This window comes from Globicephala melas, chromosome 16 (genome assembly GCF_963455315.2).
Source record: "Globicephala melas chromosome 16, mGloMel1.2, whole genome shotgun sequence".
NCBI classification, from domain to species: Eukaryota; Metazoa; Chordata; class Mammalia; order Artiodactyla; family Delphinidae; genus Globicephala; species Globicephala melas.
Window position 1 is genome coordinate 27,235,784 of NC_083329.1, and position 142,437 is coordinate 27,378,220.

The 142,437-nt window shown below is 51.1% G+C and overlaps 1 protein-coding gene across 4 annotated transcripts; it reads right to left on the reverse strand.

Annotated features, from left to right (window-relative positions):
* Positions 1–38,469: 38,469 nt before the first annotated feature.
* On the reverse strand, positions 38,470–117,708 carry PAX2 (paired box 2). 4 transcript variants are annotated; one of them, XM_030865575.2, is made up of 10 exons: positions 116,785–117,708; positions 113,093–113,261; positions 112,080–112,277; positions 85,025–85,110; positions 83,386–83,505; positions 58,631–58,806; positions 56,303–56,429; positions 42,010–42,111; positions 39,650–39,736; positions 38,470–39,151 (listed from the first exon to the last, which is right to left on the reverse strand). In XM_030865575.2, exons 1-10 carry the CDS (start codon positions 116,825–116,827, stop codon positions 39,030–39,032), a joined length of 1,230 nt encoding a protein of 409 aa, XP_030721435.1. In that variant the 5' UTR covers positions 116,828–117,708; the 3' UTR covers positions 38,470–39,029. The 4 variants fall into 4 exon arrangements, with proteins under 4 accessions (XP_030721435.1, XP_060142035.1, XP_060142036.1 ...); XM_060286052.1 differs by having other exon boundaries at positions 38,470–39,170; XM_060286053.1 differs by lacking the exon at positions 42,010–42,111.
* Positions 117,709–142,437: the final 24,729 nt, after the last annotated feature.

A 142,437-nucleotide genomic window follows, 5' to 3' on the forward strand; every position in this document is an offset into this window, starting at 1 on the left:
TTCCGGGCTGTCCCACTCTCTCCCGGTGGGTCTTCAAGGCTCTTTCTTCTCTTTGTCTTTCTCTTTCTGTTCTTTGACCGGAGTCCCTGACTCTCTCTGTCCTCTTCTTCTTCTCTCTCCGTCTCTGTCTCAGCCTCAGTCTTCTCTTCAATCTTTCTGGCTGTTTCTTTCTCTGGGGCTTGGGTTTTTGTTGCTCACCTCAACTCTTCTCTGTGGGGCTCCATCTCCTCTTGCAATAGGGTCAGGGACCTGGAGCGCAGCCAGGAGGCTGCAGGGATGCTGTGTGGAGCAGTGGATGGTGACCCCAGGCTGGGGGTACCCCTTGTACACACACCCCCTGGAAGAGGCGGGGCCTTGGAATGCCTGGCTTGGGGCTCAGTGGCTGCAGAATTACTGTTTTGCTAGCAACCCTGTCCCTGGTTGTGAGGGCCTGTGTGAGAGTGACCTTGAGATGTTTATATAGGAAGTGTCATCGTGACCCTGTTTGCATGTGTGTGGTCACATGTGTCTGTGAGCAGGTGTGGATGTGACCTGCCTCCATGTGTAGGTGAGTGTGGGTTTAGGGTAGTGTTTCAATAATCCCTGGGAGAGGTTCCCCACCCTCTGTCCCATGAAGCCTTCAGTGGGGCCTCCTTTCACCCCTCCACGTCAACCTTATAGGGGACATGAGGCTGCCCTCGCCTTCCTCACACTTCATGACCCTCAGGCTACTCTCCTTCCAACTCCCTGAATTGCCACGAGGCTTTCAATGCCCCATGATCACCCAACTGTCCACCATGGGAGTTCCTGGGGTCTAATGTTTTGTCCTGCTCTCTGTCCAGCTCCTCACCCCTCTGGCCTGCACCCCTCTCTGGAGCCACAACCCCTCTGGCTGGACATCACTGAGGCTCAAACCTGCACCTCCAAGGGAGTCAGAGGCTAAAACAGAGCCAGAGGCAGACAGAAGAGACTAAGAGGGACAAAAACTAACACAGAAGTAAGAGAGACACACAGAGCACTGAGGCAGAGGTGAGCAGAGGTGGTGGATACGGGAGGGCCATAGACAGACCCAGGTTGGGGGCCAGGCAGCAGGGAGGCAGAAGGGGGTAGGAGGGCTGAGTGTTTGTGGCTGGGAGCTCATGCTTAAGCTCACAGAGGCCACAGGCCTGGTACTAAGGGGCCCTTCCAGACTCTGAAGCTGTTTGGGGCTGGAGGGGTATGAGGAGGGAGGGTCCCCAGCCTCTGGACTTGAATGGGGCACCTGCCGGTAGCCTTATGCTGAGGAGGAGACATGACTAACTCCAGCCTAAGCCTCTGGACCCCTGGTCTGGGCCTCTGGTCCCAAGAAGAGCCAGCCCTCCCCGCAAGGCTCTGAGAGACTCAGGCCCCAGGGCAGACAGGAGGCAGAGGGAGAGGAAGCTCCCACAGCCGCTGATGTGCACAGCTGCTGCTCTCGTGCCCGCCCCTGCACACACACTCACTCACACGTGCCACGTGCCAGGCTGGAGGCTTGCCAGTGAGGCTCCCCTGGCCCTGGTCCATGGCTCCTGTACTCGGGCCTCAGCCACACTCTTTATGCCCAGGACTCCTGACTCCCTCACCTCTTGCATCCCAAGGGCCTTGCCCCTTCCCAGGCCAGTGGGTGGTCCGAACCCTTCCTCTGCCATCCCCAAGAGCCCTGGAGTCCCTAGCTCTCCACTTCCGGGCACACGCCTTCTTGTCCCTGACCCTTGGCTCAGGTTGGTACAGGGGGGAGTGGAATCCTGACGGGTTGGGGGTGGGTAGGAGGGAAGGTGTGAGTCTGTATGTCTGTGTGGAACGGGGGCTGTTTAGATAAACAGATGGCAACAAATGGCATAAAATTATATACCCATAATGTCAGTTCATAACATTTTGTTCGACATACTTGATTTAATCGCTTAGCTGACGATTTGGCTTTTGGGCCCATATGGTGGGGAATGAAGCTGCGTGGCACCCGCTCCAATCTGGCTCTTTTATCACCGAGGCTGGGGGGGCGGGGATAGGGGGGTGAGAAGGGGGGAGGAGAAGGGATGCAGATGGAAGGAGAATGAGCTGACAGGAGGGGTGACTGTAGGGCTGGACCCTGGCCGGGTGGAGGAGTCTGTCTGGAGACAGTGTGGGCCGGCCCTTGAGTCAGCTGGGACGGAGGGGACTGGCCCGAAGTGACCTGGACCCCATGGCTGACCTCACTGGACTCCCTAAGGCTGTGGCCACACATCTGCCTCCGTGAGCCCAGGAGCCTGTGACTGTCTTTTCTTCTCTTCAAAACCAAGACCCAGAAACCCAGCTCCCAGTCTCGGGATATTCCCATCGTTTTTGCCAAACTGAGTCATGTGTGTGTGCATGTATGTGTGCTCACGTGTGCCTGCCTGCTTATGGTACGTGTGAGGGGTCTGGGAGACAGTGAGACACCTTGTGTGATGAATTATGTCTGTGCGGATTGCCTGACTTTCACTCTGAGCCACTGGGAGAGGTGTGAATGGGTGTTGGTGGCTGTCTGTGATAGGGTAAGAGTATGACAGTAAATGGGGTGTATTACATTTTCGGTGGGCCTGGGACTTGTGACTTGTGGACCTATGAGTGACTGAGGGTGCGTGGGAGGGATGGTGGGTGACTGTAGGGGGATAAGTGTGTGTGTGGGGGATTGCTCCATGAGGCTGTGGGGCTGAGAGTTGTGTGGGGTGTGCCTCAGTGTGTGAATGGTTCAGACAGGCTGTGGCACACACTAGGCGCTCAAACAGTGTTGTTGAGTTTGTCCATCCAGCCACCTCACAGTGGTTGGCTGTGAGTGTGAATGCTGTGCTGGGGAATGGTATGAGCGTGTATGTGTGTGTGTGTGTGTGTGTGTGCATGCGCACACGCGTGCGCGTGTACACAGAGGGCTACCAACAGACACCTCTACTCCCCGCTCCATTGTGACCACCCCTTCAGGGACCCACCTTGTACTCTGCACGCAGAAGTTGGGCCTCTGCACAGAGGCTCCTCTGTGCAGGAGTCCTTGGTCATCTGGACTCCAGCTGGGGCTCACAGAAGAGAGCCAAGCACTTCTCCAGACTGATGGCCAGTCAGGCCCATGTTGGCCCAGTCCACCCCACTCCCAGTCTCGGAGCTGCGCCAGGCCCCCCAAGCGCCACGAATCTGGGCCCAAATCAGCGCCCATCACTCACGACGCCTCAGCCTCATCTGCCTCCTGCTGGGTGCCGCCCGCCCGCTGGCTCAGGAATGGGGGCGGGGAGACGGCTTAAGATGGGGGCGGCACCTGCAGGGGGCATTGGGAGCCCGCTCTCTTCTCCCTCTTCCCTGGGAGCCTGTCCCCCAACTCCACCCTTGGCTTTGTGTGCCCAGGGCTCCTGGACTGTGCTTGGGGTCTGGCTGCCCATCTGCCCTTCCTGTGGCTCTGCTGCTGTCTGTCTTTGTTCCTTTCCTCCTGTGTCTTCATAAGGACCACCCTCCCTCTGCCACTTGGCCTGTCTCTGCCTTTCTTCCACATTCCTGCCCCTCTCTGCCTACCACCTTTCTCTCCTTGCGCCTCTGGCCACTGCCTCTGGGGGTCTCTGAATGTGGAGATCAGGCTGGGCTGGGGCTGGGGCCGAGGGCCCCAGGATGGTCCTCTCCATTTGGGAATTTCTGTGACCACACGTCCCCTTCATGGCAAGGAGTCAGGGGTCCTGGCTGGTAGCAGTGTTTGGTGCTTAGGTCTCTGACAGGTCCCCAAGGCCAGTGGGGGCAGGCTGGCTGCTCTCCATGTCTCTGAGATCAAGTGCCTCCAACACCCTTACTCCCCACAGAATGCTGTGGTTGGACCAAACCCTCAACTCCTTCTCAGGTCGTTCGGTCGTTCATTCATTCAACAATCACAGGGCACATTAGATCTGCCAAGCACTGTGCCAGCCAACATGAGCAAGGTGCTCGTGGACCCTTGAGGGAGGCAGGTGTGCAAACAGGTCAGGGTGCTGGTGTTCCAGCGGGTAGGAGAGAGGGCCCAGTGAGGCCCAAAGAATGCTCAAAATTCTATGGGGTGGGTGTGGAAGCCTGCGGAGAACCATTACAGAGAAGGGGGCTCTTGGTTGCATTCAAAACGTTTTCTCCTTACGAAAATACCACTTGCTTAGTGCAGAATGCTGAGAAAGCACAGGAAAGCTCAAAGGGAAACAAAAACAAAATAGAGCCTCTAGAGAAAATTGTGGAGTGTCTTGAGCAATGAGTGGAGTTTTACCAAGTGAATGATTGGTGGTGATGGGGAAACTGGGGGTGGTATTGCAGAAGGGCATTCCAGGCGGGGGCAGGGGGGCATGAGTCGCGGCACCCTGGCATACATCCGTGAAGTTTGGTAGTTGTGAGAGGTAGGGTCCTGTAGGCTGGCTGGGGGGCTGGCCCTTGTTTGATACACAACGAGGAGCCGCCCTGGAGAGTAGAGAGCAGGTGACTGGTGTGATCCTATTTTCCACGTTAGGACAATTACTCTGGAGGATGGATTGAAGGTGGCTGAGGCTTGAAGCAGGGAGACCCGTTAGGAAATCAGTGCAGTAGTCCAAGAGAGACAATGAGAAGTCATGACTGGGGTATTACAGTGGGGGAGGAAGGAGGGGAGACCATAGGGATGGCAGAATGAATAGGATTGGAGACTGGTTCAGTGAGGGTAGGCGTGGGAGACCAGGGAGGAGCCAAGAATGAAGCCCAGGCCTTTGGTGTGGTCACTAGTGTGGCTGCCGGTACCATTCATCAAGATGGGAAACTCAGAAGAAGAGCAGGATTGCGGTGGGGGAGGGGGAGGAGCTGAGTGCGTGGGTTGGAAATATCCCCGTGGAAATGTTCAGTTGGCAGTGAAATACAAAGGTCTAGAGCCTGGGGGTGTAAATTTGGAAGTCACTGTTCATTTCTATGTATTAATCAACAAATATTTATTGACTGTGATAGATTGGGCTGGGGATGTAGTGGTGAATGAGACAGGTTGTGTCCTTCCCTTGTGGGGCCCTTAGCCATCAATGGAGAGGTGGTATCTGAAGCCATGAGAGTGGATGAACTTCCCAGAGGAAGAAGGGAGGAAGGTGCCAGCATTGCAGGGCTAGAAGTGTGGCAGCCATGGAACCGGAGTCTCTTGTCTCCCTCAAATCCTGGAAGGCCATCCAGTACACTTGCTCCATTTTCTTCTTAGATAAGCTTTGACTGGATGTCTCCTGTGGTCCCAGTTCTCCAGGCCTGCTCCCTGACAGTGTGCCCATGGACACACGTGTGTGTGAGGCAGCCAGGCTCGCTGCACCTGCCCTGCTTCCACATGTGGGGTAGTGGAAGACAAGTCCAACAGACTCCAGTTCTAGCTGGCATGTAAATCCTCCCTCAGCTCCTGACATTGAAAGACAATGAGACTCCAAAGCCCTTTGTGACCTGGCCTCTGCCCAGTTACCCAGCCTCATCTCCAGCCCAACCTCCCAGATGCTCCAGTGGCTATCTTCCCAAACTAACTCCCAAGCCCTGGTCAGCCCATGCTGTCCCCCACCTACAAGCCTTGAACATGCTCTTTCTCCTGACACCACCTCCCTCTTTCATCCAGCCAGCCCCGCTAGCTCGGTGACCCAGCTCAAGTGTCTCCCAACTGGGAGCTCTCTCTCTCTGCCAGAGCCCCCTTAGAGCCCCTGTCATGGGCTTCTATTTAGGAAGATCCCATTAGCTCATATGGTCACTGTCTATTTGCTTGTCTGTCTCTACCTCTAGATAAGGAGATACTTTAAGGTAGGGCTTGCTTTTTTTGTTCATGTTTATAGCGCCAGTGCCTAGTGTAGGTGCTCAGAATTATAGGCTGTGCATGTTGGAAGTGGGCTGGTGTTAAGCTAGGGCTGGAGTTGGAGGTAGGGCTGGGTGTTGAGTAGGGCTGGTATTAGAGACAGGACTGCTGAAGGGAGGGCTGATGTGCAGATAGAGCTAGGTGTTGAGGTAGGGCTGGGTGTTGGAATAGGGCTGATGGGGAGGTGGGGCTGGGTGTAGGGGTCGGGCTGTTTTGGGGGTAGAACGGAGTATTGGAGGAGGGGCTGAGTGTTAGAGGTGGAATGGGTGCGTGCTAGAGATGGGGTGGTTGTTGATGTAGAGCTGGTGTTGAGATGGGGTGGGTGCTGGAGGGTGGGATGGTGTTGGTGTAGTGCTGAGTGGGCTCCGGATGGATGATAGTAATGCAATGCTGAGAGGTGTCAGAGAAAGGGGGCTGGGTGTTGAGGGAGATGGATTTGGGAACACAGGAAAGAGCCCCCTGAGACCTCTCCAGAGTTCTGACTTTTAATGCTGCTGATCCAGCTCTTCCTCAGTAACCAGCTTCTCCCCAGAAGGAGAGAAGAAGAAGGGAGGAGACCCGGGGAGAAGAGCCTAAAAGGGTGAAGAAGGATTTTCATTATGAAGTTAATTAGCTTCAGAGCCGCTGCACCTTTCAGGACGAGGAATTAGAGGGATTTAATTGCTTTATCAGCCTTCCCTTTGATTTTCAGCAATCAGGCCGATTCCATTTAATTTAACTGCCACAGACGAGGAGAAAATTGATGCGCTCACCTGCCTCCGAGCAGAAAGAGAGAGAGTGGGGAAGAGGGAGAGGGGGAGCCAGAGAGACTGGCAAATACAGAGTCTGTAGATTAATGAAAATCAACAGCATTTGCTCACAATTGGAGATGAAGTGTGCCCTCGAGGTGTTTGGAATTGTGTGTGTGGCTGTGTATGTGTGGCTCTCTGTGATTTTGTGTGTACGACCATGTGGGAGTGTTTGCGACTGTGAGTGACTTGGTCGACGTGGAGGTGGGAATGTGGGTGAATGTTGGTATTTGGCTGTAGGTAAGTGACAGCAGAGATGGGTGACGGACTGTTGAAGACTCCTTGTACATGAAAACAACAGTGTGAACGGAGATGATTGCGTCTGCTGCGTAACAATGAATAGTGACTACATGTGTGTCACTCTGCAGGTAAGAATTGAGCTGTGTGTAAGCTGCACATCTATTAGTTCATTTCATCGGCAAGCACTGAATGAACTCCTACTTAGAGCCAGACGCAGTGCTGTGGGGCAAAGATAACTAAGGTAGGGTCCCTGCCTTCAAGGATTCATAGTCCAATAGAGGAGACAGACGCATAAATAAATGTCATAGGACACTGCTGCACGGATTGCTCTGGGAGCACTGTTCTGGAAGGCCTCCCAGAAGAGGTGGCTTAAAGATAAGAAAGTTTCCAAGTAGAGAAGGAATTGATGGGATTGTGATGTAGGAAGGGCATTCAACCAGAGGGAATAGTATGTGGTGTGTACGGGAAGGTGCGCCTCCCAGGAGGGCAGACCCCAGAGCAAGAAGGATTTTGGGCCCTGCTAAGAAATGTGGACTTTACCCATATGGTACTGAGTGAGAAGTAACCCTGCCAGGTTTGTGTGTTAGAAAGGCTTCTTTGACTGCTGTGTGGAGGATGGATTGGAGAAGACAAGGGCCAGAGGCAAGGAAACCAGTTACAACCATTGCAAAATCCAGGGGAGAGATTGTGAGGGTCTGAGGGAAGACGGAAGAGAGAACAGATTAGGTGGAATGGGCAGAATCTGGGGAGGGGGGTAGGGCAGAAAGTACTGAAGGTTTATGAGCATCTTGGTAGTAGGTGATTCCATAAAGGGAGATATTGGAGGAAGAGCAAGTTGGGAGAAAGGGTCTTGAACTTGTAGAGTTTAAGATGAAATTGGTTATCCAGGTTGGGGTATCCAGCTGGCAGCTGGATATGAGTCCGAAAGCTCAGCAGAGAGGTCTGGCCTGGAGACAAAAAGAAAAGAACCATCAGCATGTGTGGGTAGCAAACAACACCATAGGAATGCATGAGACCAGCCAGGGAAAGTGTGGAGATCAAGAAAAGAAGAGGGTCAAGGACAAAATCCTGGACATCACTCACGTATATGGGACTGGAGGAAGAAAAAGAATCAGGGAAATATGATGAAGAATCAGACAAAACAGAGGAAAACGAGACAAAGTTAGGAAAGAGAGGAGAATGTTGATGAGAAGTTGAGTTCAGTTTTGGAAACGTTGAGTTTGAGCTTTGCTATGAGACATCCACGTGGAGGTGTCCGGGGCCAGGATTTAGCACTCAGAGCTCTCAGCATGAGTGAAACCTTGGGGATGTGAAAGTTTGTGATGGAATCTGGTATGGCAGGCATATAGGATGAGTGGATGGATATAGAAGACGATGAGACTGGAGAAGTGAGTGGGAGTATATAGGGTTTTGAATACCAATTTATGGGTTAGTAGTTTAATCTGAGGGCAGGAGTTTTTGCCTGTCTTTAATAAGGCAGATGACTTGATCAGATTTTTATTTTAGAGATATCACTCCATATCTAGAGATTCCCCCTAAGTCAGAGCTTGAGACAAAGACTTGGGTGAAGGTAGTTTACTTGGGAGAAGAAAGCTAGTGGCCACTGTGGGCAACTGGTGCTCAGTCCTGGGCCCTCTCAGTAATCATGTAGAATGTACTTCAGAATTGTCCCTCTAAAGGATGGAAAGCTGGGCATTTATCTACTGACTGACTGGTTGAAGGTTGCCCCCAGGCCATTACACTCCCTGATTGTTTGACCCGTTGGTTGAAGGTTGCCCCCTGGGCCATTGCATTCCCTTTCTTAGGCAAGCTGCACTGAAATCAGAAGTGGGCTGAGGGGAGGAGATGCTCAGAGCAATAAAAGCATCTGCTTTATTCTGACAGATACTTGGGAGACGGATTGAAGAGGGAGAGGTTAGAGGTAGATATACCGGTGAGATGATTGCAATGTCCAGACAATCAGAGATGAAGAATGTAGGTAGGAACTGATAGAAGGATCATCTTAGAGGCATCAAATTAATAGGATTTGAAGATAGGGCATTTGGGGTTTGTGGTAGGCAGAATAATGGCCCCTCGATATCCATATCCTAATCCCAGGAACCGGTGAATATGTTGTGTTACATGGCAAGGGGGGATTAAGATTGCAGATGGAATTAAGGTTGATAATCATGTCCAGGAGATTATCTGGGTGGCCCAGTGTACTCACAAGGGCCTTTATAAGTGAAAGGGGAGGCAGGAAGGTCAGAGTCAGAGAGTAGCTATGCTACTGGTTTTGAAGATGGAGAAAGGGGCTATGAGCCAAGGAATGTAGGCAGCCTCCAGAAGACGGAAAAGGCAAGGACACAGGTTCTCCCCTACAACCTCCAAGAAAGAATGTAGCTTTGCCAGCACCTTGGTTTGAATGCAGTGAGACTCCTTTTAGACTTCTGACCTCCATAACTGAAAGATAATAAATCTGTGTTGTTTTAAGGTGAGTTTGTGGTAATTTGTTACAGCAGCAATACAAAACTAATAAAGGGTCCAAGCAAGAGGACTCTCAAATGATTTCCAAGATTTCTAGCTTGGGCCGGATAGGGAGGAATTCATTGAGAAAGAGAAGAGAAGTAAATTTGGGAGAGAAGCTTCTGAGCTATTTTAACCATGATCTTTGTGTGGCTGGAGGGGCTTCCATGTGGAGCAACCCATATGAAATATGAAGCCAGGGTAGGGAAGATTGGAGGTTGGGGGTCTTCATCAATGTAGTGATATTCGAAGCTGTGGAAGTGGATGAGGTTACCTAGCAGAGGATGAGGACAGAACATTGGGAACATGCCAATGAGTTGGAGTTGATGAAACTGTTGCTGGTGGTGGAGGTTGGTTGATCTGTTTCCTCTTAACGAGCTCTTTGAGTTCCAGTGTGGCTCTGTGACCTCTACTCTTCCTCCTCCACTCTCCCCCACCTTTCCTAGTCCCTTGGATTCTCAGGAGGTAGCCTGTAGGGCCACTCTGTACTGTTGTGCAGGTCGTACATTGCGCAACTCTAAGGGCATCATTTGCCTAGACTTCAACATGAATATGCTGCCCTCTTAGAGTTGTCAGTGTATAACCTTGCCAAAGGTCCATGAAAGCGTGGTTGACCTGTTTAAAGAGACAAGGAAAGAGACTCTTCTTAGCCTCTAATTATATACCCAGAGCCTCAGCCCTGGCTTGAATCCAGGATGGAAAAGAGGTCTCAGGAGCAAGGCCCAGACATAGAATGGGAGCAGCATCAGGAAGGGATGGGGCCCTCGAGGCAGGCTGTCAGGTGTCCAGGCCTGGGCCTCTTGTCAACCCCCATTCCTTGGGAGGACAGCTCTTCCCTCTTCCCCTGTCACCCCACCCCTGTTGACTGCCTTTTGATTAGAATGTGGGCTCTAACTTGGAATTAACCTGATTAATGTAATGAAGGCAGGGCCGGCTCAGCACCGCCTGGTGATGAGGGGAGATGGATTGGGAGCGAAGGCGCTCGGATGGAGGCGCGGCCGTAATTGCTGCGTTTACTGCTACCTGCCTCGCTGACCCTGCTGTTTAGCCCATTAATGATGATGCACAAGCCTCACTTTCCAGAGATAATGACAGAGGATCTCGGGGGAGGGGATAGGAGGAGGGAAAGGGAACTGGGGGTCTGGGGTCTGAGGGAGACATGGGTCTGAGGATGGGTCCCTGGTGAGGGTGAGACGATGAGGGGCCCGAGGCACAGAAGCGTACGGGGAGACAGAGGGTGCAAAGGTACAAGATGGGGGCTTCTCTAGGCTCCTGCCCCCTTAGGATAATTTAGGATAACTGCCTTGAACAGAGGCTGCTATAGCTGGCAGGGCTCTCTGACTGGGCGGGAGGCCGGCCCCACTGCCTCCTCAATTCAGGAGGGCTTCCTGAAGGAGGGGCCTTCGGAAGAGGAAAGAAAACCCAGGGAGCTAGACAAGGGCAAGCAGTGCCTTTCCCCTTGCCTCTAGCGCTGGCCTAGAGCAGGGAGGAAGGCATAGTGGGAGGTCACGGCAGAGTCTTAGGGCATGGTGTGGGCATATACACGTGCATTCATGGATTCAGCACAAAGAAATCTGTGTATCAGTCAGTGGGAAGACTTATCACTTTGATGAACTCCTCTTTGATGCCTCAAAGAAAATGAAATGGATGTTCCTGATCTCATCTGCTGCCCCTCCATGTACTTTATCCTCATCCATGTACGTCATTCATTCATTCATTCATTCTTTCAAGATAGTCAAGGGTTGTCCTGGTTCTGATGCAAACTTGCTGACCCCACTGAGCCCCTTCCCGCTCTGGTCCTCAGTTAGCTACTCTGTAAATGAGGGAATGGAGCAAGTGGTCAGCCCTGACATGTGATAATGCAGGGATGCAGCCTGTCTTTATTGACACCTGTAGTCTGTCCCAGAGTCCCGGTGGGTGGAGGGCCCTCTCAGAGCAGCCCTGAGGACGGTGGGAGTGTCTTTCCTGCCTCTGCTGTACTCCGTCAGGGCTGCGCACACCTATGTCCTAGCTTTTTAGTAGTTGCTTTGAATTTAGTAGTGGCTTTGAAAACCCACATTAAACTCAGGGCAACAGCAACTCCCTGCTTTTTCTCACATGAGCCGCTGACAAACCCTGACTGTCTCGATGCACTGGGGCAATCAATTTGTAACACAAATCCAGGACTTCACATTTATCCCTTAAATTACATTATGTTAATTTTGATTCATTATTCCAAGCTGTCTGTGAGGCCCTAAGTTTTTCCTCTACCATCTAACGAGCTTTATATCTTCTGATAATCTGATGAGCTTGGAGGTCATTAACAAAAACAGAGAGTAGGAGGGCCAACGGTGGAGTCATGGGAGCAAGCTCTAGAAATTTCTTTTCAACCTTACACCCATCTACTTTTTCCTTTCCTTTCTCCACTTTGACTACTGGTTCTCGGTGAGCCTACCCTGCTTATTACTGTGCACCAATGTTCTCTGTTTAGTACCCATGCACTGTCAGTGATGCATTTCCCAGCCAGAGTACAAACCCCATGAAGGCAAGAACCACATTTGCCCTGTTTATCACAGAATCTCCAGTGTCTAGCTCTCTGAGACATAGAGGGTGCTCAGTATAGAGTCACTGAGAGAATAAATGACTCTTCTGACAGAAATGAGGGTGATGCGACTGTGCGAAGTGTTAGGAGCTTTAGTGTGTGTTACTGCCCCCAGGCACCCACCTTCTGGCCTCTGCCACCAGGCCTTTGATGTGAGGGGGTGGAGAGGAGAGGGAGATTTGGTGGAGAATTTTAACCAAGAACTCCGGGGTACTTCTAAAGAGAGAGAATGTGTGTGTGGAGGTGGGGAAAGAGAGCAAGCAAGCAAGCATGCTTCGGGCAGATTTGGGTTTGAAGTTTGCTTTAGTTATTTGTTAGCTGCGTAATTGAAGGCTATTGCTTATCATTTCAGAGCCTCCGTTTTTCATCTGTAAAATGGGCATAATAATATCTACCCCCTTCAGTTATTGTGAGGAGTAAACATGACAGAGACAAGCGCCCCCTACCCCCACCCCCCGCTGAGTCTCAGCCCTGTGCCTGTGAACAGGGGCCCCTCCCCTCCCCTCCCTCTTCCTTATAATGGAGACTGAAACTCTCAGGGAAAAAGAGAGAAGAAAGAGTGTGAGGAATGTTATTTGTGCTCCAAAATATCTCTGTACGATTACCAGAGTCTGGGAAGTCAACCTTGACTTTTTCTTTTTTTAAAGCTGTTTTCCCTCATTATACGGGTTATGGATGTTAACCGAAGGAAAACTGGAAAATTCAGATGTGCAAAATAAAACATCACATTTATCCTACCACCCACAAATGTGTGTGTGTGTGTGTGTGTTTATGGGGGAAGAGATTGCACTATTTAGTTTTAAACACATCGAGTTGGGGTTGCAGGGGAGGTGTCCAATAGGCAGATGGACATGTGGGCCTAAACTGGGGGACAGTGAGCCAAGCTGAAGATAACAGGTTAGGAGCTGTCAGTGTGTCTCTGTGACCTTTGCAGCTGTGGGAAGGGCCACGGTGCCTGAGGAGGGGTCTGGGCTGAAGGCTAAGGGTGGGACAGCGGAAAGCACCTTCATGTGAGGGTCAGGTGGAGTTAGAGGAGCCAGTGATTAAGGCTGAGAATCACCATCAGAAAGGCTGGAAGAAACCAGGAGAGTGCCGGAAGCTGAGGGAGAAGAGCAGTTCAAGCGGGTGGGGGTGGGCAGCAGTGTGACCTGCTGCAGGGATTTCAGGCAGGAAGGGGCCTCAAAGAGAGCCTCACGGTTTGCAACGGGAGGACATAAAGACCTTGGCTGGCAGTGAGCCACAACTACTGAAGCCTGCACCCCTAGAGCCCATGCTCCGCAACAGGAGAAGCCACCGCAATGAGAAGCCCACGCACCGCAATGAAGAGTAGCCCCCTCTCGCCGCAACTAGAGAAAGCCTGAACGCAGCAGTGAAGACCCAACACAGCCAAAAAAAAAACTGGAAAAAATAAAAATCAATATGAGATTAAAAAAAAAAAGACTTGGCTGGAACAGTTAGCCTGGGGTAGTGGGGACGGAGGCCAGGTGACAGGGTGGAGAGGGCTGGAGGTGGACGAGGAAAGTAGCAAGTGAGGGGACTCTTCCAGAATGAGTGGTGATGATGGGAAAGGAGACCGTGGGGTCCTGGCCTGGGGGGAGGCAGGGTCAAGAGAAGGTAAACTTATGTGGAGGCTTGGATGGGTGGAGTGAGGGAAGGAGATGGCAGAGAGAGAGAGAGAAGAGAATAGTTGATGCAAAGTCATTATAAAGCATGGCTTATGGTTTGTAAAACATCTCTGCATCTTCCACAAAGTCTGTTGAGGACATTGTCCATTCTGTAGTCCTGTGTCCCTTTCACAGGGAACCATGGGAGAGGCAGTATGGCGTAAAGGTTTGGAGCACAGTCTCTGGGGTTTGCAGACCTAGTTTTGAGCCAAGGTTCAGCCACTTACTGGTTATGGGCACTTGGGCAACCTCTCTGGTCCTCGATTTCTTCACATACAAATTGGGAAAATAATATCTAATTTGCATGATTGCTATGTAAATTAGATGAGGTACCAGATGGTTAGCCTTTCGCCTGGCATCAGGCCTATAGACCTAAGAAGGGGAAGTTATTACTATTACTTATGTATCATAAGGAGTTCAGTTGCAGGAAAGGGATTTAATACTGGGAATGTGGGACCTCTAGGCTGATTCTCAGGAATGACTGACTCCCAGGACCATGAAGCTGAAGTGGCCACCAGACCAGGGAAGTGGGAGAGACAAGAGCTTGTGTTTCCCTGACTGAGGCTGTCAAGAGCTCTGGGGGCTGGAAATGTAAACTGGTGTCTCTACTAAAGGAGAAGGCAAAAAGGTTAAAAGGTCATCTCGCTGCACTCCTTCCTAGGAACAAGGAAGGAAGGAAAAACTTGGTAATGAAAAGATTCTGAAAGGGAGGCAAAGCCAGGGTGAAAGAGCCAACGAGGAGGAGACAGCCCGCACCACCATCACTGAACAGGTGCTAAGAGAGGAAGTGTGCCAGGTTGTCTCACGTAGGGAAGCTCAGAAACAAAGTAGGAAGAATCTTGGAAATTTCCCTCAGAGTAGGTGGTGAGTGACGTACTGAAAGTTCCCTGACAGCGATCCGGAGGACCTTCTGGGGTTTGCATCTGACGTCTGGCAGAACCCTGCCCAGACACGTTCAGACTCTCAGATGGTTTCCGTAGAACTTAGTGGTCCTAGGTAAAGACCCTAAGGAAAGCTGGGTACCCTGGGCTGTGTGGGGAATGAGTTTTCATTTCTTCTGGCATTTGGAGCTCTGCTTCTGGAAGGAAGAATGAAGAAGAGATGTGAGCAGTGAGCTTACAGATGGCGTTAAAGAGTGGGATTTGCTCTGGGAGTGCTGTGCAGGGGTGTTTGGAAAGTTTGGGGAAGAGACCTGCTCCTTGATTAAAAGAGCCATAAACCATAAGTTGATAATAAGCTGTCAGGAAAAGCAAAGTGGAGATAAATCTGTAGAAATGGATGCCACTGGAACTCATGAAAGGAGGAAGGCTCTGTGGTCAGGAAGACCTGGCTTTGAATTTTGCCTTAGTCATTTATTAGCTGCATGGTTGAAGGTGATTATCATTTCAGAGCCTCAGGTTCTCATTTGTAAAATGGGGTGAGTAATATCTACCCCCCTCAGCTGTTGTGAGGATTAAATACAATGACAGAGACAAAGCCCCCGGCTGAAGCTCAGCCCTGTGCCTGTGAGTGGGAGCCTCCAACCCTTTCCCCTCCCCACTTCTTTCCCCTCCCCTTCCCCCCACCCCACCCCCAGCCCCTGTCTTCCTTAGACTGGAGACTGGGACTCTCAGGGAGAAAGAGAGGAGAGTGTGAGGATTGTTATTTCTGCTCCAGGATAGCTCTGTACAGTTACCAGAGTCTGGGACGTCAATCCTGACTCTTTTTAAAAAAGCTTTTTCCCCTCATTACGTAAGTTATGAATGTTAATTGAAGAAAACCTAGACAACTCAGATATGCAAAATAAAACATCATCTGTCATCCTATCACCCAGATTACTACTGTTAACATTTTGGTGTATAGCCTTCCGGACTTTATTTTTACGCATATAATCATTTTTTTAAACAAAATGGTATTATATAATGTTGTTTTGGAAACTTTTTTTCACTTAACAATACATATTCAGGGACTTCCCTGGTGGCGCAGTGGTTAAGAATCCGCCTGCTAATGCAGAGCACATGGGTTCGATCCCTGGTCCGGGAAGATCCCACACGCCCCGGAGCAACTAAACCCATGTGCCACAACTACTGAAGCCCATGCGCCTAGAGCCCGTGCTCCACAACAAGAGAAGCCACCACAATGAGAAGCCTGCACACTGCAAGGAAGAGTAGAGTTGCTGCAACTAGAGAAAAGCCCATGCACGGTGAAGAAAACCCAACACAACCAAAAACAAATAAATTAAATAAATAAATTTTTAAAAACCCCAAAACATATTCATGACAATAACTATAGTTCTATAATCTATACCAATGTCGTTAATGGTTGCATAGTAGTCTACTATAAAGGATAATAAAGGACAGCTTTATTGAATAATCTGTTATTGATGGACACTTGCATGCTTTCTGTTTTTATAAACAATAAGGTAAGGAACATCCCTGAACATGTATCCAAGAGAAGTATGGGAGAATACAAATGTGACTGCCTGGGAAGATATCTAATGAGGTCAGATTGATAAGGCCTTGCATACAGCCTGGAAGGAAGGAAGAGTGACCAGGGAGAGGGACACCAGATTGGCAACACACTGTGAGAAGCACCTGAAAGGTTAGAGCTTGAAAAGAGCGAAGGTTGATAATAACCCCTTTGTACATCTATCCTATAGACAACCACAGAGGGAGGCATTGCCAGGTACTGACACGGGGGCTCATCAGGTATATTTTTGAATGAGAACAGCAAGTTACAGAACAAAATATTTGTCATTTGTGTATATAAAGGCATCATACCTCTTTGTTTTTCAAGGAAAATAAAAAGTTTAAGAAGGTAAAAACAAGATTCTCCCTGAATTTCTCCGTATGTCGCAGGACTCAATATAAATAAGAATCTTGGTGCTGAAAAGTTTTAAAAATATATACCTTTCCTTTTTTATTGTGGTAAAAATATGTATAATTCACTATTTAACCATTTTAAAGTGTACAATTCAGTGGCATTAATTATATTCACAATGTTATGCAGCCGTCACCACTAACTATTTTTAAGATTTTCTCATCATCCCAAACAGAAACTCTGTACCTGTTAAACAATAACTCCACATTCCCCTCTCTCGTAAGCTCCTGGTAACCTCTAGTCTACTTTATTCTGTCTCTATAAATTTGCCTATATTTCATATAAAAGAAATCATACAATATTTGTCTTTTTGTATTTGGCTTCTTTCACTGAGCATGATGTTTTCGAGATGCATCCACATTGTAGCATATATCAGAACTTCATTCCTTTCTATGACCGAGTGATATTCCATTGTATGGATATACCACATTTTGTTTATCCCTTTGCCTGTTGATGGACAGGCATTTTCCCTCTTAAATCAGAAATCCATTTATTCAAATCAAACATTCTTTGTGAAAATACTAACTAGGAGCCTGTTTTCCATTATTTAAAATGGGAAAAATTGTAACAGATTATGGGTCAACTTGAATCTCTTAACAGATTTCCTAAAATGTAACTAAGTCCCAGTAAATGCCTATATAGAATTAACATAGTATGACGTTAGGATGTAAAATGCTCAGAATATTGCTTCCTGGTTACCAAACAACAAACAAGTCTGTAATGAACGGTTGCTTTGTTAGCAATAATACGGCCTCTCAGCGTCAGCCACACTCCAGGCTCACATTCTCTTTGTTGACCCCTTTCAAAATGTCACGTGATTCTGACACCTTACCAATTCTATCTGAAATGTAATTTGGGATTTTTCCCATCCATTATTATGTTTAGAATGCCATATTGAGCTTTGGGGATGCAAATACTGTATATATTTTCCCTATATAAGCAACAACTGAGAAACATTATTGTGAGATACACGTGTACTATAAAGTTTGGGTACTAAAAGCCTAGAGATGTTCTGCCAGGAAAATGTTAATGGGGAATATGTTCTACAGGATATGCCAACACAGTTAAACAAGAAAACCAAAGTATACGTTCTTTATGTACATATATGTGTGTAAATGCTTAGAGGAATATACACCAAGCTAATAACAATAAAGAATGGGCAGAGACCTAAAGAGACATTTCTCCAAAGAAGACATACAGATGGCCAAGAGGCACATGAAAAGATGTTTAACATTGCTAATTATTAGAGAAATGCAAATCAAAACTACAATGAGAGGGCTTCCCTGGTGGTGCAGTGGTTGAGAGTCCGCCTGCCATGCAGGGGGCATGGGTTCGTGCCCCGGTCCGGGAAGATCCCACATGCTGCGGAGCGGCTGGGCCCGTGAGTCATGGCCACTGGGCCTGCACACCCAGAGCCTGTGCTCTACAACGGGAGAGGCCACAACAGTGAGAGGCCCACGTACGGCAAAAAAAAAACAACTACAATGAGATATCACCTCACAGCAGTCAGAATGGCCATCATCAAAAAATCAGCAAACAGTAAATGCTAGAGAGGGTGTGGAGAAAAGGGAACTCTCCTACACTGTTGGTGGGAATGTAAACTGGTACAGCCACTATGGAGAACAGTATGGAGGTTCCTTAAAAAACTAAAACTAGGGGCTTCCCTGGTGGCGCAGTGGTCGAGAGTCTGCCTGCTAATGCAGGGGACACGGGTTTGAGCCCTGGTCTGGGAGGATCCCACATGCCACGGAGCAGCTGGGCCCATGAGCCACAACTACTGAGCCTGCACGTCTGGAGCCTGTGCTCCGCAACAAGAGAGGCCGCGATAGTGAGAGGCCCGCACACCGCGATGAAGAGTGGCCCCCGCTTGCCACAACTGGAGAAAGCCCTCGCACAGAAACGAAGACCCAACACAGCAAAAATAAATTAATTAATTAATAAACTCCTACCCCCAACATCTTCTTTAAAAAAAAACAAAAAACTAAAACTAGAGCTACCATATGATCTGGCAATTCCGCTTTTGGGCATATATCTGGAGAAAAACATGGTTTGAAAGGATACATGCACCCCAATGTTCATTGCAGCAATGTTTACAATAGCCAAGACATGGAAGAAACCTAAATGTCCATCAACAGATGAATGGATAAAGAAGGTGTGGTACATATATACAATGGAATATTACTCAGCTGTTGAAAAGAATGAAAATAATGCCATTTGCAGGAGCATGGATGGACCTGGAGATTATCATACTAAGTAAGTCAGTCAGAGTAAGACAAATATCATACGATATTGCTTATATTCAGAATCTAAAAGGAAAGATACAAATGAACTTATTTACAGAACAGAAACAGACTCACAGACTTAGAGATTGAACTTATGATTCCCAGGAGGGAAGGGTGGTGGGAGGGATAGATTGGGAGTTTGGGACTGACATGTACATACTGCTATATTTAAAATAAAATGTCTTTCCCAAAATAAAAATAAAAATAAAATAAAATAAAAATAAGAAATATACAAAATGATTATAAAAAACAGAATGGACTAGAATTAGAACTGATCAATGATAGCTTTATCTTTATCTGTAATATTTGCATGTTAATAAGTATATATTACTTGTGTGATTAAAAATAAATGAATGGATGGATGGATGGATGAATTAATGAATGAATAAATAAGTAAATAAATTTTAAAAAATGTGTTTAATACCCAGAACAACCTTTGGGGTAGAAGATCATGTATGATGTTAACCAAATACAGAGAAAAGAGCTGCTACCTATCCTTTTTCCTTCTTTCTAGAGTGTTGAGAAGAATGACTTCAAGTCAGAAATAGTAGGAAAATTTTTTGATAAAAAGATCCAGGTCCAGAAAGGTGTCAAAATCACATGTGATCAGGAATCTGCTTTCAGTGATCTTTGGGGAATCATGGAGGATCAGAGAGGTGCTATGGGATGGAAATGGACAAGTACTACCAATATACTCAGCGAGAAGTACACAGTGGATTTGGAAATTAAAGATTGTCAAGATTGATACTGATTCTTGGCAAAATTCTAGAAATGATTATTATATACGGGGTGTGGCAATGCCTAACAAGGAAAACAGGTCTACCTTTTGGCAAGCCAGCATGAGCTCTTTAAGAACACATGCCAAAGAGCAGAATATCATGCTTCTTTTGTTGATAAGGACACTGAATGAGGAGTTTAGGGGAATGCTGAAGATACTGTTTTTTGCTTTCAACAGTTTGTCATATTATCCTTGTGGATTCAATGAAGAAATGTGAGCTGATGATGACCCTGCTTGGAGGATTCATAACTGGTGACTCACTGTACCCAAAGAGGTGTGATGAGGGTAGGGTTTATATCTTCCCAGTAGGAGGTCTTTGAATCTGTGACTCAGCCCTGGTCATGTGATGTTTCTATCAGTGGCTCAAATGAAGATGTAGGAGCCCAGCTCATCACACTTCCAGATCACACAAAGAGGAGCAGGATCGCTAATAGACTGGATGACAGAACTGTGATTAGAAATGATCTTGACAAGTTGGAACAAGGATCCTACATGAACAAATAATATTTGGAGGAGGGTGGATGTGGAGTCCTACAGGCAGATTAAAAAGATCAGAGGCACAAATATAGGGCTGGGAGCCCTGGTTTAGAAATGAATCACTTGAAAAAGACAGAGTTTATGTGACAGCTATGAGTAGACTGACCATAAAATATTACCTAAACTGGGATACATTTGAGAGTAAAAGAAATTGTCATTGGGGCTTCCCTGGTGGCACAGTGGTTAAGACTTCACGTTCCCAATGCAGGGGGCCCGGGTTCGATCCCTGGTCAGGGAACTAGATCCCACATGCATGCCACAACTAAGAGTTCACACGCCACAACTGAGTTCACATGCCGCAACTAAGAGTTCACATGCCACAACTAAGGAGTCCGAGTGCCACAACTAAGACTGGGTGCAACCAAATAAATGAATATTTTTTAAAAAAGAAAGTGTTATTAACAACTGCAATGTATAATAATTTTACTTTTGAGGCATCATTGGAAGAACTGGGACTTTTTGTACTAGAAAAGAAAAAAAAAGAATACTAATATCCAAATCGCTGTCGTATGAGAAGGGGACTAGATTTCTATGGCCTATTATTTTCTAAAATTATTATTTAAAAACTAATATCTTCTCATTGAAAAAAATTCAAATGATAGCCAACTCTTTTCTGTCAAATGGGGACAATACTAGTATCCACCTCAGACTATTATGAGGATTAAATGAACAGTGCATGGCGTAAGAATTTATAAGATAAAATTAAAAATATAACTGTTTAAAATAAAAAAAAGTTCTCCCTTTTCCCATTACCTTCCATCCCCTATGTCAATCATGTGCTTCAGAGGTAGCCATATTATTAATTTGTTATGTGTATTCTAAACATTTGTTAATTTAAAAAATTTAAACTAATATGCTTACATGAAGCAAATGTAGCAAAATCTTGGTATTGGCTAGCTCTGAATGATTAGAATATGGGAATTCATTGTACTCTTCTATTTTCATGTATCTTTGAAATTTCCATGAAAGATAGTTATTTATGTAACTCAGAAATTAAACTAATGCAACGTTATAGCTTTCTCCTATTAGCTCCCCATAGGCTACCATTTTAAAATTGTTTAGCTACATCTTCTGATATTTGCTTCCCTATTTCTATTAAAATATCATGTTTATCTTGCTTTTTTGACTTTTCATTTTTTAGATACTTTTATTGACAGTCTATTATGGAAGATGAGAATTGGGCTCTCTTATACCACCATCTATATTCATTTTATCTTTGTTCATTCTCTCAATATACTTAATCACAATTTGGAGTAAAATCAATATCTTGTGTTTATGCATATAAATGTGTAAATATTTCTTTTCTTTCTTCTTTTTAAACAGCTGAGTCATGTTGTGACTTTCATTACATTTTATTTCTTGCATAACTTTTTGTTTTTTCTGGAGTTAATAATAGCTTCAGGGGCTTCCCTGGTGGCACGGTGGTTGAGAGTCTGCCTGCCAATGCAGGGGACACAGGTTCAAGCCCTGGTCTGGGAAGATCCCATGTGCCGCGGAGCAACTGGGCCCGTGAGCCACAACTACTGAGCCTGCGCGTCTGGAGCTTGTGCTCCGCAACAAGAGAGGCCGTGACAGTGAGACGCCCGCGCACCGTGAGGAAGAGTGGCCCCCACTCGCTGCAACTAGAGAAAGCCCTCCCACAGAAACGAAGACCCAACACAGCCAAAAATAAATAAATAAATAAATAGATTTAAAAAAAATAGCTTCAGGTCCTCCCCCGCCCCGCCCCCACCAGTTGTTTGCTAAGTTTCCTAGTTACTTATTCCTAATTCATGTCCAAATTCCCAGCAGAAATATAAAACATTTAATTTTTGTCAAGCATATTTTGTAATCTATTGATACCATATTTTTATTGGTGGCATCCTTTTTGGACCTACAGTTTTTCCATTCAGAGCCATCACTAACACAAATGTCCCTTTCAAGTAAATTTTTTTAAAAGGCACCCCTTCTAGACAGATGGATTGTAAAAAGGAGCTTCCTGGGATGACAAATTACAGAATAGTGCTATCTTTGTGAAGATCAATTAGTAAGAGTGTGTTCTTCCTCTAGGTTTGATGCAGCCCTTCATCACGAATGTGGCTTGGCAAGCAAAGTGCAAGATGGACTTTGGTTCTCATTTATGGCCCCCAAATGAGACATCTTGTGTCAGTGAACAATTTCCACAACTGTATGTAGTATACCTGTTCTAGTTCCTATCTGTACTGGTTACTCCATGGATATGTTGTATACCTATCATTACAGATTTTTTCCTTCTCCATCATTTTGGGAATTCCCCTCGCTCTTCTCCTGTGTTACAGCTTTTGCTTACTAAGTCCCGAGTATTCTTCTTTCTTGGTTTAATCATTCATTTTTGACGAAGGACATTATCCAGTAATTTTTAAAGGAAGAATGCATGGGAAATTTTGGGATATTTGAAAGTTTGAAAAATACTTTATTTTAATCTCACAGTTGATTGATATTTTGGCTGAGTATAGAATTTTAAACTTGAAATCATTTTTTTCCTAAGAATTTTGAAGGTATTGCTCCTTTAATAGTTGCATTGTTGCTGTTGAGAAGTTTGCTGCCAATGTTATTTCCAAATTGTTGTATTTCCCCTCTTTCTCTCTTTCTGGAAGCTTCTCTTTATCCTTTGGTGTTCTAAAATTTTATGATTATGTGTTTTGATGTGGGAATTTGTAAATCCTTCGTGCTGGGTATTTGATAGTCCATTGCAATCTAGAAATTCATGCCCTTCAATTTGGGAAAATTTATGGAATTATTTTTAAAATAATTTTCTCATCTTCCTTTTCTTTTTTTTCTGGTCACGTCACCTGGCTTGTGGAATCTTAGTTCCCTGACCAGGGATTGAACCTGAGCCCTTGGCAGTGGAAGTCCAGAGTCCTAACTGCTGGACCACCTTCATTTTCTTTGTCCTCTTTTTCGGAGACTTCCATTAGTCAGATGTTTATACTTTATACTGTATCTGTATACTGTATCTATCCTCTTATTTTTCTTATTTTTTCTTTTCTAATTTTATCTCTGAGGCTATTATTCATTCTACTTTGTGGATATTTTCTCAACTTTACCTTGAAAACCTTCTATTAAATATTTTTACTTTTGATATCATATTTATATCAATACATATACACATATTCATATATGCACATATACGTATGTATTAGTTTCTAGGAGTTTAAAAATTATTCTTCTTCTCTGAATGTACCTTAAAAATACACTATTTATGCTTCATAGATATGAGTTTCTTTTCCTATCTGAGGCTATTAATCGTAGGTTTTTTGGGGCGGGATTGTTTTTAGTTTTCTTCTCTTCCCTGAATTGGCTTTGGTTCTTTCAAGCTTTTTTTCTTGTGGTAGTTAATTCTGTCCTTTATTTTTCATGTTAGAAGCTTATTTTAAACCATTAGTATCCTTTCCAGTCCATCAACACACAAAAGTAAAGCAGTAAAAGACTGGAAACTCTGCGTGCACGTTTGGGATCTGTTGATTAGTAGATATCACTGAAAAGTGGTAAGGTGGGGACCCAGACTTTCGTGGAAGACCCAACTGCCAGAATCTGGAGGTATTTTCTTTTGGACTGGTCACTGTCTCCATCCTGGACAGCTAAGCAATTGAATTTCTGAAAGTCAAGGTGGGGTTGATGGCAATCCCCAAATTTATTTAACTAGTTCATTTTAATATAACAATGGTTTAAAATTTTTATTGTTGAAAATTTCAAACATATATAAAAATATGCTACTATAAACCCAACTCTAACAATTATCAATTACTAGCCAGTGTTATTTTATATAGTTCCCAACCACTCCAACCCCCAGATTATTTTATAGCAAATCCCAGACATCATATCATATAATCTATAAATATTTGTTTACATTTCTAAAATAAAATCACTTTTAAAAATGATCATAATATCACTAGCACAGCTAAAAATTTCATAATGTGCAATTAGCGTGGTATTTACATTTCCTTGGTTACCTCATAACTTCTCCTCTTCCTGCTCCTCCTCTTCTGTTTAACTACTTTCAGGATTCAATTATATTGCAGTTAGTTGATATGTTTCTTAAGTCTCTTTTCCCCTTTGCTATTTCTTCATTGAAGAAGCTGATTATTTGCACTAAAGTTTCTCACAATCTGTGGAAACTATACAAGCAAGAGCTTGGATCAGATTGCATCCTTGTGGTTTCTTTGTTTTTTGTGTTTTTTTTTTGCCGTACGCGGGCCTCTCACTGCTGTGGCCTCTCCCGTTGCAGAGCACAGGCTCCGGACGCGCAGGCTCAGCGGCCATGGCTCACGGGCCCAGCCGCTCCGCGGCCTGTGGGATCTTCCCGGACCGGGGCACGAACCTGTGTCCCCTGCATCGGCAGGCGGACTCTCAACCACTGCGCCACCAGGGAAGCCCCGGTTTCTTTGTTTATAGTATTTTCTGTAAAATGGTAGTTACATCTAAAGGCTTGATCAAATTCAGGTTTGATTTTTTTTGGAAATACTACTTTTAAGGATTTTTCGTTTTGTTTTTTGTTTCTTTGTATTTTCATCAAGAGACACATAGTTGTCTGTCGTTACTCTTTTCGTGAAATTAACAGCCATTGATGATCATTGCCCAGATCTATTATTCCATTAGGTGTTGCAAAATGGTGATATTCTAATTCTATCCATTCCTTATTCATTTATTAGTTGGAAGACTTCTATAAAGAGAAATGTCCCTTCACCCACTATTTGATTTTCCTGAGGTACAGTTCTTATAAGAAAGGCAGTAGAAATGCTTGATTCTTTCATTTATCAGTTTTCCAAATAATGAGTTAGTTCCCTCCCTCCTCTAAAGAAGATCAAAAAGGTTTTTCTTTTAAGTATAATTATGTACTAATGATTTAGATATATTTGATGAGTTTCAATCAGTTGCAGCTATTATTCTCATTGATGCTCAATTATCTCATCATTGGTCAGTGGGAGCCTCTAACTGGCACCTAGGTCCTTTTGACATGACCCTTGTAGTCTTTAATAGATTCCTTGCTTTCTGTTATGACAAGATTTCCAGGATCATCTTGTACATTTCCTGTTTCAGACTTGACATCTTCCATTTCCCCAAAGAGTCCTGGTTCCTTTTAGTGCAAAGTGGTATTTAAAGACCACAATCTGGGAACTAGAGGTGCTTACTGCTACCGAGTTAGTCAGTTTCTTGTCCTTTTCAGTGCACAGAGCCAGGAAATGACTTTTTTAAAAGTTAGAATGCATCAAGAGCTACTAGTAATACATCCAATTAAATCCAGGACTATAGGGATTTTACTTCTCTTCCTTGATCTTCCATCTGGTATTGTTTGTTTCTCCCACATCAAAAAAACTCCAAGAATATAAATATCATTACTTATTTGCTTTATCGGTGTATGCCCCACTAGGCAATGTATATATAGTCAACTACTAGGTTTTAAATTACTTGGAATAATTTCTATGTGGTTATGATACCAGCTCAATAGAGAGTTAGGTTCATTTGTTTTTATTTTGCTTTTGCTTCTTTGGGGATTGCTTATTTATTTACTTAATTTTGTTGTGACATTATGTAAAATATTTACATGGTTCTAAAGTCAAATCTGCAATATGAGATATCAGTGATATCAACCTTCTACCCTGTCCTTTCCATTTTGTTTCCTCCCTTCTTCAATAGATGAACTTAAAAAAAAACCTTCTTTGTTAATTTTTCCATTTTGTAAAATGTAAGTTAAAAAGTATATGCATTCATATTCCTCCTTTCTTAGATAAATGTTTGCCTATTATACACATTTTTATCCACCTTAATATTAGTCTTTTAATAAAACTTATGTCCAGGAATATGTTCCATGTTTATGTTGTGACTCAGCCTGCTCCCTGTTTTGCTTCTTACCTAAGGGCATGCACTTCTTAAAGCAGATACCCAACGTCAAGGTATGGATGTACTTTAAAAGGGAAATGGACCTGGGTTTGAATTCCACCTCTACTTGTTACTTGCTGTGTGACTTCGGGCAAATATGTTAATATGTCTTGGTCTCATTATCTTTATCTGTAAAATAGAAATAATAAAACCTTCTTAATAGGGTTATTGTGGATAATGCAGGAAGAACACTGAGCTCAGTGCCTAGCCCATACTAAAGGTTGGATAAATGTGAGTTGTTTTCAATCATGCTATTATTAGCTCTGAGCTTTCTTTCCTATTTTTGTCAACTTGATGATTCCAAGAATCTTACAATTACTGAATGTGATTTACCATCCCTTTAGTTTCAGAAGAAGCAGATACCACTTGGGCCACGTGAGTACTCAGAGCACTGAATGCTGTCAGGGCTGCTCAGATACTACTCTGCAGTTAGGGGCTGTGTCCTTCGGACCCCAGCCTGGGCCCCTACGTTCTGGCCAGCCTCAGAGAGCTGTGTCCTGGCCTGCAAAACCCGACAGGGGCCACTATTTCTTGCTTCCCCAACTTCCCTTCTTGACTCAGCTCTTTCTTGTCCCAGGCTGCATCATCCCTGCAGAAGCTGCTTCCAGACCTCTGCTGTTTCCTGAGGAAGCTTCTTTTCAAACTTAGAAAGAGCTCTCTCCCTCCATTCTCAGGGCCTTGGGCTCAGGATAAGTGTTCCTCTTCCCTTCCACTGTCCTTGAGGCTTTATTATTGTGTGACATCATCACCATTCTGACGTCACTATATTAGTACAGTGTTACTGAGTTAACATGATTACACTGTAAGTTGGTCGTTTCATTGATTGGTTGCATGGTTTTTACAGTCATTTCAGCCCTAAGGTGTCCCTGATTACAGGGTTACCGCATTACCACAATATAGCCCCATTTGTTAACCAGTAAATCATTTCCTGGTTGATATTAGTAAATTATTGTATGGTTATCCTGTTTCTGGATTACACCATTACAGCCCTACCCTATCACTTATACCTGGTGGCACATCTTTACTGCATTATATTATTGTAGAACCACTTTGTTTCAGTATTATACTACTACTTTGTTACAAAATTACATTGGCTCATCCAAACTAAAATACAAATTTGGAGGATAGGAGAGTGAGAGCAGGAAAGTATATCTCCCAATTCTACATCCCAAAGCCGATTCGCTCCCTATAATTCTGTCTATTGGACACCATGCCCACGTATGTTGCTCAGACGCGTACACTCAGCATACAAAGTCATGCTCATTGTTTCTAGTCCCAAGGTGGCCTCTCTTCTTACCTCTGCTGATAGCCCAATCAGCCACCCAGCTTCTTGGAAGCAGTTATCTTTGCCCTATCTCTCTTCCTCACCTTCAGGTCCAATTGGTAGCCAGGTCCAGATATGCCATCCCAGTGAGGCTGTCACTAGACCTTCTTGGGCAGCTTGATGGAGCCCACTCGGTTCACCTCATCCCCCTCTGTCCCTCGTGGGAGACTTCTCCATCACAAACCTTCCTTCCACAAGTCAATCTCTCTTCCTCATTTCTCATAACTGCACCAGCCTCCTAAAGTTCTCCTTGCCTTAACCTTTCCCTTCAACCACTCTGTCTGGCAGCCAGAATTACCTTTGCAAACAAAACTTTGCATCTGGCCATCTTAAGAAGCAACCAGTGACCCCCTTCCTCATCAAGGGCAGGAGAAAGGCCAAACTTAGCCTGGCACTCATTGCCCTTAACAAACTGGTCTCCCTTTCCTTCATCCTTTTCATCCAATCAGTATCCTCGTCCTGTCAGTTCAAACTTAGGTAAATATATCAAAATCAGTTTTGGAAAGTTCGCTCTCCAACTGTTTCTCCCTCTCCTCCACTGGTCAGCCCCATGTTTCACATGCACCCAACTCGCTGCACAGAGCATGCTTCTTCCAGATCCTGGGCTTTGCTCTTCTAGCAAGTCCTTCCAGTCATTCTCTCTACCATTCTAACCTCCAACTGTCTGCAGCCTCATCTGAACCCACCCAGCACAGCTGGCTTAAGTCAGTCTGATGGGCTCACAGGTTGACTGAGTGTTCTCTGAGGGAACCCCAACATGTCTTGGGCTGCCAGGAGAGATCTGACTCTGGGGATCTTGACCCCAGAGTCAGGCCAGGGATAGAGCCAAGACAAGATTAGGCCTTTATTCATTCAGTTATTTATTCACCAAGTATTTTCTGGTATCCACTAAGTTCCAGACTCGAAGGATAAAGACACGGACTCCATTCCTGTGAAACTTAACATTTGGTGGACAGAGAGACAATGCACAAGTACAGTGACATGTTGATGAATGGGAAGTTTGGGAGCTGTAAAAGCACCTCATGGGTTCAGGGAAGGCTTCCTGGAGGGAGTGACATGTAATCTGAAATCTCAAGGATGAATAGGAGTTAGTCAAGTGAGTAGTGGGTGTGTAGGGTAGAATTTTTCAGGCTTCGAGAAGAACAGCGTGTGCAAAGGCAGGAGGGGAAGGTCAGTGGGGCTGGAGCAGAGAGAGCAGGGGAAGCGTGCTGGAGGCAAGGCTGGGCTAGTGGCAGAGGTCGGGGCTTTGTGGCTTGTGAGTCAGGAGTTTGGACTTGACCCCCTGCAGGCCCATGGGGGTCCATCAAAGAGTGTTAAACCGGAAGTTAGTGTGTATGTGTATGAGTGTGGTGGGGTACATCAGGATATTATTTGCATTGTAAAAGATAACATTAGCTACAAGAAAGAGCCTAAATCAGGAGAGCAGGCAGAGTCGCTGATGGTGGTGAGGGGGAGCTAGAAGATGGTGGTGAGGGGGAGCTAGAAGCAGGTGGCCCAGATTTGCTATGTTTCCGGGAGGTTGAACTGACAGGACTTGGATTCTGATTGGCTGAGTGGGATGAGGGAGAGGGAGGGGTCAAAGACGACTTGTGGGATTCTGACTTAAGTAGTTGAGTGGGAAATGGTGCCGTTCCCTCAGATTAGGATCAACGGTTGGGACAATCACGCCTTGGACTCTGCACAAAGAGTCACCCAAGATGGTTGAGGGTAATGATGGGGGGCACAGGAAGTTATGGGTCCTAACACAGTCAAGGGGCCAAAGAAGCCTTCCTGATTAAGACAGCTGATGGCAAGGCCTTGACTAAATGCGGCTGAGGGTCTAAGACATGAGGTTGGGCCTAGGGCTGGGATCTGGGGGCACATGGAAGCTGAGGGAGCAGGACGCCTGGAGACTTGGAAGTGGACGTAGAGTGGCCAAGTCCTAGGTGACTCTAGCCTTGGTTGGTGACAGACGGCTGGGCTGGGCTGGGCTGCCCTCTCCTCCTCCGATAATTAATCCCGCACGGGGGCCGCGGGCGATGACAGGGCTGTCTAGCGTGCACTTAAGCATTAAATGACCAATTTCTGTCAGACTAACTTCCCCAGCCTCCCCGTCCCCTCCTCTGCCACCCACCCCCCGCCTGCACCCCCTCCCTCTGCTCCCTGCACTGAGTTTTTCAGCAACTGATGGCTCCTGGTTCATTTCTGTGGAATTAATTGGTCCCTGAATGAATTCTGTTGACAGGGCAATTTATCATGTGTTTGGGCTGACAGTGCGGGTGTCGGGGGGCAGGGGGGTGGAGAGATGAATCGGGGGGGCTGAGATGAAGGGGAGGAGGGTGTCTGGGTTGGGGTGAGTATTGACCATAGATAGGGACCTGAGAATTGTCAGCCCAAGGGTTTGGGGTGCCATAGAGCACCCCCAATCATGGCTGCATGCTTTGATACACATCCTTGATCCCACAAGTTTGAGAGAAAACACTGAATTGGAGAGGACCCTCCAAACTTTGTCTGACTCCTTCCCGATCCTTCAATCATCTCAGAGAGGGTATCTTCATTGGGGGAATTCAGCACCACCCTACCTTAACCCTCTGAAGGCTGGAATGGGGCCTGGGGCTCTGGGAGAGAATAAGGGAGTGTGTGTCTGTATGTGTGTGTGTGTGTGTATGCATGTGTGTGTGCATGTTCGTGCACTCAAGGAGCAAAGGGACTGATTAGTCTGGGGGGTAAGGGGGCTGGTCCCCAGGGAGTTGGGCGCTCAGCCGGCCTGGCTAACAGGGGCCTAAGGGACTGGCTAATTAGGGTACTGGAATGGTTTGGGCAGGCGGGGGTGTTGGGAGGAGGCAGGAAATGTAGTTGGCCCCAAATAGCTGCTTCCTTTGTCTCCCTCCCATAATCCCCTACCCTACACCCTCAATGGTCCCCACCATTCTCCTAGAGATCCCTGGGCAGATTCTGGGAAGAGAGACAGCAAAAGGAAGTACTGACTCCCAGGTGGGAGAAATGGCAACAAATTAATAAATCCATGCCTCCTTTTCTAGCTTAAAAAGTCCCCCGTCCCCTTCTCCATCTGAATGTATCCACCCCACTTCCACAGAGCTTTCTTGAACCTCTCTGGGCCACAGAGACTGCCAGGCCACCTACCATATACAACTGCAGAAGCTTAGAATGTCAAAGTGGGAAGGAGTCCTAGAGGCTGGTTTTACACACCATCTGGTTTTACACACGAGGAAACTGAGGCATGGATAGAGGGAGGGGCTTGTTGAAGGTCACACAGTGATCTTGTGAGCCAACTTCTGGGTCCCTTCTGCTTTCGGCTTGGAGAGGCCTCCATACACACATGCCTTTTGCTCTGCTTCTAGGTTGCATCTGGGGGCTGAGAATTCCTTAGGGAGGGGGAGGCTCTTCTACAGGCCTCTTCTACCAGGAAATTGAGGCTGAGCCTGGGCACTTGGGGATGGACAGTCACAAAGGTCAGACCATGGGAATGGGCCCAAGGTGCTGCTGGGGTTCAATCAGGTAGGGAGGCCAAATGGAGGAGTGGGATGGGAGAGGGGAGAGCAGTGTAATCTCGGGCCCTGAACCCTGAGTCCTGAGAGATGGAGCCAGCCAGGGTAAGGGGAGCCCTGGATCAAGGCAAGGGTCTACCACCCATGTGTGCTCTCCCTGCTGCAGCCTGGCAAAGTGCTCCTTCTGCCCTCACAGACTACCTTCTAAATCTCCCAGAAAGATTCTTCCAAAACTCTTTACCCTCCACAAGGCAGGGCCCAGCCCTTCTCCCCCCACTCTCAGCAGATAGCAACTGTGTCTCCTGCACTCTCTCTGAGCAGCGATAGGAGCTCCTAACCCCTCATGATCTGCCTCTCCCCGCAGAATTCTCGGCTTCTCCCCATCCCTCACCCCTATGCCTCCACCCCATTCTTTCAGGCTTCTTTCCATAAGCCCCTCAGTCCATCTCTGAACAACCCCGCTTCCCCCGCCCAGTCTCCTTCCTCTGCGCAGCCACAGGCCCGCGCACGTAGCCTTAGCCTGAAAGGACCCTCCCTTGATCTCATTGACTGCAGCATCTCCTGACCCTTCTTGTGTTCCCTTCCCTTCCAAACTTTTCTAAAGAATTGTTTACACTCTGCCTCCATCTACTTCCCCAGTTCTCAGCCACCCCTCCCCCTGCAGCTCTCCCTCCACCTTCAGAAAGCACTAGCTTTCTGGTCACCAGGTGGCCCCTATTCACCAAATCCAATGGTCTTTCCCTCAGTCATGCAATAAAAAAAGCAAAATCTAGCTTATTCATCAAACAATTATGCTTATCTGTGTCAAGGAGCTGGTTGTCTCTTTAATTTTTTTTTAATTTAAAATTTTTAAGCTCAAAACTACATTAAGAAAGTGTACTCACAGAAATCTCACCCTTACCTAGTCCCCATCCACACTGTTCCCTGTTCAGAGATAACCATTTTTTATTAGATTATTAATCTTTTCAATGTTTATGTATAATCTTTTCAATGTTATGTATATATAAGCAAATGTGGTAAAATCCTTATTTTCCCTCTTTCTCACACAGTGTGTCCACTGTTCTGTACTTTTCTTCTTTTACTTAAAATTCTAACCTTGTTGTGTCTCCAAGTCAGTGTCCTCCCTGAGCTAATCCCTAGCATGGACCCCATCATATCTTGCCTGGACCATTGTAGTGGGCTCGTACAGGTCTCCCCATACCCACTGTCTCTCCTTGCATCCCACTCCTCACGTTGAAGACAGAGAGCTCCTCCAGAAATGAGGGTCTATTACTCCGCTCTCTCTTGCTCAAAAACTTTCCATGACTCTCCTTGCCTATAGAAAAAAATTAAAATTCTTAAGAGGGCATCCATGCCCCCCAGAACTGTTTAAGTCAGAACTTTGGGGTTACAATTGGTAAACACTCAACACATTTGCTTAAGTGAAAAAAAAAAGGAGAAGGTACTGGCTTACGACCCTGGAAGTCCCAAAGTGGCCTTGCTTTAGGCCGAGCTGGCTCCAGAGGCTTGAATGATATCGCCAGAGCTCTCCTTCTGTCTCCCTCTCAGCTCTGCGTGTCCCTGCTTGACTCTGAATGTGACTGCACTGAGCTCTCAGGCAGGGACTCTCCACATGGTGGGAAGCTATCCCTAGGGGTCCAAAGCCCTATCGTTGCAGCTCACAGACCAAAGGAAGAAGAGGCCCTCTCTCTTCCAGTCCCCAGTAAAAAACCTTCTAAGAGGACTCTTCATAACTTGAAATCTACGTGCTTTGAACCGGGATATGGGGTCCCCATTGGCCAGACATAGGTCTCAGGCCCACATCTATGGTCAGGAGCTGATGGGGCATTCTGATTGACAGTCCCATAAGAACTACACAGGATGGGGGAGGGACAGTTTCAAATGGAGGGGGGGTGCAGATATCTTAAGGAAGTGGGGGAGCCAGTCATGGGGCTGCTAGGGGGAAAAGGCACATCAAGAGCAAATGTCTTGGGCATCCCTGGTGGTGTAGTTGTTAAGAATCCGCCTGCCAATGCAGGGGACACGTGTTCGAGCCCTGGTCCAGGAAGATCCCACATGCCGCAGAGCAACCAAGCCCGTGCACCACAGCTACTGAGCCCGCACACCACAGCTACTGAAGCCCATGCGCCTAGAGCCCATGCTGTGCAACAAGAGAAGCCACTGCAATGATAAGCCCGCGCACCATGATGAAGAGTAGTCCCTGCTCGCCACAAGTAGAGAAAGCCCGCGCACAGCAATGAAGACCCAATGCAGCCAAAAATAAATAAATAAAATAATTTATTAAAAAAATAAAAATATTGGATGCTCTTTCTTAAAAAAAAAAAAGAGCAAATGTCTTGGGACTTCCCTGGTGGTGCAGTGGTTAAGACTCCACGCTCCCAATACAGGGGGTCCGGGTTCAGTCCCTGGTGAGGGAACTAGATCCCATATGCATGCTGCAACTAAGAGTTCGCATGCCACAACTAAGGAGCTGGAGCAACCAAATAAATTTAAAAAAACCAAAAACCTCAAAAAAAAAAAAAAGAGCAAATGTATTGAGAATTCCCTGGCGGTCCAGTGGTTGGAACTCCGCGCTTCCTCTGCAGGGGGCACGGGTTTGTTCCCTGGTCAGGGAACTAAGATCCCACATGCCACGTGGCGTGGCCAAAAAAAAAAAAGCAAATGTCTTGAGAAGGCTCATGCTTGGTGTAGGCGAAGCGCGGCACAGAGGGCAACAGGCTCAGAGCACAGTGAGCTGGGGGGGGTTGTAGGGGTGGAGGTGGGGCGACAGGGGACACTCAGAACACGCAGGACCTTATAGATCAGTTTTAGCATTCTGACTATGATGGAGAAAGGGAGCCTCTGGGGGGCTCTGAGCAGAGGAGGAGCATGCTCTACTTTACATTTTGGAGAATCACTCTGCTGATGGGAAGAGAGTCGACTGGGGTAGGTGGGGCAAAGATGGAAACAGGAAGGCCAATTAGAACTTTTTTTGCAAATCGAGGTGAAGGATTTTACTGGCTTGAGCTGGGATGGTAGAGTGCAGATCACCAGAAGTGGTCAAATTCTGGATCTTTTAAAGGTAGAACTGTCTGGTTTTGCTGGTGGATCAGATATGTGATGGGAGAGACAGGAGGAGTCAGGGAAGATTTGGGGTTTTGGCTGGAGTGACTGGTAGAATGGAGTTGTCCTTGACTGAGAAGAAGAAGACTGGGGAATCCCCTCAGGGCCTCCGTTGGGCTTTGACTTTCATGGTAAATGGCCTCTTTCTCTCTGTACTTCCTAGTTCTGTGTCCTGAGAGAGGGGGACTAATTGGCTTAGCTTGGATTTGTGCATGAGTCCAATTCTAGTAACAGAGTTATTGGTGGATACACGGGCAGGAAGGGATGTGAGTGGGGCAGCTTCCTTAAAGTAGCTGTCAAGTGATGGATACCATTTGGACATTTCTAGTGTCCTGGCTCTCAACTACCTTTAAGCTTCATCTCCTGTCACCTCTCCCAACCCCCTCTGTCTTTCACCAGGCAGCTTATACTTCAGCCACATTTTTTTTTTTCTTTTGCGGTATACGGGCCTCTTACTGTTGTGCCCTCTCCCGTTGCGGAGCACAGGCTCTGGACGCGCAGGCTCAGCGGCCATGGCTCACGGGCCCAGCCGCTCCGCGGCATGTGGGATCTTCCCGGACCGGGGCACGAACCCATGTCCCCTGCATCGGCAGGCAGACTCTCAACCACTGTGCCACCAGGGAAGCCCTCCAGCCACATTTTGTCTGGTATATTTCCATGCCTCCATGTCTTTGCTCCTGCCGTTCCCTCAACCCAGGACAGTTTCTAACTGTCATACTTGGTGAACCTCAGCTGGGAACTCTGTGGGAGTAGGGTGGGGGGACAGGGCTAGCAGAGTCAGAAGTAGGTGAGTTCTGAGGAACAACGAGGCTGGAGAATAGGCCCTGTTTGTGTTTGGGGTGGGTAAATGGGACTGCAGTTAGAACAGGCAACTGGTCAAAGATTGTAGAACATGTTTTGGGGGCCCTCAGGCTGATTCCAAGCAGAAATCAGCACCCCAGGAGCGACACAGCCTGAAAGCTGGGCAGTGGTGGTTACTGTTGACAGCGGATCCTCGCTGTCCAATTTGGTATGAAGGAGACCAGAAATAGAATAGAAGGTAAGAAGTTCTGGTGGGACCCAGGTAAGAGGCCCTGGCTCCCAATCTGATGAATTGATCAGGCCAGGGCTCCCATTCTGGGGGCACCTGGAGGCAAAGCCGGGCAGTTGGGGCCAGATAGCCTACTCTACGGGATGAACGCAGCATTGACTGGGCCAACCCAGTGCCCTGACGACCTCCAGGAATTCACTCGCTGTGCACCAGGCAATAATCAGGAGTTCTGCCATGCTGGATTTCCATGGGTTCTGAGCAGGCTCTCTGAAGTGGGGTGCACATCTTCCAGGGGGAGCAAGATTATTTATGCATGAGAAGAGAACACTGGAATTTCTATGTATTCCAATCTCATCCTTTTTCTATTTTATGTCTTGTAAGATTCATAATATGTTAGTCTAGTAGTACATTTATGGAATTTGTAAACAAGTAACTATACTTATATTGCAAGTACATATTTACTTCTTTTTACTGATAGGGTGTATGATCAAAGAAGTTTGAAGACCACTCTTCTAAGAGACTGGTGATTAAAAGGAGCAGCACTGGGCAGGATGGAAGGTGGGACTGTCATTTGCTAAGATGGGAATAGGGAGGAGACACAAGTGGGGAGGGAGAAGGAAGGGGATGGACTTGATTAAGGGCTTGCTGATTTGTTGGGGGGTCCCACAGTGTCATGATATGAGTAGGCTGGGCAAATAGGCTTGGGGAAAGACAGGCCTGTTGGAATCATGATGGAAAGGAGGTGCCTGGGAGACACTGACCGCAGCCAATGGGAAAGGTCATTCCTAGGTCTGCCTCTAGGCTCTGCTTGCAGCTGCCCAGCCACCCCTGGCAGCGCAGAGCTTCAAGAGGCTTTCAAGTGGGAGGAGACAGAGATGGAAGCTGAGCTGGGAAGGTTTCCCAGGGGCAGAGAAGGAAAGTATCCAAGGGCGGAGAACAGGTGGAGGCCGTGGCCTTTGTGGGAGGGCTGGAACTGGGAGGCTGCTGAAGGGATGGAGAGCAAACCCCTTCCAAGTATCTTAGAAGCAGCCTGGACAATCACTCCATTTCTCCCCCAAACAGGAACAGAGAGACCCAGGGACAGACACTCATCCTTCACTGGACACCCGGGCACAAGAACAGTAAGGGTGTCTGAGAAAACCAACAGTTCTCCCACTTCCCCACCCTCAGACTCACACAGGGACACGTAGACCCACGCAGACCAACAGAAATGGGAGCCAGCGACCAACCAACCGACCCACAATATAGGCGCCTGTATGCCCTCAAGATACACCCGGACTGCACCAATCCTAGCAGCTGCTCGCCCAGGCCAGGACTCCACCAGAATCAGGGGGTGCGCGAGGTCGCTTGAGCCCTCTGGTTCTTCCCCGGTCTCTGCAGGGCTGGATGCTGTCCCGGCCTGGAAATAAATGAGCAGCGAGGAAACTGGTGGCAAGCGTCTGTGTTATCTGTGCGGCCTGGGGGATAAAAATTGAGGCACGGAGGAGGGAGACAGGACAGCAGACAACCCCCCACCCATGCGGAGAGGACCTCCGATGTCGCATTCTGAGAACCTGCACCCTAAGTTTGGGTGTGGTTGGAGAGGTAGGGAGACCAAATCACTCACTCGAAGGTAGTCTCAAGTTTTGCAAAGCAAAAACTCCTCGCCCCGAAGGGGGGTGGGGGGCAGGCAGACTCATCTGGGCCACCGCGGGCTTTCGGCTGCCGATGAGAGGGTCCGAAAAGGGGTGGGAGGAGGGTCTCAGCAAAGGGGTGGCAGGGTGGTCGCAATGGAAGTGCCCTTGGGAGGATTATTGAGGGTTTATTTGAGATCGACCAGTGTGAGGGAAGGCCTGTCCCAGAGACAGGTAGAGACAAACCTGGAGCCATGGGGAGTGACATACAAAATTTTATTTTTATTATTATTTATTATTATTATTTATTTGTCATGTGCAAAAAAAAAAAAAAAAAGGAAAAGAATCAAAACGAACCGACGCGCTGAAAGTGGCCAAGGAGACCAGAGCCATCGGGGGATCTTCCGAGGGTTCGGCTGGGTCCTGGGTCTGGGTCCCCTGTTGCGCCAGCCCCACAGGGACTGGAATGGGACGGGCCTCAGAGTTTGAACTTCGACTCCCTCGCTGCCCGGCTCGGGCCACTGGAGCCTGGCTGGGCACCGGCAGTTCCCTTAACTATTCTCTTCTCTCTCGTTTTCCTTTTCAAAAAAAAAGGCTCCAAGGGAAGAGAGATCTGGGCGAGGACTCCAAGCCTTTTCGGATTTGTTCAAGGATTTTTATTTATTTATTTATTTATTTCACTTTTATTGACTTTGTTTCTGTTATTTCGAGTCGTCACGATCCACGGGTGAGGAGACATGCATGGCGCATCGCCGCTACCGAGAGAGCAACTACGGGGCAGGGCGGCCTGGCCGCCGGCGCCCCAGGGCGCGCGGGGCACGGCCTCGAGGGGCAAGCCTGGGGGCTGGAGCTGCCACCTCTGATCTAGTCTCAGGGGGCAAGGCAGCCAGGGCAGGGCTGGGGAGAGAGGCCGAGGGAGGGAGAGAGACAAGAGAGACGAAGACTGAGAGAGACAGAGTCAGGGGGAGAGAAGCAGAGAAGAGAGATGGAGAGGGGAGAGATGCAGAGGAGAGAGATGAGGAGGGAATGAAAACAGGGAATTACATTGAAATAGCCAACAAAACAGAGGCGAGAGGAGTCCACAGGACCATGTTCATCATTTTGCATAGAGATTTCTTTTCTTTCGTAATTTTTTGTAACAGAAAAAAAAAAGCCCCCCTCCCCCAGGACGTGCTGTGCTTTAGTGGGCGTGTAGCTGTGTCCCCCCCTCCCCCCCAGCGAGCGGCGACTCTCACAGCACAGACAGCAGGGCGTATCTACAGGCAGGACGGGCGGGCAACTGGGACTCTACCCGGCGGGGCGGGGCGGGGTGGACGGGGTGGGGTTATATACACAGGGGTTCGCCTTCACACGACACACCATCTTTCTACGAAGCAGCAGCCTGTTGGGTTTTTGTTTTTGTTTTCCTCTTTTGCAAAGACCATCATATTAAATAAATGTAGACTTTTTGCGGCCCTGTTCATTTCCTGCCAGAGGAGGAGGCTGGACGTGGGTGGGAGGGGGTGGAGTGGGCAGCCCCCCACCTCCCACCCGGCGCAGCTCATACGCCAGCTCAGACCCTGCTCCCACCACCTGCAGATTGAGAGTCTGTGTCGGGGGAGTGGGGGGGCATCAAGCAACCGCTCGGGGAAGACCAGTGCCGCGGCCTGCGGAAACTAGTCCTGAGGCAGGCACGGAAGAGCCTCCGGCGGGGCAGCGAGTTAGGGAGGAGAGATGCAGAGCGTCGTGGGCTGGGAAAAAGACGGGCAGGAGGGGGAAGTGCGAGGTCGGCAGATGGAAGAGACGCTGAGGTAGGGGCAAGGCGGGGCTGAGAGTCCGGTCACTAGTAGGAGATGCCTGGGCCCTGGGGAACTGGTTAATTCAGGTGGAGTAGGGAAGAGCCAAGAGTCGGGCTCCGTGGGTGCGGGCTGCTGAGGCCTGCGTGCCTTGGGTCACAACCTTGGAAACACCGGACAACCCAGCCCCCCCCCCGCCCCCGTCCCCGTCCCTAGAGCCCGGCCCTCACGCCCCCATTCCATTCCACCTTCTGGGCAGGGCACAGGTGGGAGCAGTCCGGTTGGCGCCGGGGTGCGGACTTTTTCCCGGGGACTTGGTGGGAGGCTGTTCCCCCTTCTGCAGAACATCGTTTTGTTCTTAATTTCCTTTGCCCAGCGAAGCCTCCCGGCGCCGGAGCGTCCGAGGCGGGCTGCTCCGGGGCTGGGCCGCGCTGCAGTCCGCGCTGATTGTGTGTCACAGAAACGTGTCCCCCGCGCAGCGGCGGGCCCGGCCAGAGTCCGGCGGTGTGGCTGGTCGACTCCCGGGTCGGCTCGGGCGAGGCGGGGATGAGCTGTGTCGGACCCTCCTCGCGACGCCGCGTTGTCCAGGCAGGCGGGGAGGGGCGGCGGGCGGGATTGGGGGCGGCGGGCCCGGGCCTGAGGGTCCCGCCCGCGGCTCCACCCGTCCTGTCCGGCCTTCGACGGGGTGAAGTGAAGGGCTGTAGGGGTCCTGGGATGGGGTGGGTCTGGGGCGGTGGCCGGGAGGCTTCTTGTCGCGTCGATCCTCCCTCCCTCCGGGGTGGGCGGTCAGACGGGGACGATGTGGAGGCCAAAGCTGTCGGCCTGAAGCTTGATGTGGTCCCCGCGGTAACTAGTGGCGGTCATAGGCAGCGGCAGCAGCGGCAGGGGCGGAGCCCCGGGGGGCGGCACTATAATAATAAGGGGAACCTGGAAGTTAACACAGGAGAAGAATGGGCTGGGTGAGAGGACAAACAGGAGAACAAAAAAGGAAAGAAAAGCAAAGCAAAGACCTCCCCGGGCTGGGGTCTAGCAGGGTCCGGGCAGGGAGGCATTGGCTGGGCTGCGGGGCTGGTTGCCCCCAGGAGACCTGCATTCACCGGGTGGGAGAGGGACCCGATCGGTGTCGGCCGCCGCCCGACTGCGGACCTTCAGGGGGCCCGAGGGTGGGGGCGGTGCAGAGCCTTCCAGCGACGGGGAGGGGAGCGGAGGGGAGAGTTAGGAAGGAGCGGGAGGCGCGGGCGTCCTCTAGGGATCCCGGGGCCTCAGTGCTGCACTAACAAGCCTGCCGGGCTGGGCACCCAAAGGGCGGGTCGCGGGGAATCGGACCCGCGTCCGGAAGCACTGCCGAGCTGGCCGGGGGGCGGACGGAAGCGCTGAGCCGCCGGCCAGCCAGGTGGCGTACTCACTTAGTAAGGCGGGGTTGCTGAATCTCCAAGCCTCGTTGTAGGCCGTGTACTGGGGATGGCTGTACGGGTTGCCGGAGAACTCGCTCCCTGCGGGAGGGCGAGGGAGTGGGGATCAGACACGGCGCAACGCCAGAGCGGACCCGACGTGCCCGGCCAGCGGCCTCCCCCGTCTCTCCGAGGTTCAGGTGCAGCGGGCAGGGTAATGCCCACTGCGGGCGGACGGCAGGGTGGAGGCGGAACAATCCACCTGGTCCAAATGGGGGGAGCCCATGGGGTGTGTGTATGCGTGTGCGCGCAAAAGCACCGACCCGCCTCGCACACCGGCGTGGAGGTAACTGCGGGGCGGTGCCCGCCTGGGGCTCCCCCCGCGGAGGCGCTCCGGGCCACCCAGGAAGGGTTTGTTCCGGGTCCAGGAGCGCCTACGCCGCTGCGTTGGGGGCCAGCGTCTCTTTAGTGGAAACTCTGGTTCTAGGAGCCACAGCCCCATAGGGTGGAAGCGGGGGAGGGTGGCGAAGACAGGCCCTCGGGACACTTTGTCCCAGAAAGTCCTGAGAATGGCATCTCAGCATGGTGCCAGTACAAGGGGTGGGGGCTCTGCTGGGAAACACCCCCCTCCCTCCTTTCCCTCTAGAGATTTGATAGGTGGGCCACGCAGCAGGGGAAGGAGGCGGCGGGAGGCAGGTGGACTGCCCGCCGGTTCTCAAGCGGTGAGCGGAGGGCCCCGTGGGCTGGGAGCCGTCGGAAGCTGCTTCCCTCCCTTCGCGGGAGAAAGGCCAGGCCTCCGGGTTTCCCCCTCGCCCTTTCTCCTGTGTGATGACCCCAGACTGTTTACAGTGATCCCTAACCGCGGGTTAAGTAGAGGAGAAGGGGCCCCTCTCGGAGAGGGAGCTGGGGTGGGGGTGGGGGATGCAGCCACTGGAAAGCCTGTTTATTGACGAGGAGGGAAAGCATGCGTGCAGCAGGATAATGAGCTTCTGAGCTCAACTGTGACCAAGAGGAACTGAGCTATCTCCTTCCCCATCGCTAATGAAACAAGTGTAATTTCCTCATCAGCACTAGATTCTGTTTAACGACTCCCCCCTTGCCACCATGAGCTCTCTGAGGCTCCCCTCATCCCCATCCCCTTGCAGACTCCCCCCTCCCTCACCCCCGCCTCTCTAAGACCTCCTCCAGCCTCCACCTGCTCACTGCTGGAACCTTCCCTGAAGAACCTCCTGGCACCCAACACTTCCATTCGCCCTACCCCAAATCTGGGCAGGGATACCCTCACCCACACCAGCAGCTCTCCTTACCCAGTTCCTCCAACTCCCTTCAGCCCCTATTCTACAACACCCAGCAGCAGTCTCCCTCTTGGCCAGCCCCCTACATCCACCTCTGCTTACCCAGGGCTGTCCCTGAATGAACGGTCCAGGAATGGGGCCAGTCACCCTACTCTATCTTCCCCCGCATGAGAGCTGAGCTTCAGGGAAGGGGCACACAGAGGGCAGCCAGCAGGACAGGAAGCAGGCCCAGTGAGTCTCATCCTCTTTAAGACAAGAGTTTTTTGGTGCTTCTGTGAATAGGAACTTCAACTCTCTTTGGCTTCAAGCCCAGCTCCCAATCTGGGGTGAGGGGTTGGGGAGAGCACAACCTCCAGCTGCAGTCACCAGACCCCAAATATGGCCTCTGTCTCTCTGATCCACACAGCCCAAACCCAGCTCCTCTCAGATGGGGACGGGTCAGAGCCCCCAGGAGCAATGAGGGCCCAGGGCTCCTCTCAGGAGATGTGGAGGTGCTCCAGCTTGTCTCTCTCTGAAGCCAGTCTCTCTGGTTCCTGCCACAGTCTGTCTTCTGTTCCTCTTTCCTTAGGGAATAACTCCCTTCTCTCCCTGGGGTGGGGTCGGCTCTCCACACTGGTCTTCCCTGTGGGTTGGTGTGGACCAGGGTGGCTTTGTCTGAGTGACAGACATGCCCCTGGAAATGGTTCTTGGCTCCAAGTTTCCATGGAAACCAGGGCAGACTCTTCCAAGCAGTGTCAGCTGGCTGGGGGTGGGCTGGGGCACTGAGTGTGGAGCTGAGGCTGCGTGCTCCTGGACACAGACTGGGGTGGGTGGGCACTGCGGAGGGGCCAGGACGTACAGAAGGGTGCACACACTACTGCAAGCACTTCCGCAAGTTCCCTCCCTGGATTACTCATGAAGGAGGATGAGGGACCCCGGCTGCAGCCTCTAGGGAGAGAGAGGGATAGAACAGCAGTGGTTTGCAGGGGAGGAGATGTTGGGTCTCCCCCAGCCCCAGCCTCAGACTACAGACCACTCAGCGGCTCACCCACAGTTTAGCTACTCCCACCTAAAATAGGCAGCTGCAGCATTGTCACCTACCAGGCACCATTCCTGCCAGGGTGGAGGTGGGGTAGCTTCCCTGGCCAGTGGGGGGCACGTGAGGGGGGTAACCAGGCAGAGTGGTGCTCGCCATGTCACGACCTGGAAAAACACAAAGGGGAAGGGGTGAGGCCTGGAAGAGAGGGGCCTGCCTCTGCTCACACAAGGGTAGTCCATGGAAAAGAAAGCGCTGAGTGCAGACATGTAGGGCCACACCTGAATGAGAAGGTCCAGGTGTGCCCTTATATGTATCTAAGCTTACCTAAATGTCCTATGAGCAGCTGCGTGTGTGCACCTCTGCTCTGTGTAGCTCTTTGTGTGTCTCTCTGTGCATGTGTGTATGTGTGTTTGCCTTTGCTTGTGTCTCTTTGTAGCCCAAACCCAGATGGAGAAGGGAGGGAGATGACCTGGTTTTACTCCTCCTTCCCAGTGAGATATTCAGCTGTGGTCTATCCAGTAGCCAAATGGACCTCTATCATCTTGCTCACCTCTCCCCTCTTTAACACCCCATCTTTCCTTCAGGCTTGGAGGACACCCCACCAGCACTTGTACAGGAGCTGATGGGTATTCCTTGTCCTCTCCAAGTGAAGCTGCAGGTGCTGGGCCTGGCAGGTGTGAAGAGTGGGGGGCCAGCCAGTGGGCTATTTTGCTGTCAGTGTTCATGGCATTTAAATGATAGAAAACCATCCCTGAAGCAAATCAGGAGCTTTGAGCTAACAGTGCAAATGGATCAGATCAAGTTCCAATGAGCAAAGCCTGCTCTCCCCACTAGCTGCTAGACTTCTGTCCCTGGAGATGTCTATTAGCTAGAGTGTGGAGAGTGGGAGGAAGGGCTTTCCTAGTATCCTGGAGTGAAGGCAAAGTGAGCCAATCTTAGGGAGATACTCATGGTCCACAGATATCTCTGGAACACAGCTGTATCTGAATGGCCCCCCTTCCTTGCCTGCCCCCTCCATCGCCATGAAGCGGTCACCGCCTTCTTTGCAATTTAGCATGCTCCAATCTCTAATGACAATAAATTTGTCCTCTCCCATACTTCCATGTCCTAGAGACTACTTCATCCTTTTCTGGGTCCTGGGTCCCCTTTCTCCTCTCCATATTTCCCTTACACTCCTCGTCAGCCAGTGCCACTCTCCCACTTCAGTGCCTCTGTCCAACCCTGGGAAGAGGTGTGGCTGGAGGAAGGCAAGAACTAGGCATTTCTGGCCCACTTTCTTTTCATCAGTTGCCCTAGACCTCATCCTCCCGATGGCTATTCCAAAGCATTTCTCTCTCTCCTTGCCACTCTCTCCTTAAAGTCGACCTCACCTCCAACTTTCCTGAAATGTGTGAGTTTCCTCACTGCTACCTTAACACATCTGAATGATTCATCCTTCCCTAAGTAGACAGGATGCAGCTCAGGCTTTTGCATTCCCAGCTGCCTGTGAACCTTTTCATTAGCTGTCCCACTGTCACCTCAACCCTGACAGGAATAAAAGAGATCACCTTCCCCCCAGTCAGTTCTACTGACCTACTTGAAGACCATCAGACCAAAACCTCTGGAGTCGTTCTTGACATAGCACGCCCAGCTTTGAAGTCAGTCGCTGGGTGTTGTCAATTCTCCTTAGCAATATCTGTTACATCTGTCCCACCTTCATTTCCTCCACCACCTCCACAGCTCAGCGCCTAAGCACCTGCCCTGGGTCTGCCACAACAGTTTTTTTGCTTGTATTCCCTGCCTCCACATTCTTCTCCTTCAGTCTATGCCTCACGTGGCTGCTTGGCTAGCCCTCATGAAACGCTGCTTTCATCACATCACTTCCCTTGTAAGAGCCATCATGGATTCTCTGTAGTCTACAGTTTGGGTGTCTCTCAGGCAGTCTACACTCTGCCAGGCGTTCAAAGCCTCCCAGGTACTCTTCCCCACCCAGTTTTCTCAGCTCTGATTCTCACCCCTTCTGGTTTAGTGTGACTGTTTTCACTGGCTTGGATGCTGTGAAATCTCTGCTTTTGCTACCTCTTTTCTTCTTCTTGCTATAGTTTCCCTTTCCTTCCCTTATAAGCTCAAGGCTTAAAACCCCTACTATTCTACCCATCGGAGAAGTTTCTCTCTTCTAAACTTCTACAGTGTCTGTGCTCCATGGTTTACCACGTCACTACAGTTCATGAAACATCAGCCCTGTTGTTTTCCTCCTCAAACAGATCATAATCAAACGGAGGGCAGGCCCTGTCTTCTGCTCTGTAATACAGTTGAGAATACGGTAGATGCTCAATAAAAACTTATTGACTAATTTTCTATCACTCTATTGGACTTAATAGCCAATTCTTGGTGGATTATATTGTTTTCTGTTTCATATACGTTGGTGTCCTTTGAAGAGGTAAAAGCTGGGCAAAATGTAAATGTTTGAATCTGCTTTTTTCCTACAAATAATTTGAACAATGGATTGTGAATTTTTATAAGATGATGAAAGATTTATACAGGATGATGAAAGAGGGACTCATACGATGTGACTCAGCTTTATCATGCAACAGAATGATTTTCTCTCTACTTATTAATATAGCTAATATCTTACATTTTAAAACTCAAGGACAAACAACAGAGTAGAACTGTCAAACAAGAGATCATTTTGAACTCCCAGAGAGATAGCAGAGAGAATCTGTGTTTGGTCTGTGTGGGTTTTCTTTCATTGACTTCTACTGTCAACTAAATGTACAATCTTCCTGACCATCTCTCAGTGGAGAGGACTTCAAGTGGACAAGTAAACAACATCTATCAATTCCTAGAGAGATTAATAATATGGCATTTCATTGTCAAAAAAGGCCTAAGAGAGGAGAGTTAGTGAGGATGTAGAGGTTTTGAATAGAAAAATACAGAAATCCAATTCTTGGTCTTGTGATCCTAATGTCCACAAAGCAGTCAGGAAGAGAAGGCTGCTTCTTTCTCAATAAACAGGAATTTAAATGCATCTGAATTCTGATTTGCAGCTGCATAGCTCCCTCAGCTTTTCACACACAAATTCCTTGTACTCTAAGGTTGTGTCACACACTCCCTTACTTAGCTTCAGGAGAGAAGAGGAAATGTGGGATGACTAGAAAGGTGTTTCCAGCTACCTGGAGGCACCCCTATTGCAGTGTTTACTTCCACTGGATCTTTCTCTTGCAAATGGTCCAACTGCCAGCATATAGAAACTTTGGCCTGCTGAAAGTCAGCCACAGAACTGTTGATTGAGAGACACGTTTCCAAATTCTATTTTAAAAACTGAATCTGGGAAGTGCTATTCAAGCATTTTTTTAAGTGTGAGAGACGAGACCCATGATGAGGAAAAAGCATGCAAGCACACGGCTGTGATTCTGCTGTTGTGGATTCTGTAACATCATTACAGTATCACTGGATTCTGTAACATCAGTACAGCATCACTACCAAGAGGTGCCCGTTCAGGACCCCTGAGCCAACAAAGGTATAAGCCACTGCATACAAAGCACCCTCAATGGCTTCATTAGCACACAGGTGACACCCGAAGAACAGGAACAAATTGACCAAACTCTTGCCAGAGCCATATATTCTTCTGGAACACCATTGTCAATAATAGAAAGCACACACTGCAGGAAGTTTTCAAATTACTAAGACTGTCATACCATTTGCCCAGCAGCATTCTGCGAGCAAACTTCTTTTAGTGACTGAATATGAATGGGTAATGGAATCTGTGCAAGGAAGAATCGACAGAGTGCTGGGCGTTGCATTACTACCGATGGGTGGACAAAGGGGAGCGGAGACAGACTCTAAAACTGTATGACATCACAGCCACCTCCTTCAAGCAAACAGGCAAAAGTGCAGAAAGAGGAGAAAAATAGCTTCAGAGCAGAATACATCAGTTATAAAATATGTCATCCGACAGACGATAGGAAGCAGTAAAGCATTTGCTTTGCTCACTGACAATGCCAGGAACATGAAAGCAGCACGAAGAATTACACATGGATAAAAACCCACATACTACAAGAGGATGGGCATTTCCTGTTGGATAATTGCTTCCTAAGATTACGAAGTTTTAAAGATGGAAGAGCCTTCGAGATGATCAGTCTCACTTTCTTGTTTTCAAGTTGAGAAAATGGGGGCACAGAGAGGCATCGTGACTTTCCTATGGCTACAGAGCTAGTAACTGACGGAGCCAACGTGTGAAGCTAGGTCTGTACCACACTGCCTTTTACTGATAACATGAAGTTAGATACTCCCCAAAAGAGCCAAAGAAAAGGAAAAAGAAGTCATCTGACAAGCAAAATCTCATATTGTCACTGCTGTCATTAGGATGAGGCAAGAAAAACAGGACACAAAGCATAAAATATTGACACTGAAAGTCTGTAGTAAAACCCCATGGGGTGGAGTATCAATCTCTTTGGAGAGTTTTCTGAAAAACAAAGAGGCTCTTCAAGAAACAGGAGTAGCTGAGAATCTAAAGCACCCAGAAGTGTTAGAAGCACTGTATTTGATGAGGATGTCTTCTCAGTTCAACTGCAGAAGTCCCTGAAGATTCTAAAGCCAATTTCTACAGCAATCACTACATCTGAATCAGACAGTGCACTTTTGTCAGACATTCCTTACCAAATGGGCCAGATCAAATCAACTGTTTCGGAGAATCTAAGTGCAGTTCCTCTTACAAGTACAGAGAAAAGCAAAGTGAAAGACTTTATTAAGAAAATTTCAGTCACTGGATAATTTATGCTGTTTTTTCAGGTCTTAGGATCCAAGGGCAGAGTTGTGTTTCTACTTGCACCTAGACTAGCTAGCATTCACTGAGCACCTACCATCATGCTAGGCACTGTCCTAAATATTTTCTATATATTATCTCACTTAATCCCCATATCAACCTATGATGTTGATCTGTTTTAAATCCCCATTTTATGGATGAGAAACTGAAACTCGGAGGGGTTAAGTACTATATCCAAGATTTCACAGCCAGTAGATGACAGGACCTGGACTACAGAACAAGCCGTATACTTGGGGATGGATTCTAGAATGACATTCTCAAATAATGTAGACCCAGAAAATAGGTATTTGGTCCAGGGAAGTAACCTGGGATTATGCTAAGCGAATCCTTCCTATAACAGAACATCTTGTCACTTCTTGTTTCTTGCATGTTTCAGGTTCTTCCATTTTCTACAGCAAGACTTTTAAACTGGGGTTCACCGATCTTGTAGGATGTCATGGACGTGCTTCAGGGAGTCCATATAAAACTATACATGTGATGTTACAGATACATATATGTAATATCTAGATGGCTTTTATCATGTTCTCAAAAGTATTCATGACTCAAAGATTAATAAGCAGGGCTTCCCTGGTGGCGCAGCAGTTGAGAATCTGCCTGCTAATGCAGGGGACATGGGTTCAAGCCCTGGTCTGGGAGGATCCCACATGCCGCGGAGCAACTGGGCCCGTGAGCCACAGCTGCTGGGCCTGCGCGTCTGGAGCCTGTGCTCCGCAACAGGAGAGGCCGCCATAGTGAGAGGCCCGCACACCGCGATGAAGAGTGGCCCCCACTTGCCACACCCAGAGGAAGACCTCGCACAGAAACGAAGACCCAACACAGCGAAAATAAATAAATAAATTAATAAACTCCTACCCCCAACATCTTAAAAAAAAAAAAAGATTAATAAGCAGTGTTTATAAAAGACCAAAGAACCTTTGTTTTTTGGTATAAGAAAGACACTGATTTGTTTGAAACTATTTGAATTGGACCAATAAACCAGATCATACAAAGAACAGTCAAATAACATGTGAAGGGTAGGGAAGCTTATCTCAAGTAAGGCAAATGTCAGCATCCAGGAGACCAAGGAAATAATAAAAAGGAAGCTGCCAAAGCAGCAGAGATGCTTTAGTTCAGTGATGGCAGGACAACAGACTTATTAGACACAGATTTATACAGTAAAAGTTATATTCAATCAGTTTAGAGATGCTTTCCCTCAGTATCTTTCTCTGAAAATGAGCACTTTTGCTATCCATTTGACACTATGGAGGACCCTAAGGCCGAAAAACATAACTCTTGTTTTACTATCCTAACCTCAAGTTGTGTCTGCTTCTCATAAGGTCGTGAAAATGAAGACATTAGATTGCTTCAAGGTTGGCAGTCTGTGCCTGAATTTGACACAAGCGTTTATAATACTTCCAAGAATACAGTTATTAAATTTGTAATTACTGCCTAAATATACCGTACATTTACCTGTACTACACCAATTATGATCCCTTTATGACCAATCCAAGTTATACAGAATACACCAAAGTAACAAACTTTAAATCTGTAAAAGATGCTTTAAAAGGAGAGGGGAAGAGCTTTCTACATATTTCATTTTATTCCTTATTTCCCGGGTTTCCAAATTCTCCGGAAGTTTTCTCCTGGGGGGCAGAGGCGCCTGTATGAGGGTCCCCAGCCCCAGGCTCTGTCTTGGCCCCATAGCTCTGCATCCCGAGGCTGGCCTGCCCTGGGCTCCGGCAGACGGGGCTGTGCTTGCAGCTCAGGGCGGCTGCACTCCCAGCCGATCTCAATTCCCACCCACAGCTGGACCTTTAGTCCCCGGTGTGTCCTAGGCAGGGATGCTGCCCAGATCTATGTGGGCTCAGTAAGGTCTACACCTCGACAGCCAGCCAACTGGACACAACCAGTCATGCTGTGCCTACCCCTTCTCCCAGCACGCAGCCCTTCATGGGCCACGGTAGCCTGCTGGCCTAGGGCCCCAGAAGAGGCGCTCCTTCTAACTCAGCTGGACCATGGGTGGAGCTGCAGCCTCAGGATAGTGGGATAAGGATAGGGAGTGTTGGGGAGAATCACATTCTCAGGGCCGAAAGGGAATTTGACTATCCTCTAGTCTACTCCCTCTCATTTTACAGAAGAGGAAACAGGCTCGGAGAGAGAGGAAGACATCCCAGCCCTCTCCGTGGTTCACTTCCCCAGGCTACCCTCTCTGGCTCCACTAGAAAGTGGCAGAGGAAGACTGGAGTTGGGCAGGTGCTGGCACTCTGGAGGCTGGGCCCAGGCTCACTGATGGGCTCAGAGCCCCTCGTGCTGGGTGGGCAGAGGTTAAGCCTGTTTGCACAGTCTCCCGATACTCCAGGTCTCCCAGTTCCTCTCCGGCTTTATTTTGTTCTCTGAGAGCACTGAATTCTCAGCTCTAATCCTTCCGAAAGCGCAGCGTTTTTCAGGCGCTCTGTGTAAGTGAAACCCTAATCCCAAGGAAAACGGCCACTTAAGCTGCCGGAGCATCAGGCGACTCTCCGAGCCTGCCACAGGATTTCCTCCGCCCTGCCCGCCAGCGCAGCGGCCCCCGAGAAGGAGAGGGGAGCATTCCAGGCTGAAGGCATGCAAAGCCCTCTCTGAAGTAACAATAGTGGCAGGGCTTTTGCCTCCCAAAGCTCAGGGTTGAAAAAGTGCTGGCTTGTTTGTCCTGAGCAGGGGAAGGAAGGACTCTGATCACCCGGAGGAGGGTGGGAGGTCTTCCTGTCACCTTGCGGATGGCTGGCTCTCCGGGGGAAACAGGCTTTTAGGTCTTACCTAGGTGACTCTGAGGCCACCAGGACATTTCTGAGCCCTTGGTCCCAATACATACCTGTAACATTCACTGGGACACCCCTCTTTAGGGTTTCTGGTCATCCAGAAAAGGTTGGGTTGGCTGACTTCACTTTTACTTAGCCAACCTTTTCTTCTTAGAAAGTGCCAAGTAATGGAGTAAACAGGCTTAGTACTGGGGGATCCCCCCCTTTGGAGAACTCTCCTTTGGGACACCCCAAGCATCTCTAAATATCTACAGCAGCAGAAAGTTTCCCTATAACCCAGCTATCCATGAAAACAGTGCCCAGTGCTTTCTACTAGGCAACACTTTTTTGTAGTTGGCTACTACATGCATTTGAAATAAAGCTCGTTGATTTCTCAAAAATATTTTGATTCAAATTCAAACTGTCCTCTCTCCTTGATCTCTAAATGAATTAGTGATTCATTAGGGGGGCCAAGCACAGTCCATTTGGCGTGCTCAGCCTTTGGGTCTCATGGACAGAGGGAGGAAATGAAGGAAGGAGTCAAGAGGTAAGGCCCAAGGTAATGGGCCAAAGCTGAGCTCAGCTTAGAAGACCACAGAACTACGTCTTTGCTAAGATGCCCGGGTACCCTTCATACCTTCCTCCTGCTCCTCATGCCTCTCCTTCCCTCTGTAGCTCCATTAGCAGCCTCACGTGCTTCTGCCCAAGGCACCCTGCTGGGGAGGGAAGCCCGTCACTGCTGGGATGGCTGGTGGGCACAGACATGGGTGTGGAACTGGGGCTGGAGATTGTGGTGGCCCAGCTTTTGTTCTATTCAAATTTGACCTGACTCTCCCAGTCCTAGAGTAAATTAATGTCTTTTCTTTGCAATATCTTTTCCCTCTAGGGGTGGACTGGATAAAGAAGGAAGGGAAAGAGCCCTGATCCAGTGACTCCCTAGGCTGCAGACCCAGGGCACCCACATTATCTGTCAATGTCTCATTGCTATGGAAATGCCCCTGTAATTAAATCAGAGCTGAGGTCTGGGGGCTGGAGGCCCTGGGGGATGTGGCTGGAGGCCTCAGGGATGTTTGGAGGAGGGTAGCCTCTTCCCAGTGGGCCTTCTCGGCAGAGGAGAAGCCCTCTGGCTTGGTGTGTCTGAAGTTGCCCTAGCCCTCTCCTTTCAAGGTTGGCGAGGAACTCTGATGTCTGTGCCCTAAATTCCTCAGCTAATCAGGGGCTTTGAGCTGACAGACAAGGCTAGGAGACTCCCAGCCTCCTTCAGAAACATTTCTCAGCCTTTATTGCCCTCTCCTCCCCCAAGAGGCTGGCCAAGGGCTAAGCTGTTTGTTTTATGGAGGGAAATGCAGTGCATTGGAAGGGGGTTGTTAACTACAGGAAAGAGGCACTTCCTAGAGGTCCTCAGGACTCCTAGAGCAGGAGGAGGAGGGTTTCCCAGGGTCCACACCTCTGTCTGCTAAAAGGCCACTTCACTAACCATCCTAGATGTGGGTAAGGAGTCTGAACTTCTAAGAGTCTGCAGCCCTTTCTCAGAAGCCGAGCCCATACTACTCTCTCTAGGCCCCGGGGGCCAGCCCCTGCTTTTCTTTGAACTTTGTCTTACTGGCCTCCTCCACCTCTGCTCAAATTTGCCAACTTCCAGGAGACCCCCATCTTCTGCTCTCTCTCCCCACCGTGGACACTCCCCTCTTAGGACGCATCCACATCTCCTCCCGGATCTTAGCTACAGATTCCAGCAGAGCTGCAGTCTCCGGGCATCAAGAGAAGTTTCTCCCAAGCTCTTGAATAAAACCACCTTCTCCCCACCAGGATGGGGAAGCTGACAAGGCTTTTTTTTTTTCCCCCCGTGAGGGAGGAATGGACCGTCCCTGTTACAGTGCTCCAATGTTCAGACATTTTTCCAAAGAAAAGGGAAGACTCTCTGCTGAGACTTAGCAGTCTGGGAACTTGGATAAGCAGGGGAGAGGCTCTACTTTCAGGGCTGCCTGGGGCTCCTCTCTTTCCACGCCTCCGAGTCACAAAACAATGCGCTATAGGTGCCTTCTTTGCCCTTTAAGATCTCCATTATCTGACAATTTGCTGAGCAGTGGTGGGGAGGGGGATGTGGGATCAAGATCTGTGATTAACACAAAACATACTTCTTTTTTATCTTTTTTAGAATGTTAAACATGCTTACACTATAGTTGTTTTTGGATTGTTCTATTATCTCTAGTTCTTAGGGGTATTATCTGTCCTGTATATTGCTTCTGCTAACTCCCCCTCATGATAGTTTGTATTCATATGAGGTGTGTAATTTTTTATAGTGAGCTCATCTTTAGTGATGGGTTTTTTTTTTTTTTCTTCTGTGGGAGTCCCATGTGCCCTGGATTGTAGAATGTCTCTGCAAGGAAGGTTTGCCCTTGTTCCTGCTGGGGTTTCTGAGTGGGTTACTATCCTAGACACATTTTTATGTAAGTTCTTAGCTGGGGGTTCCTGCCACATCCTCATGGTATAAATTTGGACTCAGGGTCAGGCTTGGGGGGGTCTCCATTTCTCATGGAGACGTTATTTTCCCTCCCTTGCTTTCCTGAGCACCTGGGATGAGTTTGTGTGTTTCCCATGCATAGATAGCGTTGTCCTGCTCCATCCCTGGCTTTACTCAGGGGAATGCTGACTTCTAGTTTCCTGCTTCTTTGGGGCCCAAGGTCATCTTTTCTGTCTGGTGTGTTACAACCCCAGCCTCCCCCGATTAGGGTCTGCCTCCAGTGTGATGCCAGCAGCCTCGCAATCTGCTCTGGCTTTGGGTCTCCCTCTATTTCTTGCACAAGATGGTGAGGTTTGGTTGTGTGGTAGAATTCTCATTGTTACATTTATCCAGCTGTGTTTTGGTGAGTTTAGCCTGCCTTGTTTCTAGATATCAATCTCATTCCTCTATAACCCCTCCGGGACTAAAATGAGGATGGCGAGGACTACACTTGCACAAAGCTCTCCCAGTGCTCGGTAGTGAGCCTCACCAGACGCCAGTGAAGCCTGCTCACTTGGTGCAGCAGCTCTGGGGCCTGGTGCATCCCTCGGCTTCTAGAGTGAGCATGGAGAACCACTGTACCATCCCCGACTTCCTCCAGCACTGTCTCGTTCCATTTGGGCTCCAGGGCAGGGAACCCGCTCTCATTATCAGGGTGGATTTTCGCCAGGTGAAGGGACTCTCAGAATTCTCAGAAGCATCTCCAAGTGACTTTGGGACTCCTGAAACTAGTATTCATCTTATTCTCCCAGATCAACATCACTGCCAAGGTCCCCTCTATGGCTGCAGAGCTGGCCAGGCACAGGAAGGGAGGAGTCAAGGTGAGGAGGCTATGAGGAAGGGGGGGCTCTTTTCTACCAGTGACAGGCGACTTGAAGGCACCAGCACACAGTTGGAGTCAGAGTCCTCACTGAAGAGGCCCTGACCCAGAGGCCTGCGGGACCGCTGAGGGGTTAATGGCAGCCCACTGTGGGGTCCTTTGGAAGGGTAAGAAGGAGGTAGAAGGTACCAGCCACAGCCAGACAACCTGAGGAAGCCTGGGGCCAGAGTGCCCCCACCCACTCTCTCATCTAGTTGGTCCCTTTTTCCTTATCACTTAGGAGAGACTCGGCTCCGTTCCAGACCAGCAGCCTAGAGCAGTGGGCTGGAGAGAAGAGACGCTGCTGAGCTAGAGCAGCCCAGCGGCGGAAGGGAAAGTGGGTGATAAATTTAAATAACCAGCTTGACTTGGCAGCTTGCTGAGTTGTGATGCAGTGAAATTAAAATCTCGGCAGAACTTGCAAACAGTACTCAGAAAAATGAGTCTCTCTCCTTGGTTCCATGAGAGAAGGTGGGGAGGGGAGGCTTTTGGGCCGAGCCCCGGCCTCTGGCAGCCACCCTTGCCTGCAAAGTGATTAGCTGTGTCCTGGCCCACTGGGCCCCACTCTCCCCTCTACACAATAGTCCAGGCTCCTCTCTCCTCTCAGTCCTGACCTTGTGGAACAGCTGTATCAAGTGGCTGGTGAAGTTTGAAATCAGCCTCCAGTGCCAGGAGGTGGCAGGAATATCAATAAGGTCAGGTTGAGCTAGGGCTTCCTGGGCTGGTTTCCTCAGGACTCATTCCCAAAGGTTTGCAGCCTCAGCTGCCTGTCCCTGGGGAAGAAGATGAGCTGGGGGTTTAGGATGTAGGGGATGAAGAGGGCTCCTTGAACATCTTGGCACACTCAAGCCAGGCTGTGGCCACAGGATGCCCTCCTGCTCTCTCACCCGTAGCACATACCTGGCCAGAATCACCTGCCAGAAAGTGCCTCCCCTTTTCCTCCTCCACCAAAGCCCTTCATACTCTCCAACCAAATAAGCTCTTAAAGAATCTTGGAGGGCAATTTTTACAAATACATCAAAAGCCCCTCCCATATCCCAGCTATTCTTGGAGCCCAGTTCTAGGTGCCAACATCTTTCTAGAAAATCTCACCTGAAATCCACCTCTCTGGTCTGCTCTCTACATCACTGCTCACCACTACCCGCAAACTCCTGGCCCGAAGGCTAATGTGCTGGACCCATTCCTGAGATGATCCATGAAGCCTCTGGGCACTGCCCTGTTTCTCACCCTGACAGTACCTCCAGCAAATTCTGTTCATCCCCATAATAAACACATCATGAATCATTCATCTTTAATAGATTATGCAAATTAGGAGGACGTAAAATCAACAAAGATCAATAACTGCAGCCATTTAATTGCCAGCAAAAACATTTTAAGAATGAGCATAATCTGTAGCCCTTTCTCGGGTAATGGCACCATTAATCCAAACATTGGATCTTGGCCTAAGCGTAGAAAAATCATTCCCTCCCCCCCCCCTCCCCCACCCCTCCCCCACTTCTCCACACACTTCTCTCTTTTTGGTAATTTCCAGTTTCTGAGCAAGTTTCCCTGTCATTACCACTGGTGAACAGCTCCGAATGTTAATGGCTCTGCTTTTGTTACTCCTGGCTTGATTGAAATGTCGCATACAGATTGAGATGTTAGTGCTAACTTGCCACCTGGGAATGTCAAGCTGGGTCTGAAATGAACTTTTCTCACACTTGGATCCAGATGGATCAGCCGGAGATGTTCCCAGGCTGAGCTGGGACCGTTCCAGGGCCATGGGGGGGAGGCGGGCGGGGGATGCTCAAGGTGGAGGCACTTTTCTGCACCAGCCTGAGTTCTCCTGCTGCAGGAACCCTACCACAAAGATCCTTCTCTCCACCCCAGGAAGCCTCTGCCTTCTAGACTGTGGCCCTGGGCCCAGGGAAGCACAGTTGGGGTTAGAGAAAAGTCTCCTGGGCTCTGTTTTGCTGCTGCCTGGGGTGGGCCACTTTTGGGAGGTGACCAGTGTGACTCTCAGCAGATCAGGAGAAACATGGCCTGGCCTGGACCATCACTCTTTCTTGGGTCAGAACACCCACAGCTCAGAGAGCTTCCGAACCGGGCTATGGAGGGTTCTTGCCGAGGGCCAGTTGATCATAGGCTGTATCCTGACCCAGCTTATGCTGTCACTCCCAAAAGCCCATCTAGGTCTCCGACACTTCCAGAACTCAACCTCTGATTGCCTAGCCAAAGAGCTCGACTCTGTCCAGGCCGGAAACAGCTGTACCAGGACACCCCTTAGGGAGAATCTGGGAAAGCTAACAACAGGGCTCTCCCAAGCCCCCCAGGTGGAGGCCAGGTGGCCACTCGCAGCCCAGCTCAGACCTGAGCCGTGCTCAGAACAGCTCCAAGTCAGAACCAGTGCGCTGTCCTCCAGTGGGGCCATGCCCGCTCCCTGTCTTTGGTGACGCTGGCTGCTGCCAGGTCCCCAGGCCGCCTCCGCTCGCCTTGTCGGCAGGTAACGCCTCAGTGTCTCCCAATCACCACCAAGACCCTTCTCAATCATTCTTTCTCCCAAGGAACAAACGGCACATTGGCTTTAGTGTCTCCAGAATAATTAGGTGAATTTTAATAACACCTCAATGTGTGTCTCTCCCACTTGGGCACTTTCCTGGCCCGGAAACCCTTCTGCAGTGCCAGCCGCCTTCCACAGCCCTCAGCTCTGGGGCCTGGAGCCTCATCAGCTGGGCTCTACACTGCACTGCACCTCAGCCTTCTTCCCCTCTAGCTGCCTCCGCTGCTCCTCCCTCATCCATGCCAGCACCTGGATTGGGTGCCCCCTCCCCCTGCCTTTTGACTGAGGGACAGGCTGGACCCTGCCTGGCCTTGAAATCAAGCCTTGGTCTTAGTGATTTCTCTGGGAAGCTGGAGAAAGGCTGAAATAATTGAGCTTACCTATAACCACATGGCCAGATGCCACGCTCTGAAGCCCAAAGCCACAGCTTTGGCACACCAGGCTGCCCAGAGGAGAGGAAAGCAGGTCCCCCAGGGGCCTCGGGGACACAGGAGTGTGGAGACTCGACACTGGGCACTCATGCTCCACTCTTGCCAGCCCGGCCTATTTGCCCTCATTCTCCTGCACACATCCTAACAAGAGGCTCATAATTCCGGCCACCTTGGTGGAGGCAAGAAAAAAGGCAAAGGAAGAGGCAACAGGATGGGCAGAAAGAACCAACCCTAGCCCTTCCTGGCTTTGACATTTCCAGGCTGGAGCGTACAGAGACCCTGACCACGGTTTTTTCTCCCACATCTGCACACATCTGTTCAGGAAGCACCCTGGTTTCTGGAGACTCACTCTCTCTACAGAGATCATGGCAGGGAGCCCGCTTGTCACGCTGGGCCCCAGATGGCATGGGCTGAGGTGCCCCCCACTGAAAGCAGTTTCCCACCCTCCTGGAAGCCCCCTTACCGGTCACAACGGGGTATGTCTGCGTGCCCGACACGTTGCTGCCCAGCTCGGGGTTGGTGGATGCAGATAGACTCGACTTGACTTCATCAAGCCCAGGGGTCAGTGCTGGGAGGGAGTACTCGTTCCCCTGGGAGGAGAGAGAAAAGAGACAGCTCACTATTGACGTACACATGCGGAGAGAGGGCTTGGTGTGCAGATGGGGAGGAGGAACGGGGAGCCCTCCCAGATGGGGTGGAAGGAGATGGCCAGGCAGAGGGCGGGGAGTGTGGGAGGGGCGGGCTCGATGGATGATGGAGAGTTGTGCGTGGGTGGGGGCAGACCTGACTCTGGGAAGCTGAGGTACAGCCTGTACATTCTCGGTGGGCACCCCAGCACCCTTTACATCTCTGTAGCATCTCTTGTCTAAGAAGCCCCAAAGGCGGGGTTTAGCAGTGGGAATCCCCCTGCTGAGAGGCAAGCGGTGTTTTAAGGTCCCCCAGGGGTAGGGAGTCTTGGGGAGGAGGGGCGAACCCTGACATGATGGCAGAGGCAGTAGCTGGGGGAAGGGCCTAGTGGGGCCTCGAGGCTGGCACTGCTGGGCTGGCTGACCGGGTGCTGGAGCCCCTTTTTAAAAAACAAACAAAGACTGCCTCACGGGCCCCTCGCTCTCTGCCTGTGCACTGGGGTATGAAATTGGGGAGGGGGAGAGTCCACATGGCTAACAGAAGGGTGGGAGGGGGCCAGTCATTGACTCTGAAAGGGTGTCCTGCCTGAAACACTCGGGTAATTGCCTTTTTATTGCAGCCACCGCCAAGCCAGACCCCAGAGCTGGGCTGACCAGGAGCCCACACGAAGCAGGAAAAGTTGCTCTGATTAATATTACGTTAAATTAAAACTGATTTTCTGCTCTTTCGGGTCCGTTTTTTTTCCCTTCCGCTTCCTGGCCCCCCCAGAGGGCCCCCTCCCCTCCCTGGCTGGACAGGATTGCCTCGTCATTTCCAATTCCTTCTCGTATTGATCTTCCTGTAGAAATCAGTTTTGTAATTAGCTGCAAATTAGGCCTTCTACTGGGGGTGAAGCTGCCCCCTGATTTATCACCAGAGTAATTCGCTGTGATCGGAGAGAAATTAAAATGAACTCAATTAGGCTTCGGATTTGCTTTATGGGCCCTGCTCCGAGTTTCAGGGGGAAAAATGACTGTGCTGGTGTTTAATAGTCTAATGAAAGTAAATAAAGGTTATTCATTGTAATACAGCCGGGGACTTGGGGAGGGTGCACCAAGCCGCCCGCCTCCGCCGGCTCCTCCTTTGTTGGTTTATGGCTCAGGGCACCTTAAAAAGACTTTTGATTTTTGGTTTATGAAGACAAACAGCTTACGGGATAAAAGGACAGGCGGGGAGAAAGGCGAATGGCTGGGAGCTGTTGGAGTCCGAGAGTGGAACTGCGCTGTGCAGTCTGTGCAGTTGCGCTGGTGCGTGTGGGTGTGTGCCCGAATGGGCACACGTGGCAGGCTGTGCTGTGCTGAGGCCGTGGGCCTGGCCTGGGCTTTAGTGTGGGGGGATGGGTGTGTGCTCACGCGTCGGCGTGTGTACACAGGGGGCTGTCCTGGTGTGTGCGTGGAGGCAGGTGTGGAAGTGCGCTGAGCTGGTGGTCTGTGGGGCGTGCACACCTACTGGCTGAAGGGCTGTGCTGTGAGTCCTGTGGGCTGGGCGGCGGGTGGGCAGCAAGCAGGTGGGTGGCGGTGGTCTGTGAACACGTGCACACAGGTGAATGGGAGCAGTTAGGACATGTGTTTCTATGCTGTGTGATGTGCTGGTGTGTTGTGGGCTGCATCCCATGCTGTGTGTTCTGGGTTGCTCTTCATCTGTGGGAAGTATTGGGTCTGAGGTGTAGGCTGTCAGGAGGCAGGCACAGCGGGCTCACCTCCTGACGCCCCAGGCTTACTCAGACTTTCTGTAGGACCCTAGGGGCATTTAGGCAAGGGACGTTCCTGAGTACTCTGTGCCAGAAGCACAGAATGGCAGGGCTGGAAACGACCTGTCAGTTCATCTGTCCAAGCCCTTCATTCTACAGACGGGGAAACAGGATAGAACTGAAACTGAAATGGGATTAAGATTTACCTACAGCCATACTCGCGCCCAAAACTCACCCTTTCTAACTACCATATACTATGACGATTTTCTTAGCTCTGCTATGATGTCCCTGCGTGAGCGTGTTCACACAGCGCACCCAAAGGCAGCACACACGACGCTGGGTGTGCGTGAGGCTGACCCACGTGTGCACGTCCTCCAGAGGCCTTGCTCTGCCCAGTCCCTTTCCACTTCTGCAAGCAGAAAGCTTCTTCCTCACCTGCTCTGATTTGATGTGCTCTGATGCCTGGAAGACGTCAGGGTAGGAAGGACGCTCAAAGACCCGATCCAAAGCTTCTAGCTGCTGCTGGGTGAAGGTGTCAGCTCGCAAGTGCTTCCGCAAACTGTCCACGCCACTCTGGGAATCTCCATTGGGGACTGAGCCCTCAGACACATCTGGAGGACACAGGGACACTCGGGGCATGAGTGCAGGTCAGCAGAGGCACACAGTGGGCAAAGGTGACGGGCACCTGGCTCGGCCCCCAGGGCTTTGCACCCCTGCTGGGACCCCTTTTCCCCAGTTTTCAGGCTGGGAGGGGCTGGCCATGCCTCAGAGACCTGGCTGAGAGAGCCAGAGCCCCTGAATGTCCTGGGAAGAGAAAGGGAAGCTGTCACAACTCGGGGGCGTGGGAAGGACTAGGCAGAGGCGGTGGAGCCAGAGGGATTCCCAGGGGCCATCTCCCCAGGGCACATCTCCCCTGAGCCCCTTCTGTCCCCCCCCCCTTGGCCTGGATTGGCCTGGGGAAGGAGCTGGGTGTCTTGGGCCAGCATTACCCAGCCTGTGGAGAACTGAACTCGGCTCTGAGATGAATTTCAGTTCCACTGACTCCAAGGGTGGAAAATCATCAAATCTCCGAGGCTGAGTGTAACATGGAGACTGGGTGAAGTAATTAACTTCACCACTGAGGGACGAGGGACTCAGGGCCCAGCTGAGGCCCAGCTTGCGTCGTGCCAGGCCTGAGACTGGAGCAGACAGCAAGTGGCACGTGAGTCATGAAATGCAACTTGGGCAGAGACTGAAGACTGGGTCCCTGTAGACGCTGCTGTGCCCAGGCCACCCTCCTCAGCTTGTCCCTGACCTGGACTCTGGCGAGGCTCCGCCAGAGGCCAGCTCCTTGGCCGCCTGGCTCCTCCTGCAGTCTCTACAGGAAGCTGAGACTCGCCCCATGTATGAAAAACCACGGTGCAGCCACGAAGTTCCCGCTCCCTGGGGCTGTAGGCCAGTCCTGTCTGTGTACTGCTCTCCCCAGGCCTCCCACCACTCTGCTACCCTTCCCTCCCTGGACCTGCCCTCTATCCTGGTCCACTGGGGTTTTCAGAGTTCACAGCGGGCCAAGTACCTGCTGTGCCTACACTCCCTGACCCCACACCCTGCAACTTCCCGGGCTCAAAGCTGGGTCCTCCCAGCCACAGCTTGGCCACTCCTTGGCTTCCCTAGCCCAAGACCAGCTGGGGAGCCTTGGGCCTGGGGCCAGCCCATGCTGTAGGCCCCAGGGTGTTCCTCTGGGACTGTTATATATATCAGTTTATAGGTGATTATACGATATGATATAATCAATATTGCATTATATACAGTAACACCGTACAGTATCATTCAGGAGAGCATAGAAAATATTACGTATTGATTAACCTCAACCTGCAGCCATCCTCTCTTGCTGGCCTCCCAGATGGAGCAAGGGGGTCTGCTTTCCTAATGGGACTTCCTGTCTTCACTCGATCCTGGAGGGGGTGGGAGAGCAAAGAAAGGGTATTTGTGTGTGTGTGTGTGTGTGTGTGTGTGTGTGTGTGTGTGAGACAGACAGAGACAGAGAGAGAGAGAGAGAGAGAGAGAGAGAGAATGGAGACCAGGATCGTGTCTGAGGTGGACAGACAGACACAGGGACAGCCTTGATGATATTTCTATGTTCCCTATGTTCCTAAGGCCACAAAACTTGGTTGTTGTGTTTTTTTCTGTGTAAGCTTCTGGAATGATTTTCTGTCTTAGAGGCAATGTATGCATCTCTCTATATGAGTTAGGGTGGGACATATTTATTTTTCCCTTTTGTGTATTTTCTGTATATATGCATTTCTACACGAATAAGCATCCAGATAGATAAGCGTCTGGGAATGTGTAAGTGACAGTCCAGGAACCTTTCTGAAAAGGTGCGTGTGTACGTGTGTGACTGCATGGGGAGTGTGAGCCCACGTGCCCCCGTGTTTCTTCTGTGCCTGCTTCTCTCTCAAGGATCTGCCATTATCTTAATGCTACCCCTTGGGGCTACTTGCATGTTTTATTGTGTCTAATTCTCTCTTGCTGGAGTCCTCCTACCTTTTTGGGAAGCACTTCTGTCAGAGCAGAGGGAGACAGCGAGTGTCTTTGTGTGTGGTTACTGCAGTGTCACCAGTGAGTCCTGGCAAGTAAAGTGCATTTGTCTGCGAACATGGGCTCACATGTTATGTGCATGGGTGTGTGCATATGTGTGGCGAGACTCATACTATGCTTCTGTGTAAATTTGTGTATATGCCTGTGTGTGGCTTGGCCCAGCCCGCGCGCGCGTGCGCGTGTGTGTGTGTGTGTGTGTGTGTAGGGGCTGAACTGAAGCTTTGTCCTCAGGTCACTGGCTGGAGGAGTCTCTTTTCCTTCATTTATTCAGGGGCTCTTCAGCTCTTGACAAATCTGTCACTCTAAATTTGCGAGAGATTATGGTGCTCTCTCCGCAGCCCGCAGAGAGGTGATATATGATATCTGCTGCCCCTATTGATTGCCTGATCTGGTGGCAGAGGCCGGCGAAATGAACTTGAAATGAACATCATGCCTCAACTCATTGTGCGTATAATACACTACTTAATCCCACATTTTTCAGCCGCTATGGAATTCAATTGATCAATCATGTTCCACTGATAGTACTGTTTTAGGGGTTATTGCTGCTCCCTCCACTCACTGACCTTTTTATTTATTTATTTATTTTTTGTATACTCAGGCCCTGGTGATAAAACAGGTTACAGAGGCAGCGATGGAAAGGGGGAGGGAGGAAGGAAAGGCAAAAGGATGGCTGCTACTGGAAGAGGTGGCCGAGGGTCCGGGGAAAGGGAGGAAGAGGAGAGGGAAGGGGGGTGGGGCAAGGAAGAGACAGAAGGTGCTAGAGGAGCAGAAAAGCAAACTAGTCTGATGCAAGCAGGAGAGAATCGCCAAGGGAGGCTGCAGGAGGCTTGAGGAAACTCCTCAAAGGAGAAGGAAGGTGATAGGGAGGTGGGAAAGGCAGCAGTCATGATGAATGGCGAAGGAGCACAAAGAAAGTTCTGGGGAACAGGGAGGACAGCCACAGGGGCAGGGAGACGGCAGTGGCATTACTGGTGGGGGACAGGGAGGCAGTGTCCCCCAAATCAGCCAGAGGGCCCACAGGCTCTCCCAGGCTCTCCCCAGAGGCCAGGGTGGTGCCCTTCCCTCAGCTAGAGAAGGAAGGGAGGAGTGAAGGCAAGGAGGAAGGGCGGGAAGGGAGTGAGGGAAGGAGGCCGGGAGAAGCCTGGGCTCAGAGGTCAAAGGAGGAGAAGCTCAGGGAAGAAGGAAGCCCAGAGGCAGAGGCAGGGCAGAAAGGGAGAGAGGAAGAAAGGGAAGAAGCTTCCTACACCAGACGCCTCAGGAAGCACAGGCTGGGCTGAGGGCCCTTGTTACAGGAATAACCCAGCTGGTTCTGCTTTCCCGGAAGCCTGTGTATCCAGTGAGGACGGTAGCCTGGGGCCTGGACGGGGGTGGGGTTGGAGGGTAGAGGTTGGAGGAGGAAAGAAGAAGAGAGTAGAGGAAGAGCAAAAAAGAAAAAAGAACATGGAAGAAGAGAATTGAAAAGGAAGAGAAAACGAAGCTGTTGTCAGTACCACCCACTTGCAGAGACCTACTCAGGAGATGGAGAGAGAGGGCTGCGTGGGCGGGTGCTTCCCAAGGTAGAGTCTCAGCGGTGGCAGCAAGGGAGAGGGATGGAGCTGGGCTATGAGACACTGCCAGGCCCAGGCACCGAAGGGCTCTCTGGCAGAGCTGGGCTAACATGGAGGAAGAGGCAGAAACAACTCCTGATCTGGGCTGCAGAGTGAGTAGCAAGGAAAGTAATTAGATAGCACCCACCCCCTTGTGCCAAGAAGCCAGGCTGGGAATTCCCTGTGGGCAGGAACCATGACTGGTGCATCTCTGTAGATCCAGTGCCAGGCATGGAGCTGGGTACAGACTTGATACTCAATGGATGAATGAGTGAATGAATGAATGAATGAACGAGGCTCTCCTGGGTGGCATTCAAAGCCAGACTACTGGCAGAAGGCCTCTGGACCAGCCACCTGGCTGGCTTAGCATCCCAGGACACCCAGTTACCTGTCAGGCAAGTCCCACACATCCTTAGCTGTCAGAGGATATGGGAAGACCCACGACAGGCCCCTGGGTAGACTCATGCCCCTTCTTCACCTGCCCCACTGCTTGTTAGCTTCCAACAGCATTGACTCTGGTCCACAGAGGCCCTTCCCACTCTCACCAACACCTTCCTGCCCACCTATGGTACTTCTACCCAAGGACAGAGCACACCGTGTTGCCAGTTAAGAGTGAAACTTAACCTTGGAGCTGCAGAACTGCCATCCAAGGCAGCTGGCAGAGGCTGCTTGAGAAGTGGGCCCAGAGATGGCCCCTATGTTGGACTCACCACACCACGGCCCTTCGCAAAGAGTAGGATAAAGTGGGTCTATCTGCTCATTCTTGGTTCCAGGGAAGGCCTTTCCTAAATGACAGAGCAGGCCCTCAGCCTTCACCTTGATGGGAAAACCAGCCCCTACCTTGTCAGGGCTCCAAGAGGAGGGCTGGAGTATGATGCCGCATGGCCTGGACTTTCTGGAGCAGTTCTGATTTCCAGTATTCTTTCCCACTCTCAGGCCACATTTTCAGATTGAGGTTGGAAAATGTGGCTGCGAAGGTTTAGTAAGACTTCCCAGAGCAAGGAAGATACCCTGTGCTCGTTGGTCCCATATGTGGAGGTTTCGGTCCTGTTCTGTTGTCCCCTGCCCAGCCACCATCCATTAGCAGCTCACAGTACTGTGAGCTTGTTACATGCCATTTAATCCTCCCAACAACCCTGTGAGGTAGGTGCTGTGATACCTATTTTAAAGATAAGGAAGCTGAGGCAAAGAGAGGTTAAGTAGCTTATCCAAGGCCATGCAGCTGGTAAATGACAGTTGGGATTTGAATTCAGGTCTGTTTGACTCCAGAGCCTGCTCGCCACATCATTTCACTCTGCTGCCCCGGATGCCAATCCCAGGGGACCCAGTTGAGGGCCACTTGGCCCCACCCAGGACACTGCATCCCTCCCAGCATCCCCCCTTTTCTACTTTGTACCCTCCCTACACTGAGGCTACCGCCTATGGCCCCTGAGCTGGCCGAGCCCAGACTGCCGAGAATGATGAGGGGACACCTGGTCCAAACTCCTCATTTTAAGGTAATGAAAACTAGCAGGGTGGGTGGTGAGGTGGAGGAGGGGAGGTGACCAGTCCAAGGTCACACAACTGAGTAGTAGGACCCTCAGAACTGGAGCCCATTCCAGGTGCTTTGTCCACTATGGCATGAGCCGTAGCATCTCTGAAGGAGAGTGAGCTACCATAAGTCCTTTTCGGAATGAAGCAAGATATAAATACATTAATTAAATTAAACAAACTGCTGAGTTAAAACTTTGACGTAGATTACTCTTTCAAAGGGAACAAAGGTTCATATTGTCTTCTCCTCTGACCACTTCATATTTGCTTGCAGTTAACAAAAGCTTTCACAGACCTTATGTTATTTGGGCTTCTTAACTACTCTCCAAGGTAGCTAGGGATTATAATCCCCTTTTTACTGGTGAGGAAACTGAGGCTCAGAGTAAATGAAGTGCAGCATAAATGAGGGTAAGTGGCTAGGTCAAGGGCATATCTACCAGGGAGCCTGGCACAGGGAAGATGCCTGTGGACAGTTGCGGCCTGAGCCCCAATGAGGAGCAGCAGCTGCCTGCCCAGCCCATGTGCAGAGCCTGGGATCCAGCAGTGGGGCCCTGATCTCCGTGCAAAAGAAGAGAATTGTAAAACCAAAGATCACCTTGACTGGAAGGAGAGCCACCCACAGGGTAACAGTGATTACTCCCTGATCGTGAGCAAATTCTTTTCTTCTCATCTAAGTTTTTCTATATGATCCAGGCCTTGTACAGGAAGCACATACCACTTCTAGAATCATTAATAAAAATGGCTTTTACTCCTCAACAAAAAGATGTGATTTCCTCATTCACTTAACCTTGTCACTCCCCATCCATTCCTGGGCCACCCTGGAGCAGAGCCCTACCTCCCACGCCTCTGACCCCAGGCCAGAGCCCTCTTGCTGGCCAATCATGAATAGGGCTGGCCGGTGAGGTCTCAGCAGCTTGGGGAGGGGGACAGGCACTGAATACCATGTATTAGGGATGAGGGCTAGAGACAAGGGACAAAACAGAAGTGTTCTGTCTTCCTTGTGTGTTGACACTGTACCTGAATCTCCAAAGCAGTCCCTACAAGGGACAAGAGAAATTCTCGTGTGCTGACCAAAAGGTAGGTGGGGTTGATGGTAATAGAGAGAATGAAATAATGCCATTTCCTTGGTCAGAAAGCACCAAGGCTCATCAAAATCAAAGTGGAATGAATAGGGGCTGCCCACCAAACCCCAAGAAGTAGGAATTAGGCATTTGAGAGAAATTCCTTTAAAGTATAGCAAAGAACTATATTAACTGCAGTTTTCCAAGCCCAAATACACACATCTACCCATCTATGGGGAAACTGACAATATTAGGGCTTCCACCTACACTCATTAAATCCATTCACTTTTACGAGGTATTTACTATCATTCTTATCTTTCAGATGAGAGGCAAAGTTATTTGTTCAATATCATCCAACTAGAAAGTAGGCAAAGGCTGGATTTGAACTCAGGAATATCTGACTCCAAAGCCCTCTCCACTCTATCAAATTTGCCTTCCCTGTCAAAGATCATCATCACTGTCATGTCCTGAGCACTAACTATGTACTAGGCAGGCTCCAGGTTCTTTATTACACATTATCTCTAATTCCCACATAACACTTGCAGAAGAGCTACCATTAATCCAATGTTACAAAAGAAGAAACAAGCCGAGGGAGAGTGAAAAACATGTGAGTGCTTCACACAGCTAACAAGGAGCAATCCCAGGGAAAGTCAGTCTCACTTCACCTGTAGACCAAAAATGACCTGAAAAAGTGATATAGGAAGAAAAGAGAAATGTGTGGAGGAAGTGGGGACAGTAGGTGATGGACCTCAGCCTCTAGGGGGCTTCGGGGAGGAGGAGGGGTCAGGGCACTGATCCGGGTGGGAGCTCTTTGCTGCATCCCAGTCTGACCAGTGGCCTCTGCCCCCTCTCCCTGTCTTAGCTCCTCTAACGCCACCTTCCTCCTCTGAGGGGTTCACTCCCAGGCCGCCCCCAGTCTCCCCAGCTGCCAGTTGTTGCAGTTTCAAACTCAATTGTTCTCCTCAGTGCTGAGGCAAATGGAGTCATTAATTACCTTCTATCGGCTGGGCTGAGTTCAGAATGCGATCAATATCCCCGCTTGTCATTCAGGGCAGCCTGCCTGTGCCGCTCCGGCCCCACCCCCACGGTGGCGCAGGACCGCGAGGTCTGGGCTGCCACCCTGGCCTCCTATCTGATTGAGAACGGGGAGAGAGGTCGGGTATGCTGAGGAATGGGGCTGCTTTCCGGACTGGGAGAAGAGCGAGGATTAACAAAACGGGGAGGGGAGGGGGCAGAGGGGAGCGGGAAGGAGAAAGGAAAAGGAAGGAGCATGAGGGGTGAGGAGAGAAGGGCAGGAGACAGAAGGAGGAGGGAGGAGGAAATGGGGGAGCCATGAGCTGGGAAGAAGCTGATGCAAACACTGTCTGTCCAGGGAGGTGGGATGACATTCCCCATGGTCTCCTGTCCTTATACCAGACGATCCGTGGGACTGCCCTGGCCAGTCACCCCAAGCCACGCTCAAGAGGAGGGCATGAAGAAGTCCTTGGAAACCTGGCCCGAAGCTTTGGCTCTGAGCAAGACCAGCTTCTGCCCAGCCTTCCAGCCCCGGAGAACCTGCTAACCCTGACCAAGCCCTGCTTCTAAACACTCCATGAGTTCACGATAGGGTGGAAGGCAGGGGCATGGCTACCTGCCTGCCTGACCTCAGTCTTACTGGGCCCATCTACACCCATGTGCCTCTGGGGACACTAACTACACTAGTGGCCCTAATGTGACACTGAACTAGGAGTATCATCTCCTGGGTTGAAATCCTAGTTTTGTCCCTCACGTGCTATGTGACCTTGGCCAAGTCCCTCGAGCTTTTCTGGACTGAGTTTCCTCAGATGAACACCAGAGGGTTGCTAGCTCCTACCTCAGCAGTGTTCACTTCTCTTTTCTCTGTGTTCCAGTAGACATCTATCCAAACCGCGTTGTAGAAATAATAATAATAACTAAAATCGATCCAGCTCCTATAATGGTACCAGACACTATGCCTAACGTAATCCACTGATTCAATCCTTACAGTAACAGCAGCTCACGTTAAGTGCTTACTATACATAGGGCACTCATCTAAGAATTTTACACATATTGACTTGTTTAATTTTCACCAGAACTTAAGCAGGAAGCTCCTATTATTATCCCCATTTATTTTGTAGGCGAAGAAATGGAAGTGAAGAGGTTCAGGAACTTTCCCGAGGTTACAGAGCTAACACGTGATGGAGCAGTCAGAAGCAAATCCAGACAATATGCCTCGGGCAGTTCAGCTCATAATCTGGAGACACCAAGGGCTACACAGGCTTTGCAACTCACCCCGAAGTACTTATTCCAGCCAGTAAGTGGCAAAGCCAAGTTTAGAATCAATATGTATCGTAGTTATCACTATCATTATTTTTTTGGCCACATGGCGCGGCTTGTGAGAACACAGGGTCCTAACCACTGGACCGCCAGGGAATTCCTACGTCGTTATTTTTTAATGTTTGTTTTCTTCACTAAACTGTGACTATTTTAAAGGCAGGGACCCATCTTTTTCATGTATGTAAACTTAGCCCAGGGCCTGACACATAGTAGGTGGCAAAAAATGTTGGCTGATTTGTTGCATAGAATTCCCAAAGCAAAGATTGATCCATTCTTTACTTGCCTTGCAGTTTACCTTTTAGAAGGAAAAAGAAGCAGTGTAGGACACTGCCACTCTGGATTCAGTGTTATCACATTTTATAGCCAGAAAGTGTCATGGAGATAATTTAATCCGTTCCCTCTTAGAGATTTAAAAAGAAAAAAGAGGCTCAGAAAGGTTGAGTAATTTCCCCATGTCACACAGCTAGTCATCGTTAGGATACAGAGGTTTCTCAGACTCGTGCCCTTTTCCGCTACCCCAGGCTGCTTAATTCTGACCAAGAAAGAAAAAACTGATAAAAGGGAACTGTTGGGGATCTGGGGAGAAAGCACCCATGTCTAGAGGTGACAGTAGCAAAAGAAGGGGGCATTGCACAGGATCTGACTTGAGAAAAGCAAACTGCTATGTGTTGAGGGAAAGAATGGTTGTGTGATCCCGTGGCAAGAGATTCTAGAAGGGAATATAATTCCATGAGGACAGGATGCTCTAAAAATGAAATTCTGCTGCTACAAGCTCAAATAATCAACCTGACAAAGTAAAGGGAGTAGGAGTGGGAGTGGGGGAAGGGTGGAAAGAGAGGGTCTTGAAGGGAAATCATTGTTGTTGCACATGAATAAGCTTTAAAATATGATGAGCCTAGATTTTAAAAGAACATGTACATGGAACAGTGGAAGATTATGCAGCCATTAAAAAATCATGTTTTCAAAGAATATTTAATGATATGTGAAAATGGTCCTATATAATGTTAAGTGAAAAAAGCGAGACACAAGCTGTATATACAGTATAATTCCAATTCTGATAAAAATTATATATATATTTAATTATGTATACACAGGGGAAAAAAAGACTGTAAAGAATATGCCAAAATTCTAAATCTCATCACCAAAATTCTCTTGGTGATGAGATTATGGGTGATTTTTTTTTTAATTTACTGTATCCTCCAAATATTTTTACAATGAGTATACATTACACTTATTATCAGACAAAAGTTATTTTTTTCCCTCTTATAAAGGACACACACAACAGATGGAAGGAAGGGACCATAACCAGGGATGGATATGAGAGTAGCAGGAGCCTGTCAGGAAGACAAAAGCTCAGAACAAGCTGAAACAACAAAAAAGGGCCTTGGTAGCTACGTCTGGAGAAAGAACAAAAAGGAAGGCTAGCTTAAGCTCAGTGCTCAGGAAAGGATGCAATGCTGAGAGAGAAGGCGGAACTTCTCAACCCCTGGCTTGACGTGGTCTTCTCCATCAAAGAAAAGGATCTTCAAAATGGGACCAGGAGGAGTTGCCCAGGTCAGGAGGAGGCCAGGCAGGTACCTCTTAACCATTTCAATTGAGTTACCTCTCCCAGGCCCAGATAATTCATATATCAGAACTCAGGTGAGGCAGGGTGGTGGCTGGGGGGAGGTAGATAGCATCCTAAAGTTTTTGTTGATAATCCTTGAGTGGTCACAATAAAAGGGCAACACAGTGACAAAACCAATGCCATCGTGAAAAGGGGAGAAAGGTAAGCTTATGCAAACAACAGTCTAGTACATTTAATATTAGGGTCTGGAAATCTTTTAGAAGAAATTATCATGCCGTTAATGTGTGGGCATTAGAAAAGAAAATGGTAATACTGTGGAGTCTGCATGCACTCCCCAAGAATACGTGGTAGCACATTAACTAGTTATCAGTGCTTAGATCAAATGCCATCCCTACAAAGACTTCCTCAATTGCCCTGATGGGAAGCAACTGCCCCCCGCTTCTTTACATTTATCATAGCACTTTATACCTTGATCATAGATCTATCACATTCTGCTTGTGTAATGGTGTGCACATCTATCTCCCTACTAGATTAGAAGCTTCTTGAGGTCAGGGACTGTGTCCTTCCTATTTACCTTTGTAGATCAGTCCTGCTATGCTTTATCCATAGCAGACATTCAATTTTCTCATCAACTTATATTGGATTTTTAAAATTGATTGATTAAGGAAACACTGTGGGTATAGTGAATGGTAACAGAGAATTTCACAGAGAGTCTTCCTAACTTTATGGACAAGATGAAGGACAGTGAAATGGCTGATGGCTGTTGGGCTCAATGGTCCCTAAAGCACCCAGGAGGGACGTCTCCACTGGTGGGCCATGTGGCTTTCCTTTATTTTAAAGGAAAATCACTCTTTAAAAAAACTACTTGGGGGACTTCCCTGGTGGTCTGGTGGTAAAGAATCCACCTTCCAATGCAGGGGACATGGGTTCGATCCCTAGTCGGGGAACTAAGATCCCTCATGCCGCAGGGCAACTAGGCCCGCGGGTCCCAACTACTGAGCCCGTGTGCCTCAACTACAGAGCCCACGTGCTCTGGAGTCTGTGTGCCACAACTAGAGAGAAGCCCACACACCGCAACGGAGATCCCGCGCTTGGAAATGAAAGATCCCCCGTGCAACTAAGAAGATCCTGCGTGCTGCAACTAAGACCCGATGCAGCCAAATATTAAAAATAAAAAATAAAGTAAAATAAATAAAAATAAATTTAAAAAATGAGTAGGAGATGTCGGACAAACAAGAAAAAAAACCTACTTGGATGATGACATAGAAGACATCCTTATGATCTTAATTGGGTGGAATTAAGAGCCCAAACCAACAAGATGAAATTCAACAGGGATAAATGGAATGCCCTATGTTTAGGTTTAAAAAAAATCAATTACACAAGTGTAGAATGGGGTAGACCTGGCTTGATAGCAATTGATGTGAAAAAGATCTCAAGGTTTTAGTTGACCACGAACTCAATATGAGTTTGAGTCTGACACGGCTGCTAAAAAATCGAATGTAATCTTAAACTACATTATGGATGCAGAATCTCCAGGTGGAGAATGGCAAGCGTTCTACTGTACTCGGCTTTGGCTAGACTGTCTCTAGAGTTTAGTGTTCATTTAAGAAGGACTTTAACTGTCAAGAATGAATTCAGAGATGGGTAACCAGGATGGTGAAGGGCCTTCCACAAGCATAGGGACCACACCATGTGAGAAACTGAAATCCACTCAGGGCTCAGCCCGGTGTTAGGTGCTCAGTAAATCAGGTGGAATGAATGGAAGGGAGGGAGGGAGGGAGAAAAGAGGGGCTGTTGCGTGGAGATCTTTACCACCCCTCTATGTGGCAAATGTTGTTATCTTATTTTAAAGATGAGGAAACAGATTCGGAGAGATTATGTAATCAGCCAAAGGTCCCAAGGCAAGCAAGGAGAGGAGATGGAGCCCAATCCAGACATCGGGATTCCAAGTCCCATCCTCTTCCCTCAACACCACGCTGACTCAGTATAAAGGCAGTGCTGCTAACAATGACAACTGTCCATCTATGTCCTATGTCCAGGCAGGGGCTGTGACCTGTCAAACAGAACTGCTAGAGGGGAGAGTTCCATGTGAGTGGCAGATAAAACCAGATGACCTTTAAGAATCTGACTCTCTTGTCACCAGCCTTAGCCCAGCCACTGGCCTCCCTCCATAGGCGAGATAGCCCTGGAGACAGCCTCTCCAAATCTCAGCCAATTCCAGCTTCAAGTCCCATCTCCTGCCTGCTCTTCTAGCCACTTCCCTGGATTCCTACTGAACACTCAGCCACATGGTTCAGCGTTCAGTTAACAGCTTATTGTCTGGTTTGGGATAGCCTTACCTCTTCATAGACTGTAAGTTCCATGAGATCCACAACCTGGTTATTTGCTCCTCTTACACATCCTAACACAGTGGGAACTTGGGCCCACAAAGATCCCCAGAGAGATCAGTGTAAGTTTTCTCAATATCCCACCTGTTTACACACTGAAGCAAAACCACAGACCCTCAGCTCTCTGAAATGGTTTATGGGAAATCAGCCCAAGGACAGAGAGATGGCCTGAATGATCATTTAGGGCCCTCATATTTTCTAACCAACCAGGGGAGAAGAGGCATATATGGGGGAGACCTAGAACCCCAGAGAATTACATCCACACTGTCACTATACCCGTTTTGAATAAGTTAGCCCCCAGTTACCTGTAGAAAAGTGGGTCATGGGCGCCTACTGCCAACATGCTGCCAGCGTGGTGGCTGTGACCCCTACGTGAGGAAGTAGAAGGACGGCGAGCAGGGACAGATGGCGGAAGGGGAACAAACAGGTAGTGGGGAGAGAGGACCGCTGCACAGAGGAAGGGGAGGAGTGAGCATTGGGTGGGTTTGGGTGAATTCCCCAGGATGATCAACCTTCCTGGCTGAGAGCATACGCTGAGCCTTCCTGCTGGCCTGCAGGCAGAGGCTGGGGCTCTGGGCGCACTGGCCACTGGCGGGGAAGGAGGGCTGGCTGAGGGTCTGTCTGAGGGGGACCTGAGTCCTCCTTCACTCCTGTCTGGGCTCTCAGGAGGGGCTGCGGCCTTCTGCCTGGTGCCGGGCTCCAGCTGGGGCCAGAACGAGTTAGAAACCTCTCTGGAGCCAGAAGGGAAGGGGCCTTTGTTAGCTCAAAGGACACAAGCAAGGCGAAAAATTACATACCAGGCCGCTCTAAGTATGCTTGTTTAGAGAAACTGCTTGCATTTATGAAGTCTTTGGTGCGGAAAGCAGGGTTGCAAATGACTGCATCAGAGCGACAGTAAAGGCCATTAATTTCCTGTTATGTTTTCCTGTGTTGGGGGCTTTATTAATTTAATTTTACACTGTCGAACAACAGCGAGAGCTGACACTGCCACACCGCCACGGCTGGGGTTTTCTTTTTGTGTGTGTAGCAAAGCTTTGCCTGACATGCAAATCAACGCTATTACTGGAACCAATAAAGATGTGTGGAGGGAAGAGGGGAGGGATGAGGAGGGGGAGTGAGGGAAGGAAGGAGGGAGGAAGAGAGAAAAGAGGAGAGAAAGGGCAAAAGCCATCCCTGGGCAGTTTCTGCCTCCCTCCATGGCTTGTGTCTCCTGGCTTCCCAGAGCATCCTCCACAATCAATTTCCAGCCATCCTTCCCCTTCCCTTGTACCCTCTCCTGCTTGACTCTCTGCCTTCAGATGACTCTACCTCTGTTTTCCTGCTCTGTCCCAGCTCCTGGAAGAACCTGAATAGGGACACGGAGTTCTCAGGAAAAGGTGGGAGGTAGGCTTCTCCCCACTGCCCGTCCCCAGCTCAGGCGTTTCATGGGGCAGGAGATGGATGTTGCCACCTTGCCCTGGGCAGAGAGAAGGCTTTGCTATATATTTCCCTTTCCAGTCATCTTTCTTCACACTCTCCTTTTTTCTGAAGTCAAGGATTCTGGCCCACTTACATATTATTAGTGAACACACACATGAACCCAAGTGCTGGTGCACATGCGGAAGAGTCTAGAAAGGCAGTTACTCCGCCTTGCTTATAAGTCCGTCTGAGAGCTCCCATATCCTAACCTGGTCAACTATTTAGTTCCTCTGAATTCCCAGAAAAAATACTGTCTCTGATTGTTTTTCCTTAAGAGACTCCTTAAATTTCTCCTGAAGGACTGTCTTCAGTAGCTGTGGGGTATCTGATTGGTCTAGAGCAAGGTGCCAGACAAAAATGGATCCCCAGCATCAGAAAAAAGGCAGGTTCTTGGGAGACCACATTCTGGTCCCTTTTCCTTCCTAGACCTCAAGACCACCTGCACTGCCCTTTTCCCAGAGCAGCTTCCACAAGCTGGTTGCCTCAGTGGTCCACACTGCAAAGGAGATGGAGATGCGGATGGGGAGGTAAGAGGGAAGGGAAGCTCCCAGGGTCCCTTCTACCAAACACTCTTCTGCATCCCTCCATCCCAGGCTTTGCAGTCTGTTGGGGCCTAGGGAGATCTGTGTGAGCCAGTGACAGAGAGAGAGAGACAGAGAGACAGAGAGATTCTGTGTGTGTGTGTGTGTGCGTGTGTGTGTGTGTGTGTGTGTCTGTGCATCTCTCCCTCTGCCACCGGCTTGCTTGCACTCCTGCCTGCACTTTCTGTTTCGGGAGCTGTCTGACAGGCTCCAAGAGGCTGTTGGATGGACTCCAGCTCTCCCCAGGAGGAGAGCATAAACTTCATAAACTGCATTTACTTTAATGCAGGTTCCTGGGGCTGCCTTCCTCCTGCTTTTCTTCCCTCCCCTTGTCTGCTCTGTCTCGATCACATTTTATCCCTGCCCTTGTGTGCACCCGGACACCACACAGACACACACACACACACACACACAAAAACACACACACACACTATAGCTCTTGAAAAAGATGAAGCCTGGGCAGGAGGACGGGTGGGCAAGGTGTAAAAGCTTTGTCTGAAGGAGGAAGCCTCAGCCCAGCCCTGGAAAGACCCCCGTGAGATGTCCACACGCTTGCCTCCAGAGGAGATGAGCACAAAGGGTGCTTTGAGGCAGGCCGGCGGGCACCTCAGGGAGGGAGGGATGCTGACATTTCGCTCGGATGGCCAAATGAGGAGCCACCTGGAGGCTGGGATACGGGCTCCAAGGAAGGGAGGGAGAGAAGGCGAGGCCTCCATGCAGGTTGAGGTCTGTGAGGCCTCCCTTGTCTGGTGCTGTCAAGGTCAGCAGGTTTGAGTTCACCGAAGGGTCAGGATGGTTTGAATTACTGGCTGTGCTGCAACTACTCGGCTCTGAGGCTCGTGATCCGTCTCCCAGCCCTCCCCCAACCCTCCTGGCCCTTCCACCCCCACGGGGGAGAATGGGGAGGGTCCCCCCTGCCGGCCACCGGGGCCCTGAGGAAGGCAAGCAAGGGAGGGGCCCTCCCTGGGCTCTGGGGCCCCTCTTGTGCAGCCAGCAATGGTCGGGAGGCTGCTGGGACCCATTCCTCTGGCAGGCGGCACTCCTGGGTCTCCCCAGCTTACCTTCTCCCCGACCCTTTTTCTGAGGGGTCCTCCAGGCCCCTGCCCGGATTTCTCTCTTGTAGCCCTTGCCTGTGGGGGAAGGAGGACGACACCTACCTGCAGGGCTGGAAGGTAGTTGCCAAGTGGAAGACAAGGGGTTGAAGATGTGTTCTGACACGGTGGGTGTGCATACACGTGCACAGGAGCGCACAGATGCGGGAGTGGGGAGGACCCGAGGCCTCTGCTGAGAAAGTTATTGCTATTCCCACCCCAATTTCCAGTGGTGGAGGGTCACACACAGCCCCTCCACTGCAAGTCTGTACCTCCTCTCCTGGGGAGCGGGGTCAACCCATCCATTCTGACTTTTTGGCACTTTACGAAAAAAATACACTCTTTTGTGCTAAATCTCAACATCCTTCCTCAGACAACCAAATATAACTCTTTACCCACAACAGCATGAACTGGCTGGGAAACTAAGGGGGTTAATGGCGTGGCTACAGTCTCTGATATAAACGCAGGGATTTAGGTACAAATTCATACACCTATGTCAGCTACACACAGCCATGGCTAAACCCTGCTATCTCTCTACAGAAAAAAGTAAGTCCGAGTGTGCACAGGGCGCAAGGCAAAGGTCTCAATAAAACCTTTAAACCTAACTCTGTATAATGACATGGTTGGTGTTCAACAGGCTCGTAGCCAACATTACCCTGAGAGTTAGGCTAAAATATGTGATCCAACTAAGATAGAAAAATTCCCCCCTCAGGTATGAACGGTCTAATTTCCCACGTTACTAGGAAGATATACTCATAACAATGAATGCGTGTTCAGCAGTGGGTTTTGGGGGTTTGTGTGTCTTAGCAAATACTGACCTTTAAAACTTAGTTTGCTCTTGGGCTGGAGTGGACAGTAGCCAGGGTTTGAATATTTGTTGGAAAATGAACATAGGTTGAGCTTTGTTAATACAGTTAAAGTTGGGTGCTTGTCTAGACAGATGACTACCTCCATGCAGATTTTGTTTCTGAACTTTCATAGAACCTGCCTCCTTAGGTTCAGAGTCTGTGACCTGTGCTTGGTAGTATGTAATGTTTGTGAAATAATATAATTCTAGCAATAACCCGCAGAGGTACTTTCCTTACAGAAACTCAAACTCCACTTGGCTTCCCTCTGCCAATATACTGTCCTCATGCAGTGCCTGGCCGGGGCCTGGAGGAGAGTAAAAGCAAAAATGGCTCTGCGACATCCTGCCCACGATGCAAGCGCACTCCAGAGGTCTGAGAGCACAGCACCCCGGGTCCACGCTCCTGGATGGGTCTTCTCTAAGAAAGGAGTTGGATGGCTGGGAGTGTGTGTGTAGGGACTGAGTGGCAAACAGACACAACTGCTCCCAAGTGCTGGGTTTAGGTTAAGGAATCAGTGCAACCTCCTTTTGTTTACCCAACATAGTGCAACCTCACCTTGCCTCTGGGCCCTCCTCTGCACCCCTCCCAGCTCCTTCAGGCTGCATCCTGTCCCACTAAGATGATGTGGACTCAGCGAAACTTCCCTAAGCATTTCCCATGCAGGGAGCGCTCAGATCCCTCTCTGCTTCTGCCAGCCCCCAGCCCCCGGACCAAAAGGCCACAGAGAACAGGCGCTGTGGGCCCCAGAGAGTCAGGCTCTGGCTCCTGCCTCTGCCTCTAAACGTCCACCCATGCAAACCTGCGAAGGAGCGCTCACCTGCAGATCCCCCCAGCAGCCTCCTCCAGGACCGAAGGTCCGGGCCTTGAGCACCAGAGTCCCAGCGCCTGGCAGCTGGCCAGCGGCGGCCTCTCCTCTTTCCCAGGGTCCTCCTTGCCTGCCTTTTCTGACACCAGCACTCCTCCTGCTGCCCCTCCAGAAAGAGAGCAGGGAAGAGAGCCCGGTGACCAGGGCATGCCTGGTTTACACTAATGAGATACACCGAGTGTAATCCAGCCATGGAGGCAGCCTACAAAGGGAGGTGATCTCGGGCGGCCAGGAGCAGAGCTGCTCAGGTAATTGGTTTATCTATCTGGAAGCAGGGGGAGCAATCTCAGCACAGACAGACTAGCAGTAAAGTCTCTTCCTTAAGGCTATTTCCTTTGTCTTTTCAATTGCTTGCACATCCATGTGAGAGAGGGAGAGAGTGTTAAAGAGAGAGGGAGAGGGAGAAATGTTAATTTGTGAATTAATGGCTTTTCTCAGCGGAATTGTAAATTCAAATGTCACCTCACACGGTGACACCACGGCTGGTCTGCTGAAGAAGCAATGATAAGATCCCCCACCTCCCTCGGTGCCCCTCCCTCCCCAAAGGTAGCTGCGGAGTGGAACATGCTACTTTTAATTTGCAATAACAACACAACAGAGGTATGCAGTAATGACTGCCTTCTTCTCCCCTCCTCCTGGCTTCCTTCCCCCCAGTCCAGTTGGCTCCCCACTTCCTCCCTCCCACCCCTCTGCTCTTCTGAAGCAACACCTCACCTCACCCTGGCTGCCCCCCACCCCACCCCAACCAGGGCCTGATCACATGGGGGGGTGCCTTTGGAATTGATGCTGCAACCCTCTCTTCTCCTTCAATAATCAGGGAATTAATGACCCTGAAGTTAAAGTGAGGCTGATACCGAGGCCCTGCCCAGCGTTGGGAAAAAGCCTTCATTGTTTTCAAGCAGGAGGCGGGCAGCAGCGAGGGAGATTCATGGACGGAGATTGAATATGCAATTTTCTTTCACCTTGCCAAGAGCTGCCCCTGGGCTGTGCCTGGCCTAAATTTTTCCTTTTACCATCTCTGCCTTATCCGGCCCTCCCACCTCCCTTCCATTCTTTCCAGAAAATTACCTTCAAAATTGATTTCCACTTTTACAAACAAATATAATGGGAACACAGGAAAAAACTTGGGCCGTGATGAATTAGGGCTGTCAGGTGTTTCCAGGTCTCCTTTGCTTTTGTTTTACTACCCGATCTGCTCTTTGTTTTTCCAAGGGCTGGAAAAAGTGTCTCCCATCCACTGAGGGCCTGACCCTCCAGGCCACAGGGCCTCAGCCCCCAAAGCCAGCAGTAGCCCAAGGCGGAAGTGAGCCAGGCCCTGAGATTCTGTTAGCCTCTTGGTTTCCCAGTGGAATCCTGGGCCACCTCCTCCTATTCTGCTCTCTGGCCCTTAGGAACCCACTCTCTGAAGACTCTCTAATGGCCACCCCCGGCTCTTTCCCCTGGTCCCCGCACCATGTTCCCTCTGGCCCCCATACCTCTTAAAGTCCAGACCAGATGCAAACCTCCACCTCCTCTAATGTGGGCAGGATCAGTGTATACCTCGACTAGAGCAAATAAGAGACAGACACTGAGAGATCGCGAGACAGGCAGGTTGAAGACCGGGGAGGGGGGAGAAACCCTGAGGTTGGGAGACCAGGTTCCTCTGTAAGGGTTCCCAGTCTCAGTCTCCCTTGCCTTGGGGGCCAGTCCACCCATGGAGGCAGGATCAGGACAGCCCGTCCTTTTGCCAACAGAATGCAGGGTGATGCCTACAGGGCCCTTTGGGCAAAATTCCATACGCGAACCTATGCCTCAAGACCATGCAGCCTTAACACACCCAGGCCTGGCTTAGAGCTCTCCCAGCTCCCTGGAGCTGCTGACAGGGACATGGACGTGCACCTGCTCACATTTGAACATCTCTTCGCGTGCATACACTACCCAGAAAACTGCATGCCTGCCCAATGCAGTTCTGCATCCCCTTTCACCCAACAACCTCAGAAAGGTAGAGAACACACAATACCGACATTTGCATAACCCATGTAGAAAAGCACATGTGGCCACAAAACAAACATACATTTCCCAGGGTAAATAAATAAACTTGTATGTGGGAACAGAAATACACAGCAATGGATAGAGGGAGGGATGCCTCCATGTTAGAGAAGAAGGGGTCCCGTATTTATTTACCCACATCTAAAATGCCTGTGGAGGCTAATAAGAGATGACATGCGGCCCAAGTGGATAACCGCAGAGCAGATGAGCAAGCAGAGATGGACAGAGGTCCTCCCAGTCACACAGGGGAGGCTCATATCTTTCCCCCACTGCCCTGGTCCCATCTAGGTCGGTTTATCCCAGCATCAGCTTCCCTAGGCTGCCCTACGTAAGAGGAGCTGCACCACGATGAGAGAGGCTGTACCTAAAAAAGTTTCTTTCTGACACAACTTCATTTCCCCTTGAAACATAAACCTGCCAATTACGCCTTCCTCCCCAGACACACAGCAAGCCATCTTCCGAGACGGAGTCGGCTCAACTCCATCTCCATGATCGCGTGTAGTGCTCCCCACATCCCTGTGAAGTAAGTACCGTCACCGTCTCCATTTCACAGAGGAGAAGACTGAGCTGATGAAGGTTAAGTGACTTGCCCAAGGCACTAGGACTCAAAGCCGGCTGCACCTCCCTCCCTCCAGACCCCTTCCCCACTGAGCCACACTGCCCATCCCTGCTGCGCTCCCGGGACTGCCTGTTGGCCTCCACCCGAATCCTTCTTCTGCGTGGGGGTCTTTGCAGCCTTCTCTTGCCTGAAGCCCAGGCTCCTAGACAGAGCAGGTGCTGCTCCTTCCCACAGCCTAATCCCCTCACTTGCTCCAAGTCAAATCTGAGCAACACACTGGGGGACTTTTGGGGAGAAACTAACTAAGGAAATAAACCACTTCTTGAAGTTACAGCTTCATCCAAAGCAGAAGGGAGCTATTAAAGGCAGTGACAGGTCTCGGCTGTTTGCAGCCATGCAGCCTGCCCTACCTGCAAACGTACAACTGCACCGGCCTGGCACCACTCGACTGCACAATTCATTGTGCCCCTAATTAATGGAAGGCAGAATCACGGCCCCCTGCAATCCCACACATCAAAGGATGATACCAACACACCTCCCCTCACACAGATCAAAAGACTCACACATATGACTTCATTCAGATTTTTGGACAAGTTATGTAATTGCTCTGGCCTTCAACAACACTGATGGAGGGCAATGCTTTAGGCCACAGCCAAAAGCAACTGGGTGAAGCTAAAGGACTTAGGTCTTTCAGCCTAAAAAGAATACAAGAGTCCCTAACCTGCAGCCACATACGCCAGGGCATGCAACATTCGGGGAAGCAGTGTTCCTTCAAAGGACCCTAATATACCCACCCATAACTGTAGCCAAGAAGAGGGAAAGATTTTAGCAGGGTACTGAACGGGGATCTACCTTCTCAGACGGATGGACAGCCTGTCTGCCGGGTGCTTTGTGACATAACTTCCTCATCTATCCCTGGTCTGTCTACCTGTCTCATTCTGGGACCTCCTGGACTCTTGTGGGGAGGGGAGGTCAAAGCTTCTTGACTCGCATATTTCTTAAAGGCAAGTCTGGGGATTCTTCCATGCTTCCAAAGGCCAAAGCATGAGAGGCGTCTCAAGCAGGCTCACAGGCACTGTCAGTTTCCTTTTTCCCCAGAGTCACAGCTGATTGGCCCTTCACTAATGTCCCCACAGATCTGATTGCTGCAGATACTAATAACGCTGTCCATGTTCTGAGTACCAATGCCAGTAACGCTCTGGGTATTATCACTGCGAACACCAATAACTACTGCTGAGATTGTCTCCAATAATGCCAGCGCACGCTGCAGTGACTGTCCTCGCTAATGCCCACCACCGTTACATTGTTAGTGCTGAAGAATAGGCCGAACCGTACCCACAGGCAGGAGTGGGAGTGGCTTCCTTGAGGACAGAGAGGCTCACAGCTCACCCCTGGGCTATGACACTTCTAGGGAGATGCCCCAGTGGGTGGGGCCAAAATCGAGCCAGCCTGGCAGGGGTACAGGGTCCACCTGGAAACAGACCTGCCCCTCCACTCCCTCGAGGTCTAGTCCCTTGACATGTATCCCCATTCCCATCCCAGCGTCCCTCATCGTCTGAGTCAGCTCTCTCTTTTGCCTGTGGTGCTGGCCCAGTGGCTGAAGGATACACCTGGGTGTCTGTGCAGCCCATGCCCGAGGCTGCCTCCTGCGACCGGCCTGCCAGCTGCTGTGCTACCTTGGCCTGACTGCAGAGTTGGGCTACATCATCTTGACACATAATTATCTCCCCTATTCTTAATCATCTGAGCTGCTCCCTAATGCAAACTGGGCCTGGCTGCTTGGAGGCACCCAGAATGGGGGAAGGGGGGAATGGGCTGTGAAAGGTCTGCCTTTGCTCTAGCCTCTCCTTTCCCCTCCCTTTCTACCTGGGTCCGATGGATCAAGTGTGTGTGTGGTGGTGTGCGTTTGGGGTAGGGGGGTGGTCAGGGAATACTGGCCTCCCTAATAGGCTCTGGCTTCCACCAGGGGAAGGACAGCTCCATCTGGCCTGGGGTTGGTCAGAAGGGGTGTGTCAAGGCAAAAGAACCCTCTTCCCCCCAAAAGAAGCAGGGTCTCTGATCCTTCTTGCCAACTGGCTAGGCCTGTGGTAAGTATTTAAGCAGCAAGAGTAAACTTAGAGGCTGCCATTATCCCTCACCCAGAATTCAACTGCTTCCTGAGATGCCTCCCCACTGCCATCACCACCACCCTCCTGGAGGAGGGTCTTCCCCAGCCCAGCCCTGCTCTTGTCCTTTCCTGCCCAGACACTTGCAGTGGCTTCTCATGTCTGCAGGAAAAAGTCCAAACTCCTTATAGGGCCCCGTCTTGGCCTGCTCTCCTGTGACCCTAACCCCTCCGCTCAGCCTTACTGCCACGACTTCCCCTCAGGCCCTTTCATCCCAGCCAAAGCACCCCTGTGTTTTCAGCACAGTGTCTTCTGGGCACAAGGCTCAGTCTGTCCGATAGAATTTCAACTACCGTTGTCTTTGAACCGTGCCCCTTGTCCATCCCTCAGGCCCCTCCTCGAAGAGCAGCCTTTCCTGGAGGTTCACTGCCTCCCCACTTTGAGTTCCCATGGCCTGCAGCCCAGACCTCCATCACAACACAGATATCTAGATCTCTGATGGGCCTTTCTGCTCTCTGGACTCACGTGTTTTACATGCCCCACTAGACTGTAAGCTCCTTAAGGACAAGAATCATATCTTGTTCTGCTCTGGGATCCTACAGCACCAAGCCTTTCTTGCGACTGATGCCCAGGAAAGGGTGACTGAATTGAATTGACTTGAAACAATGAATGTGATCAATTGCTCAGAGAGGAGAGCACTCTGTTCTGGGCCAGCCGGGGCCGACCTGCAGTGGCCGCAGCCTCAGGCCAGCGACTCTCTAACCCCAGCTCCTTTCACGGCCCATAGGAGCCCAGGAAGCAGAGGACACGCTTGGCCCCAACCGCAGACCAATGGGGGAGAGGACAAAGGGGGGGGGGTCCTGGTCATCTCACAGGTGCTGGTGGTTAAAGGAGAAAGCCTCAGGTTCTGAGGCAGAATCTTCCAGATCACTCAGAGTGCCAGGGAGCCTGGCGAAGGCCTGAGTGTGGGAAACCCCCAGAGAGAACTGAGACTTAGGCCCTTTCATGCAGCCACCCCCGCTGCCCGTCAGTGGCTGCCGCCAAAACAACCACAATGAAATTTAGTGAGTGGCAAAGGCCGTGGCAGCCAAATGGGTTTGGATGTTTTGGAAGAAGGAGAAATAGAGCCAGACAAGCTGTTTTCCTGTGAAACGAGGCCATTAGGGCTTCTGGAAGGAGGCCAGCCCCAGGTCATCCCTGTCTTGCCAGGCCCAGGCCTCTCCTACATGCTGTCCTTTCTGCTGGAGGCCGGGGCTCTCACACTCTCTTTTCCCTCAGCCTGGGTCTAGGGAATCTCAGCTTTGTCTCTTTTCTCTGTTCCTTACCCTCTAGAGCTGCCCCAATCAAGGGCTTGTCTGCGCTTGGGATGACCACATGATTTACCGTCCAAACAGGACATTTTTGAGAGAAAAAGGAGACGCTGACTGGCCAAGACGCAGAGACAAAGGCATAAATTGGGACTGTCTGGACTGATGGGATATTTGGTCACCCCCCTATGTTCATATTTAGAGGGTTCTGTCTATGTCATGGGAGATACCCTTAAAATCATATGCCCTTCCTAGACCAGGAAGTTACTGTCTCCCCAGCAGGGACCATGAGATCAGGGCAGGAAGCAGGCTCCAGACACTGGTGTCTCCCTTTGTCTGGGCCTCCAGCCCTGCGCCCTGGCCTCATGCATCAAAAGAGAACCAGATGGGGCTTCCCTGGTGGCGCAGTGGTTGAGCGTCCGCCTGCCGATGCAGGGGACACGGGTTCGTGTCCCGGTCCCGGAAGATCCCACATGCCGCGGAGCGGCTGGGCCCGTGAGCCATGGCTGCTGAGCCTGCGCGTCCGGAGCCTGTGCTCCGCAACAGGAGAGGCCACAACAGTGAGAGGCCCGCGTACCGCAAATAAAAGAGAACCAGATGGTCACCAAGGGAACTTAATGTCATAATATTTGAAGAACACCTTCTTCCAAGTTCATCTCCACCACTCTCTCCTCTGAATTCCTTTCCCTGCTCCTCCTCTTCATCTCCTCACCCTTTAACTCCCTGCCTAACAGCTAGCTGCACCCGAGGAATTACAGGGAATGAGGGGAAGGGCCAGAGAGGAGCCTGGGGGGTGTCTCCTCCCATAGAGAAGAGCAGAGAGGGCCCATGCCCAGCTCCCCAAGTGGTCTGAATGGGCACAGGGTCCACGTGTTACAGAGAAAGGACACAAGGGTCAGCTGCGCATGACAACACCCCCCCATCTCCTGATGGGTTGAGATCAGAGGAGGACAAGTCAGGTTGGCTTTTCATCCCCAGGTCAGAGACCAGCTGTCCCCCAACCTCCAAAACCTTCCCATAGTCCATGGCTCATGCTTTCCCTCCTGGCATCTCACCGGGATGTTCGGGATGAATCCCAGCGGAAGGTGAGGCAGTCGGGGCTGCTGAGCAGATGGTGAAACTGATGGCCCCACCAGCAGCCTGCCTCCCTCTCTCCAGGAGCCAGCAGGGTAGTGGGGGGACCCAGGCTTTGCTACTAAAACTGATCTCACAGCAGAGCAGCTGCGAGGCTAGGCCGAAACCGGAGCTCTGAGGCCAAGGACAAAAGCATGCACGGGGGAAGCCAAGCCTCTTCCCTCCTCCCTACCTTCATCACGTTTCCTCTTCTCACCATTGGAGCGAGGGATCCCCAGGATCCCATTGATGGAGTAGGATCCCACCGGATCATTGGAGGTGCTGGAAACAGGAGGGGAGGCCGTACTGGGAACTGGACGAGAGTAAGGAGGAAATGCCATCAGGATAGCAGTTGTGATCGCAGGCCAAAGCCCCAAGGCTGGGGGCAGAGAGAAGCAGAGGAAATGAGGAGGGATGGGGAGCCCATAGTCCCCTCCTTCCTCTGAGGTTTAAGGGGGAACGCATTGCTACATACAATTTAGGCTATTCACTGCTGTCCACCCTGGATTGAGTGGGGACCAGTCAACCCCAGGCCTTCTCTGCAGACCTAGAGATTTCACTCACTATAGATTGAACCCACTCCCTGAGTATGTGGGTTCAGCAAACAGCAAAAGCTGACTCAACCTAGAAAGTGACTCAGCGGTCGTGCAGAGAGCACAGCTCCTAGGATGCCTCCTTGCACAGCTCATCCCATCTGATCCCCACCGGACAAATCCTTCTAAACAAACCCCAGGCCATTGTTTCTAGTCTCCTGGGCGGAGTCTTTCCCAGTCCTGATTTAGAGTGTGGCTTTCTAAGGTCTATCTGAGTCTCTTAGAGACACAAGAATGGTCCTGATATTCCCCGGGAGTGTGGAGCTCCTCTCCCCCAGCTGCTCCTGGTCTTGAAATCACTTGAGAAGTTCCTAATTTCTCCTTCAGGGCACAGAGTAGTGAACACATTCACTCTGTGGTGATCAGCTCAGGTACAGCCTGGCCCAACCCTCCCTCCCAGCACATGCTGTAACACAGGCCTAGTAAACAGCACTCCTGCCAACTCCAGGGGGGCTGGGACCAGCGCTTTCTACTTCCTGCTGGTCAAGAGAGCGGGGACAGCTGCCAAGAGGGGCAGCAGGAGAAGTTTAACCACATCCCAGCCCCTAAAGCCCCAGACCTTATCTATGGCTTCAGCAGCACCAACGCCCTTGGGCCAAAGGGAAGATAGTGTGTGGGGGGGATGGGGGCTGTTAGCAGGTGTTCTGGTGGACCTGGGTCATGTCTCCGTGAGGCTGTGAGCGAGGGTCAATAAAGGAGGAGGTTCGAGAGGGGCAGACAGTTACTGAGCGGATGAGAGAGACAAACAGATCAAGAGACACTGGTAAAGAGGAGAGAAGCCATGAGGAGGGAGGGAGAGAGACAGAGGAACAGGTCCAGGGCCATATGGACAGAGAGGAGAGGAAGGAAGAGGAGAGAAGAAGGCAGAGGAGGGGAGAAGAGAGGAGGAGAATCTTAAAAATAAAAAAAAAACAAAAAATGGAGTAAGCAAGTAGATATGACAGAGGGACAGGGAACAAAAGATGGAGAAGGAGGACGGGAAAGAGAAGGAAAGTTAGAGGGAATAGAGGGAGAGAGACAGACACACAGACGGATAAAGGCAAGGCAGCTCTGAGGAGATGCTCACAGGAGGCAGAGAGCAGTCCTCGTGAGCTAGTCTCCCAGGAAGATCCCGAGCCTCTAGGAGCCCAGGGAGAGCACGGCCCTTGGACCTCAGACAGGTGGGCATTTCCCATGGGCAGAGCTGCTTTCCCCAGCTCTCAGGGGGATCAGCTTCCCCCCTTCCCTGAGCCCTCTTACCGATGGTGTGCCCAGGGGCAGTCACTCCGGTCCCGGCTCCATCCGGCGTTGGGTGGAAAGGCTGCTGAACTTTGGTCCGGATGATCCTGCAACAGCATGACAACAGCATCACACATCACATGCCCTCTCCTGCCCTGGTCACCTGCAGCCCAGTCCTGCAGAGGCGCTCCCCTGAGCTCAGCTCCCTCCTCACCCATCTGCTCCCTACACCCCTGCCCTCTCTGACTGCTGCAAGGCAGGAGCTTGCCCTCCTGTTGGCTCTGTGATCCAGCCTAGTACAGCCCTGGGCAGAGAGTGTCTGCATTCTGTCCTGCTGTGTGATTCGTGAATTGCACCTTGATGTTTGGTAGCAAGGATCAGGCAGCAGAGCGAGTGGAGCACAGCATCCTTCCCGTTTCTGGGAGTGGGGGCTGCCCTGGTGACTTGCTGTCCATCCTTCCCTCCTCAACCACACACATCTCCTCCCGAGAGGAGTCTGGAGATCATTTTGGAGCTGGCTTTCCTATTGGGACTGTATCACAGTCCTCCAGAGCCGAGGGAAGGGGTGAGATTTCCCCATTTCCTGAGCTAAAGAGAAGTAGCCAGTGAAAGGGCTGGGTCGCAGGTAATCCTTTCATCTCCAGGATTCCAACACAGTACTGGTCCCTCTGCCAGGTGTCAGGCCCTGAGCAGCTCCTTGAGCCCGCTTAGGGCTCTCAAACCTGTCAAAGCCCTGTCCCTGCCGAGCTCGCTGGCCCGCTGGCCTCCTTCTCAGAGGCCTTACTTGGATCACACCTTCTTCACCAGACTAGGTGAAAAGCCTGGTACCTTCCCTACGCACTCCGTTGGGGTGGAGTGGGGGGAATCCAGATCAAACGTCCCAGGGCTGGGGATTGTTAGTGATCCGAGGACGCAGGGCTCAGCGACACGAAAGACCAAGCCCAGGGCCAGGACCAAGGAACACTCGCCTCCACCCACTGGTCAGTCAGGTGCCCTTGGAAGCCACTTTCCTGGAGGCGCTGCTCTCCCTGCAGAGAGGAGCGTGAGACAACCAGCCAGGTGAGTCGCAAGCCGTGCGTGGACTGGAACACTCACCTGCAGGCAACCGAGACAAGGCCCCTGCCTCCCAGGGCCGGGAATGAAGTTGGGCAGGGAGGGGACACACCCCGAGAAAGCTAAGTAACTCAGAGGGGGCCAGGCAGTAAGGGCCAGGAGGATGTGGGGGAGAAGTCACCCCCCTTGCAGGTGGGGGAAATGGGAAAGAAGTCACTGAGGAAGTGGAACTTGATATAGATCCTCAAAGCAGAGTAAGGCTGAATATATATACACACACACGTATAGGAGCCAGAGGCAAGAGGATAGTGGAAAAGTCACTGGGCTTCATGGCTGAGGCCCCGAGTCTTCCACTAAGTGGCCACATAGCCTTGGCCTCATCGTTCTCCTTTTCTGGGCCTCAGTTTCTTCAGCTATAAAGTAAAGAGGTTAGACTACAGAATCTCTAAGGTCTCTTTCCCCAATAAAAAAACCCTAATATGATTCTAAGATGAACAAAGAAGTGGAGAAGAGGGCCTTAGAAGCAGATGCTGGAGGAGGGTAGAAGCAAAGCACAGGAGCCGAGTGGTCACGCTGGGTTAGGGGCTAATGCCTAGGCCAGGAACGGTGGAGGGATGTAAGGGAGTAAGAGGAAATAAGGCTGAAAACTTGGAAGTAATGATGATACTAGCGATTTTCTACTTATCAAGCATCTATTATATGCCAACGTTATATGCAATTTATATTACTGTATATATATATATACTATTGTTAATTCTCACAACAACCTCCAAAGCATTACTATTATCCTTGTTTTGCAGACTGAAAACCAAAGCTGACAGAGGTTAAAGAGCTTACTCAAGGGCTTCCCTGGTGGCGCAGTGGTTGAGAGTCTGCCTGCCAATGCAGGGGACACGGGTTCTAAGCCCTGGTCCGGGAAGATCCCACATGCCGTGGAGCAACTAGGCCCATGTGCCACAACTACTGAGCCTGCGTGCCACAACTACTGAAGCCTGCGCATCTAGAGCCTGTGCTCCACAACAAAAGAAGCCACCGCAATGAGAGGCCCGGGCACCACAACAAGGCGTAGCCCCCACTGGCCACAACTAAAAAAAAAAAAAAAAGAGCTGACTCAAGATCACATTGCCAGCTAGGGCAGAGTTGGAATTCAGTATTTAAAATGTGTGCTTTTTGTTACTTTGTCAGACTTCCCCCAGTATATAGGAACCAGGTTTACAGAATCTCAAGCCATGAGTGATTTTTAAACTAAAGGAGACATGTGCAAACCGATGCAGGTAAAGCAATAGACAGGCACAAGGCCATAGGTAGCTGGCCTCAGAAAAGAGAAGGAAGAAAAAAAAAAAGGGAATTCCCTAACAGTCCAATGGGTAGGACTCCATGCTTTCACTGCCAGGGGCCCAGGTTCGATCGATCCCTGCTCGGGGAACTAACGTCCAACAAGCCTCGCGTCGTGGCCAAAAGAAAAAAAAAAAGAGAAGGAAGAATTTGTAAGGTGGATTTGGCAACTAAATGGAGTCAACCATGGCTCTAAAACCCCAGTTCTTTGTAACTGGAAGTCTGGTGGTTTGTCCCACTGTCAGGAAGAGGGATGCAGGGAGGTGACTGGTTGGTCCTTGACGTGAGCATGTGAGGAGGTAGGTGAGTGTCCAGGTGGATGGCCGTGCACCAGCCGGCAGAGTAGATATGGATTTAGGAGATTATCAAGGAAGGAAGTGTTGGTTGGGATGAGAGGACTAAAGAGCAGACCCTGGAGAACATCTACTATGAGAGGCTGAGGAAAGGAACCTGACCTTACACAAGGGTCAGAGTTGGTCACACAGGAAATGGCAGAACCAGGATCAGGCAGTTTTAGCTAAGTCAACAGAGAAGAACATTTCCAGAAGGAGAACGTAATGCACAGCATCCGTGGTGACATAAAGATTGAAGGGAATTGGGAATAAGAAGAGGCACAGATCTGGGAATTTTGGTGACCACTAGTGAGCTTGGGAGAGCGGCCTCAACAAAGCAACTGAGGCAGGAGCCAGATAAAAAGAGGTTAGGGAGTGGACAGCAGGAGAGGGAGGCAGTGAACGTAGACTATTGCTTCAGAAGTGTGTAGAAAAGGAGAGAAAAGTGTGGAAGCTGAGGATGGAAGTGGCAGCTAAGTGGAGGGAAGGCTGTTTAGGGGAGGAAGGACCTGGATAAGTCTGTAGGCTAAGGAAAAAGAACTGTTGAAGAGGGAGAGGCTGGAGTTGCCTGAGAGAAGGTGGATGCTTGCCAGACAAGGCAGAACAAGGGGAGAACGGAACGGCGGCCACGGGGACAAGGCAGCAAGAGATGGCACGTGGTGAGGTGGCCCAAAGCTTCTGGGTCTGGAGCATGATCACAATGGGAAAGACCTGACAGTCGCTAAGGGCAGTGTAGACTGGTCTACACGAAAAGTCTAGAAGGAGGCTGAGCAGCTCAGAGCAGCTGCTCCTAATTCATTGCAGCAAAAGGCTTCTGGGATCTCAGTGGGCCTGTGGGTGGATCTGACTTGAGAGCTGGTGGACTCTGGGCTCTGGACTGAGGGAAGCCCAAGACTGAGGCTGGGTGAGACAGACAACTGGATGGCCTTGTGGAGCTGCTGTCTTTGTTACCCACAGCCTCTGACCCCTGGGGCGCTGGTGCAGTTTTAGCTGAGGCAGCAAGTGATGGAAAATCACTACTCCCTGACAGCGGCTTGGTGGTGCACGGGAGAGGAGCTGGGCAGGGTGCCTGCTGTGAGTTACTAATGCTCTTGGTGTCCGTCCATGCCCCCCAGGAGGTGGACACTCACCAGTCCCCAACGGTGATCTCAGGGAGTTTAAGAACTGGGATTGTGGAAACGTTACGGTCACCCATTGCCCCCCTGCGTCCCATACACAAACCCACTGACTAATAGGAATATCACTAAGGGTTAAAAGGATAAAGAGGTTGCTTTGTGTGACTGCCTGGTCCTATTGCCCCCTGTTCCTCCTCCTCTTTCTCTAATTCTTTTTCATTCTTGGCCGCAAAGGACAGCCAGACACATCTGTGGCCACTACGGCCCCCCACAGGTTTGGCCTGGAGAGTCAAGTTCCTGCACATGCATCCTTGCGGGGCTACAGTCAGGAGCCCTGGGCCCATTTACCGGGGGTTGGAGGTGCCATTTCCCATTTCCACAGAAAGGCTGCCCTGCGAGGGTGCCTGCTCCCCACTTCTCCTTCCAGCGTGCTTTCCTTGACAGGGACGCTCTTTCTCCCCCACCTCCACCTTTCCAGAGAACCTCCTAGGCTTTGCCTTGCAGGCGCTTAGAATCTCACACTCACAGGAGTATGAGAAGAGCAAAGGCAAGAAGGGGATGGGCTCTGGGCTCAGTCTGCCTGAGTCTGAGTCCCAGCTCTGATACTTTTTTTTTTTAACATCTTTATTGGAGTATAATTGCTTTACAATGGTGTGTTAGTTTCTGCTTTATAACAAAGTGAATCAGTTATACATATACATATATCCCCATATCTCTTCCCTCTTGCAGCTCCCTCCCTCCCACTCCCCCCATCCCACCCCTCTAGGTGGTCACAAAGCACAGAGCTGATCTCCCTGTGCTATACGGCTGCTTCCCACTAGCTATCTACTTTACGTTTGGTAGCGTATATATGTCCATGCCACTCTCTCACTTTGTCCCAGTTTACCCTTCCCCCTCCCCCTATCCTCGAGTCCATTCTCTAGTAGGTCTGCGTCTTTATTCCCATCTTGCCCCTAGGTTCTTCATGACCAATTTTTTTTTTTTGTAGGAGTGTTGTGAGGATTAAATAGGATAATTCATGTAAAATGATTAGTATGATGCTTGGCTCAATAAATGCCAGCTATAATAATAACTACTAGTATTATTATTCCTATGGGTGATCCCCAGGACTGGCTGCATTCTTTGGAGGGGCTGGGCCAGGTGCAGACAAGGAGGCCTCTCAGGCCAATATGCCCCAGCCTGGTCAATGCAGCTGCTTCAGGGACCCTGGGAAGAGCACTGAGAAGACAGGAAACAGCAGCAGCAGGTGTCATAACCTGACCCCAAAAGAGACTCTCGGGAAGACAGACTGGGGACCTCTGCCTGGGGGCACCGGGAGGGATCCATAGACAGTATGAGCAGCAGCTCCCTCAGGACCTAAGAGATGCCAGGGGCCTGTGGCAGAGCTTTAGGGTAAAGGATGACAAGGCAGGTGAAGTCACTCCCTCTTTGGTTAAATTCCCCAGAGGTCTCCACTCCCCACCATGCTGGAGATCAAAACAGTCTCATCAGCTCTGTGAGTTAGCATGAAAGCATGTAATGAGTCTCCTATTAACAATTTGTTAAACTCATGAAGAAACTGAGGCACTCTCAATTCTAAGAAAGCACTGGGGTGAGTCTTCACTCCTCTTCTGGTTTTCCCCCCGTCCCTCCCCCCCCATCCTTCCTCTGTGTTTCATTCTCTCCCCTTCCTGTCTGTCTCTGCCCCTCTCTCTGTCTCCCTTCTCTTTGTCTGTCTGTCTGTCTCTTTGCACCCTGAAGTCCCACTGTGGCTGTGTGAGCTTATTGATTCCTGGGAGCTGGGGGAAAGTGGGAGGCAGGGCTGGGGTGCAGGCTCGGGGATGGAAATAGAAGGCTATAAATTATTTGTGACAGGAAAGCAATAGTGGCAGAGTGCTGAGCACAAGTCCTGTGTCACTATTAGATTCCTTTTAGCCTGATGACACTGTAAAAAAGGTTAAGTGTCTGCTGGAATCATACACCTGGGGGGCCGGGGCAGCCTGGGAGCAGAACAAGCCACTGAGAGCAGGTATATCAATTCTCCAGGCCAATAATATTCCTCTCATTGATCGCCACGCAAAGTTCAAAAATCTCATTACAGCCAGGCAGACCGGGAACTTTTTACAAATCAATAGAATGATATAATGTATGTATACTTAGTACAAATGTATCTATTCATCTATCCATCCATCCACTGTCCGCCTCAGGGTTCCCAGGTTAACCTACCCATCATATTATGTTATGTTATGTATGATATTATATTGCACTATATTATATGATAATAAATGGTGTGCAAAAACTCCCCCTGAGGTGGAGACAAGAAGAGGTCCTATGAGCATTGAGGTGACCTCAGACAGCTCACCTTGGAGGGAGTCAGGTGGCAGCATTTCCAGGCCTAGGCTGGTCAGGATTTCTAGAAGCAGTGCTTCCTTAGCGGAGGCTCCAGTAATAAAAAACTATTGTCTACTGAATACTTACTATGAGCTAGGCAATGTCCTAAGCGCTTCAAACAAATAGTTCATTTAATCCTCCCAACGACACATTTTGCAGATAAAACATGTAATAAATTGCCTAAAGTCACCCATTTAAGAAACGGACAATCTGGGGTTTGCATTCAGGCAGACTAATCCTAGGGCCCATACCCTTAACCAGGAAACCACACTGCCTCCAGGAGAGAGATACCCAAAAGCCCAGAATCCAAACTCCAGTATTCTATGGTTCTATTCTCTTGCTCTATTGTGTTCTGAGAAACAAAGGATAAGGGGCTCCCTGAGCTTCAGCATTCCCTTCTATAAAATGGGGGTATACCACCTGCTGGACCAGCTGCTGACAGCGTGATATCCACATGGGATCTCCAAGCATGTCCCCATGAAATCCTGTCCAGCTGCCTAGAACAGACTGCCTTCTCCACTTTGGAATTACTTCCTAGCAGGCTGGCCTCAGGCCCAGTCATATCACTGGTTTGCTCAAAGAGTCTTTGGGGCAAGAAGTTAAGTATTAACATACATGTGTTGTATACATGTATGAATCAGTTTAAATTGCCTACTTCTAGAGTCTTTGCAGAAAATACTTAATCTCTGGCATGGGGAAAGTTTTTTTTTAATTTATTTACTTTTGGCTGCATTGGGTCTTCATTGCTACACAAGGGCTTTCTCTAGTTGAGGCGAGCGGGGGGCTACTCTTCATTGCGGTGCTTGGGCTTCGCATTGCGTTGGCACGGGTTCTAGGGACACAGCCTTCAGTAGTCGCAGTGCACAGGCTTAGTTACTCCGAGGCATGTGGGATCTTCCCCGGCCAGGGCTTAAACCCATGTCCCCTGCATTGGCAGGCGGATTCTTAACCACTGCGCCACCGGGGAAGTCCAGGAAAGTCTTTCTTGATTGAGTAAATCAAAGGAACTCCAAGGTGGAGAATGTTTCAGACTAGCTGGCCCCACTGCCCATTAAACAAGATGATGGTGGGAGGGGCCTCTGCCAGTGACTTCCAGCTGCCTGGGTATTATAGGCTGGATCATTCAAGAGGACAAAATGATATTTGCCTCAGCAAAGGATATTTTACACAAGAATGCAGGTAATTGCTTTAACTCAGGCCTTTGAGAGCTGCCTAGTCAGGCACGTGTCCCTGGCTCTGCCCTGAGGCAAATCAGAGCTACAAAAACAGCTGGAGACTTTTCATGGCAGAACCTCAAGTGAGATCTCATAGATTATTCAGGAAAATTTTCCTTCTTCCCAAAACGGTTCCTACCTCTCCCTACTCCTGAGAACGCTAAGGAACTGAAATCTCCCCTCTGTACATCCCAAGGACTAAAGAACAGTAAGTTACCACCTCCTCCTCACAGGAACCGAAAGGAAGCAGCAGCCACCCAGCCTTCCCCCCTGGCAGCCCGGAAGTGATTCACATGCACTCTGTTTTCCTAGGCCCCGCTCTACGTTTTGTGCAGAGTTTAGAGCTGTTTGCCCACGCCCACTCATGGGTTTCAGTTTGGACAGCTGACCATATGGCAGGCAGGGTTCTGTGCGTGAGGATGGCTGCCGAGGAGGGGAGGCTATGGGCAGGACCTTCCATTCTTGCTGTAGCAGGATATAACTGGAATACACAGGTTCTGAGGTTACCAGGGTTCTCCCCAAACATGTCAAGAGTTTCTGTCTCTTTTGTTGCTTCTCAGAGGTCATAACTGAGCTCTAAGAGATGACAGTCCTACCTAAAAGTTTACAGAAAGGTGTCCTCAAACTACTATCCTTGAGCCACTTGCATTAGAATCCCCTGGGGTGCATGCTAACATGCAAAGCCCTGGAGCCCTCTTCAGAACTTCTGCATTAGAATTTTTAGTGGGGCCCAGGAATCTGTAGTTAAGCAAACTCTACAGATTACTCTTAAACTCTCTAATATTTGAGAAAACTAGCTTAAGCCAGGGGGTAAGAAAACCATCCTTGAGAGAGTTGGGAGAATGTCTTAGTGAGTTACAGAAGGTTCCTTCCTCATATTCTATCAACCCACAAGCCCCGTCTGCTAACCCTGACTCTATCTGACACAGTTACCAAAATTCAAGAGGCTCTCAGTTCCTCTGTGGAAACTAAACTATAAGCCACAAATAAAAATAATTTCAAGATAGTTTTTGGTACCTTCCAGGCTGACAGATTTCCAGTGGGTTCCTTAGATACCAGGAATACTTTCTGCATCAGTTTAGCCTTCTAAGACTGGCACTGAGGATGATAATCCTTCTACCACGAGCCCAGGCCAGATACAATTTACCAGGCTAGATGGGCCATGGGGCTGGCCCAAGGGGGCAATAGCGATGGTTTATATGATGAATGGTAAGCATATGGATTGATTTAAATTCAAAATACGCATAGGTTTAAAAATTAAGGGGCAATGTGTTTAACTAACCATTTGGAAACCAGTCTGCGGTGCATGCCAAGCCCAGAGCGTGACCGGACTAGCTCCTCTCGCCACCAGCCCTGCCCTCATCTGTCAGGGCTTCTGGGCTAGAGCTGGGGTCTACCAGCTGTCCACCCCATGGTCCAGAGGCTAGAAGACTGCCTAATATGATGGGGAAAGTGGTACTGCTATAGACTCATTGCTGGAACAAGTCCTCCCTGTCCATTCTCCCCTTCCCTCCACAGGTACATCTCCCTCTGCAAGCAGAAGGGAGCCTGGAGGGAAGGGGTCCTCAGCAGCAGCCCGGCTGGGGCCTGCTAGAGGCTGCCTGGCCTCCCTGCCTCTGGCCCCTCCCACCTCCCACCTTCTTGCTCCAGTATTCAAAAACAATCCATCCGTCTCTCTGTGTCTGTTCCTCAAAGAATGCAATGTGGCTAAAGCCTACAATTGCTTCCTATTACCTACAGGATAAATTCAAAATTCCTCAGCCTGGCCTTCAGAATCTTTCCCAATCTGGCTCCGCCCTGGTTTTCCAATCTATTTCTCTCTGTTCCCCTCTTCCACTTACAGTCCAGCACAGAGCTGAAACCTGTTTTCTTGCTTACTCAATTCACAGTGAGTCCTCCCCTGGACTCTGAGCTCTGCAAGTGCACATGTCATGGTTATTTTTCTCACCATTGTATTTCCTGCACCTAGCAACAGGGCCTGGCATAATATAAGTACTTAAAAAGTATTTGTTGAATAGCAAATCAATGTTATTACTATTAATGATAACAATAACAATCTTAAGGGACACAGTGAACTAATATATGTTCACTATGTGCCAAGGCACTCTGCAAAGTACTTTACATGGATTATTTATTTTTCACAACTTCTTATGAAGACTATTATCCCTGTTCTACAGAAGTGGAAGCTGAGGCTCAGAGAAGTTGAGTAACTTGCCTAAGGTCACACAGCTGTTAAGTATCAGAACTAGGATTTAAACCTAGGAGGCTGACTCCAGAACCCATGTTGCTAACCACTGGGTAGAATAAGTCAGTCGTAACAAGAACAGATGGTAGAATCTATGAGAAACTGGGTCTGAATAGAAGAGTTGCATGTAAAAATAGTAAAAGTAATAACTATCATTTATTTCATATTCATTCTACGACAGGTGCTATAACAAATGCATTTTCTCATCCAAATCCTAACTACAACTCTATCAGACAGGAGTGTTCTCTGTTTTACTAAGGAGACAACAGAGAGGCTAAGCAACTTGTCCAAGGTCATGTGCGTAATAGCACTGGAGCCAGACTTTGGGTCTGTGACTCCAATGTCTGTAGGCTGAACCATGTCACCTCTTCTGGAAATTTCTATATTAATATTTCTTTGTGTTTATTAACTATTTGGGCATAAGCAATTTTTTTCTTTCAGTCTTTTCACATCCATGATCTGGACAACTGTGCAAATGTACATGTAGACAATGAACAGAGATTGCATGTAGCTGTGATTCTAAACATGCCTGCCCTCTCCTGTGCACGTGCCATAGCTGTATTTGATAAGCGTCATGTCTGTGTTAACCTCAATTTTAGGTTAAGTGACTATGGTTTCACTGTATTTTATATACATTGGTAGGTTTGGGGGATAGATTTTCTAAATTCTCTATATCTATCTACTTTCCAAATCGTGTACATGATTGTGTGGCAATACTGAATACAGACGTGTTTCTCAGTTTCTAGAAACTATTTCTATGACTAGTGTATCTTTATATTCATGTCTGCTCTAATGCATTGATTCAAGATTTATAATACTGGATATATTTGTCAAAAGTCCCCTCATGAATTTCTGCCCAGTCATGCCTTTCAAATCTGTAAGCCACGGTCATACATGACTCCACACTCATCACTGTTTCCTTACCAAGGTGTTTCGGACGCTCACATCACAACTGCGTTTCTATACTGGTCCGTGCACCAATACTGATGTACATAAATGTGCCTTTGTATACCTGTGTATCTCTCTGTCTATGGCCAGGATGGGGTGGGGGTGGGGGACTGTGGAAATGAGAGAATTATTAAATGCCAAGTAGATGTGCGATAAATTCCATTGATTTTATAAACTCCAACTTGTCTTCAGTCTCCTTCCATTCTTTATCCTGGGGGCATTGCAACAAAAACCTATTTTAAATACCTTTACTCCCCCTCCCCAAAAGAGTGTCAATATTTTATTTGGATTTTTAACTTCGCTCCATAACAGTTGTTTGACCTCCTGACTCGTGCGAGTCACATAAATTCTGGGACTTTATTCAGGAGCCATGTTCCTGCTATTGAATAAGCAATTTGGGAGGGTGAATTAATGACTTGTGCTGTTGCTGGAAAGTCCCTGAAGAAATATTAAAATTGCTTGCAGACTGAATCGATACTCGGTGAACACCCAGCAAGAGGGCTTCAGCTCTGGAATGGCCACAGAAGGCAGTGCTTGGTGGAGGAAGGGGAGTTCCTGCACCCAGCTTGGTGAGCCCCCTCCCAGGCCACCCCCCACCCCCCGCTTGCCCTCCATCCCTGGAGCGCTGTCATTTTCAGTAATGGCGAAGTCTTACTAAACCCCCAGCAGGAAAGGGCTGATTTGTCCTGTCTCAGGAAGCAGGCTCAGGGGACAGTTTACTCTCTTACTAGCAACGAAAGCCCAGAGGCTTTATTGGAGGTGATGGTCTGGACACATCCGCCTGCTGGAGAGATGGGATGGCGCTGCTTCTTTCTGGCAGGCTGCCCTGTGCGGGGGACCAGGAGAGCGCTGGGTTTGGGGAGGCTGTGGCAGTGATCCTTGTCTGCTGGGTATGCAGGAGGGCTGGGTGTTGCACTGCTGGCTCCATCTCTGTGGATGCCTGACCAGTGTTTACTATCGCTCAGGTGGCCACATGATTTCAGCCTTTGGGCATGGGTGTGCCTGTGGGACGGAGCACTTGAATTGTGTTGTGTGGTGCCATGTATTGCTGACACATTCCGGCAGCTGGCTTAAGGTCTGTTACCTGATGTTTCGTGGTATTGTATCAAGGTGACTGCACTTTGTGTAACACTGAGTTGGAGGAATTTGAGTATTGTTTGGCGGCAATGTCTGTGTTTCTGCTTTGAATTATTGTGTTCGTTGATCATATCAGCATCTTTCTTTTTCGTAATGTATGTCTCAGAGATTAGGTTAATGGTGTCTCCTTGGTGTGTGGGTTGAGTAATGATGTTGGATCTGGGTGGTGGTGTATGATTCGGTAATTGCTTTCTTGATGTGGCTGTGTGTGAGAAGACCCATCCCTTAGCTTTTTTAGCTTGCTCTGGCTTGGTCGTTTGCACTGCTTCTTTCCAGAAGGAGGATTCTAGAGATGGAGGACAAATCTCTTCTTGACGACCATTCGCACAGTTCTATTGTTCTTGCAAGCAAGCTGCCCCTGCCCTATGGAACAGACCTGACCTTACCACAGCGACACAGGTTCTGGTGCCACCCTCCCCATATCTGCCTAATCTGGAGAGTTAAGACCCAGGGCCAAACCCAATGCCTGTCAAAAGTCTAGCTCCCTGGTGGGACTACGGGAGGATGGATGGGACTAAGCTCCCCAATCCCAGTGGGAATAACATAAACTCTAGTTCTGAGAATCCCCAGTTCACTCTACCCTGTGGCTCTGGCCATCAGCATCTTCTTCCTTCCCAGCATCCACAGATGATGTGGCTCAGCTGTGGCTTGTACTCACAGGGCCACAAACACGCACCAGGAAGAGTACAGAAGCTCGTACTAGGCATGACTTTCTACTAGGTGCAGTGTCTCTGTTCTGAGCTTGTAAGTACACGTATACATACATGTACTCCCTGGCATGAGACTTCAAAATATATAAAGTTGCTCAAGAGATCACACATTCCTGCACTTCCTTTGATCCAAAGTAGATATGAAGTATGGAGCAGTGGAAAAGCACATGGGTTTTAGAGCCAGTACTGCAGGAGTTCAAATCTTAGTTGTGCTACTTAGCCTGTGACCTGAATGAGTTCTTCAACTTCTCTGTACTCCAGTTACCTTATCTATAAACAATCCTATAAAGTCCTATGGGGTTGTTTATGAGGCTTAAATCAATTAATATACTTAACATGATTATAACAGTTCCTACTGCAGTAAGCACTTGTTAGCTATTATTGTTATGAACATAAGGACTTACTAAGTAAAGTGGCCATAAGATTGGCCTATGTGTGTGTATAACCACATGTGTTAATGTGAATAAAATCTAAGATAAATCAAGTTGTGTGTGTGTATGTGTGTGATTTAAGCAGAGAAGTGTAAAAATTGCAGTCAGGTAGCATGAAGGCAGGGGGTAGTTTTCTCCTTGGGCTTCTGTCCATGTGGACAGTGAGGGGGGGTTGGGGGTTGATAAGAATCCACCACTACCCATCTCCATACAGAGGGCTATACCCAGCACTGTGGTAATGAAGAGGCAGAAAGAAAGATGGTGGCCCTAACACATTTGCAATCATAAAAAAAATATATTGGGCTTCCCTGGTGGCGCAGTGGTTGAGAGTCCGCCTGCCGATGCGGTGGACACGGGTTCGTGCCCCGGTCCGGGAAGATCCCACATGCCGCGGAGCGGCTGGGCCCGTGAGCCATGGCTGCTGATCCTGCCCGTCCGGAGCCTGTGCTCCACAACGGGAGAGGCCACAACAGTGAGAGGCCCGCGTACCGCAAAAAAAAAAAAAAAAAAAAAAAAATTTAAGGATGATTGAGCTGTCAGGATTCAAATTTAACTCATTAAAAACATTTACTTTCTAATTTTAAAAATCAGGACCTTTACCAGCTAATAGGTGTCAATGAGGAGTAACAGAATATAGGCATTAAATTGAGAACTAAGGAAGAGATAAGAAAGGAATAGGAGTGAATGTTAAGGCATTTGGTGTGGACCTTACAGAAGTCCATTGGGCTGGACTTGGTTACATAACTAGGCCCAAGGGGCAGGGAGAACTTGGGGCCTCAGCCTTATTCCACAAGCTTTCCCATAAAGATGGTGAACCAGAATATACTGTCAGTTTAGGAAACGTCCATTTTCATCTTTGCTCATGGGCACAGATTAAATAGGAGAATTCACAGAGCCCAGTTACTTTGAGCCATTACACTGAAAAAGTGAATTTTTCTCCTGAATTTTTTAAAAAATATTTTATCCTTTAGCAATGGAATAACTGCAATGACGATCAATCTCCCATGCTTCCCTGGAATATCCAGATATGCGGGGCCACAGTAGACAGATTTGGTTTGAATCTGCCAAATATTTGCTCACTTCCTCCTCTCCTCTTTCTTCATCCTTTACCCTATCTCCATTTTCTCTCCTCTTTTCCCCTCCTCTTTCTGTTTACCTCCCTGTCCTCTCCCCTCTATGACATTTAAGCATCAGAGGAACACTTCAAACCCATCGAATAAGGATTTTTTTCCCAATACCATTTCATTTTATCTTTTAAAAAAACTGCAAAATGCAAAGCACCACAACGCATGAAGATGCCATGAAGCCCAGAAAATGCCAACCTTCAGCTCCTCAAGCAATCATAGCCTTATCCCAGAGAAGGAGTGTGCGGTCATAAGAAGTATACATGCACACATGCACACGCACACACACGCACACACACACAGGCTGGGCTCTCAAAAACAGTGGACAAAGGGGGTAATTATCTAATTCTGTTCAATGGTCATGTAACTGAGTCATAAAGTTTCCTTTTTTTTTTTTCTGGAAGTACAAAGAGCAGGCCCCCTTCCTAAATCCAGCTGGGCTCACAGTGGACCATAATTCTCACTGGCATTCATGATACACAGTTCTGTTCACAGAGTATCTTTTTGGCTCCTCGAGCTTTCTTATTTAAAAGATTTCAGTGTTTATGCATGCACAAGCCAGAACTCACCTACGCTGGCAGACACATAACTTGATTATTACTACTGCCATAATAATAACTAACATTTATTGAGCACTTGATATCTGCCAGGTTTATGCGGAATAACTCATTCAACCTTCATGAGAACCTATGACAGAGCTCTAGCTACATGATTATCCCCATATTAGATCAGAATAAGGAAACTGAGGTCCAGAGAAGATATGAGATTTACCCACAACCACATAGCCAGTGAGGGAGGAAGCTAGATTCAAACTCTGGCAATCACTTCCCAGAGCCCACTTTCTTATGTTTTCTAGGCCACACAGGTTTATGTCTGGCACATAGTAGGTGCTCAGCAAAGGTTTTCTGAATGGATGAATGAAAGAATAAATGAAGGACAGACCATATCTATTAAGAACACTGATACTTCCTTAAGATAGCAAAGTGGGTTCCCTTATGAAGCCAGGCCTATCGGATAGCTTAAGCTTTCTTTGGACAAAGTGATTTGCCCTCCCAACCAACTTTCCGGGGAAAGAGTCTATCAGCCATGCTTGCTCAGATACTAAGTGCTCCCAACCACCAGCTCTCCACTTGACTTTCAGGCCAAGCCCAGCCTCCCTTTAAACCAGAAATGAGACCCAAATACATCAAAGGTGCTTTCTAACCACAACATTTTGTTTCCTAGAATATTTCCCTCTGAAAACGGGTGTCTCCCAATGAAATGAAACACCAATGAAATGAAAACAGGAGTTGGTTTTGTGCCTGGATAAAAACTAAGAAATTCAATCAATAATGTGGACATCTCTAAATCCCCAGATATTTGGCATCATACTGATAATCTCTAGAGATGATTGACTGAAGGTTTGGGTTTTCATCCAGATGTTTGGGAGCTGCCACAGTCATTAACCTGTTTGTCAGCAAGTGCTCATGCATTTCCAAGAGACCTAAGTGAACACTAAAGAAGAAAAGAATAACCCAGAATAAAACAGACTAAAGAGGACAGGGGTAGCAGCTATTCGACAAAACCAGTCAAGCAGACTCCGTTCTGGGAATGGGTTGCTGCCTTGGAGATTCATTAGAACGTGGATCCAGCTCACGAGAGACTCATGTGCTCAAAGACCTTTAAAAACCGCATAAGGCTGTATCCTTGACTGTCTACAGAAACCTACCCCATCAGATCGCAGTGTGGAGGAGTTGACGGATCAGTCCCAGCACCAGGCACAGAAGCTTACACTGTGGTCAATCCACCTTCATACCCACATGGCCTTATCCACTCTCCGGATGCCTCATGCCTGTGTGCGTAGTATGTCTACGCACTGTCAGTCCAAGCCGTAGATTTTGCAAGGCTTGGCATAAGTCTGGTTTGCGCCTTTGTCCATGTACCCCTGTTTGTGATTTAGTGCTCTGCCTTTTATCATCTCTCCTACCTCCATTTTCTTTCCCTCTCTACTTTTTAATGCTATTTACAACTTCCCTAGCCATAGTGCAGCACAGCGATCTTTCAGTTCCTCTACTGATAAACCCAAATGATTTTTCTTGCCCAGGTTTTCTCTCCACTCAGCTTAATTTACATTTTGGTAAATAGGAACTTTAGATCGTTCCATTCAATAGCATTTAGAGTTACCGCTTTTATCAGAGGGATCACGGCACTAAAGGACTCCCTGCAAGGGACATTTGTTTATTCTCACGAGCGATCGGCTCTCTCTACGTTCGAGAAGGCTGCGTGCGTGCGGGCGTGCATGCACAGCGTCCTCAGTTTGAGCATCTATGCTCCACTGCCCTGTGTCAATGCTGCTTGGCACTGGCAGGAAAAGCCCAGTGAAGCCATTATGTGGACAGCAGCCGACCCTCAAACTGCTGGAGATAAATCCAGGCCCTGGGTCCTCTGTGCTGATGACCACTCGGTTCTTTGAGGAGCAAGCCCACATATGCCTGGCAGGGCTGCTTCTCCAAACTCTCCCTCCCACATCCACCCTTCTTCCCTGAACTTCAGGGGAGGCTTGTGGTGGCATTACTCACAAGCAAGGTCTGGGGTCCCTTCTCCTAGAGGTGGGAGTTGGAGGAGGAGGGTAGGAAGCCAGGACAATGCCTCTCTCTCTATTTCTGGGCCATCTGTTGTCTTTTTCTACTTTTTTTCAATTCTTTCCACACCTTCTCCTCTATTTCTAACTCTGTTTGACCTTGAACTCTGGCCTCTCCTTTCACACCAGAATGTGTCCCAAGGGGGACAGAACCTCCAAAGAAGCAGTTACCTGGCCTGACAGGCCTGGAGACCAGTAGCCAGGGGGCCAGCCCATCACTCCACTCCAGGAAATAAATCCCATTGTATTTGCATTTTAATTTTCCACATAAACAAAGGCCCAGAGTACTCGCTTGGGCAGCATCACTGGACGAATTTAATTAGAAATGAAAAGTTTATAGGGCCCTCTTTAATGCGATTAATGCTCAGTTAACATTTATCACATTCGTATGCTGGAATCGCCTTTTTAAAGTAGCCACTGGCCATGAAATGAATTTCTCTCAACTTTTTTTGTACCTAACCTGGGAGGTCATCTCCTGAGGAGTCTGCACTGCCCTCCAAGCTGTCTTCCTGGGGCCTCTTCCCCCACCCTCACTTCCCTTTAACTTGGCTTTGAAGAGACAAATGTGTGCTGGGATGGGAGGTCAGAGGGTGTGAGAGTGAGGGCGAACACGATTTCTAGGAGGGCTGTACCCTCTGCAAAGAGCTGAGTGGTCAGCCCAGCAGACTGGCTAAAAGACTTCAGAGCCTCTTCCCTAAAGAAAAAAAAAAAAAGACACCCCTCCCCCCACCTTCCCAACACACACAGCCGATCCATTTCTGTGGCCGAAACCAGGCTTTATCTGGGGCTGGTTGGTGTCAACCACAGCTGGCTCTTGCTTCTCACCTTCTGTCTTTGGCCATCTCTTTTCTACCCTTTTTTTCTCCCTCATCCTGGGCTCTCTTAGACTTTCCTTCCCAGGCCCGTGGCGACCAGCGAAAGAAGCCCAAGCCTCAAGCCTGGAGGCACCTCCGTTTCTCTGGCTCTCCCAGTCCCAGCCCGTGGGAAGGCCGCCTGTCCTGGTGTCAGCTCCTCAGGGAAGCAGAGCGGAGTGGGGGGGAACACAATACCTCTTTTGGTCCCTAGAGGAAGGATGGCCTTCCTTATCTTAAATTCTCTTCACTCTTCCTTAATTGGCCTCCTAACCCAAACCAGCTAACCTGGGTAATGATGAGGAGGAGAGAGAGAAAAGAAAGGATAAGGGATGTGGAGAGGGAGGGGAGGTATGCACTCTGCAGATGATAAGAGGAGAAAATAGCTTGACATTTGTCCCTACCTAAGTGCACACTCCCTATGAGGACCTCAGCAGACACAAGCCAAACAGCTGCTGCCAGTTTTCCTAGCAGCATGTCACACACATGCACCACCCCGGCATTGCACACAGCTCTACACCCTCGCCTCTAGCAGAGCAAGTGCACATGTGCCTGCACCAGACTAAACGAGTTGGGACCCTCTGTGCACCTGACAGGACCCCCACTCATCCACCCACTGGGACGCTGACCATCCATTCAACCCCAGGCTTTCCAGATAACATGTGCCAGCACCTCGAACAGGCGGGCCATCCCAGTGACGGCAGATGCTTTCATCCTGGGACCAAAAGATGCCTTCAGCCCTCTGAATGGCCAGCTACCAGTTTGCCGTTGTTCGCTGGACAAGACGGACGACTTTTAAGAGCTCTCTGTAATGCCAGGGCCATTTAGACAGCTTCCTAGGGCCTGAATGCCAGGCTCACCCAGATACCATGAACCCACACACTCTTCCCCAAACACAGCCACACGGAGGCTCCCAACACAGAGGCACCAACCCCTCTCGGTACCACACATAAGGGGCGGGCACCATCTTGTCCTCTAGAATTAGAACCAAAGGTCACAGGATAAAGGGCAGAATGAGGGCCTCCTCCCTGACCATCTCTGTGGCCTGTCAGGCCAGATGCTGTCCACGAGGCTCCTGGTTGCCTTTGGCTTCCTTCACCAGCCCAGCAAATACCCTGGAGCCACAAGGGAGCATGTGGACCAGGGGCAGCCGCCCCAGTGCTCACGCCCATTTGTTCAAGCTCCAGGGCCCCTGCTGCTCTCCCTTCTCGCCCTCCTGCCCTCTCCAAGTCCTCTGAGTCCTTCTATTTCCTGACCCGACTGTGCCTACAACGTGGGTACAATTCCTCTTGCAGCCTGCTGCCCTGTCTCACAGCCCTTTCTCCTCCTCCTGCCAGGAGCTGCCAGGAGCCACCCGGCACGTCCTCTGGCTTCCTCTGTTTCTGGATGGCTGCAGAGGGAGCTCACTGCAGAGGAGTGCATGGCAGGCTGAAGGCAGGCAGAGGAGGGAGTCCGGAGCAAAGTGGCCAGAGGCTCCTGGGTGGAGGGGGCTCTAACCTGGAACACCCAGGAAGCGGGGCCCTCCCTCCCTTCCTCTTGGCCTCTCTCCCACTCTCCCTTCTGCCAGGCACCAGGCTTGAGCGACTGCACTGCAGCAGCGCCACATCCACTGCCGGCCTGCTTTGCGGTGCTCTGCGTGGTACGGGTGACCGTGGGCTCCAGGTCTTGCGACTTGACCTCCCGTGCCACTTCCTTTGCTCTGCCACCTTTCTCCTCCCTGGCTGGCCTCCCCTTTTCTCCTTAATAACCTTCTGAGAGGCAGCCCCACCAGCCTGCTGTACCAGCCGCCCAGAGCTCTGGTTCCCTGCAAACTTTTCACATGCTCCGTTCCCAGGCAAGCCCGTCCCAGCTCCCAGGACTCTGCTTTTCACCTCTCCCCCTCATCACCTCCTTCCTCACGCTTCCTCCTCATCCTTACTTTTGTCCTTCCCTTTCCATGTGCATCTCCCCCTCCCCTCCCCTAGCTGTGGGGAGTTACACCTCACCCCCACTTCCCTTCCTCGGGGGCTTCGGAAATGTCACATTCCCCTGTACCTGCACTGAGATTACTGCTCTGGTCTGAAGCAGAGAGATAAGTTATGGGCAGTTACACAGACCAGGGGCTGCAGACCGCTGGCCCATGAACTGAATCAGGCCTGGAGATGTGTTTTATTTAACCAGCACAGAGTTTTTTTGTTTTGTTTTGTTTTGCAGTATGCAGGCCTCTCACTGCTGTGGCCTCTCCCGCCTCGGAGCACAGGCTCCGGACGCGCAGGCTCAGCGGCCATGGCTCACAGGCCCATGTGGGAGCTCACGGGCTCCGCGGCATGTGGGATCTTCCCAGACCGGGGCACGAAACTGTGTCCCCTGCATCGGCAGGCGGACTCTCAACCACTGAGCCACCAGGGAAGCCCCAGCACAGAGTTTTAAAAAACGAAATCTCAGTGCCTCTAGGCTGGGCCTGTGCACTCCAGCTCCTGTTTGTTCAGTTCTCACCACCTCTGTCTCAGCATCGTAGGTTCTCCTGCTAACCTTCCCCGCCGGGGTCCTGGAGGCCTCTGTGCTCACGACCCCCTGCAGCCACACGGCAGCTCCACTAACACATTCTCACCAGTCTGGACTTTGGGGCACTACTTTCCTCCCCCTACAGCCTACAACAAACCCGAACCTCTCTAGGATGCCAACGACTCTGCCTCTCTCTCTCTCGCATGAAAAACACAAAATATCTTCTTATTATATTATCTCTCAAAAACTGAAAGAAAGAGTCCCGTTATTTTTGTGGTTGGTGAGGATGAACTACAAGACGAGCCTGGCTCCACGGCCTCTCCCGTCTCCCTCCTACATGACTTCCCCTCCTACCTGAGAGTTCCCAGGTCTACACAGGGCCTTGCTTCTTCTTTTCCAGTCCCAGGTCATCCTCTTCTGGTTTCCTACACCCTCAACAGCTCCCCTATGCCCAGCCCTCCCCAGGAGACCGCAGGCCTCTGCCTCTGCCATCATGCTCTACTTGGTCTGGTGTCCAAGCCTTCTCTAGTTCCCAGTTACGTGTTCCTTGCACCCAGCTTCTTCCTTATTTCCCTGGCACCTGGATTACTGGGGAAGGATTTGGAGGCTGAGCCTGGGGCCTGGCCGTTGGGAGAGCTCTGACAATGACCGTGTCCCAGTGCTGCTGACATGCCTCCTGCTGGGGGACCCGCAGGTCCCTTGGTGGGCCACTGCACCGGAACTCTGCAGGAAGGGGGTACACCAGGAAGGCCATCTTCTTGGCTGCTTATGCAGTTGGTCTCTAACTAGTTCTGCCAACGGGGCTGGGACTCAAGTGTTGAACTGAAGATGGACAGTGGATCACACAGCTCTCTATCACAAAGGCAGCATCGCTGCAGCAAAGCCCCTCTAACTGGGGCCTAACTAGACTATGGAGTGTTACAGTGCAAATAAAAATTGAAGAAAAATTTGGCCCCAATTTTCCCAAATTATGAAATGAGAATCCTCCAACCCAGCCCTATTATTGCTGCCCAAGGGCCCAATGACTGCCTCACTGATTGACCTGATGGTCCCAAGGACAAGGTGTCCAGCCTTTGTCTGTGACTGCAGGTCTTCCTCTTTTTCCTCCTCTTGGCCTCAGAGCCCATTTACCTAAGAGCAGACGCAGGTAGGCACAAACACACACAAATCCACACGCCCTGAAGACATCAATCTCTGTGCCCACAAACCATCATGAATCGAGTCAAGCTGCGCCTTTACAGGACCAAAACAAACAACTTGCTCAACAGGAGAAAAACATTTCAACCCAGTAGTTTAGTGGTAGACAGATAAACCCGCAGCGATTTAATTCTCCACCCGTTTAATATTTCACTTGTTATTAGGGCACTGGTTGTGAGACCACAACCAATGGTTGTTACTAGGGCATTAGTTGTGAGACCGCTGCCCACTCCTCAGACTTATCAGGGCCCCTTCTCTCTTCTCTAGGCTCACCCACGTGGCTGGGTGAGCAGCACTGGGCATAGCTTCCCCTGCATGAATCTGAACTTGAATGCAAGAAACTTGCCCTCCGAGAATCTGACCTGGGGGTGGGGGTGCTGAGATGAAACAGCAGGGATTCAGAGAAGTGGCAGGCCATGTTCACACCCTTTACTGAATTCTTTTAAAGAACAGGAAGTGAGAAAGGAATTCTTTCCAGCATACAGTTTCCTCTTAATATAAGAATTCCAACTCCAGGCAGCAACGAGGAAGGGCCAAGGATGGACCTGAACTTTAAGAGGCAAAGTTGCAGAGTAGCTGGAGCTGAAGGTCTAGGGAGCTGGGGGCAGACAATGGAGCCCCTGGTTTAAGGCGCTCCTTTGTGGGCTCAGAGGGAGCCCCCTTTTCAGCGTGCAGGCTCTGGTGTAGTGGGGTTTGATTCATCTTCTGCATCAGTTACTACTATCGCGATTCTTTCTATGGAAGCATAATATTCTTGTCCACAACACACACCATCACACATACAACCACACTATCCCATGGGTACTGGAACAAGCCCACTTCCCAACTGCTCCCTACCACCCCAACTTCCAACGGTGCCTCTGGTCCCCCGGATCTACTTTGCACAATAATTCCCACCTTGTGCCAATATGCACACAAAGCCATTGCCCCATCTCCCCCACTCCCCAATATTCTCTTCTCCAGGCACCCCGTTTCCCTTCTCTAGGGGCTGCTCCTGCCTGGCCCCATCTCCACTTGGTTAATTCCCCCCGTGGCCCCTGTATTGAACTGTTGTGTTGTCCATTTCCCTGTGACAAGGGCTCTGGTTACAGAGTTATTGATTGGTTTTCATGCAGACAAATGGGCCCTTCCCGAGCTCCCATCGAAATCCCTGGCTGTATGGGCTGATTGTTGCCTCTCGGGGTGTAGGATTGCACCGGAGACCACCCTCCACGCGACCTCCTTTGCCCAGATTGTGGACGGTAATAAATGGAGGCAGCCTGAGCGATAATAAAAGCAATTGAGTAGGTTACCTGTGCAGATACAAGATTTATGCCTCTTCATATTTGATGTGATTGTTTTATTGAGTTCTCAGAATCGTTGGTCACACTTTATTTATTTATTTAGGGTTTTCCCCTCTTGTTTCCTCTTTGCATCACCCTCCAAAACCCACCTGGAGCTTTCGTTAGGGACAACCCCTCCTGCCTTCCTCTTTCCTAGAGTTGCCAGTGGAGGTAAGAACTCAGGGCAACCAGCCACTGCTCTCACCTGAAAGCCATTTTGTGGCCTGCCCGCCCACTCGGAGCCTGGCCACAGGGAAACAGGCCGATACAATTGCTGGCCAAGAAGTCTAAAATAACTAAGGGAGCAAAAATGGCTTTTCAGGGGGACAACTCCAGCTCATTTTAAGAAATAAGAAGGCCAGCAGTCATGACTATTTCACACATTATTCTAACGACGGGCAGCCTCAGCAGCAGGAGATGCTCTCTGGGGAAGGACAGGTGAGAAAGGCTTTTCAGACAGAAACTGGCATGTCTGTCCACTATAGGCGGCCTGATCCACTAGGCCCAGGGCCACAGAAAGCAAGTTCTCTATCCTTACTTTTCCCTTTCCTCTGTGGGGAGAAGTTGTCTTCTTAACCTACCAACTTGCCTTGGCTCTTTGCCACTAGACCAACAGCCCTGACCACCAAACAACTGCAAGGGTACGGAGATGGGCAGGCAGTGCTGCCTCTCTGGGCCAGCTTTGTGCCAAGCCAGGTCCAAGAGTCAAATGTGCAATGTTCTAGAACCTGTGTCTGAGAAAGGGACACAGACCCCCACCGTGAACATGTCTTCAGCATTCCCTTGGCTGGGATGAGTGGCTCCCAGCTTACTTGGAAAGGCCTTTGAATGAACAGCTAGGCCACTGTCACCCCAGTGCCAGATTTCCAACGAAGACCTGCAGATGACACGAGACGGAGCTGTTCAACAGCCCTGGGGCTGGCGCCTTCTTGAAGCCAGTGCTGCCACTGCTAGGAGAGTAAATATGCTCACTTAGAGCCCAACAGGCTAAGAGAGAGTGTGGGTAGCAGGTGATCGGGGGGAAATTGACTCTGGGAGGGTCCACTCCAAGGATCTAGGAGCTGAGAGTGCCTTGATCCCAAAGAGTATAGGGCAGGCTGAAAAAGTTAAGCGAGCCAGGGCCTCCTTGCCAGCTCAGTCCAAGACAGTGCCCTCAGGGGATCTTCAGTAACCCTAGACTGTATCTGGAGTTTGCTCCTGTGCCTTCAAAGGAGCTATATTCCCTGCCCAGAGCAACAGACAAACCTGAAGACTCTGGCATATAATCAGGAAAATCCTTCCTGCCCAGCCAATTGCTCAGCAACGTAACTAGGTGGCTGTTTCCCTTTCAGCAGCTTGGATCTCCCTCCATCTCCTCCCCCCTCCGGGCCACTTCCCACACCAGGTTTCAATCTCAAGTCACCTGTTTATAAACACCCGCCCTCTACAGCAGTGGTGTACAAGCTGGAGAGCTGGCAACTCCAGGCTCAGCGATCAGTAACCCAATATTGAGAGTCATTCAAATAAATTCCGCACGCTAAGCAATCTAGTCAACCCTCCGGATTTTTGACGGTGGTCTCTGGGGTGAGGGTGAGGTTGGGAGGCTTCTCTGACCTACTCCATTGGCTCAGAGAGGTATTTCTATGAGGATTTGCCAATGGAGAATGCGGGCTGGATGTCCAAGCCTTTATCGCGACAGGATCAGAAAAAGCCCAAACCATTTTTAAAGCATGAAAAGCAATTTAGTTTATAACCATAACAGTATATTTCAAGTGTGGCAACAGCATCTGTTTGGGGAGGAGAAGATGAAAACCCTCATGATTTGGCTCAGGTGGATAAGCATGTGTGGATTTCCTTTCTTGCCAACGGCCGGCACGGGCACATTCTTACCATGAGGGTTATAAAGTACCCAACACAAGTGGGCACCTCACCAACAGTAAAGCGCTAAACTCAAGAACCACCCGGTCCCCAATGCATCACACTTTCTACACAGAGGAAAATCTGTAGGCTCTTCCTTACAGCAAGTGAGATTTCACAAAGTGCCTGGCATCAGCGGCGCCAGCAGAAATCCCGCTTTCAGCAGGTTTTAGGGTTGAAGCAACGCATCTCAGATAAACCCTCCCTTTCAGAGCAAAGCACCTCGAGGGATGACACTAAGGGCACGGGCCCAGATGCATCCCTCCAGTCCTGACTCGGCAGCACACTGGGAAGCCCCCAGAATTCTTTCCAAAGTATGAGTCACGGTAGGATTCTGTCCCAAAGCAAAATCAAGAATACCCTGACCGTGCCTTGTTGACAAAGCAAGCCAGGAAGCCTAGCTGCAGACCCAGGGCTGGCTGCCCATGCTGCCGGTGGCTTCCCCGTTCTCCTCCCACTCCCTTGCCATCTCCAGCAACACCTGTCCACAGATGGCTATTTTCCCACACCCAAAGGTAGCCTCCGTGCCCCTCAGGTGATAGGGATCCGTGCTGAGCAAATTCTGCTGTCAGAGCTGTCAAGCTGAAGCCGTTCTTTCTCCCACTCTCATCCCACTAGCAGCTCACGCTTCTACTTTCTCTCAGCTCTGGTGAGCGCACCTCAAGGCCTCTGGAGCTTGATCCTGGGGTCACACGGCCCCTGCTCTCCGTGGCTTGTCAGGATGAGAGTATTCCCCAACTTTTGTATAAGCCAGCTTCCCAAAACATCTCGGCCAGTGAGGGGTATATGTTGGGGAGAGGGGGGAGAAGGGGTGCTAGACAGAGTGCTAGGCAAGAGGTGCTGCCACCACACCTGCCTTGATTGCTCCAATCCTCCACACATCAAGAGAAGCACATTGCCTTTGACCGAACATATCTTGGGTTCCTCCACCGGCTTGCAAATTCTATCACAACAACAAGATTTCTACCAAATGTTCTCCAGAACACCAGCACCCAGTCCCAGCAACATTGCTCCTCAGCAGGGCTGCTCTCCTCCCAAGACCTCGGCTCCAACTCACTCCCAAGACCAGTAGCCAGCCTAGAGGCTGAGAGGAGACAATGCTTTGGCCCCTTCCCATCCCTCACCGCCACTCCTGCCCCAGCCCCAAAGCTTCCCCAGCTTCCTCCTCTGGCTTTTAAATGCAAAAGACTCATTCCTCTCCCAAACCACCAGGAGAATTTCTCCAGCTCCTTTGGAAGGTATCTGAATGTCAAACCACTATGCTCTCAATACTTAGCTGAGCCAGGCCCAGGGAGCTGGAGAATTTTCGGAGGGTGTATAATTAGCTGATCAGTATTATGGTACCCTGTTCATAACTGAATAACCATTTTATACAGATGGCACACACTGGGATAATTTCTGGGGTCGCCTCGCAGTACGTTACAGCACGAGTGTGGCAGAGGGAATCTTCTTTAGCCAAGGTACATTCTACCAGCTAATTTTACCTGCTGTTTTCAGCATGACTTGGGATAATTCCATTTCATTTGCAAAATATTAAAAAAAAAAAAACCCTTGATACGCGATGCCAGTTTCAGAAAAAGGCACCAGCTGAATTATTACTTGTCCTGATAATGAGCCTATGAAGAGTGTAAAGAAAAACAAGGGTATGAAACCCTCAGCCTTCTTCTCATTTGGGGCGTTGCCCTACAATGCGCGGGGCGGGGGTAGAAAAGCTGGCCAAGGCTGTCTGGAATTTGCACAGGGTCTCTGCTGACATCAGGTTGTACAGTTCTGTGATGGGAAAGCCAGCTTGGGTTCCCATGTCCAAGTGCTCTTGTTATGTGCTGTACCTGCCACATGTGTACACTGGCCGAGGGCGGGGGGTACATACATGGAGTGTGCATGGGTCCCAGAGAGCACACTGGAGTGGCTCAGAGATTGGGAGACTGACTATCTTGTGCTACTATATGTCGAGCTGAATCCAGCCTGAGTTGTCCCCCTGTGCCTGAGCCTGTCATCAGTGCAGACTTAGGTCTGGACGTAGGTACTCTAGGTGGTTGGAGGCATCTCGTAAGGTTCAGTCTCAGGGTCCAGAGCTCTCCCTGCTGACCTGGCATCCCACTCCAGGTCTAGTTCCTCTACTCCCTGCCAATGGCTGACCGGTGGTTGGCGTTTGCTCTGCAGGCCTGGATACTGGTGGTAACAGGCCGGAAATTTGTGAGGAGCTGGCTAGCAAGTCCTGGGCTCCCGGGAGGCCAGCTTTGTGGGAGTCAGCAGGGATGGCGGGGGAGCCAGGACAGGCGGCTGCCCCTGCGGAAGGGAGCATGCCTTTAGAAAGGGAAGTCTGTTTGGAGGCGATGAATAGACACTGGTCATTTTAAAGGCTTCGGCTGTGGGCTGTGATTGTCTCTAGATACCGAGGCGCGTAATCTTGGAGTCTTAATTACCACAAACACTTGGATTCATTTCCAGGACGCCAGCGGGAGAAGCCTGGCAGGGAATACCCAGCCCTGAGCTGGAGACAGCCTTGTCTGTCTGTCTATCTCTCTGCCTCCCAGGTCCCCTCTCCCTGCCCAAAGGACCTGGGAGCTGGGAGCAGGAGCAAGGGCAGGCAGAGGCGGAAGAAAGAACGGAGACCGGTGCTAGGGGAAGCCCTGGTGGGCAGGAGCTAGGAGCTGGAGCCCCACCCTGCAGCCCGGCGTGGCTTGCTCACCTGTTGATGGAAGAGACGCTGGGCACTGTGTCATTGTCACAGATGCCCTCCGCCAGGAGCCGGTCCCGGATCTCCCAGGCGAACATAGTCGGGTTCTGTCGCTTGTATTCAGCAATCTTGTCCACAACTTTGGGTGTTGCCACTTTGGGCTTGGAGCCGCCGATCACTCCGGGCTTGATGCTGCCGGTCTCGTAGTACCTGCGCCGGGAAGACCGGCGGGGTCAGCGAGAAGCGGGTGGTGGCAGGGACAGGGCGCTGCAGGCGCCGGAGCCGCTGAGCCACTCTCCTGCCTGAGGCAGTGGCACGGAGGGAAAAGGCCCAGAGTGTCTGAACCGGCTTCCAGAGTCCACTTGGCTAGGGCAGGGACGCACTGGAGGATGAGGGGAGGGACACCAGGGGCGCTCCCTCCCTGGAGGTGGCCATACCAAAGGCTGCACGCACAGCAGCTGGAATCAATGCCCCTGGGAGTGGAAGCCCGGCCCCTCATTTGGGAAGAGCGGGGTGGGGGGGGGACAGTACTTGGAGGCCTCCAGACCTTTCCCACAGAGCACAGGGACCCTATGGGAACCAGGACCAACCTTCTACCTCCCCAAGCTGATTTTTCTCTTCTCAGGGACCCATTTTTACCTTCCACCCTATTCCTCCAACCCTCCCTTCCAAAGGGAAGAGCTGTCCTTCCGCTTCTGAAGACTGGAATCAGGCTATCCTCCAACCCTCCCTTCCAAAGGGAAGGGCTGTCCTTCCGTTTCTGAAGACTGGAATCAGGCTATCTCCCAGTGAGGACCCTGGAGCGGGGCAGGTGCTGGATGGCCCTGCTCCAACCTCGCTTCTGGGGCCACAGTCACCACCTGAGTGCCCTCTCCAAAAGGAGCAGCTCTCCAGATAGCCCCAGTCAGGAACCTCCCTCTCCCACTGGCGACCTCGACTTAGCCAAGCCCTCAGCTGGAGACCCAGGGCTATCCAAACAGGGAAGGAGACAGGGCAGCTACCAGGGGCAGCTCCGAGGCCCTCACCTGCCCAGGATTTTGCTGACACAGCCGTGGCTGACCCGCAGCTGCCGGGAGATGTCGCAGGGCCGCACACCCTGGTGGGCCAGCTCCACGATGCGCTGCCTCACCACGTCGGGCAGGGGCCTGCCATTCACAAACACCCCCCCAAGCTGGTTCACACCCCCGTGCCCTGCTGGGGAGAGACAAGAAAAAAAAAACAACACCCCACACACAGCAGGGACCGGCCATTAGTCAGGGTCCGCGACCCAGGACGTGCAAAGGGAGCAGGCAGGGTGGAAGGGCACGTTCCCGGACTCGCGGGAGAACGAAGGCCGCCGACCACAATGCAGAGGATTAGGGACTGGAATCTGCGGAGCTGCAGAAACGCGGAAGCGCAGATGCTGGGCGGAGGGCTGGGAAAGAACGGCTCTAAGACCGGTGCTACGCCAGGGAGAAAGTGAGGGAAGGAATGGGGAAGCAGGGAGAGAGGGAAAAAAAGGGAAGAGGGAGAGAAAAACAGCACAGTGGGAATTAATGCCAGCAGGAAAGAATGTAGGGAAGAGAGGACAGGAAGGGCCAGGCGGAGGACGGAACCGGAGCGGTGCGGAATCCCGCCTGAGCCGCAGGCAAGAGGGAGTTGTAGGAGCCTGCTTGGAGGCGGATGATTCTGGGGTGTTTGGGTCCGGTTGACTCTGTACATAAGGACTCCAAGCACAGAGGGGGCCTAAGTCCCTGACATCCCCCCTTTTGCTCCCTACCTCTTTCCTTGTATTTATTTTTAATTGGAGTTAGAGTTTTCCGCCTCTTTCCCTGTGTTTTTGTTTTGTTTTGTTTTCTGATGGGAAGCTTTTCTTTCCTTTATGTTTTCTATCTTTAGATATTTGGGGAGCCATATTTCCCCTTCGCCTCTGTAGTGTTTAAAGTTCAAAGAAAGCCAAGTGGAGGAGGGAAGGCTGAAGAGGCAGGGGCCCAGAATCTGCTGCGCTCGGAGACGGGGAGGCAGTGGAAAGCGGCAAGGTGCGGGGGTAGCAGCCACAGAACACAGACTGCTTGGGTTCGTCCGCCTGCCGCGCTGCGCTAGGCTTGGGGCCCACGGCCTCGCTCAGGACGCACGGTACAGGTAGCCCAGGCGGGCTGAAGGCGCACGGGGCACCCTGTGCAGCCAGCCCGAGCCAGCTCGTGTCCATCTGACCTTTTAGACCTCCGCAGCCACTCGGGAAACCGGGCAGTAACGGCGTTTGCTCTCCTGGGCAAGAGGAGGGTGCTGGGTCTCCAACCAGACTCCAGCGCAGGCTCCCAACCTCGGAGCCGAGGTGGTCGCCGGATGCCAGGCCTGAGGACGCTGCCTGGCGCCCCATTCTCCCTGGCTGACAGGAGTCTAGAAATCCTGCACCCAAAGCCATCAACCTGCAGCCGCAGTTACTGAGCAATCTAACCCCAGAGAGTTCTAGCGGCAGAGTCCGACCCGACCGGGCCAGCAACCTGCAGTCCCTGTCCTGCTAGCCTCAGGCGACTTTCGGAGAAAGCGGGGACATCTGCACCCGACTTGCTTCTCTCCCGTTCCCTTCTGGGGGACCGAGAATAGGGGCCGGCGAAACCCCTGGGGAGAGGCCTCTGATCTAGAGGTTGGGGGAGGCCGGAGCCTCTTATTCTACCCCTCATCCTTGCTAGGCTCCCTACCTCTAGCCCCGCTCCTCACCCCTCCCCTCCCTCCAAACCCGACCATCAATAATTTAGGCCCCGGGAGAACTCGCGTTACCGGTATGAAAAGGCGGCAGCTGCGGGCAGATTAAAGATGAATAATTCAGCCTCCTCGGGCTCCGGGCCCGGCCCCTCGACCCCAATCTAAGGGGTGGGTAAGGGAAGGGGGCACGGCGGGAGTCCAGGGCTGGGGCCGAGAACCTGCGCTGAGTCGGGCCTGGAATGCACCACTGCCGCCGGCGCCGACTCGGGCTGCCGCTGCTGGCCGGCCAGCCCGCCCGCGCCGCGGTCTCTCCCTTCCTCCGACCACCTTCGGCTCGCCTTGCTACCCTTTCGGTTTCAAAGTGGCACCCAGTGGGCGGCCAGGACTCGGCAGATCCCCCGCGGAATCGGCAAGAGAGGAGAGGCAGCGGGGCCAGGAGGCCGGCGGGCTGGGCGAAGACGGCGTGGTACCCCGTTCCACTCCCTCCGAAAAGGAGTCAGGATTTCAGGCTCGGCTCCCAGAAACCCGCGGCAGCCGGAGGCCCCTGGCTCGGATTTCCTGTGCTTGGAAATTATTTAGGGAAATATATTTTGTCACAGGAGTATTTTTTAAAGCACATATATATATATATATATATATATATATATATATGCGCTAAATATATGCTTAGAGAAAAATACAGCTCTCCCTCCTAGGCTCTCTTGTCCGAAGCACAGATCCAAGCCAGGTCTAAAAAGTTTCCCTGTGAAAAGTTATAAATCATCCTTGATTATTAACCTACAGAGGAGGGGACGTTTTCTATTTAGAATCTATTTATCTTAAAAAAAAAGAAGGCGGCAAAACAAAACAAACAAAAAATACCTCTGAATTGTTTTCCAAGCTAAAGACATATGACAAGAATTAGATAAATTCAAATTTCATTAAAATAATTCTCTTTTCCTAGTTTTAAATTTCTTTTCTCCCCTTCTCCTTTTTCCTGTAACATTTTTTTCTGTTTTCTGGCTCTTCTTTCCTCCCCCTTGTTTTGATTTCTCTCTCCTTTCTCCCCAGCTTTGGCATTTGCCTTCCTTTTGTTCTCCCCACTCCTTTTCTCCCTCTTTTCCTATCCCCTGGCCAGGTTACTGGCTGGCCCATCCTTACCAGGGAGTGGGAGCCCAGCAAGGAGCCTCCAGAACTAGAAGCAGAGCTTTGCTCTACCCAGGGATCGCCTGGAAGGCTCTTCTACGTGATCTTTCACAGACTTCGATTTCTTGGAGTCCCTCTTTGTTTTTAGAGCATCTCCCAGGGAGAGGCAGAGAAAGATGACCACCACGTCCTGCTAATCTCCGACTCCCAACTCCAGGACAAGAGGGGAAGGAGTAGGATGGAAGGTAGGGAAAAAAAAGAAGAGGAAGGAAGTATTTCAAACCAGCCCACAAGAAGCCTTGGCTGGGCTGGCAGGGCCAGGAGGTGCTGGGAGCTGAGGGTCAGAAGGGGGCACCCCACCCCCACACTCTTCAGCCTGATTGTCCTGACACTGAGGCTGCCCTTGCTGGGAGTCTCCTCCTGGACCACCACACTCTAAGTTCCAGAAAGGTAGAGATGAGGGGAGGGAGGACGGGGAGACAGAGAGAGAGAAAGAGAGAAGATAAAGAAAACAAAAACACAACACAACACAAAACCCTGAAAACTGCCTGTCCATTAGTCCCCCAGCTCCAGTCAAGAGGGTGGCCAGGGAGTAGAGTGGTTGGAGCCAGGGTCAGGGGCTGTGGATCCACTACCTAAGAAAAAGCAGGTGGAAGGAAGGAGGGTGATGGGCACCAGGGAGGTATGAAGGCAGGTAGAAGAAGTATAAGCGACAAGGCAGAAGGGAGAGAAACTGGGGGCTTTAGAAACACCGGGAAATGAGGAAGAACGAAAGGGGTGACCAGGAGAAGCCAGGGTGGCCTCCAAGATGGGACCTGGAGGCGTGGGGAGCCAGGGCCGCGCCAGGACGGGACAGGGAGGGACGGGGAGCCCCGAGCTGGGGCAGGAGCCGGGCGCCGGTACTCACGGTGCATCGCGGAGAAGGGGTCTGCTTTGCAGTGCATATCCATGGGGAGACAGAGGAGCGGGAGCAGCGCGGCCGCCGCCGCCGTGTCGCCTCTCAAACTCAACTTCAGGACTTGAGGAAAAAAGGGAGGGACGGTGGGGGGGTGAGCGGGCTCCCGGCTGCGGCGGAGCGCTCGGGGGCGGGGGGCGCCGCGCTGCGCTCCCCGCAAGGACTCCTCCCGGGCCTGCCGGAGCTTGCAACCGCAGCGCCCGGAACTTCCCACCGTCGGGGCGCGGGGCTGGGCGGTCAGCAGAACGGCCCCGGGGTGGCAGGCCGGGCCGGGGGGACCTGGGGTCGCATGGCGCGCGCGGCAGCTGCGGCCAGGGCTGAGGCTGGGCGGGGGAGACGGCTCGCTCAGCTCCCCTGGAACCCTTTCATCCAGTGGCGGCAGTCGGAGTAGCCGAGGAGCAGGGCCGGCCCGAGGGCGCCGGGCGGGGAGCCGGGCCGCTCCAAGTGCCGGTGAGTTGGCGAAGTTGGCAAAGAAGTAGCAATCCTCGGGATGTCCGAGCGGGCGCCTTCGGGAGGGGAGAGCTCGAGCCGGGCCCCCGCCCCCGGAAAAGGCTGGCGCGCTCCGCCGCGGCCGAAGGGCCGGGAGGGAGGGAAGAAGGGAGGGAGCCGAGGGACGCCGGCAGCACTGGACTGGCCCCAGGTGGGTTGCGTTTGCGAGAAGACTCGGCCAGAGACTGGAGCCTCGGCTCCCGGTGTGTGTCTCTCTAAAAGCTGCAAAGCCCCCTCCAGACCCCCTCCCTCTCCCCGCGCTGGGAGATGGATGACTTGTCAGACAAAGGCAATAGATTCCACCACTCTGTGATTCGCCAGCGCCGGAGCCCCGAGCTTCGGCGAGGAGGGCCCCGCGCCTGTCACTCCGGTGCCGGCGAGGGGAGGGCAGGGGAGGGGGAAACGGGAGGGAGGGAGGGAGGGAGGGAGAGAGGGAGGGAGGGAGGAACGGGTGAAGGGGAGGGGGAGGGGAAGGGGAGGGAGGGGGAGGGCAGGGGAGGGGAGCGGGCCAGGGGGAGGGGGCAGGGGAGCCTGGGATTAAAACTACATTGAGAAACGAAACTCGCCGATAAGATAAACGTTAGATAAGGATAAAGAGCGGCCAGTCTAATGAATATTCAGGCAACGACAGAGGGTCGCAGAACGCGCCACGCTCGGAAGCCGGCTCGAAGTCCCAACTCACCCAGCCCTGCCATCCACTGGCCAGTGCCCGCATGAGCCACGGGGCCCCGAGCTCGGTCCGCAACCCTACTCCTATCTCCCCTACTCTCAGCTCTCAGTTCCCTTCCGTTCCCCCTGGTTCTTCCTTCCTCTCTCTGGTCCTTCTCTTTCGTCTGTCCCTCCTGAGGTAACTCCCCACCCACATACCCCCAATTCTCATTCCGGGGCAAAGTGTCCGGCGGTTTTTCCTCTCTCGTCCCACGCACGGCTGCGCGCAGGGCTTCCCTCGTCCCCTTGCCTAACGGGGTCTGGACAGCCCAGAACGCTCGGTTTAGAATCGAGACCTCCGGCGGGGACCCACCTGCCTCAGTGGGACCCAACGGACGGTGCGAGAGCCCGGGGACTTGGCTCCTGGACCCTCGGGTGGCCGGGGAGGGGGCTTGGGGAGACAGTGCAGAACGACTGGTCGCTGACGGCTGAGGACGCGGGAGACCGAGGCTCGGCTCGCTCTCCCCGGCTGGGGAGAAGAGGCTGCGAACGAGGCTGAGCGCCGCCCGCTGCCAGCTCGGCGGATCCAGAGCAAGCGCAGGAGGCGCAGCGCGCTCTGCCCGGACCCGCTCCTACCGGAGCAGCTGGTCCAGCCTCCGCAGCCCTCCTCCGCACTCGCTCCCTCGCTCGCTCAGGTCCGCTCGCACGCACCAGGCAGGAGAAGCCCTTTGTCTCCTAACTGGTTAAGTACAGAATATCCGGGAGATCTTTATGAAATATTTTCCCTCGTCTCATAAATCATCTTGGCACTTCAGCTGATGTTTTAACTCTCCCTCCTTCGCTCCCTCCTCCTCCCCTTTCTGGGTCTGCGAAAGGGCGGCTGAGGGAAGCCGGCGCTGCGCTCTTGCAGCCGGTACTCGAGGAGACTCTAGCCCCTGCCTGCCGACCCTGGCGCCCGCAGAAGCGCCGCGAACTCGCGCCGCTGTCCCTCTGGCCAGCGCCCAGGCGGCAGCTAGGTTGGGGGCCGAACCCGCTCAACTCAGGCAGGAGGAAACTCCTACAGGGCCTCTTGCACCTGGGTTTTCAGAGCGCCCTTCATCCTCGGGTGGGGTTCGGGCCAGGTTCAGCCCGACAGGGTTCCGAGCTTCCCACTCTTTAGGAAGCCGGATCCGCTGGGATCCTGTCATTTGCTCTCCTTCCTGGATCCTCCGGAGCCCAATCCGCTTAATCCACCTGCGAAGTAACTTCTGGGAGGAAAAATCCCCCCCTGCCCCCTCCCTCCCAGCCCTCACCCCCACTTCCTTTGGGCGGCCAAGCTGGTTCCCTCGGGCTGTAGGTGGAAGGCGCAGGGTCCAGCCCCAAAGGTCAGTCTCTTCCTCTCGAGACCTGCAGATGGCGCTCCCGGGTTTGCTTTGGCCTCACAACCCCACGAACACGCACTAACTTGGCGTGGGGAGCGAAAAACGAAAACAGTTCTGGGCAGCCTAAAGGAAAAGGCTCCCGGGCCTGGGAGCAAAGGGCTCTCAGGTGTTATTAGCTGGTACAGCCTTGGGCTTCTTTCAGGGAGGTAATTAACCCAGAATTGGGATGAGGGGGCCACATCGAGGAAGGGTCGCTACTGAGAGGAGCTCAGAACCGAAGGAGCCCTTTGCTCCAGGTCTCCCTATGTTGGTCTAGGACGTTGTCTTAGGGAGTCTGAATTCTTGGAAAAACTGGACTGTGGGCAGGACCCCTCTCCACACACAGACTCAGATTTTTCTAGAATCAGCTAGACATGTCCCTAGGTTACACATACTACGAAGAAGTGTGGGTGCAGACAACAGGCATTTTTTACATACTAAGCAAGAGGGATTTTCATGTTTTGTAAAGAAGAGGACTTAGTGCACAACGTGTGCTGGAAGTTGCACTCACACACCTATACGACACATGTACCCCATGAAGACACTTCTGTGATAGTCCAATTCCCAGGTAGCCCCCGAGATTCCAGAACCCCACTCCCCCTGCTCCTGGGACACTTTCCTCAGCACTGCATTAGCTGGACATCCACCCTCCCACAAAGCCAGCCCCTGGCAGCTTCCTCCTTGGCTCCAGCCTGTTCAAGTGTCTAGAAAATCAAAGAGCAATACTCCCCGATGATTAGAAACCCTTTTAGCCAAGACTCAGCCTTCTCCCAGGGCTCCAGCCTGAAGGGCTGGCCTACAGATTTCTCTCCAGAGGTGCTGGCCTCTCCCTCTGATGCTCCCTTTCCTGTTCTTCCCTTTTTACTCCTATAGTCTTAGTAGAGGAGAAAAAAGCCAGAAAGGAAAAAAGGAAAGCAGAAAGAAGAGGAAAGAGGAAAAGAAAGAGAAAGAAAGAAAACAACCCAACCCCAAACACAACCCGGGCTCCGACCTGTCAGGGTTGGTTGCTTTTCCCGTCTGCCTCTAAATGAACCTTTTCTCTCTGGTGTTTTCAAAGCAGCCCTTCCACCCCCCAACCTAGGGGCATTTACACTTCAAACAAGGCGCCCGCCTCGCTGCGGAAATTTAAAGGCAAATAAACTTTTGGGGAGTTGCTCTGATACCCATCTCGGGATTTGCTTCATTAGCCGCCTCTGTGCATCTGATCTGCCCAATAAATCTTCCTTGTGGATCTCCGCTCCTTCACCTTCTCTGCTCCCTTCCCTGCCAGGCTTGCCTGGCGCCGGGCACCCCCGCCCTTGCCTCCTTCCTCTCTAACGATCTCCGGCCACCAGGCTCTCCAGTTGTCTCCCGTCTGCTTTGTCGGGTGTAGGTGTCCGGGAGGCCTTGGTCGCCATTGAGCTTCTCTCTCCTCCTCCACAGTATACACACGCAAAGTCACCCCAAGCAAGCCAAGAGCGACTAGCACCCTGAGCTCCCAAATGCATTTCTGTGCAGGCTGTGCATGAAGTGCTCGGTAAACCCTTTCCGGTGCCCCCGATCGCACCCTCTCCCTGCCCGACCCTTCTGCTCCTTTTCCGTTTTCCCATTCCCTGGCCCAGTGCTTTCTACCCTGGCGAGGAAAAGCTGAGTCTTGGCTGCCTACCCTCTGCAGGCAGGGCCCTGACCTGGGGCCCCAGGCGCCTGACCTGGAGCAGTTGAGGAAGGCGGCTGGGCCGCGAGGGGGTGGGGCAGGGGGGCGCCTGGTGGGGGCCCGGAGAGCATCCCAGCCAAGCCCCTCCCTGGTGGCCTGGGCCAACCTTCCTCCTTCCACTCCTTCCACCTCCCGGGGAGCGGCAAGGGGAGCCAGGGCCGGGGCTCTGAGGGAGGGGATTAGAAATTCCGAAATTAAATGTATCTCCCTAGGAAATGCTCCCCACAGCGCGGACCAAATTAAACGCATTAAAGTTCAGGGCGGGGAAAGCTGTTTAGAACCAAGGGGGGAAAAACAAGTCCAAAGGGAAGAAAAGCAGAAACGGAGGAAGGAGGAGCGGAGGGGTAGAGCAGAGCAGCAGCTCCACAGCCAAGCTTTTTTTTTCAGAATTATTCCCAGTTTTGGAAGTCACCACCACCAGAAAAAAAGAAAAAGAAAAAAAAGTTTGTCTGACAATCCAAGTCCGGGACAGCTGCGGCCCACTCGCCCCAGGGTCCCGGCGTGCACCCCGGGGCGCATTCTCTCGGCGACCAGGTCCCAAGCAGCCGGCGCACGCACGCTGGCCCCTCTCCAGCTCGCCCTGACCGGCTCCAGCCCGGCCGGCCCTTTCCCCTCCTCCTCCCCATTCTCTCCCCGCCCCTCCCCCTTCGTAGCCCTCTGGTCACGTTGGAGGATGGTTTTTTTTTTTTTTGGAAGAGCTTCTGGTACAATATGGAGCACCATGGGCTGCAATTTCACACTCCACGGCACATTCCCCCTAAAGCTACTTTCTTTTTTTCATCTAAGACCCCCTAATTTCTGCTTCCTCGCTCCCTCCCGCTCTCACTCTTTTCCCGCTTTTGTTCCCAATATTTGGGCTCCCTGCGTGAAGCCCGGGGGGCCTAGCTCCCGGCTGGCCCCGCCCGCTCTGTCTGTTGGTCCTGAGGAGGCTGGGCGCACGTGCTGCGCCTTCATCTTCCCCGGCCCCTCCTCCTTTAACCCGGCTTCTCCTCACATGCGGTCCTAGCGACCTGCCGGCCCTTCACAGCTCCTTTGAGGGGAAAGGACAATGCAAGCCACTTGGCCACCAAAGCGGCCTCTTAGCCGCACGGGCCTGCCAGGTGGCTGCCACCGGTGGGCCACCCGACTGAGGAGCAGAAAAAAATGGTCAAGCCAGGAGAAACTGGGCCAGCAATCTATAGAGTAGGAGTGGAGGGCTCTGTCCAACAGAGAAAAAGCTAGAAGGAGGTGAGGGAGGCGCAAGAGGCCCGGTGAGGCTCTGGTACTCCTGGACACAGCCTCCCCCACGCACACTTATGGACCTCTGCACGGCTAAAGGGGCCACTCACTCCAAAGCCCAGGGAAGGAGTAATAGCCTCCACATGCGCAGTCCCTTTGCCTCTTTGAGCTTCAATTTTCTTACCTGTAAAATAGTGATAATTACACCTGTCTTGCCTCTCCGTGGAGCTAGCCAATAGGAAAGCGTTTAAAAAACCAAACATTTCTATAGTAGATAAAGGAATAAGTGCCTAATTTTCTGAACCCCTAACCATCCACAAAGAGGGAAGGGAGGGATTTGGGCACTTAGGCGGGGCAGGGGGTGGTTTTTCCCATCCAACTTCTACCCTATAAAGGTAACTAGAGGATTCCTCACTGCTTTCCTTTCTGTGTTCCTCCCTTTCAGACTTCTTTTCTTTCCGTTGTCGATACCACACCCTGTCCATGTTCATCACTCTGCTCTCTGTCTCTTTCCTGCCACTCTTCCACTCCCACTTCTTGCACCCCTTGTCCCACTGCACCACCGCAACTGCTAGAGAATCAGTTAAATATCACCCCGCCCCCTGCGACACCCAGGTTAATTGTGGCCTCAGGCGCAGTCGCCTTGGGCCAGTAGGCCAAAACCGTTGGGAGGAGCTGGCCCGCTGGTGGAGACTTGGGGAAGGAAATCCCGTCCAGTTCGGTTCCAAACAAAGAAAGTTGGTCCTCCCAGGACCTGCAGTCAACCTGCCAAAGCCAGAGCGCAGATGAGACGGCGGGGAGAGGCCTGACCAAGGGGAGCTGTGGAAGAGGGGAGAGAGGAGGAAAAGAAAGGGATGCGAAAGGCGCTGCGGGGCCGGAGAAGGCACTTGTCTCTGGAAGGACCGAAGAGGCTGGTTTAGGCCAAGCCGAGGTCCCCACCTGGCTAACTGCCCCCTCCCTTCCTCCCCAAGGGTGAGAGAGTCCCAGTGAGGCTGAGGGTCCATGCGAGTAATGATTAACCTTCTCAGCCAGGCCCTGAGCCCTGAGCTTGACCTGGCCGGTGAAGGGAGACAGTGCCGGCGGGCCTCCAACGTCCCCAGCGCTACCCTCCACCGCCACCTCGAAGAAAGGGGCTGCGGAGGAAGGGGGCAGACGGTAGCATGGGGCAGCCCGAAACGGAACGTAGTGCAGGGCAGGGGGAGCGCAACTTCAGATGCTGGGCAGACCAGGGGAAGCGAAATAGCCACCGCCAATGTACAAGGAAAGGAAAGGGCCAAACGCGGGAGAGGGCGCGCGGCTCTGCGTCGCTGAGGAATAGTTGTAGGGGGCGGGCTGAGTTTTCCCGGAGTTGCGAGCAAGCACCAAATCTACTCTCTCGGATCCGTCCGCGGCGCGCCCGCCCTCCCTGCCTCCTCTCCCAGCTGCTGTGCGGACGTGAGGAGCAGGCGGAGAAAGCGCCAGAGCCGGGAGCGGGTAAGGAAGGCAGGGGGAGCCCCGCCAGCCAAACAGGGAAGCGAGGGGCAGGGCCGCCCAGGCGGGGGCCAGGCTGTTCGGCGCCGCGAATTGGCCGGAGACAAAGGACCGGAGCGGAGGGGAGAGGGGATCACGGGGCGGGGAGGGGAGAGGGGGATCACGGGGGGTAGGAGAGAGGGGATCACAGGGGTGGAGGGGAGAGGGGATCACGGGGGGGAGGAGAGAGGGGATCACAGGGGTGGAGGGGAGAGGGGATCACGGGGGGGAGGGGAGAGGGGATCACGGGGGGGGAGGGGAGAGGAGATCACGAGGGGGTGTCGAGAGAGGCTGATGAGACAGGGAGAGAACCAAGGAAGAGGGGTCTCTCTGGGGAGCGGCCGAGGTTCGTCTACTCCTGCCGCCTCCGCCCACCTCGGCCTGGAGCCGGGACGTCCCGGGGGTTCACTATCGCTTGGGTTGCTGGCCGGAGGGCCTGTGGCCTGAGATCCGGGCAGAGGGGTGTTGCTGTGGCTCTGGGGCCGTGTGTGTCTGTGTGTGTGCGCGCGCGCGCGCGACAAGGTTTAGGGAAGAGGGGGAGGGGAGGGGAGGGAGGGCCTTCGCTTTGGGGTTAGACCCCTGCCCCACGCTGCTGCAAGCCTCCGCCCTCCACTTTCCGCGGTCGAGAGCCGTCCATCCCCCGAACTTGAAACAAAAGGGCTTAACCGAATCTCTCAGGAGTCAGGGCACGGGCTCTTTCTGGAAAAAATGCTTTGGTTTAAGACTTTAAGGGTTACCCGCATCCAGGATTATTTCTTAACTTTCTGCAACTGTTCCTGGGGGTGGGTGGGGGGAGATGCAAAGTAAATCTCAGACAGAGAAAAGGCTCAGGTCCCAGTAGTTCGCTTTGCTCTCTCTGAGCAGGCCGGTCGTGAGGTCTAGACCCGCGGATAACGAATATAGTGAAGAGAATGAATGATGGAGGGAGGAAGCCTCCTTCAATTTCTAAATCGATTAAGGAGAATTTCTGATGTGTCTCTTTGGGGGCTGAATGCCTCTTGGTGAAGGGATCATGTGAGTGTGTGAATGTTGTGAGGGTGTGTAAAGGTGTATGTGAGCGGGGTGCAGTGAGTGTCTAGGCTGTGTCCCAGGCGGGGCTGAGATAGGAGTTCAGGACCCATATCCACACCTCCTCCTCCTCTCTCCGCCCTCAGCCGAGGCTGCACCGAGGTCAAGGCCTCCCCAGCCTCTTCCAGCGGGGCCGCCAATCAATCCTGCCGGTCAACACAGCAATTAATAACGGGGTGAGGAGGCCTGGCAAAAGAGGGCGGGGAGGCATAGGGCTGTGTCTCCCCCAGGCACTGAGGACCCGGCGGCAGGACAAGGGAATAGGGAGGGGTCTCCGAGGGCATAAAAATCCCTGGGAACCCAGTGTGGGCCCAGGACCCCAGGAGGGAGAGGCAGGGGACCAGCGACAGGGAAGCAGAGAGCCAGCTGGGACAGGCCAGTGGAGTAAAAGGAAGGTCATCAAATAAAGGGCTTATTTTTATGGTGCTGGGAGTAGAGGCGTCGATGGCCAAAGACCACAACTGACCTGGTAGCCGATTCTCTTCTCTTACCCTTTCCCTCGCTTTTTCCTCGTCTTCGCTGTTCCTGAACGGGCTCAGCGAGACTAAATAAAACCCGCATCCTTCGCAAACCCGGCTGCGGAGGTTGCACCAGGGCGTCCGCAAGGCACGCACGCTCGTTCGCGCGTGCGTGTCATTGTCATTTTCAACCAGCTGGATGGGTATAAAAGGGGCGCGGGGGCCCTCTGGGGCACGCAGGGTCCCCGGGGGAGCTGTGCCCCAGCCAGAAGTGTATAAGAAAGAGGTGAGGGCCGAGGGGCCGGGGCGGGGGGAGCCGTGAAAATAAGATAGAAGGCGGCTTGGAAGGGAACGGAGGTTTCCTTCTCTCAGACCCAGCCCTGCCCAGTTCCACAGCTCCTCCCCACACTTCCCCAAGCTCCAGCTGGGCTGGCGGGCGTTTGATCCCCGCAAAAGCGGGGAAAGGAGGGAAAGGAAACGGATTGCGGTGCGCAGCTGCTCTTCCCGGCCGCCCGGCCAATCGCGCCGGGAGAGCAGCTCCCCCGGCAGACGCAGGTAGGCGCAGGCGCCCCTGGGTAAGCGCCCTCGTCCCTTGTGGAGTATCCCGAGCGCCAGGAAACTTGGGATGAGAGCCCGGACAGGTGCTCAAGGATGCCCCCATCGTTCTTCCTTCTCTTTCCCGAGGCACTGGGGAGAGGGCCTGGCTACGTCTTCCGGGAGATTTGCAGAGACTGGGAACAAGGTTCACACACCTCAGGCCTGCGAAGCAGTGAAAGCCGCCTTCCAAGAGGGAAAATGGCAAAGTGGGAGTGTCGGGAGCCTGAGCAGACAGGACGGGGAAGGAAGGAGGGGTGGGGTCAGGAGGCGGCAGGAGTCAAAATAAATAGATTCAGGCAGAGTGAGGGAGAGAGGAGCCCTGTGCAGGAGAGGAAGAAAGGGGGAAAGAGGTTCCCAGGAAGGCCCAGCCATTAGGTCTGTCCTTGGGCTGCATATTTATACGGTCGAGGGGGTGCACAGATGGGCTCTCAATTGAATTCCATCTTCAACACCATCAGAGATTGATTTTGTACTCGCTTTTAATTTTGCCATAATTAATTAGATCATTACAACTGTTTGCTATTGATCTCCCTACTTAAACCTCTGATGTGGAGGGGTGGCCCAGATCCCTAAAAGCCGAGGAGGTGACAGTTGACACTCCTGGAGGCCCAGATTCCCCAGTGAGGACAAGGCCCCCAAGGGGGAATGGAGGCAGCCGAGGGACTAGGCCAAGAAGCTACAGGAAGGGCAGTGCTGAGGGTGGAAACTGGATTATCAGTTGAAAGAACTAGAGCCTGAGCTGGTAGGGGATGGGGGGAGGAGGGAGAGGAGGAAGGCTATTTGGAGAAGGAGAGGAGTGAGGCAAAAGGGGCCTGGAGTTAGTCCTTGACCTCTGTGGTATTATTTGAAAAACTCTTGGAAACCTGATCCGACCCTCTCCCTCCCCAGCAATCCAAAACTAAACTTGGGTCCCTGGCTTCCCACCCCTGTGCTATACCAGGACACCTAGTGGGCAGATGGAGTGGAGTTGGCAGGCCTGAGGGAGGGGTGGAGGGGAAAAAAAGAGAGAGAGGAGCCCTCCACTCCCTTAGCAGCTTCAGATTCTCCTCCCCACTCGGGTCCCCTGGGGCCTGCCATCCCTCCTCTTGCCCCAGGCCTCCCTTGAGTCGTTTATTTGGGGAGCAGCCTTCTCTCCACTTGCATTATCTACACCAGTGCTTACACTTTGGTTCATACTCAAATACACAAGGCCCTCACACATATGCACACAGACTTGTGCACACAGCCTGTCCCCACCCACTAGCACACATGCACACGCATCCATACTCCAACCCCACTAGAAACTAAGGCCTTCCCAGTGCTCCCAGCTTGGAGGCAGTCAGGCAAAATATTTTTACACTGAAGGAAAGTGGAAAGATAAAGTCCTAAACGCACAACAGAGAGCAAAGCCCAGGTTCTGCAAAGTGACCAAGAGAAGTTGTAAAACTCACGTTTTCTGGGTGGAAAGTTTTTAGTTGATTCAGAGGACACTGGGACGGAAGGCCCGGAGGCCTCAGAGGTGGGAAGAGGCCATAGAGCCCCAGTCCCCAGTCCCGCCGCCAGGCAAGCACAGAAAGAAAGAGGAGTGGGGTCCCTCGACTTGGCCGCTCCCATGCCTCTCGGTCACCCGCACCCCCCTTGCCTGTGGCGCCGACGGGTCCTCCTCCCTCTTACCTGCCCGGCCCGAGAGCTGTTCCATGCTTTACTCCCCGCCGCTGCCGTCTGGGCCTGGGTTTCGCTTCTCGGCTCCTCCGCGGCCCGACAGCGCGTCTCGCCTTTGCCGCCGCCGCCTCGAGATCTGGGCGCAGTCACCCAAGACCGAGCGGCTCAGATAACCCGGGCTGCCCGCCGCCTCGGCTGTGCGTTCCGCTCGCGCCCGCGCTCACCCAGCCGGCAGCGCTGAGGCACAGCCACGCGTACAGGAGCCCCGGGCTCTCCTCCCCGCGCACACGCGCGCACACGCACCCCGGCCCCGAGCCCGCCGCAGGCAAGCAGCCGCCGCGCTGCCGCAGGCACCCAGAGACCGAATCCCCAGCCTAGACGCCAGCGCACCCGCTCACCCCACCCCCTCTTCCTCGCTGTCACTCGCTCCCGTCAGTCGACAGCTTCACAAGCAGGGGCGTCTTCACTCTCATACTCTCCCCAACTTTGTGCGTTCCCCTTCCCCACGACTCTCAGCGCTCGCCCCCTGCTACTTTCTCCACCAGCACTTGCTCCACAGCCTGACACACACGCCCGGATCTCAGCCCATGTTTTCAAGATTCCTACAGACGCACCCCAACTTTCTTGGGCAACATAGTCATTCCCTGTCGCCAATACATTGTGGAACTGCTCACTAAATCCCTCACAAGCCTTTCCTGCTCCAAATTCTTTCCTTTTCTTTTCTCTTCTTTCCCTCCCTTCCTCCCTTCCTCCCTCCCTCCCTCCCTTCTTTCCTTCCTTCCTTCCTTCCTTCCTTTTTTAAAAATTCAGAACAAAAGGAAAAAGTCCTGGCTTCCTTGCCTTAAGGAGATGACACAGGCCCTGAGGAAAGGGAGAATTACCAGACCCCTCCCCAGCTCTGGCCATGCTGAGAGGCCGCCCATTTGAACCACACCATTCCACAATATTCTGGTCCTCTCACTCCAAGTCTCTTGGACCCTTAGATTGACACCTCCTCCAAACACACTCACGCTTTCATCCCTGATCAAAGGCTCACTTGAGCTTTGTCCCACATCGTGCTCTCCCGATCTGGAATTTACACCTCTCACACCTTTGTCACAAGTTCTCCCTCAAACCTCTTATACACCACTTTGCTCATACCCACCTTCTTGTACTCCTCCTTCTTACACACTCACACACCTCTCAAGCACAACTGCTCCCACTTCTACCCCCCACGTACCCCTTTCTCACTTTACACTCCCACTCACTTGCTTTGGGCCTCCCACTCTCGTGCAGCCTTGATCCCACGTGCTGAGTAACACTGAGAGGCCATCAAGGAAAGTACTGGGTAAGCCCCAGTGTGCAGACAGGGGTCTGTGGCTGGCCCCATCTCCTGCACATACACCTCCAGGCCTCAGGCACCACAGCAAGGGTCAATGCCCAGGTCCACAGGGCCTACTGAGCCAGCTTAGGTTAGGAATGGAAGCTCTTCACTGGGCGTCTCAGACACTTCAGCTGAAGTTCCTTCAGATAAATTGTGCAGCTCAGGACTGGAGAGGCACAGGCTCCCAGAAGCAAAAGCCTTATCGTGGTTCCCCAACTTAAATTATTTCTTTTTGGCCACGTGCATCTTGCAGGATCTTAGTTCCCCGACCAGGGGTTGAACCAGGGCCCTCGGCAGTGAAAGCTTGGAGTCCTAACCACTGGACTGCCAGGAAATTCCCTTCCCCAACTTAAATTTTTAAAATCTTCCCACAGGAGCATGAATCTCTACTCTTTCAGGGAAATCATGGCCAAATTACTGTCTTATGTGATCACAATATGTGATTTAAAGCCTCAGACTTTGCTCGTGTTTCTTTGCTTTCTTACTTCTTTTTAAAAATCAAACAATGATTTTCCAATGTAAGAGTATGGAAACTTAAAAGTAAAAAAAAAAAGTTTTTGCTTTTTGTAATACACAGAACACCATTCCCAAGGACAAGGATGGGAGAGCAATGTGCATAAATGAAACTCTAGTCACACACACACACATACACACACCACATTCTCATGTGGTTATTCCATTATACACACCACGTGAGATGTTCCCACACATAGTTAGCCTCTCTGTCACCTACTCAGAACCACACACATGGGCCATGACCTGCTGAGTCACACCTCCACTGCAGGGCTCTTTGTGCCTTTGTTACCACTGCTTTAAGATAGTGGTTTTAATCCTTGCCCTTCCCACAGGTTTCTCTTGAGAAACTTGGGTGGAAGTGATTGATAAAATGTGAAGTGCATATTCATTGCTCTTATTCCTGTGTTTTCAGAGACAGGAGTTGAGACCCAGCATTCCACACACACATAGCAGGGAGGCACCCACTGGGGAACCAGGTGGTTTGAACTGGGGACACTCACAGACTCAGCTCAGTGTCCCTGCTGCTCCTGAGCCAGCTTGTCACAGTTACCTGAACACAGGGCCCAGGGTTGGGGCAGTGCCAGGGCTGGGGCCTAGGCCCAGGGGAAGGCAGCTCAGGCCATTGTGCTAAGCAGCCTGTCGAATACCAGTGGGACCAAGAGGAGGAAGGAGCTTTCTTAGCTCTTGGAGCCTTTTGGAGCCTTGGGGACCCTGGAAACCTGCAAAGTGATGCCAGTCAAAGGGCAGGCCCTGCACCTCAGCCTCCCTCCAGCCTCCTCCCTTAGTCTGTTCTCCTCTTTGTCTCCCAGCCCTCACCCTTGTCCCACACTGCCTCTCAGGGCCCTTCTGCTCATTGCCCGCCCCATTGATTGAAAGTCTCTCTCAGCTTCTCCAAGGAGTCCCAGGAAAAATGATCCGCCAGCCTATTGATTCTTCATTAGAATTACATTTTCACGTGTGCTAAATTGGCTTTAAAAGGTTTTTCTGTTGTTATTGTCTTGTCAGACCCTGCGGTCCAGGGCAAACCAAGTTAAAACGTTGTGGCTTCCTAGGGAAAAAAAAAAATCACCGGGGCCAGGTCTGTGATTACTCGCTCTCCTGCCTTATTGTGGTCATGATGACAATTGTGATTTGGTTTAAGTATCTTTAGGAAAAGGGCCCTGCAGGAGGCCACTCAGGTCAGGCTGGGGCTGGCTGGCAAGGTGGACGTGTGTGAAGAGGGCTCTGAAGCCCCTGGAGGAAGGAAACCAGAGTAGTTTTTCTTGCCTTGAAAATTAAATTTAGCACTCGAACCTGTGTTAATTGATTCTGGGACTTGAGGAGAGGTGACAGTTTTAAAAATCACTTTTATTTTCTCCATCCCCTTCCAGATTGAATAGAGAAATAGAAAACGCAGCCTCACTTATTCTAGCCCCCTCCCCTTTCCCCTAAATAACTGGGGAGGGGGTGTCAGTCTTTCACAAAGTGCTGAGGGAGAGGTTGCAGCCTCCTGCTTTGTAGCAGGTCAGAAGCCCAGTCACAAGGATGCTTTTAGTCATTACACTTTGTGCTACGGGAGGAATGAATGCAAATGAGGGTGGAGAAGTGGGAAGAGAGAGGTAGGGACTCCCATAGAGAAAGGGGGGTTGGGGGCCCAGACTATCAGAGAGAGAGACAGACAGACACACACACACACACACACACACACACACACAACGCGGAGTCAGTCTGATGGGCTGTTCTTTGCAGAGAAGCAGAGGACAGAGAAGAATGCAAGGGAGAAAGAAAGAAGGAAGAAGAAAGAAAGAAGGGGAAAAAGAAGAGGGACTGAGAAAAAGAAATGTACAGAGGAAGGGAAAGAGAAAGAAAGAGAGAAAGAGCACAAGGTAGGCAGAGGAGCAAGCCCCCGGGAGCTGGCAGCCCCTCCAGCCCCCGCCCTCCTCCTGGCCTGGCAGCTGGCGGGCAGTGCTGGGGAGTGGGCACAGGGCAGCTGCAGAGCCCAGGCAGGAGAGCTGAATGTCTCCGTGATGTGTTTATCCCCTAATCAGTTCATTAGTTATAAACAACATGACATTAGAAGTTAGGAGGCAGTTGATATTAATTTTTATTTAACTAGTTGATGTTTAATCCGTCACGCCAGGCTGGGTAGCAGCGAGAAAGATCTTCCTGACACAAAACCAGTTAGAACTTCATAAGGCGCAATCAGTGTCCCCGCGATGAAACAAACAAGAGAGACAGAGACACAGAGATAGGGAGAGACAGAGGCAGCCTGGCCAGAGATGGAGCCGGCGAGGCGGGCGGGGGAGAGAGCTAACCCGGGGCGAGGGCTGGAGGGAAGTAAGCTAGAAAGGCTGAGAGTGCAGAGGACGGCTCGGCGAGCGGCAGGCAGCCCTGAACTGTGGTCTCCAAGCCCAGCGCGGCCTGCAGTAGTGAGGGGCTGGGCCCGGCGCCCCGGAAGGCTCGGCCCGGGCAGCGGCGGGGCTATATCCGCCAGGGCCCTGCCAAGCCTCGCGAAGCCTGGCCGCGGCAATCACCAGCCTTCCGCCGTGGAGCGCGTTGGGTGTCCGGCGGCCTGGCGGGCGGTCAGGGGCTAACGTCCCATCCAGGCAAGGCCTGGACTTTCCCAAACTGTCCTCGCCCAAGTCCGGAGGCCCAGAAATCCCTCCTGTCCTGCTTCAAGAAGAGCCGGACGGGCAAGAGAAAGGAGGAAAAGGCGAGGAGTCTGTGCCCAGCGGCTCAAGTTTGACAAAGTTTGCAGCGATCACAAGCCAGAGCAGGGTGTGTGTGTGTGTTGGGGAGTCTCGGCAGTGGCAAAGGGGGAGGAACTGAGGGACAGTCTGGAAGTTCTGCAGTCGGGGAAGGGCTTTCCCCCGAGTTTGCCAACAAGGGCGTCCCCGCGTGCTGGGCTCCGAGTAGGGACCAGGCTGTGTTGGTCGCGGGATCCTCGGGTGGCCGTGCCCGGTTAAGCTCCCCCCTCAACCCCGCCCCCAAGCACGAGCCGCTCGGCTTTTTCCACCTTCACCCCGGGCACCGGCCGGGCAGTGGCTCGGTCACGGCTTCGTGCCCAGGCACGGGCGGGGGAGTGGGGTAGCTCCGCTGTAGTTTTCCGCCGTCGCGAAGGACACTGCTTGGAGGGGCAAAGGCATCCTCACCCGCGCGCAGACTCAAGCCGAGCATCTCACCATTTGCATGTTAATCTGCCTCCACCGCGAAAAGGAAATCGCTGAAATTCCGAAGAAAATTGCCTCTCGCCGGCGGTTAATAGTTAACTCAGACGGGAAAGTTCCCAGGGAAAGGCGAATGCTGGGACAAGAGGCGCAGGGGAGGCGGCCTGGGAGGGCTGCGGCCGGGCCCCGGCCTCTCCCCTCGCCCGGCGCGCTGAGCCCTGAGCGCCTCCCCTCCTCGGGCGGCGCGTCCCCCACCCCGTAATTAGCATCGTTTAGTTCACAAAACCCTTCCTGGGAGAAATCTGTTTCCTCGTTCCGGGGCGCAGTTCAGCACCTGATTCCGCCGGGTGAGGCGAATAAATCACTGCGGCGGCGGCGGGGGAGCCGGACCCGAGCCCGCCAGACTGGGGCCGCCGGGAGAAAGAAAAAGTGAGAAAGAGGCGGCCGAGTCAGGAAAAATGATGCAGGAAGATGGCGCAGCCCTAGCGCAGGGGCAGCGAAGGGTCCGGGAAGGGAGACCCAAAGAAAGACAGGGACTCAGAGGCAGAGAGGGGGCCAGAATAGAAGCAGGAGATACAGAAAAAGACGGAGAGAAGCGGGTCAGAGACAGTGAGAAAGAAAAGCGAACGAAAAGAAAGGAAAAAGGGACGTTAGGGAAGAAAGAAGGGCAAGGAGGGAGACTAAGAAGGAGGGGACAAAAGAATAAAGAAAATAAAAGAAACTCAAAAGAGCAAACTCTTTTGTTGATCTACAAAAACTCCCCTGCGAGGCTCAGCAGTGGAAGCGCGCCCCGCGGCGGCCGGGGCTCACGCTCAAGGGCGGAAGACCCGGGAGGCCCGGGCGAGGAGCGCAGTCTGCGCACTCCGCGCTCTAGGCCGTGTCGGCGCAGAGCCAGACTCCAAGTTGAAGTTCCAGGGCGCGAAGCGCACAGGAGTATCTGCCGCTGGAAGCAATGGACTTTTTGTGTGGGATGTCATCCTGGAGCCATGGCGGGGAGGGGATGGGTAAATAAAAGGCGCACGGCTCTTTCTTGGGCGCGCACTGGGCCGCTGGAACTTCCTGCCCCAGCGCGAAGGGAGGCAAGAACCCGGGGAGGACAGGCTTTGGCTGATTAGCGCAGAGCCCTCAGCTTTCCGGTAGCTAGAAGCACCACCACCACCACCCCCGCCCCCCCTTCAGCAGGGTCTCGGAGACCATCCCTCGCTTACAGATTCCTAGCGCCCAGGCGGGCGCTCTGGGGCACAGCTGCGAGAAAAAAAGTAACTCAGCGAGAACCGCGACCCGACGCCAGCGGAGGGCGCATTTCCTGAACCGCCTCCCCGCGGCGACTGAGAGGCGAGGCGCAGGTTCGGCTCGCTCTAGGGGCCAGGCTCGGCACTGGACTGCGCAGGCCAGAGGGTGGGGAGGAGGAAAGGGAAAAAGATAAAGAAGCGGGGGAGGGGACAGGAGCCGTGCAGAAGAGAAGCAGAGAGAAATGAAAAGTGGAGATGCGGACTGGAGGGAAAGGCAGAGCAAGGGTGTTAAGGAGCATCACCCCTTGGGTCTGACGAGGTCTCTGCGTGGACAAAGGTGGGAGCGCTCCCTCCCAGGTCTCACTCATTTCAAGCCCCCGTGCTCTGGCGCACCCAGGATGCTGGGCTGGAGACTGAGACCCCAAAAGGCCTCTGTGCCCGTGGGACCAAGGTTGAGGAGAGGAAGGCTTTCCTGTCCCCCACGCAGACCCTGGGATGACAGGCGCCTGGAAAATTTCCAACCTTTGGGACTTCTGGGTCAATGTGGTCCAACCCACTTTGCTCTTCCTCCTGGCTTCTACCCCTCCCTCCTGCCTTGTTTGTCTGGCCTGGTCAGCCACAGAGCTGGACTAGAGGAGTGGGGGGTAAAATACCTACAGGAAGAAAAGGGTCAACTCAGGCAATTCCTACTTTTGCACAGAGACAGGAGAAACTGATACCTAGACCAGAATCCTTTGGGCTGCGGAAGGCAGGGAGGCAGTGACCAAGCTGGCTCAGGTGGGAGGGCACTGGTCAGTCAGTCAGTACGCCTGGGCCTGCTCTGTGACGGACACTGGGGTTATGTTACCTAACCAAAGTTCATGGGCCCAACACACAGCGAGGCCAAACAATACCGAAACGTCGGAGTTTGGAGCAGGGAAAGGTTTATTGCAGGGCCATGCAAGGAGAAAGGGTGACTCATACCGCCCCCCAAACCCCAAACTCCCCAAAGTGTTTCAGCAAAGCATTTTTAAAGGCCAGGTGAGGGAGGGGCGTGGCTGGTTGTTGCAAATTTCTTGGTGTTGGAATCCTTTGCTCTTGCAGCTCTCCATGTAGGTCAGTTCCCTGTAAGCCTCCAACAAGAAAGGCGTTATTCTCTGTTCTGCAACTTTTAAAATCTCAATATGAATGGAAAAGTGTTACACTCTTAAAGAGCAGAGCCTTGAGAATGGGCTATCCTGTATATTTCAGGCTATAGGCAACATTCTTAACTCAAAGCAAAAGCAGTAGAATACAAAGGTTGAAGTAAAAGAAACAGATCTAATATGGAGTCAGATTTGTTCTTCCCTATTACAGTTATAGAGGTATATCTGACACTGGCCCCACTTTTAAGGAGGATATTACCTGGTGGCAAAGAGAAAGCTTTGCCAAGAAACTCCAGAAAGTGTCAAGATATGGACTGGAAGGGTGACTGAGACCCAGGGAGTGTCAGAGAATGCTTCATAAAGAGGATGAGGTCTTGACAGATGACGAAGTGTACACTAGATGCAGGGGTACCTGGGCGAAACATTCCCAGGCAGAAGGAGATCAGGAGCAAAGACATGGGGAGGGGGCAGCAACCCACCTAGTTGGGAAACTGCAAAGGATTCTGTGAGGCCAATATGGATGTGAGAGTTGAGGCAAGGGGAATAATGTTGGGAGGTAGGCAGGGCCTAGATCAAGGAGCACTTTTGCTAAGGAGTTTTGATTTTCTCCTTTAGGCCATGGGATGTCATTGGAGGATTTTAAGCAAGGAAGAGAAAAGATCTGATTTGGAGGGGAAAGACCACTCTGCAAGTGTAGACAGTGAGCTGGAGGTAGAGAGAGCAGCAGAAACTGGGAGAACAGTCTCAGCAAGAAAAGAGAAGAGGTCTCAGAAGAAAAACGTCTAGGAGAGATAGAGAAGAGAGGGTAGATGTGAGAGATGGAGGCAGGATGGTCAGGATTCAGGAACAGATTGGAGGGTGTGTATGTGTGTGTGTGTGTGTGTGTGCGCGCGCGCACGCTGTGGGGTGAGATGATAAATTAAGGTCTGTTTAGATCTCTGGGTAACTTCAGTCTCAACTCTGACCCCTCCCCTCCCCTTGCAAACTCTTCCGCATTAGCCATTACAGAAGTGGAAACCCCATGTATCATGTCTGAAGGCAACTTTTTTCCCCTCATCTCATGCACCCTTACCAGGCAGCCTCATGCACACTACAGAAGAGGAAAATTTCTCACTAACCCCAAGACAAAGAAGGCAGCACCCAAGAGTGAAAAATGGAGCCAGGTGGTCCTGAGGTAGACCCGCCCCCCTTTCTCAGTTCCAAAACATACCAGTTTTGTGATCTTGGGCACATCCCTTGAACTCCCTGTGCCTAAGTGTTCACATGTATAAAACAAGGATAAGAATTTTGCCTTATGGAATTATTGGGTGGTATTAAATATGGGGTATAGTAACCACCGATACATAGATGCCCACCCCAGGCCCAGATGTCTCCGCATGCACTGATGGAGCACTGTCTCCTGCAGAGTCACAGGGTGTCAAGGGTAGAAAGAGCAGTGATATAAAGATACTCCGGGGAAGTTGTTGATCCCTAGGGAAGGCCAGGTGCCCCATTGAAGCAAGGTTAATAATAAAAACAACTAACATGTCTGAGGGCTTACTGCATGTCAGGCATTGTTTTACATGCTTCGCATATATTAATTTCATTCATTCTGCCTACTATTTGTTACTGATCCCATTTTAAAGGTGAGGAAACTGAGGCACAGAGAGTTTTAGTCACGTGTCCACAATCACACAGCGACTGGGTGGTAAAGGTGGGATCTGTACCCAGATACTGCCTCCATAACCTACACTCCTAAGCACATGCTATGCTAAATATTCCTAGTGCCCAGAGGGGAGTCAGAGGGAAAAGAGACACTAGTTGTGGCTCAGAGGTTGAATGGGTCTGAGAGGATTCCTTCAGGGCATCCAGCTGGTGCAACCCAGAAGCCTTTCTCCCCTTTCTCTTCCAGAGCCTCACACCAGTCCCCTTTCACCATCTCTACGCTCTTCCTGCTTCTCTGCTCAGGGCCTCTGAATCTGGAAACTCACAGTTGGCTTCTGTGACCAGACCAGCCAATTCCGTGAGGCTGCAAGTTCACCAGCCCTCAACCAGAAAGCTGGGAGCCCCACCTTAAGAGTTTTCCAACCAGGCCTTGTCCCTTCCCATGGGCCCTAAGGCTTCTCCAGCTTTCAGGCCTGCAGCCTCAATATGGGGTGCGGGGCTCCCCTCCACGCCTCACCCCAGCTGGGCTCAGCCTCTGATTGGGCCTCTGTGGATCCTGATCCTCAACGCCAGCCACAGACAAGAATTCCCTGGACTGAACCTGATGCCCTCCCGTCGCAGGCCTGACTTGGGTTGTCCCATATGGCTCCCCATCAAGGTGCCCTGAGAACTACAGAGGAGTATGGAGGGTCCTACTCAGAGCCCATCCTCTCTACTGGCTCCTCTGGGCCCACACAACAGGCCCTGTGACAGGCACCTCAGAATTGACCTTACTGTGGCCAGAGAGCCACCCTCTCCTATATGCTGGAACCCCCCTACAGTCTCTCCTTTCCCTAGGCCCACAGAGGTCTGTCTTTTCCCTCTTAGGTCAGGAGTTATCTTTGCCAAAAGTCAAAAGTTGAGGAAGCTCTGGAATGATTCAGGTATGTGGAAACTATCTTTAACCCATCTAGGAAGAGTGAGACCGAAATGAATGTTGTGTGTATGGGGAGGAGGGGTCTGGGCCTTTTGTTTGGAGGGGTCTCATTTTTTACTGGAATTTAACCAATTCCCCACCTAATACACCAAATGGCCTCTTCTGAATGCCCTGTGAGTTCTTTAAAATAGTCACGGTGGCCAGGCAGATATTATTCCCAAAGCGCCGGCACCCGTGGAGCAAAACCATTTATAGACTTCTTTTAGGTGTCTGCCTTCCCAGCTTGCAGCCTAGTCTTTTGAACCTCTTCCTCCCAGATGGACAATGTATTAGGCAATATGCCAAATCACTTAGAGCAGACGCTAGGGATGAAGGCGACTGGGCGGACGTGAATTAGAGAGGGGGACTTTCTCTCTTGCTGCCCCCTTCCTCCCCCGCCACCCTTGGTCTAGGGAAGTTGTCTGGGGAGGGGAGGGGTGCAAGGACAAATTACTCTCTAAGTCTTAGTTTCCTCCTCTGAGAAGTAGGGAGACTCATCCATTCTGCACGGGGAAATTAAAGCATTAAAGCACCCAGCACAGCTCCTGGCACACGTAGGGTCTCCCATGAATGCTATTGTTATCGTATGTCTTTAAAGGAGCCCTCACTGCGTCAGTCACAGGCTTGGGGTTCACGGACACTCCTCGACACCTGTGGGAGCTGGGAGACGGGAGGGTGCGCCTCCTGCGGCAGAGCCGCGCCTCGTGGGCCTGGGGCGGCGGACCCGTTTGTCTCCCCGGCAGAGAGCAGGACGCTCGGCTGCGCAGGCGCACGGGCCAGAGCTAGAGGTTGGACCGCTGGTCGGATTGGGGGTGGAGATGAGCGGTGCGGACTGCGCTCAGAGTCCCCTGAAGCCCCAGCCAGTGTGCGAGGTGGGCCTGGCCGCCGCCGCCGCGGAGCCCTCCGGGCTTGGAGCTGCCCCGGGACCGGCCCGTCCTCCGCTCTCAGAGCGCGCTCGCCCGCGGCCCGCCCCGCCCGCCGAGAGCCGGCACTCGATTAATAATCATAAACCCCCTGCTCACCCTCCTCTTAAAATTAATAACTCTGTAATTAGAGTCATTTCAGAAGCCTCCTGAGCCGCCGAGGCCGGCCGGGCCGCCGGCCGCCCCGCGCCTGAGCAGGAGGGAGGAGGAGGCCGAGCGCGGCGGCCGCGGCATCTGCAGGTAGAGAATGAGAATTAAAATCGCTCTCAACAATCCAATACACTTTTTATCAGCCATCTATCTGAGAGCCGGACCCATTCATCATCCGAGGCATTCTCCCTGAAAACAAGACCCATTCAGATTTTATACAAATTATCATATTTATCATCGTCTCCAACTCCGGAGTAACATCTCCGCCAAGTGTCTGCCGTCTCCCCGGGGAGCCATGCGGCTCACAGCGCCCGAGCGCCCGCCCGGCAATTCCCCCGCCGGGCCCCCTCCCCTCGCCCCTTCTTCCCCCTCCCCACCCCCCACAAAGCGGGCCCGGTCTCTGGCCTTTGATCCACTGTCTCTGCTTGCCCCCACCGCTCTTTTCTCCCCACTCCGCATCAATCTCTCTCTCATCCCTCTCTCGCTCTCTTCTCCCTCTCATCTCTCCCTCTGGCCTTTGACCACTGTCTCTCTGCTTTTCCCCTCCCCCCGGCTCACTTACGCTCTCCCCGCCCCCCCATCCACCCCCGTGTCTCCCACCGGCTCTCCGGGGCCTGGTCTGTCTTCCTTCTCTTCCTATCTTTCTCTCTGTTTCCACTTCTGTCTGTTTCTCTGGGTCTTTGCTTTCTCCCCACCCAGCATCCCCATTGCCCTGCCAGAACCAAGAGGCAGGAAAGGCCGTTTGTGACAACAGCTGGAGCCTCCCCTCATGGATGGAGGAGGTGTTTCACAGTGGGGCTCCCCAGGTTGATTCCAGGCGTCAACTCGGGCCCACATCCAGGAGCGTTAGGAAGCGAAGCAGGGCTACAGGAGAGACATGCTCATGCCCATCACACAGTAAAAATACCCGCACAACCCACAACACACACACAGCCACACACACTACACACACCGCACACATGCACACACACAGCCCTCCCAATACACACAGCCCCCTCACACCACACACACGGCCCCCAATACACTCACCCCCCACCACATACACACCACACACACACCCCCTAATACACGCAAGGCCCCTACCACACACCACAAACAGCCCCCAACACATAGCCCTCAAGACACACACACGGCCCCCAATACACTCACCCCCCACCACATACACACCACACATACACCCCCTAATACACTCAAGGCCCCTACCACACACCACAAACAGCCCCCAACACATAGCCCTCAATACACACTCCACACACAGCCTCCTAACCATACTCATGTAGCCGATCTCTCTGTACATAAAGCCCCCCTCATACCACACACAGCCCCCCAATACATACACAGCTCCCTACCACACACATGGCTCCCAATACATACAGACACACATAAGTGCAGGAATTCACACACATTCTAAACACACAGGTGTCCACATTGTCCTCTCCTGTCCTCTTACCCAGGTTCTCAGCCCCTGTGTTCTCTCTCCTCTCTCTCAGCACATATGTACACTGGAGGTCTAGGCAGGAACAGATCAGGCACCAGAGCCTCTGGAACACCTTCTGGCTTGGGTGTGGGAGGACTCAGCTGCCCCATCTAGCTACTGAAAGTGCTCTGCCCTGACCCCCAGGCGTTAATGAGATCTCCCCAGTTCAGGCCCACAGACACTGGGGCATTTCAGAAGGGGCTTTTATTTAGATTCTAAGGACGGAGACCTCACCAAAAGTGACAGCAGGAATGTTTAGAACACAGGTTTCTGACTCAAATAACCATCCATGGGTGACTGCTTCCTTTCTAGGCCTCAGTCCTGGGGGTGACCCTGCTGGCCTACCTGGGAACAGCCAGGCTCCAGCATTACATGGAGGTCCCCTGTGACCTAGAGCATTCTCAGTTTCCCCTCAGAAACCTGCCTCAGTGGGGTGCTGTGGAGGAGCCTGTGGCTATATCCCCTGTGGGCCATTGGTTGGTTGATTCATTCATTCCTCAGTCATTAATTCAACAACCATTACTGAGTGCCTTCTCTGTGTCAGCTCTGAGCTTGGCATGGGATCACAACTGTGGACAAGAGATACTCAGCCCCTGCCTCCATGGAGATTACAGTCTAGAGCAGTGCTGTCCCACAGAACTTTCTGTGATAGTGCAAATGTTCTATATCTGCACTTCAAGATGGTGGCCACTAGCCACATGTGGTAGTTGAACATTTGAAGTGTGGCAAATGTGACTGAGGAGCTGATTTTAAATTTCATTTATTTATTTAGGTAATTCCCTGGTTGTCCAGTAGTTAGGACTCCGCACTTTCACGGCAGAGGGCCCCGGTTCGATCCCTGGTTGGGGAGCTAAGATCCCACAAGCCACAAGGTGCAGCCAAAAAAAAAAAAATTAACTTTCATTTTATTGAATTATTTAATTTAAATGTGGCAAATGGCTACTGTACTGGCCAGCACAGGTCTCACAGGCAGGTTAGTCTTCATTTCGTTAAATGGAACAGGATCTATGTGAAGGAACTTCCTCCCTCCTTCCAGAGCTGTGGAAGGCCGGTGACTGTGAGCAAGGAGCCTCTGAGCATGCCTCCTCTTCCTGTTTGGACCACCAGTTCCCCACATGCAACAAGAAGGCCACCCATCCACACATGTGTGAATGTAAGAACCTGTGCTCCTAAGACAGGCCCATTCAAAAAAACTATAGAGAAGTAATTCCCCATGAAAGAGTAACAATAGCATTTCTTGGCTACCCGACACCATTTCCATACACCGTATCATGAGTCTTACCAGGGGTTCCTAAACACAGCTGCCTGTGGGGCAGAAATGGCTGGGAAGACAGCAGGGAGGGGGGTTCTGGGACAACTGGAGAGGGCAAAGTTCTCTCTAAAGGATAGGATTGTCATGCAAAAGTGGGGGCCAGTGATGGCTAGTTGTTTGAGTTTTTAAGAGTAATGAGGAATCTTGTTTTTTCTTGGAAATTCATTGTAAACTATCTAAAATTTTTTTTAAAAAGCACGTGACCAGGCAGATGACCAAATGATGGATGTGTAAGGAGAGTCACTGCAGTTTTGTTTGCAGATTAGAAGTAATCTAAATGTCCACTATTAGGAGCCTGGTTAAATGACATATGGTACATCTGTTCAATGGAATACTATGCAGCCTTAACCAAGAATGAAGTGAGTCTTCATATATAGATAAGGAGAGATCTCCAAGGTGAACCAAATAAAAAAGTAAGGCATGGAACAAAGTATAAGTTACCATTTATTGAAAGAAAAAGAGGCACACATATATACATGCACACATTGTTCCTGTAGAGACTAGCTCTGGAGAGATATGCAAAAACTGGAAATAGTAGTTGCCTCAAGGAAGAGGGCAGGGGTGGAAGGAAGACTTATTTTTCCCTGTATACCCTTTGGCATGTTTTCACTTTTCCATTAACTGCATGAGCTATGTATCTACAGTGTAGGCCAAGCAAACCTAGCTAAAGGCCAGCTATGGCTTTTGGGCCACGTATTTATAAACTCTGATCCTCATGGGGTGTCCCTTTGAGGTAGATATTACTGACCCTATTATACAGATGAAGAAGCTGAGGCTTAAAGTTGCACAGCTGGTGAAGTTTATATAACTGGTTAGCAGTGGAGTTTCGATTCTAACCAGGTCCCTCTGGCTCACAGGCCACAACACCACACCACCTCCTCCAAGAAGAGGGGAGGAATGATGATGCCAATAACGTCATTGCTGTCAACAACAGTGTTTATTGGGAACCTGTTATATGCCAGGCACTGTGATAAATATTTCATGTCTCATTTAATCCTCACAACAACCTTATGAATTAGACATCATTATTATTCCATTTTGT

Excerpts from the sequence above, each read along its gene's own strand:
- PAX2 (XM_030865575.2), bottom strand. The coding sequence starts at position 116,827 with ATGGATATGCACTGCAAAGCAGACCCCTTCTCCGCGATGCACC. Across the intron at positions 113,262-116,784 it reads CCCCTTCTCCGCGATGCACC|CAGGGCACGGGGGTGTGAAC; the intron begins GTGAGTACCGGC and ends GTCTCTCCCCAG. Across the intron at positions 83,506-85,024 it reads TGCCCCTGGGCACACCATCG|TTCCCAGTACGGCCTCCCCT; the intron begins GTAAGAGGGCTC and ends ACTCTCGTCCAG.